Below are 144,179 nucleotides of genomic sequence, written 5' to 3' on the forward strand. Positions count from 1 at the left end.
AGCTTGGGCTTGCTCCCCTCCTTGGTGACCCAATCATAACAGAATCAACAGCCCAACCACAGACTCTAGGGTACTCAAAAGAAGGAAAGAATTGTAAAAAAAAAAAAAAAAGTGTCAGAATTTTTTTAATATATTTTTTCATCTTTTTCTCTGGGGCCGTAGGAGGATTTTTTCTTTATTGGAGATTAAGCAATTGTCTCATCGTGTTGAGCAGATCGCTACTGAAGTGCGGGGCATTTCTGCCTATCTCGCTCTATCATCTGCTGTTGAACCAAAAATCCCTACTCCTAATGTGTTTTCTGGGGATCGGTCTAAATTTTTGAATTTTAAGAATAATTGTAAACTATTTCTTGCCTTGAAGCCTAACTCATCGGGAAGCTCTGTGCAGCAGGTTAAAATTGTCATCTCCCAGCTGCGCGGTGATCCCCAGGATTGGGCTTTTTCTCTGACACCTGGAGATCCTATTCTGACTAATGTGGACACATTTTTTCAAGCCTTGGGGTTGTTGTATGATGAGCCTAATGCTATTGATCAAGCTGAGAAAACCTTATTGGCATTGAACCAGGGTCAGGATTCTGCAGAGTTATATTGTCAAAAATTCCAAAAGTGGGCGGTCCTTACTAAATGGAATGACGATGCCCTAGCAGCTCTCTTTCGGAAGGGTTTGGCAGAAACCATAAAAGATGTTAGGTGGGATTTCCTGTTCCCTCTGGTTTTGAGGATTCTATGTCATTGGCCATTCAAGTTGATCGGCGTTTACATGAACGTAAAACTACACGAGAGGCGTTGCCGCCTTTTGAACGAACGTCTGAACCCATGCAATGTGATGGGGTTTTTTCTAGGGCGCAACATCAGGAGTTTAGAAGGTGTAATAAGCTGTGTTTTTTCTGTGGAGACGCCTCTCATACTATTTCTCATAAATAGAAAAATGGCAAACAGGGATGCTTGGGGGGTGAAAATAAAGTCTAGTGCCCTTTGTGGCGAAGTAGATTTTGAGTGGCGCGGTGGGAGGGAGCTGGGGTGGATTGGACCTGATATCCGTGGGGGGCGGGGGGGGCGAAATATGATGCGGAGTGGCGTGGCTGGCGGGGATGGTTTTCCCGCTGAAATGAGGCACTGATGTATAATTTTGATTTTTGTTTATTTGTGGAGCCATGTTGTTTATAGGCTCAATTTTATGCAAATATCTGTGTTTTGAGATTTCTTCTTTTTATTTATTCTTACACAGGAAGAGTTTTACCCTTTAAATAATATTTGCTCTCAATGTAAATTTTACTAGCTATATAAGATGTCATATTCTTTCTGTATTGATTCCTGAATGTTTAATAAAAAAGATCTGATTCAAAAAAAAAAAAAATGGCAAACAGCACTTACAGGATCAGGGGGATGCACGCTCAAAGTCCAAAGACCCAGTCGGACAGCAGGAATCCCAGTAAGAAAAAGAAGAGCAGCATCAAATCCAGGTGAGAATAGTATAAATTTATTCAGCCATGAAGAAATGCAACGTTTCAACCACCAAGTGGTCTGAATGCTTGAAAAAGACCACTTGGTGGTTGAAACGTTGCATTTCTTCATGGCTGAATAAATTTATACTATTCTCACCTGGATTGGATGCTGCTCTTCTTTTTCTTACTGGGATTCTCATACTATTTCTGTCTGCCCTAAATGAGAAAAACGTTTTGCTCACACATTTGCCGTGGGCAGTGTATAGCCTAAGTTTCTTTTGGCAATTACTCTGATCTGCTCCTTGTCTACATTTTCCGCTAAGGCTTTTGTAGATTCAGGAGCAGCTTGAATCTGATGGATTTAGACTTTGCTAAATGTTGTGGTTTTCCCATGATACCCCTGCGGACTCCTATCCCTTTGAAGGGTATTGATGCTACTCTTTTGGTGGAGAATAAACCCCAGTTTTGGACCCAGGTGATAATGCGGGTTGCCCCGGACCACCAAGAAAATTGTAAGTTTTTGGTGTTGCACAATTTGCATGATACTATTGTTCTGGGTTTTCCCTGGTTGCAAACTCATAATCCTGTTTTGGATTGGAAATCTGTCTGTGGTGAGTTGGGGTTGTCAGTGTGTTCTTAGTGACACTTCTGTATTCTCCACCTCTCCCCAGTCTCATGATATTCCTGATTATTTGGCTGATTTTTCTGATGTATTTAGTGAGAGTAAGTCTGCGTCTTTGCCTCCTCATAGGAGTTATGACTGTGCAATTGAGTTAATGCTCGGGTGTAAATTTCCCAAGGGTCAGCGTTTCAACTTATCGGTACCCGAACATGATGCTATGCGATCTTATATCAAGGAGTCGTTGGAGAAGGGTCATATTAAACCATCCTCTTCACCTTTAGGTGCTGGTTTTTTTGTGGCCAAGAAAGATGGTTCATTAAGGCCTTGTATTGACTATCGTTCCCTTAACAAAATCACTGTTAAATATCCGTACCCGTTACCCCTAATTCCTGATTTATTTTCCAGAGTTAAAAGTGCCTGTTGGTTTACCAAGCTTGACCTCAGGGGGCGTATAATCTTATTCGCATTTAGCATGGGGATGAATGGAAGACGGCGTTTAATACTCTGGAGGGACATTTTGAGTACTTGGTGATGCCTTTTGGGCTCACTAATCCCCCTTGTGTCTTCCAATCTTTTATGAATGATATTTTCCGGGACTTTGTGGATAAGTTTTTGATAATTTATCTGGATGATATTTTGATCTTTTCCTGCGATTGTGGAACATGTCCGGACTGTGTTCTGGATTTTGAGGGAAAATTCCCTGTATGTTAGGGGATCGAAGTGCCTCTTTGGTGCACAGAGAATTTAATTTTTGGGATTCATTTTGTCCCCGTTGGCTATTGAAATGGAACCGGCCAAGGTACAGGCCATTTATGATTGGGTTCAACCCACTTCTTTGAAGACCCTCGAGATGTTTTTGGGTTTTGCTAATTTCTACCGTAAATTTATAAGTAATTTTTCTGGTATTGTCAAACCACTGACTGATCTGACCAAAAAGGGCGCTGATGTGGTGAATTGGTCTCCAGAGGCAGTCTCGGCATTTCAGGAGCTTAAGCGGAGATTCACTTCTGCTCCGGTTCTACGGCAACCTGATGTCTCACTCCCTTTTCAGGTGGAGGTAGATGCTTCTGAGATTGGTGCAGGAGCCGTTTTGTCCCAAAAAGATCCAGTGACTTCTAAAATGAATCCCTGTGCCTTCTTTTCTCGAAAATTCTCCCCATCTGAACATAACTATGACGTGGGGAATCGGGAATTGTTGGCCATGAAATGGACATTTGAAGAGTGGAGACATTGGTTGGAGGGAGCTAGACATCAAGTTGTGGTCCTCACCGACCACAAGAATTTGATTTATCTTGAATCAGCCAAATGCTTGAATCCTAGACTGGCTAGGTGGGCCTTGTTTTTCACGTGTTTTAATTTTGTGGTCTCTTTTCTTCTGGGCACTAAGAATGTTAAGGCGGACACCCTTTCTAGGAGTTTCTTTGCAGATTCTCTTATTGTGACCGAGCCTACTACCATTCTAAATGAGGGTGTAGCTCTTTCCGTCATCTCACCCGATTTGAGATGTGCCCTGGACGAATTTCAGGACAAACCTGAACGTTGCCCTGTGGGAAAATTGTATGTCCCTGACCAGTGGAGGAAGAGAGTAATGTCTGAAATTCATTGCTCCGCGTTGGCTGGTCATCCAGGTATTTTTGGTACCAGAGATTTGGTGAGTCGGTCTTTTTGGTGGCCTGCCTTTTCTCATGATGTCAGGAATTTTGTGCAGTCCTGTGGGACTTGTTCTCGGTCCAAACCCTGTTCTCATTCTAGTGGGTTGTTGATGCCCCTGCCGGTGCCCAAGAGGCCATGGACCCATATCTCAATGGATTTTATTTCCGATCTTCCTGTCTCTCAGAGAATGACTGTTATCTGGGTGATTTGTGATAGATTTTCTAAGATGATCCATCTTGTACCACTCCCAAAGTTGCCATCTTCTTCTGAGTTGGCGCTCTTGCTTTTACAACAGGTGGTTCGGTTGTACGGGATTCCTGAGAACATTGTGTCGGACAGAGGAGTCCAGTTTGTTTCCAGATTTTGGAGAGCTTTTTGTTCCAAACTGGGAGTTCAGTTATCTTTCTCCTCTGCATTTCATTCAAAGGCCAAACTGAGAGAACAAACCAGACTTTGGAGTCCTATTTGAGATGTTTTATATCTGCTGAACAGGATGACTGGGTCTCATTTTTACCCTTGGCCGAATTCGCGCTAAACAATAGAGCTAGTTCTGCCATTTTGATGTTGCCCTTAACCACAATAACACCCCGGCAGCAGGCGCACTTTCTGGGTGTTATGTTTGACACCAATCTCTCCTTCACATCCCATATACAATCTCTTGCCCGCTCTTGCCGCTTACACCTAAAGAACATCTCTAGAATCCGCCCTTTTCTCACCATGGAAACAACAAAAACCCTCACTGTAGCATTGATCCACTCCCGCCTGGATTACTGCAACGCTCTATTAATTGGCCTCCCTGTCACTCGACTATCCCCTCTCCAGTCCATACTTAATGCAGCAGCCAGGGTCGTCCATCTGGCTAATCGGTACTTGGACGTGTCCGCTCTTCGTCAGTCATTACACTGGCTGCCCATTCATTATAGGATCCAATTCAAAGTACTTGTTCTCACCCACAAAGCTCTCCATGGTGCGGCACCCCCCTACATCTCCTCCCTCATTTCTGTCTATCTGCCTAGCCGATCGCTGCGCTCTGCAAACGACTTTCGACTAACCTCTGCAATAGTCCGTACCTCCCACTCCTGACTCCAAGACTTCTCCCGTGCTGCTCCTATCCTCTGGAATGCTCTACCCCAAGAAATTAGGACTAACCACAATTTGCATAGTTTTAGGCGTACCCTCAAAACACATTTGTTCAGAGCGGCTTATCACGTTCACTAATCAAAGTCATTCTATGTGTAAGTGTGCTTGTGTAGCCCATTCACTATCTCCATCCATCCTTCACTTCCTCAAGATGGCTGGACCTTCATTGTAAATATAAAATTGTAACTACACACCTGTACTTTGTATCTCCCTCACCTCATTGTAGATTGTAAGCTCTCACGAGCAGGGTCGTCTTATTTCGCTTTAATTATTGTATTGTTAACGTTGTTACTTATGACTTGTGTTTTGAAACTGTTATACTGTAAAGTGCTGCGGAATATGTTGGCGCTATATAAATAAAGATTATTATTATTATTTTCTGTAACTTTGGGTTTCATCCTCGATTTTCTTCAGGGCAAGTGGAATCTTCGACCTGCCCAAGTGTGGACACTGTGGTAGAGAGAATGCAGCAGATTTGGGACCAAGTGGTGGATAAGTTGTCCCGCTCTCAGGAAAAAGCCCAATGGTTTTCCAACTGGCATAGGACCATTGGTCCCCGGTTTAAAGTGGGTGATATGGTTTGGTTGTCGTCAAAGAATATTTCTATGAAGGTTGCGTCTCCAAAGTTCAAGCCAAGATTCATTGGACCTTATAAGATTTTGGAGATTCTTAATCCTGTTTCTTTTCGATTGGCTCTTCCTGTTACGTTTAAGATCCATAACGTGTTTCATAAATCTCTTTTGAAGAGGTTTGTGGAGCCAGTAGTTCCTATGGCGGCGCCTCCTGACCCTGTATTGGTTAAAGGCAATGTGGAATATGAGGTAGAGAAAATATTGGATTCTCATTTGGCTAGACGGAGACTCCAGTACTTGGTCAAATGGAAGGGTTATGGCCAGGAGGATAATTCTTGGGTCTCTGCTTCTGCCATTCATGCCGATAGATTGGTTCGTGCTTTTCACCGGGCACATCCTGATCGGCCTGGTGGCGTGGATGAGGGTTCGGTGACCCCTCCTCAAGGGGGGGTACTGTTGTGAATTCGCTTTCTGGCCTACCTCTGGTTACTACTAAAGGTAGTGGAGCTGGTCAAATTGACAGAGGGGTTGCAAGTTCTCTATCTGGGCTCCCTCTGGTGGTTACTGGAGGTAATGGAGCTGATCTGATTAACAGAGGCTTGCCACCTGATAATGAGGATGATGATTGGAGATCTGGGGTTGCAGACTGGATTTAAAACAGCCGACTCCCTCTATCCCTGCTGGTGATTTTTTTTCCTGCCTCCTGAGGTCTTAGCTTCCAGCTCAGTCCCTGCATGTTCAGCTAAGTGCTCTTTTGCTATTCTGTTCACATTTGATCTGGTTTTGTCTATTTCAGTTTTGTGTGGGTCAGCCAACTCCGGCTGGGGCTGTGCGGAAACACCATCCATATGTTACTGCTTGTGTCAGTTTGTTTTTGTCCCTTATTAGATTGGCCTCTTTTTGCTCTATTTTCAGAATATACCAGAGTGCTGATATAGTGTGCGAATTCGTGCGACTTCAGTATTTTTGCATCAGACGTGTTGGACTTTTTTGCAGGGTTTTTTGCATGATTGCAGACAGTGTCTTTCCTTTCCTGTCTAGTCAGTGTGGGCCCCATCGTTTGCTCAGTCTATTTTCCTACCTGCTTCTCTCCTTTGAGACATGCACATAAAAAGCCATTTTGCCCAGCGAGCCAATACCGGGCAGCACCTTTCTGAACCCTGCTCATGAAGGTATTGTTCACATGTTCAGATTTTAAATATATTAGATAGGACTGCTCCGAGAAGGGTATACCGTGACGTGGTGGAGTGGCTCAGTTCCGTACACCTTGTACACACATGGCTCCACTCCGTACACCTCGTACACACATGGCTCTGCTCCATACACCTCGTACACACACAGCTCTGCTACATCCATCCTGTAAACCCCTCCTGTGGTGGGTCTCTCTGGGAGGGCGAGGAATGGATGGGGTCAGTGCATGGGAGGGTGTGGCGGCTTATCAGTGCAGTGCGGTAAAAGTAAACTCCCGGCTGGGACAGTGGGGCAGACTGTCAAAATCGGGACTGTCCTGCTGGATCCGGGACGGTTGGGAGGTATGCTTACTGGCCAGATCTCCAGCTTTCAGACAGTCCTGTCTCCTGCCTCTTCACTACCTCTGATAGCTGCAGAGAGCAGCCTCAGAGCAGTCAGTGATTCTGACACTTCTCATTCTGAGAAGTTCTGGCAGGTGCCTGACCCATGTGAACAGCGGCCATCACATAAAACTCCCCTCCCACTGTAGCCACTTACCACCCCTGTACTGAGGGGTCTTTATTGGGGAATGGCTGCACCGGCCCCCTCAGGCAGCATTCACACTGAATCTCCTGCTTCTGAATGGGCCAGTGCAGCGGTTTTCCAATAAAGTCCCCTTAGTAAAGGGGGTGGAGGTAGCTACAGGGGGCAAGGGGGATTGATGTGATAGCTCATGTGACCATTAGGTAGTTTAGTTCTCAGAACTGCTCAAGAGGCAGGAGAGGTGTCAGCTGTACTGACTGCTCGGACGCCGTTCCCAGCAGCAGTCAGAGGCAGGATAGAGGATTGGCTGAGATCAGCCATACTTACCAGGCTTGTTCCTGCCTGCACAACGCAGAGAAGCCAGTGATGTGTCCAGGAATCCAAGGGTGCGTGTCCAGGGATCCCGGCTCCTGCGCCATAGAACAAGCGGCAGCATCAACTAAGAGGAGAGGAAGGGGCCCCTTCTAACATATTCTGCAGAGTGCAGCCCCTCTCTGACTCCAAAAAACTCAGGTACGGGTCCTTTCCTCTCCTCTTAGTGTAGGTGCTGCTGCTAGCTCTATCAGAGAACAAGATATTTTAGCAGCTGATCGGGCCCCCTCTCCTCCTGGGCCCCTGTGCAGCTGCACCGGCTGCACATGCGGTAGGTCCGCCCCTGGCTGTTAACACATCATGTTCAACGACCTGTGTGCGCCCTGGCAACTCCAAGAACAGGTCATAGTTCTGCTATAGCAGTTCTCAACACTGTTGCTTCAGGCCGGCATTAGAGTTTCAGCAATAGTGACCTCCTCCACCTTGGCTTCGGTACGGGCCCCCAGGAGCTTCCAGCGATTCCCTGGTCTCACCACGGTTTGAGCAAGTTCACATGGTACACTTGGTGCGGCTTCCTGCGCCTGGGCTGGGGTACCTTGTAATTCACGTTACTGAGTTTATCCATGACCTCGTATGGGCCTTGCCACTTGGCCAGGAACTTTCCCTCCACCATGAGGATAAGTACTAGCACATGGTCCCCAGACTGGAATTGTCTTAGACTCGCTGATCAGTTGTATACCCTTGCAAGTGTCTCCTGTGTCTGGAGATGTTTCTTTACAATAGGCAATGTGTGAGGGGTTGACACACTCAGCTGCTTCCCAAGATAGACACAGGAATGTTTTTTGTGGTGAATCACCAGCCAGTTTATTATGGACAGCATAGACCATAGCAGGGTTCAGCAAAATAAACAGAGCCTTTCTGGCATAATGGTAAAACAAAAAGATAACATAGGACAAAGTCCACTTATCTGAGGGATTCGTCTGCTCAGCCCACCAGTTGTATTCAGTTCCACCTGGAGCCGCCATTTGGAGACTTGTGCTCTCCAAAACCACAACACACTGACTCTCAAGTCAAGAAATTTAACCCCTTTCTGACATTAGAAGTAATATTCCGTCCATGTGCCCTGGGCCAATTTGACCCTGGGCGGAATATTACATCATCGCAATCGACTGCGCACACGGGGGGTGTGCAGCCAATCGCGGCCTGGTGTCGGTTGATTCTCACAGCTGACACCCGACACTCTAACCCCCAAAATACTGCAATCAAAAAAGATCGCAGCAATTCGGAAGCCGGCACAGGGGCTGACAACCCAGCTGCCTTTGGATTAGAGACCCCGCGTCGTTAACCCCTTTAGTGAACACCATAAAAAAAGGCAAAACACAATGCTTTATCATCATACCACAAATAGCACGCGATCAAAAAGACGGATATAAATAAGCATGGTACTGCTGAAAACGTCATCTTGTCCCGCAAAAAATGAGCCACCATACAGCTCCATCAGCAGAAAAATAAAACAAATTCTAGCTCTCAGAATAAAGTGATGCAAAAATAATTATTTTTTTCTATAAAAGTTCTTATTATATAAAAGCATCAAAACATAAAAAAATATAAATGATGTCTCTCTGTAATCATACTGACCCGTAGAATAAAACTGCCTTATGAATTTTACCACACACGGAACGCTATAAACGCCCCCCCCCAAAAGAAATTCATGAATTGCTGTTTTTTGCTCATTCTGTCTCTCAAAAATCAGAATAGAAAGCGATCAAAAAATGTAATGTGCCCGAAAATTGGACGAATAAAAATGTCAGCTCGTCCCATGAAAAACAGGACCTCACATGACTCTGTGGGCCAAAATAAGGAAAAATTATAGCTCTCACAATGTGGTGGTGCAAAAACTATTTTTTGTAATAAAAAGCGTCTTTTAGCGTGCCAAACATAAAAACCCGCTATAAGGCCTATTTCACACTTCCTGATATTTCCGGTACCGGAGATGTCAGTGTCCGTTTGTAATACGTGTGGCATGCGTGTGCTGCATCAGTACCACATGAATGGGCGCTAGGGAAGAAGCGTTGAGGTAAGCGCTGTTCCCCGACGCTGGGTTCTACACGGCTCTCATCATTGCGAGCAGGGTAGAATGAGGAAAGTTACTGTACATTTAATTGATAAAACAGACAGCAGGCGGCAGCTGATGGGACTGTTACTTCCATTAGCCTACGCCTGCTGCTGCTAATAACAGTGACAGCAGGAGCAGCTAATGGGGGTATTCATCAGCCGCCAGCGCTATATATAAATAAATGAAAAAAACGGTGTGGGTTCCCCTGTATTTTCTATAACCAGCCATGCAAAACTCACAGGTGGGGGCTGCAATCCTCAGCTTTCAGCTTCAGCATCATTGGTTATCAGGAATAGAGGGGTCCCGATGTTATTTTTTTAAAATTATTTAATACAATAATTTAAAAAGACGGAGTGGGACCCCCCCTGTTTTTGACAACCAGCCTTGCTAAAGCTCATAGCTGGGGGCTGGTATTCTCAGGCTGGTAAGAGGTCATTGATATAGGTCCCCCTCCCCAGCCTAAAAATAGCAGCCCGCAGCTGCACAGAAAAAGCGCATCTATTAGATGTGCCAATTCTGGCGCTTTGCTCAGCTCTTCCAACTTGTCCTGTAGCGGTGGCAAGTGGGATATTTGTGGGGTTGATGTCACCTTTCTATCGTCAGGTGACAACAAGCCCACAGCTTAGCAATGGAGAAGCGTCTATAAGACACCTATCCATTACTAATCCTATAGTTGTATTGTAAATAAACACAGCCAGAATAAAGTCCTTTAATTGAAAAAATGACAGACTCCTTTAATATTCTCAATTAAACCATACTTACAACCTCGCCTATTCCAGCAAAGCCCTCGATCTCCTGTAACAAAAGTAAAATAAAAAAGCAACAATATACCATACCTGTTTGTCATTCTGTCCCACGCCGTAATCCATGTCTGGGAGATAATTAGTTTTCAACCTTGGTGGTGCCAAGATGCGACTGTACACACTGAGAACCACTGGTGAATGAGCTGCTGGGAACGCAGTGTCAGTAATCGGGGGTGATGTCATAAAGGTTACCTTCGGTCACTGGGCTCTGTTCCCAGCCAGGCTGAGCTGCGGTGGGATCCAGGGTCACTTGTAAAATTCACAAACCAGGAAACACTAGATTAGTTCCAAAAAGGGGGCACTTGTTGGACATTGCCACTGTTAAGGCACATCTAGAGAAGTTCCTTGGGTGGTCTAGTTTCAAAAATGGGGTCACTTGTGGGGCATTTCCACTGTTTAGGCACATCATGGGCTCTCCAAATGCGACATGACGCCTGCAGACCATTCATTCAAAGTCTGCATTCCAAAACGTCACTACTTCCATTCCGAGCCCCAACGTGTGCCCATACAGTAGTTTTCTCCCACATATGGGGTATCAGCATACTCAGGACAAATTGGACAACTTTTGGGGTCCAACTTCACCTGTTACCCTTGGGAAAATTAAAAATTGGGTACTCAAAGATCATTTTTGTAAGAAAAAAATGATTTTTTATTTTCACGACCGGGCGTTATAAAACTTTAGTGAAATACTTGGGGGTTCAAAGTGCTCCACACACATCTAGAGAAGTTCCTTGGGTGGTCTAGTTTCAAAAATGGGGTCACTTGTGGGGCATTTCCACTGTTTAGGCACATCAGGGGCTCTCCAAACACGACATGACACCCGCAGACCACTCCATCAATGTCTGAATTCCAATTCCACTACTCTTCCAAGCCCTGATGTGTGCCCATACAGTAGTTTCTTCCACATATGGGGTATCAGCGTACTCAGGACAAATTGTACAATAACTTTTGGGTCCAATTTCAACTGTTACCCTTGGGAAAATAAAAAATTGGGAGTGAAGAAATCATTTTTGTGGAAAAAATGATTTTCCTAATTTTACGGCTCTACGTTATAAACTTATGTGAAGCCCTTGGGGGTTCAAAGAGCACACCACACATCTAGATAAGTTCCCTGGGGGGTCTAATTTGCAAAATGGTGTCACTTGTGGGGGGTTTCCACTGTTTTGGCACCTCAGGGGCTCTCCAAACGTGACATGGCGCTTGTTCCCCATTCCAGCCAATTTTGTGTTGAAAAAGTCAAACAGCGCTCCTTCCCTTCCGAGCTCTGCCATGGTCCCTAACAGTGGTTTACACCCACATATGTGGTATCAGCGTACTCAAATTGCACAATAGCTTTTGGGGTCCAACTTCTCCTGTTACCCTTGGGAAAATAAAAAATTGGGGGTGAAAATATCATTTTTGTGAAAAAAATATGATTTTTTAATTTTACGGCTCTACGTTATAAACTTCTGTGAAGCCCTTGGCGGTTCAAAGTGCTCACCAAACATCTAGATAGGTTCCTTGGGGGTCTAGTTTCCAAAATCGGCTCACTTGTGGGAGGTGTCCACTGTTTAGGCACATCAGGGGCTCTCCAAACACGACATGGCGTCCATTCTCAATTCCAGCCAATTTTGTGTTGAAAAAGTAAAACAGCGCTCCTTCCCTTCCGAGCAGTGTTTTACCCCCACATAAGGGGTACTCAGGACAAATTGCACAATAACTTTTGGGGTCCAATTTCTCCTGTTACCCTTGGTAAAATAAAAAAATTTGGATTTGAATTAAATTGTTTGTGAAAAAAGTTAAATATTCATATTTTTAAAACATTCCAAAAATTCCTGTGAAGCATCAGAAGGGTTAATAAACTTCATGAATGTGGCTTTGAGTACCTTAAGTGGTGCAGTTTTTAGAATGGTGTCACTTTTGGGTATTTTCTATCATATAGACCCCTCAAAGTGACTTCACATGTGATGTGGTCCCTGAAAAAAATGGTGTTGTAAAAATGAGAAATCGCCGTTTAACTTTTAACCCTTAAAACTTCCTAACAAAAAAAAATTTTGGTCACAAAATTGTGCTGATGTAAAGTAAACATGTGGGAAATGTTACTTATTAAGTATTTTATGTGGCATAACTCTGTGATTTGAGGGCTTGAAAATTCAAAGTTGGAAAATTGCTAAATTTTCACTATTTTCGTCAAATGTCCGTTTTTTTCACACATATAAACGCAAGTCATATCGAATAAATTTTACCACTATCATGAAGTACAATATGTCACAAAAAAACAATGTCAGAATCACTGGGATCCATGGAAGCATTCCAGAGTTATTACCTCATAAAGGGACAGTGGTCAGAATTGTAAAAATTGGCCCGGTCATTAACATGCGAACCACCCTTGGGGGTTAAGGGTTAAGCCAGATCATGTGATGATCACATGACCGTGACATCGTCACAGGTCCTGTCAGTACACCTGCCGTCTGCTCTGCAGGTGTTTATATAATCAGGCCATGTCTGCAACTTTAATTTAACCCTCTCAACACGTAGTGTGCTGAAGGAAAAAAATATCAGCATTAGGTGCAAATTATGGTATAGATGTTTTTCTTGGCTGTGATCAGTCTCTTTTTGTGCCAACACAAATATCACATACATCCTCGTACACACTGGATTTTTTATGCTTTGGTGTATTTTAATCATATTAATAATTTTTTTTTAAAGGAATATATGTTCACCTGTTTTTGACTCCCTCCCTTCTTATGATTGACACCTTTGACCATGAGTAAGCAATCTCAGAACCAGTGAGATCTGTTGCAGTGTTCCTGAGTTATTACATCATAAAATGACATTGGTCAGAATTGTAAAATTTGGCAAAGGGGAAGCCTGGCTCGGGGGTGAAGGGGTTACAGAACCCGATTGTACAATTGAGGTTGGTGTGAGGGAAGACGGAGATGTCCCTCCACTCCTGAAATGTGCCCCCACCCTTGGGATTCCACAGGATCATTGTTTTTCTTTAATTAAACTCCAGGAACAAGCCATTTGAAGCTCTGTGACTAGCAATTAGAACAATGGTGTGAGCTCTAGTGCAGCTACAGCAAGCTTACTCCCTTTGTTCCATCAGGCTTACATCGTGGCACAACAGATCCCAGACTAACCAGTGCAAGTCTCTGAGATATGGAATCTAGAAAAGGACCCATAATAACAAAATGCAGCATCTTTGAGCCAAGCTTAGCACATTATCGGACTCTGCATTCCTTCCCCCCACGAGCCCATAACATCCAGCCACCCTTAGCACTCTGCGTTATGGAGTTATGAAGCATAGCTACCAGGAATTACATATGGTAGGTATATTTGGTATCCTTGTGCAGATAAAACACAGCAGAATCTAGTATCACCGCTGCCTTTCCATTCAAAGCTTCAGACGGCAAGTTATGAGCCTCCACGGTTCTGGACAGAAAATCATCCTCTCAGATATGGGAGGAGAGAGGCTGCACAAGTCCAGGGGTGGGCACAGAGTGTGGGAAGGAGCAGCCTAGGAGATAAGAGGCAGCTCCTAATTTTGAGCTGTTTTCTATTGGTAGGAGGATCCGTTACCTGACGCGGCCAGGAAAGCCCGTAACTAAGATTTGGACCTGTGCCTCACTGTGGTCACATACTACATAACACGGTAATTGCAATCTACGGTATCTATACCCTACCCTTGCACTACACTCTTGACTGTATACCTGTATATTGTTCTGTAAATATATGCCTGTATATCTCTAGTGTGCCTTTCAGCAATTAAACATAAAATTAATCTTGGGCTGCTCTTTTATCTTGATTTGATATACGAATCCCCACGTCCGCACGCTCTGTTGGCTATTATACGCTACCTGGGTTGGTTTCTGACCTGATGTAAGCCTGCTGTCGGACGGGGATAACTTTGAACGAGGAACTGTGGCAGTGACTGTTAGTGAGGAACTCTGGCAATGATGGCCGGGAGGTATATATATATATATATATATATATCCCCAGCCTGGACTAGTGATATATATCCCCCCTCACTGGGAGTGCCTCAATAACTCATACCTGTCACGTCCGCCATGTGTTTTGCCTCATGACCCCTGGAGCGGGGTGCACGCGCATCTCATGTCTGCTATCCTGCATGTTCCCTAGAGCAGTGTGCACACTCACCTCATTACTGTTGGGCTGCAAGATGCCTGCGTTTCTGCTCTGCCTTCTGCAATCATCTCTGCATGTCTGGGACCCCTGATCATGTGACCTTTCCTAGGTTCCAGCACTGTCTGGTTCTGCAATCTTTGCATGTCTGGAATCCCTGATCACGTGACTGCTCTCTGTGATCCTGGAGGATCTGAACTGGAAGTTCTCCCCTGGTCCTGACCCGGAAGTACTGGTGCTATGGTGCTATATCAGACTGCCCCTCCCTATGGTCAGTGCCTGATTATTGTGCTGCTTCCCTGCATGGCTGCTTGGTCGCTCCATGTATTCTGTGCCCCCTGCACGCTGCCCTGTCGTGCGTCTTTGCACACGCTCCGTGCTTGTACTCCGTCTCTTGTTTTGTGCCATGTCTTGTGTTGTCTCTCGTGCCATGTTTGTCCTTGCCTTGCCGTACTTCCGCTGTTCTCTGCCTTAGCCTGTTTTGCTATGTCTCGCCTTAGCTATCCTTTGACTTGTAGTCCTTCCTCTATTCTCTGCCTTGCCTGTTCGCCATGTCTGGTCTTTGCTATTCTGAGCCTTGTAGTACTTCTCATGTTTCTTGTCTCAGCCTGGTTTTCCGTACTCTGTCCTATTGTGCTCTCTTGCACTTTCCTAAGTCTAGTCCCAAGGCTCTGCCTTGGCCCGGGTCTGGGCTTCGGCCTACGCTCCCCTGCTAGACTCTGTCCTCTAGTGCTCTCTAGCACACTCCCTTACTAGTCCCAAGGCTCTGCCTTGGCCCAGCTCTGGGCTTGGCCTACACTCCGCTGCTATTTCTATGTCTCGTTTCCATGTCTAGTCCCAAGGTGTTCCCTTGGCCCGGCTCTGGGCTTCGGCCTACGCTCCGCTGCTAGACTCTGTCCTATAGTGCTCTTTTGCACATTTCCAAGTCTAGTCCCAAGGTGTTCCCTTGGCTCGGCTCTGGGCTTCGGCTTACGCTCCGCTGCTAGACTCTGTCCTCGCTCTGACCTGGCTCTGTTTCTGCCTATGTCCTACTCCGTTTTCCGTACCCTGTCTTGCCTAGTTCCTTGCTTTGTCCTTGCCTTGAACCCCTGCGTGAGTTCCCCTGGCTGCCTCCTGTGCCTGAGTCGTGCCTCGTGTTTGTGTACAGCCGTGTGCACTGGCCAGTGAGGTGTCTTGTGCGTGGCTCCTAGCACGCACTCCCCCTTGAACCCTGGCGTGGCTCCTAGCATGCACCCTTGCCTTGAACCCTGGCGTGGCTCCTAGCACGCACCCTGCCTTGAACCCTGGCGTGGCTCCTCGCACGCATCCTTGCTTTGAACCTTGGTGTGTCTCTACACACACACTCTGTCTTGTACCTTGTGCCTTGGCATGTCTACACACGCACTCTGCCTTGTACTTTGTGCCTTGGCATGTCTCTATACACGCACCCTGTCTTGTTTGTTAAACTTTGATCTGTCTTGTCTGTTGAACTATGAACCCTGGCGTGTCCCCTACACACGCACCCTGCCTTGCACCTAGCCTTGGACCTCGGCGTGTTCCCTAACACGCACCATGCCTGGAGATCTGTTGTGCCTCCCTGCATGAACCCTGGTTTGCCTGCTGGATGTCCGGAACCTGCCGCTCACTGCCAGAGATCTTAAGCCTGATGACTGCAGCCTGATGTCCGGAGCTGATGTCCGCAGCCTGATGCCCTGATCATGTCGATCGTTGCCAGCTGTCCGCAGTCCGATGCCATTGAGCCTTCGCCTGTACCCTGGCGTGCCACCTGGCACGTACCATGCTATGGACCTTGGCGTGCCCACGCACGCACCTTGCACGTTTTGCTTGTTCTCACGTTGGCACCGAATGTGATTCTGAAGTTATCCTAATGAAGATACCTTGCACCTACGTCTTGACTTGCTTCCTGCTCGTCCTTGTTGTCAGACACTCGCACATAGTGTCCCCCTGAGCCAGCCGTCTGGTCCCAGCAGTTGTGGTGGCTCACCCCCTTGGTCTTGCCCCTGACACTCCCTGTATAGGAGGTGGATTCTCACAAGGTAAGCTCGCCCTCGGTGGGTGGGTGCCATGACCCAGAGGGTCCACTTAAAAAATGGGCTCAGAACAAGCTGAGTCCGTCACAGTACCTATAAGGGAAGCCTTTCTGGAAACTATTTGCCTTTGGTGCAGTTCCCTGCCGAGTCCTTTTCTCCTCTCCCCCGAGGTGAGCGAAGTCGACACCCCCTTCCCCTGTGCGAACCGTCACAGATTGGTGGCAGAATGGTGGGATCGAGATAATAGTGTGCGTGGGATCCCTACTCTGAGACACCAAGGACTAACAGCAGTAGGTTTTGCTGCTAGGGTCTTAAGATCAGCTCAGCACTACTGTAGATAGTCCGAGTGCAAGTACTGTAGAGGGGTGGGTGCTCGGGTTCCGCTGTGTCAGTGTCCAAGGGCTGAAAAGACTGGCTACAAGCACTCGAAGCCAGACAAAAATGATGGCTGCGGAGCTAGCCCATAATGTGAAGAAAGACTGCACTGGTTCCAATGAAGGGGTGAATCGAGGGGGGGCCCACTCGGGCTCCCCAAGCATCTCACCACCAGTGCACTACCCTGCCGCAGGAAAATGCCCTCCCACTGCTCTTCTTCCCAGACAGCTCAGATCAGAGGTCCTCTTTCAAGCTGCCCTGGCGAGTCTCGAGGCGGGGTGTGAGGAAGCCTCCGCAGCCCTCCTGAAAGCAGAACGCCATGCAGCTGCAGAGCGGGAGGCGGCAGAATACCAGGCAGAGCGAGAGGCGGCACACAGCAGAGCGGGAGCGCGAGGCTGTGGAACACCGTAAAGCTGCAGCGCGACAGCATTAGCTGGAGTTGGCTTGGCAGGGTCTCTAACTGCCCACCACAGCACCTCCGGAACCCAAGACAGCCAAGGTCCGAGCCGAGGACTTCCCCTTGCTGGAGAAGTACGGACACCTGGACACCTTTCTGCGGGCATTTGAGCGGACCTGCCGACAGTACCATCTGGCTTCGGATCAGTGAGTCAAGTACCTGACCCCCCGTTTGAGGGGTCTCTGGAAATTTTGGGGGACTTACCTGCTGGGGAGGAACAGGACTATGAGAGCATCAAACAGGCCCTGTTCCAGCACTTCAACCTCACCCTGGAGTATTACCGCAGGAAGTTCCGAAGCCTGCAAAAAGGCCCCAAGGACACTTGGGCCGACCACATATGTGGCCTCTTGCGAGCTGCTGGACCAATTGTCTGGAGTACACCGCCAGCCAGGAGATCCAAGAGGCGTTTGTGAAGGAGCAATTCTTGTGGAACTGCCCAGAGGACCTCCAGCAGTACCTCCGTGACCAGAAACCAAAGGGGGCCGCAGCTACAGTCGCCCTGACAGATGGCTATGCCAACTGGGTCTCTGAAGCCAAACGGGCCGCCCACAGCACCTGGAGAGGGGGTAAGACTCATCCTGCCCGTTTCCCCAGGCCCTTGAATGCAAGGGGCGCCCCCCTCTGCTTCCCTCTCCAGGCCAGGGGTAGAACCTCTGCAACCAACCCAGACACTTCACGGCCATGTGTAACCAGCGCCACAAGGCCCTGTCCTCATCCCCAAATCCGTCCCGTCATGCGTGTTGGGGGGGGTGGTGGGAGGTCCCGTGGCAACTACCAGCCCGTCACCATAAACCACACAACTGCTATGGGACTGTGAGACACCGGCGCCGAGATGACCCTCGTGCGGCCTGAGATGGTGTCCCTCCAGGACTTGATACCCGGAAAAACCCTCGCCATCCCCAGGATTGGAGCCAGGGTTCATCTGGAATGGGGCGCCGGGAGAGGAATGAGGGAGATGGGAGTGTCAGCAAATATTCCCGCAAATTTTTTACTTGGGACAAATTTGGGACGGCTAGTGTCACAGTATGTGGCTACTGAAACGCCAAGTCCTGGTCCCCCACTGTGTCTTGATTTGTGTACTGCTAGTAATGTTGTAAGTATGTTGCCTGTCCCTTCTACGTCAAGAGGGGAGGTGGGAGCTGAGTCACTCTTGCGCTGACAGGACATATGCAGCGCGCTCTGATAAGATGGATCCAGAAGACAAAGGAAGGTGTGCGAATGCCCCCAGGTGTGATGGGACAGTGTGCCCTGGAGGGAGAGATAGGGGGCAGGTAGCTACAAGGCCAGAACGAGAGTTGGTGGGATGGTCTGCTACAGGGATTGTAGGGCCCCTAGAGGAGTCCAAACTGCTGGGTTCTGTGTAGCTGCAGGAAGAGGAACGTGCCAATGGGGTTGGGGCTGTCACAGGAGAGGTGGAGCTTCCAAGTAAGGCCCCGGGGCAGGAGGTTCCCACACCCGGGATGACAGGAGACCACGTTGGTCCAACTGACTCGGCGACTTGTGTGGAAGCTGAGGGAAGGCAGGCACTACCCAGGGTTACAGTGGTCGTGGCCGCTGTCACCAGGAGTGGGAGTGCTGGAGCCCAAGGAGCCTCATGGGGGTCCGACGGCCTTCCCCCTTCCAAGTGGTGGCTGAGCCAAAGGGAGGCCTGGAGATGGGTCCTGGGGAACTGACAGAAGACGTGGCAGTTTCATCCATTCTGGCCACATCTAATTAGAGGTTTCAAGCAGCGTTGGAAACTGACGGCAGCCTGAAGGCCCTTAAGGAGCAGGCGGCACAGCCTTTAACGGACTCAGAACTCGAGCAGGTGGTCTGGGACCAGGGACAGCTGTACTGGGTGTCGGTTCAGCAAAAGTCACCAAAGGCGTGGCCTAGGGACTGACAGTTAGTGGTGCCCTATCTGTTCTGGCCGGAGTTGTTGACAATTTCACACATGAGGTTCCGATGGCCGGACACTTAGGGATCGCTAAGATCAAGGCCAGGCTATCCCAGCATTTCTACTGGCCTAAAATGGGGGCTGATGTGGCTGCCTGCTGCCGTTCGTGTGACACCTGTCAGAGAGTGGGGAAGGCGGAGCAGCGCCCCAAAACCCCACTGGTGTAACGAATGGAAGAGGAGGAAGAGATGGTGAAGTTCACATTCGTTTTTATTTTTTAAGTGGAACCTCGGGACCACGGTCCGGGGGGCTCCGAAGGGGGCGTGACTTGTGAGCCCCGGGCACCCGTAGTAAAGCCCCTCATGCAGGGCCAGAATGGAATACCCGGAGGACACAGGTGCTACCTCCAGTTAGACCCCGAACATGTGGCAGCTGTCCCAGCGGGACCAAAAGGGATAACAAAAGTTACAGCAGAGTCCGTAATGCGCTGGGTCCTGGATCCGGTTAGTTGGTAAGGAGTCGGTTCCAGTGACCTTCACACAGTCCTTGGACTCGGATGGCTGTAGGTGGAACAGGATGGCTTAGGTCCAGATGGTTGCTGATATAACCAGGTAACACAGGATACTGATATGCTGTGGAAACAGAGAGCATTAGACAATGCACAGAGACTGCAGATGCAGCGCAAACAGGTTAGCATGAGAACCGGATGTAGCAATGATAGATACTTGTTGCTCTGGCGCTCTCCCTATGGAGGAGAGGCCAGAAATAGCAGCCAGTGCGCTCCCATTGGTTGATTACATTTTTTGAATAATGCACGCCGACCCTTTAAGGCAAGAGAGCGGGTGGGCGTGCCCTAATAGCCTTAGCTACAGATCTCTTCACAGGGCGCCAGGAGGAGGAGGCAGGACAGAACGCTCAGCAGCAGCATGAGAGGCTCGAGGTGAGTGCCCAGAACGGAGAGCAGCGGCAGGCCTGGACGCAGCTCCAGGACGGGGGCCAGGTGTAACAGCGGCAGACCTGGGCGCAGCGCCAGGACGGGTGTTAGGGACGGCGGAACGCACCAAATATAAATAATAGGAGGTGCGTTCGCTGCCCGGGGTCCACCGTGCGGTAGGTGACTAGACCGCTGCTGGACAATGGCAGATGCACCAGAAGGTGCAGTAGAGCGCACAGGTTAACGTCACCCAAACGATGCAGCGCAGCGGCAGCCAAAGCCGCAAGCGTCGGCGCCGAGAACTGGGCACCGACGGACGCTAGTGTAGGCGTGGATCGCACTGTGGCGTGTAGCTTGCCACAACCTGGAGCTGACTAACCCAACACACAGTCACCAATCGTATTATCCAAGGGAAGGGGTTTCATAATAAGTCAGTCACCAGTCCATGCATCCATCACCATACACACACAGCATAATATGCTACACTAGCGCATGGCCGAGCCGCCATGCAGGCTTTTTATAGCCATGCGCTTCCGGGACCTTCCAGTACCCTGGAAAGGACCAATCAGATCCGACGCAGGACCTGAGCATGTGACCCCTGCTCTCCAGCGAGAGGTCACCTTGCGAGCATGCCCAGTAGCACGGCATGAGGACTTAGCCTCTGGAGCGGTTCACTGCAGAACAGGATGCGCTACCATTGCTACACCAGAGGTGGCAGCAACATCCAGGCTGTCAGAGCAAGTCTGAGTAGCACGCCTGGCTCGCCGTGATTGCTGAGCAGCACCCGGAGCGGTCGGAGGAGAATGAGAGACCGCTGGATGTCTGGCTCTGGATTCCCGTTGTGCAGCGTCAGGAATCCGACGCCTAACAACGGGGACCGGGTGTAACAGTATCCCCCTCTTTACACCCCCTCTTCTTCAAGCCTGCATAGAACCGTTTAAGGAGAAGAGGAGCCTGGATGTTCTCCCTAGGCTCCCAAGATCTCTCCTCAGGACCAAAACCCTTCCAGTCCACCAGGTAGTAGGTCTTACCCCTTACTTTTTTAACGGCCAGGATATGTTTTACCTCAAAAACATCATCCTCCGAGACAGGGTCAGGAGTGGTACCCGGATCCTTAAAGAAGGGACTCAAAACTACTGGTTTGAGGAGAGAAACATGAAAGGAGTTAGGCACATGTAGGGAAGTGGGCAACTTCAGCTTGTACGAGACTGTATTGATCTGTCTCAAGATCTCAAATGGTCCGATGAACCGGGGACCCAATTTGTAGGATGGCATCTTTAACCGGATGTACTTAGCAGAGAGCCATACCTTGTCTCCGGGACGAACGATAGGCGCATCCAAACGTTTCTTGTCCGCGTGCCTTTTCATTTGCTGGGAGGCTTTCTCCAGAGCAGTTTTGGTATCTCTCCAGACCATAGAAAAATCTTCGGAGAAAGTATCGGCAGCTGGAACGCCAGATGATCCGGAGATGGGAAGAGGTATTCCGGGTTGCAATATGAAGACAATCTGAAAGGGAGACTTTCCAGAAGATTCACTTGATTGTTGTAAGAAAATTCGGCCCAGGACAGTAAGTCTACCCAGTCGTCATGATGGGCATTGACAAAGTGACACAGGAATCCAGCCAGGATTTGATTTGTCCTCTCCACTTGTCCATTGGACTGGGGATGGTACGCTGAGGAAAAATCCAGTTCAATTCTTACCAGTTTACAAACTGCTCTCCAGAATCTTGAGGTGAACTGGACTCCTCTGTCGGAGACGATGTGGAGAGGGAAACCATGGAGATGGAAGATGTGCCGGAAGAACAGGTCCGTCAACTCAGGACCAGATGGAAGACCGGGTAGTGAAACGAAGTGAGCCATTTTAGAGAAGCGATCCACCACTACCCACACCACAGAATAGCCAGATGAGATCGGGAGATCTGTGATAAAGTCCATCGTGATATGTTGCCAGGGAGCAGACGGAATTGGAAGAGGCTGAAGCCTACCTGCGGGTAGATGCTTGGCCGTCTTGTTCCGAGCACAGGAAGGACAGGCTGTGTCGTACTTCAGAATGTCCTTAGCTATGGCAGGCCACCAGTAGTACCGGGAGATGAGTTGCAGAGTCTTTCTCTGGCCGGCGTGACCAGCCAACTTGGACGAGTGACCCCACCGAAGGACACGAGTACGCTCAGAAGCTGACATGAAAGTCTTCCCGGGAAGCAGCCGGGCCAGATCAGTAGAAGCGACCGCGATTAACCTTGAGGGTTCAATGATGTGCTGTGCGTCCTCTTCTTGATCAGGAGGTAGAAAGGCTCTGGAAAGTGCGTCTGCTTTGACATTTTTGTCAGCTGGGCGAAAAAGAAGAACAAAGTTAAAACAAGCAAAAAACAAAGCCCAGCGGGCTTGACGAGGATTCAGCCTTTGCGCAGTTTGGAGGTAAGCAAGGTTTTTGTGATCGGTGTATACGACTACATGATGAAGAGCTCCTTCTACAAGATGCCTCCACTCCTGCAGAACCAATTTGATAGCCAACAATTCCCGATCTCCAACAGAATAATTCCTCTCTGCGTAAGAAAAAACCTTGGAAAAAAAACTACAGGAATGCATTCGCCCGGAGGACGATTTTTGGGTTAGTACAGCTCCCGCACCTACTGAAGAGGCATGGACCTCAAGAAAAAATTGTTCATTGGAGTTAAGACAATGAAGAACAGGTGCAACAGCACAGGCCTTTTTGAGAGAAACAAAGGCCTCCTCAGCCTCAGGAGGCCAATCCTTCGGATTTGTACCTTTCCGGGTTAGAGCTGAGATGGGCGCCACTCGGGTGGAGAAGTTAGGAATGAATTGCCTGTAGTAGTTGGCGAAGCCCAGGAATCGCTGTATGGCCTTCATCCCAGACGGACGAGGCCTCTTGAGTACAGCCGATAACTTCTCTGGATCCATTTTTAATCCTGTGGAGGAAACAATGTAACCGGGGAAAGGCAAAGAGGATTGTTCAAAGAGGCACTTTTCAAACTTGGCGTACAGTTTGTTCTCCCTGAGCCTCTGTAAGACCAGGCGCACTTGTCTGCGATGCGAGACCAAGTCAGTAGAAAAAAATCAGAATGTCGTCTAGGTAGACAACACAGGTGTAAAGCAGATCCCTGAAAATGTCATTGACGAACTCTTGGAAAACAGTGGGAGCATTGCTTAGACCAAATGGCATTACCAGGTACTCGTAGTGGCCATCGCGGGTGTTGAAGGCTGTTTTCCATTCGTCTCCATCTCTGATTCGGATCAAATTGTAAGCCCCTCTGAGATCCAGCTTGGTCAAGATCCTGGCCCCTTGGAGACGGTCAAACAGTTCTGAAATTAGAGGCAAAGGGTACCTGTTTTTTACCGTGATCTGGTTCAGTCCTCGGTAGTCGATACAGGGCCGCAGGGATCCGTCCTTTTTCTTCACGAGGAAGAAGCCTTCTCCTGCCGGTGACGATGATTTTCGGATAAACCCTCTGGCCAAGTTCTCCTGGATGTAGTCCGACATAGCCTGAGTCTCTGCCTGGGAAAGAGGGTAAACTCTCCCACGGGGAGATGTTCCAGGAAGAAGGTCTATTGGACAGTCATACAACCTGTGGGGAGGAAGTTTTTCAGCCTCCTTTTTCCCGAAGACATCCAAGAAGGACCAGTAAGCAGATGGTAATCCAGGCAGGGTAGCAGGTTGGACCAGGGGTGAAGCTGGTTCAATCCGGGTTAAACAACGGTCCGAGCAGGAATCTCCCCAACGTAGAATTTCGCATGTTCTCCAATTAAGGACTGGTTCATGTTTCTGAAACCAAGGCAAACCTAGAAGCAAGGGGTGAGACAAACCAGGGTACACATAAAAACGGATTCTTTCAGAATGCATAAGACCTACCCGGAGTTCCACTAGCTCAGTCTGGAACTGGACGGGTTCGGTCAGAGGCTGGCCATCGACAGTGGTTACCCGCAACGGGTTGGGAAGAGCCTGAACTGGTAAGTGGTAGCGATCCACAAGCGTCGGCTAGATAAAGCTTCCGGCGGCTCCGGAGTCCAACAGAGTCCAGAAATTTTTATTGCTCCGCAGGTCACGGAGACTGAGATCTGCAACGAAGGAGAGGAACGTTCTCTACCTAGGATGGCCTCTCCTACCGAGCCTAGGCACAGGAGTTTTCCGACTTCTTTGGACAGGAGCGGATCAGGTGTTCGGAACTACCACAGTAAAGACAGTTTCCGTTTTTGCGACGCGCCTCCTAGCGGCGGCTGGCCAGACTTACTCGATCTACCTCCATAGCTTCGGGAGAAGAGGATGAGGTAGACGTCTTGGAAGAATTAGAGTCCAGGTGGTAGGACCTCCTGTCACGCTTAATCTCCATGGAACACTCCTGAAAACGCAGGTCAATCCGGGTCGCCAAGGAAATCAGGTAATTCAAGATGGTAGGCCTGTCCCGTCCCGCCAGCTCATCCTTAATTTTTCCAGATAGGCCCTCCCAGAAGGTAGCCAGCAAGGCCTCATTGTTCCAGGATAACTCAGACGAGAGGGTGCGGAACTAAACAGCATACTGAGCCACCGTGAGGGTTCCTTGGTGGGCAGAAGCGGTCGACGTGACCCGGCCAGGTTCATCAAAGGTCCTGCAAAAAGTCTCTAGGAAAGATTGAAGATCATTAACCAGCAGGTCTCCTCTCTCCCATAACGGATTCAGCCAGGCGAGAGCCTCTCCTGCTAGATGTGACATAATGAAGCCCACTTTGGCACGGTCAGAAGCAAACATATGCCCCAAGATTTCGAAGTGTAGGGTACACTGATTGAGAAAACCCCGACACTGAGTGGGATCACCATGGAAGCGGGTAGGAGCCGCCAGGCGGGGGCCCTTGCTTGTCATGACAGCAGGTACCTGGGTGTTGCTAGGTGAATCAGGAGCAGCCAGGTTCTGCAGAGAATCCATGCGGGTGGACAGGTTACGCAGATACGTCGTGATCTTATCCTGTTGATCTCTTAAACTGGCCACCTCTTGGCACAACACCAACGTCGGAGGCCTCTGGGGTCCAGCGGATTCCATGGCCGGAGCAATCTGTAACGAATGGAAGCGGAGGCAGAGATGGTGAAGTTCACATTCGTTTTTATTTTTTAAGTGGAACCTCGGGACCACGGTCCGGGGGGCTCCGAAGGGGGCGTGACTTGTGAGCCCCGAGCACCCGTAGTAAAGCCCCTCAGGCAGCGCCAGAATGGAATACCCGGAAGACACAGGTGCTACCTCTAGTTAGACCCCGAACACGTGGCAGCTGTCTCAGCGGGACCAAAAGGGATAACAAAAGTTACAGCAGAGTCCATAATGCGCTGGCTCCTGGATCCAGTTAGTTGGTAAGGAGTCGGTTCCAGTGACCTTCACACAGTCCTTGGACTCGAATGGCTGTAGGCGGAACGGGATGGCTTAGGCCCAGATGGTTGCTGATATAACCAGGTAACACAGGATACTGATATGCTGTGGAAACAGAGAGCATTAGACAATGCACAGAGACTGCAGATGCAGCGCAAACAGGTTAGCATGAGAACCAGATGTAGCAATGATAGATACTCGTTGCTCTGGCGCTCTCCCTATGGAGGAGAGGCCAGAAATAGCACAGTGCGCTGCCATTGGCTGATTGCATTTTTTGAATAATGCACGCGCCCCTTTAAGGCAAGAGAGCGGGCGGGCGTGCCCTAATAGCCTTAGCTACAGATCTCCTCACAGGGCACCAGGAGGAGGAGGCAGGACAGAACGCTGAGCAGCAGCATGAGAGGCTTGAGGTAAGTGCCCAGAATGGAGAGCAGCGGCAGGCCTGGACGCATCGCCAGAACGGGGGCCAGGTGTAACAGCGGCAGACCTGGGCGCAGCGCCAGGACGGGGACCGGGTGTAACAACTGGTGCCATTGCCCATCATTGACGAGCCTTTTCGGAGGGTGGTTGTGGATCTGATCGGACTGCTATTCGCTCACAGCCGCTCCGGGAAACGCTACATACTAAAGATAGTGGTTTCTGCCTCCTGGTACCCGGAAGCGGTAGCCTTGTCGTCCACTTGGGCCGACAAGGCGGCCACTGCTTTACTGGAGACTTTCTCCAGAGTGGAATTTCCCCAAGAAATGCTCACCATCTGAGGGACCAAGTTCATGTCGCAGCTGATGGGGTCCCTTTGTAAGCAAACAGTTGCAACATCTGGTGGCCAGCCTGTACCATCCGCAGACTAATGGTCTGTGCGAGTGGTTCAATGGCACCCTCAAGCAGATGCTTAAGATGTTGGTTGACTCCCACGGGAGCGGTACCTCCCACACCTGCTATTTGCCTACCGGGAGGCTCCACAGGCCTCAACGGTGTTCGCCCCCTTTGAGCTCCAGTATGGGCGCCGTATACGAAGGCCCCTTGCTCTGGTGAAAGAGGCATTGGAAGTAGACTTGGCCACCCCTGGAGTGTCGGTCATTAAGTATGTCGTGCGCTTCTGGGACAAAATGACGGCCTTGTTGTGGCTGGTTTATGACAATATGGCCCAGGCTCAGGCTGACCAGAAGCGCTCGTTCGACCAGAACGCTTGTGAAAGGACCTACCAGGTGGGTCAGAAAGTGTGGTTACTGGTCCCCGTACCACAGGACAAGCTTCAGAAAGCCATGGAGGGCCCATACCTCATGCACCAGCGGTTCAATGACGTGACGTGCCTGGTCACCCAAGACCATGCCCATGGAAGGAGGAAGGCCTTCCATGTGAACATGATGAAGGCCCATCCTGAGCGGGAAGCCTGCACCCTCCCTGAGTGCAACCTTCCCGAGGAAGGAGAGGCCAAAACCCTCTTGGATCTACTCACCCAAGCCAAGATGGGTGGATCCATTGAGGACGTAGAGGTTGGCCACCAGCTCTCCGAGGACCAACGGTCCCAGCTGGCGGATACTCTACGCCCCTTCCGGGAGCTATTCAGCAGCCTTCCCGGAAGGCCCGAGTTGGCTGTCCATCACGAGTACACTGGGGATCACCTCCCGATCCGGCGGTTAGCATATCGGGTCTCTCTCTAGATGCAGCAGCAGACACACCAGGAGATTGACGAGATGCTGAAGCTGGGGGTGATCCAGGCATCCAACAGTGTGTGAGCGTCGCCCGTAGTCCTCGTCCACAAAAAGGACCGAACAACCTGGTTCTGCGTGGACTACTGGGGGATCAACGCTGTCACGGTCACCGTTGCGTTCCCTATGCCACGCATCGATGACATGCTTGATCAGTTGGCCGGGGCTAAGTACCTGACCATCATGGATCTGAGCCGGGGATATTGGCAGATCCCTCTGACCCACGAGGCCCGGGAGCGCTGTACCTTTATTACCCCGTTTGGACTGTACGAGTCCACCGTGATGCCATTCGGCATGAATTATGCCCCTGCCACTTTTCAGCGGATGGTCAACACCATGCTGCAGGGACTTGAAGGGTACGCGGATGCATACCTGGACGATATTGCCATCTTCAGTCCCACAAGGGAGGATCACCTAGAGCATCTGACCCAGGTGCGCAGGCGGATCCACCGGGGAGATTTGACCATCAAGCCGGAAAAGTGGCAGCTGGGCATGAGCTAGGTTCTCTACCTCTCTACCTGGGCCACCGGGTAGGCGGGGGGGGGGGGGGGGGGGTTCTGAAGCCAGAGGCCGGAAAAGTAGATGCCATCCCATCCTGGCCCACCCCCGGGACCAAGAAACAGGTGATGTCCTTCCTCGGGACCACTGGGTTCTATAGGTTTGTTCCACATTATAGTGCCCTGGCCAAGCCCCTGATGGACCTCACCAAGAAAAAGCTTCCTCTAGTGGTAGACTGTCCAGCCGCCTGCAAGACCGCTTTTAAGGTGCTCAAGACTGCTCTCTCCAGCTCCCCAGTACTACAAGATTCTGACTTTTATTAACAACATTTAAAAACAACAAATGTCAAGAAAGGTACTGGAATAATTAATGAGGGACTAAACAGCCATAGGAAACCACTGAAAAATTAATACCGACCAACTGTATACTTATTTTTAGTCCCTCACTAATTATTCCAGTACCTTTCTTGTCATTTGGTGTTTTTAAATGTTGTTAATAAAAGTATATTTTTATATTATATGCCATTCTGTGGTATTCTTTCATCTTACTAAGGTCTCCACAAAAGTGATTAGTTTGATATGTGGCATATTATTTCCTCAATATATATGAAGGATATTTCTTATTAATTGGGGCATTTTTTTCTGTGATTTAAGCTTCTGACTTTGTGCGGGCATTTGTACAACAGACCAACGCCAGTGGCTTTGGCCTCGGTGCCGTGCTCAGCAAAATCAACACCGTGGGCCAGGAGCATACCGTCCTGTACTTGAGCAGGAAGCTATTGCTGAGAGAGGTGGCCTACTCCACAATGGAAAAGGAATGCCTGGCTATTGTGCGGGCCCTGCAGTGTCTGCAGCCCTACTTGTACGGGCACCCCTTCTTCGTGGAGATGAACCATATCCCCCTCAGCTGGTTGCACATGGTCTCCGGAACGAATGGAAGCGTGCTACGCTGGAGCCTCGCGCTCCAGCAATACCACTTCAACATTTGCCACAAAATGGGGTGCGACCACGAGAATGCTGATGGGTTATCCCGGCAAGGGGAGGTTGCGGAAGGGCGTGTGGTGGAACATAGGAATGTGATACCCCTAGCGCCCTCTAAAGCGAGGAGGTGTGAGGGACGACGAAGATGTCCCTCCACTCCTGAAATGTGCCCCCACTCTTGGGATTCCACAGGATCATTGTTTTTCTTTAATTAAACTCCAGGAACAAGCCCTTTGAATCTCTGTGACTAGCAATTAGCACAAGGGTGTGAGCTCTAGTGCAGCTAAAGCCAGATGGCTCCCTTTGTTCCTTCAGGGTTACATCGTGGCACAACAGATCCCAGGATAACCAGTGTAAGGCTCTCAGATATGGAATCTTGAAAAGGACCCATAATAATAGAATGCAACATCTCTGAGCCAAGCACATTATTGGACTCTGCATTCCTTCCCCCATGAGCCCATAACATCCAGCCACCCATAGCACTCTGCGTAATGGAGTTATGAAGCATATCTACCAGGAATTACATACGGTAGGCATATTTGGTCTGTCTGAGCAGATAAAATCCAGCAGAATCCAGTGGCACCGCTGCTGTTCCTTCAGAGCTTCTGGTGGGAAGTTATGAGCCTCCACGGTTCTGGACAGAAAATCATACTCTCAGATATGGGAGGAGAGAGGCTGCACAAGTCCAGGGGTGGGCGCAGAGTGTGGGAGGGAGTTTTCTACTGGCAGGAGGATCCGTTACCTGACACGACCATGAAAGCCTGTAACTAAGATTTGGACCTGTGATCCATCAGCGCCTCCCTGTGGTCACATGCGACATAACACAGTAATTGCAAACTATCTATACCCTATCCTTATGCTACACTCTTGATTGTATACCTGTAAATTGTTCTGTAAATATATGCCCGTATATTTCTAGTGTGCCTATTGGCAATTACAAATAAACTTAATCTTGGGCTGCTCTTTTATCTTGATACACGAATCCCTATGTCCGCACGCTATATTGGTTATTACACGCTACCCGGGTTCGTTTCTGATCTGATATAAGCCTGCTGTCGGACGGGGCTTATTTCGAACGAGGAACTACGGCAGTAACTGTTTTAGGCCGGCATTACACTACCATGTGTGATGCGAGAAACTCGCATGAGTCTCTCCCATCAATACCCGGTGCTGACGCTGGCACTCAGGACTGTAGAAATACATGCAGCCGCAGTTCCGGTCCTGAGTGCCGGCGGCAGCGCCGGGTGTTGATGCGGGAGACTCATGCGAGTTTCTCACATCACACACGGTAGTGTGATCTCGGCCTTAGTGAGGAACTCTGGCAGTGACGGCCGGGAGGTTTTTAATATACACTCACTGGCCACTTTATTAGGTACACCATGCTAGTAAGGGGTTGGACCCCCTTTTGCCTTCAGAACTGCCTCAATTCTTCGTGGCAGAGATTCAACAAGGTGCTGGAAGCATTCCTCAGAGATTTTGGACCATATTGACATGATGGCATCACACAGTTGGCGCAGATTTGTCGGCTGCACATCCCTGATGCGAATCTCCCGTTCCACCACATCCCAAAGATGCTCTATTGGATTGAGATCTGGTGACTGAGGAGGCCATTTGAGTACAGTAAACTCATTGTCATGTTCAAGAAACCAATCTGAGATGATTCGAGCTTTATGACATGGCGCATTATCCTGCTGAAAGTAGCCATCAGATGTTGGGTACATTGTGGTCATAAAGGGATGGACATGGTCAGCAACAATACTCAGGTAGGCTGTGGCGTTGCAACGATGCTCAATTGGTACCAAGGGGCCCAAAGAGTGCCCAGAAAAAATTCCCCACACCATGACACCACCACCACCAGCCTGAACCGTTGATACAAGGCAGGATGGATCCATGCTTTCATGTTGTTTACGCCAAATTCTGACCCTACCATCCGAATGTCGCAGCAGAAATCGAGACTCATCAGACCAGGCAACGTTTTTCCAATCTTCTACTGTCCAATTTCGATGAGCTTGTGCAAATTGTAGCCTCAGTTTCCTGTTCTTAGCTGAGAGGAGTGGTACCCAGTGTGGTCTTCTGCTGCTGTAGCCCATCTGCCTCAAAGTTCGACGCACTGTGCGTTCAGAGATGCTCTTCTGCCTACCTTGGTTGTAACGGGTGGCAATTTGAGTCACTGTTGCCTTTCTATCAGCTCGAACCAGTCTGCCCATTCTCCTCTGACATCAACATGGCATTTCCGGCCACAGAACTGCCGCTCACTGGATTTTTTTTCTTTTTCGGACCATTCTCTGTAAACCCTAGAGATGGTTGTGCGTGAAAATCCCAGTAGATCAGCAGTTTCTGAAATTCTCAGACCAGCCCTTCTGGCACCAACAATCATGCCACGTTCAAAGGCACTCAAATCACCTTTCTTCCCCATACTGATGCTCGGTTTGAACTGCAGGAGATTGTCTTGACCATGTCTACATGCCTAAATGCACTGAGTTGCCGCCATGTGATTGGCTGATTAGAAATTAAGTCTTAACACACAGTTGGACAGGTGTACCTAATAAAGTGGCCAGTGAGTGTATATATGCAGCATGAACTAGTGATATATATCCCCCCTCACTGGGAGCGCCTCAATTACTCTTACCTGTAAGGGATGCCTTTCCAGCGACTATTTGCCCTTGGTGCAGTTCCTTGACTGACCTGGGGCAAGTGGTGGCGCCAGAAAGCCGATCCCTGCTTGGTCCTTCTCTCCCCTCCCCCGAGGTGAGCGAAGGCGACACCCCCTTCCCCTGTGAGATCCGTCACAGTTGGTGTCAGTCTTAATTCCTCAAATCACAATACATGAGGTTGTGGGATAAGGGGCACAATACTGAACAGGGAGCGGCCACTAACAGGGTGCAAGATGAGGGGCACTGGATACTCATCCTACCGCTAAAGCTGGGGGCTGTAGGTCCTGTACATATGGTACAACCCACGATAAGAGGCACTAGAGTAGACTTAACACACAAACTAATAATTTGCAGAATATTGTTAAGGCCTGTTTCACACATCAGTTTGTCAGCATCAGTCAAGATCCGCCGATTTGCAAAAAAAAAAAAAACGGATCCGCCATTTTTCTTGGCGGATCCGGTTTTCCCCCCATAGACTTGCATTATCGGCGGATCTTGACGAATGGTCATCCGTTCGATATTTTGCGGATCCGCCAAAATTTTGGCATCCGCTGACATCACTTGACGTGCACTGCAACGTTTTTTTCACCATCGGATCCGCAGTTTGGCTTTTCCAGGAGATTTAATCCTAAATACCGGCAGAAGATTCTCTCTCTCTCTCCTTACCGCTCCCGCGACATCCACTTGCCCGCTCCCGCGACATCCACATACAGGCTCCCGCGAGTTCCACATGACCGCTCCCGCGAGTTCCACATGACCGCCCCCGCGACATCCACATGACCGCCCCCGCGACATCCACATGACCGCCCCCGCGACATCCACATGACCGCCCCCGCGACATCCACATGACCGCCCCCGCGACATCCACATGACCGCCCCCGCGACATCCACATGACCGCCCCCGCGACATCCACATGACCGCTCCCGCGAGTTCCACATGACCGCTCCCGCGACATCCACATGCCCGCCCCCGCAAGATCCACATGCCCGCTCCCGCGAGATACACTTGCCGGCTCCAGCGAGATCCTCATGCCAGCTCCCGAAGCCCGCTATATCGCCGGTATTATTATTTTTTTTCCAGGCGCGGTTCCTTTAACATTACCATATCGGCGGATCCCAGCGCACCAACGGTCCGGTGGCTCCCGTTGGTGTTTCGTCAGCCACGGATTCGTTTTCCGCCATTTTGGCGGATTTCAACTGACCTGAAAAACTGATGTGTGAAACAGGCCTAAGTAAAAATAAAAATGAGAGTTTCACGGTACAAGTGAGAGCACGAGACCTCCTCCGTGACGTCACCACGCTCTGGGGTATTCTTGGAGAAGCTGTCAGCAGTGCGCGGCTTCCCTCATGCACCACTGCGCATGCTCCGCCTGCGCCCTGCCCGAACCATAGAGAGAAACTGCGTTTCAACTTCCGCCTTCTTTTCTGGCCTGTTACCGTGATGATTAAAGGTTAGCCTAAAGTCTATGGTATCGTGCCGCGATGCACGTTGGGATACCCCCGCCCTCCTCGCCGGTCCTCCCAATTTGCGCTGCCCGAGGTCCGTGTCTTGTAGCAAGATGGCGGAGTTGGGTTCGGGGTGACCAGACAAGAAGAGAAAGAAGCCGCCAGTGAGCTGCATAGTTTTCCGTGACACTGTGTGACAGCCCCCAAAACATCCGCCATAGCGTACCCGCACAGCCTCATGTCAGCGTGACAGGCAGTGCTCGGTGCGTGCTCATTCATCGGCGACTATCGGAGCTGTCAGACACGTATCACGACTCTGTGCATGGCCCGGGCGGCCGGCCTGCTGGACTAGTGTGCCTACTGGACTGTGTCGGGTTCTCGCATGAGTTCCCCGGACCAAAGGCGGCGGCAGCAGGAGAGAGAGGGAGCCCCGGAGCCTGAGGAGAGGAACACACACCCCCCCTGCAGCAGCGGCAGCCCGGATCACAGCCCCGGGGGAGACAGGTCAGAGGGGGGAAGGGATCCAGTGCAGCCCGGATCACAGCCCCGGGGGAGACAGGTCAGAGGGGGGAAGGGATCCAGTGCAGCCCGGATCACAGCCCCGGGGGAGACAGGTCAGAGGGGGGAAGGGATCCAGTGCAGCCCGGATCACAGCCCCGGGGGAGACAGGTCAGAGGGGGGAAGGGATCCAGTGCAGCCCGGATCACAGCCCCGGGGGAGACAGGTCAGAGGGGGGAAGGGATCCAGTGCAGCCCGGATCACAGCCCCGGGGGAGACAGGTCAGAGGGGGGAAGGGATCCAGTGCAGCCCGGATCACAGCCCCGGGGGAGACAGGTCAGAGGGGGGAAGGGATCCAGTGCAGCCCGGATCACAGCCCCGGGGGAGACAGGTCAGAGGGGGGAAGGGATCCAGTGCAGCCCGGATCACAGCCCCGGGGGAGACAGGTCAGAGGGGGGAAGGGATCCAGTGCAGCCCGGATCACAGCCCCGGGGGAGACAGGTCAGAGGGGGGAAGGGATCCAGTGCAGCCCGGATCACAGCCCCGGGGGAGACAGGTCAGAGGGGGGAAGGGATCCAGTGCAGCCCGGATCACAGCCCCGGGGGAGACAGGTCAGAGGGGGGAAGGGATCCAGTGCAGCCCGGATCACAGCCCCGGGGGAGACAGGTCAGAGGGGGGAAGGGATCCAGTGCAGCCCGGATCACAGCCCCGGGGGAGACAGGTCAGAGGGGGGAAGGGATCCAGTGCAGCCCGGATCACAGCCCCGGGGGAGACAGGTCAGAGGGGGGAAGGGATCCAGTGCAGCCCGGATCACAGCCCCGGGGGAGACAGGTCAGAGGGGGGAAGGGATCCAGTGCAGCCCGGATCACAGACCCGGGGGAGACAGGTCAGAGGGGGGAAGGGATCCAGTGCAGCCCGGATCACTGCCCCGGGGGAGACAGGTCAGAGGGGGGAAGGGATCCAGTGCAGCCCGGATCACTGCCCCGGGGGAGACAGGTCAGAGGGGGGAAGGGATCCAGTGCAGCCCGGATCACAGCCCCGGGGGAGACAGGTCAGAGGGGGGAAGGGATCCAGTGCAGCCCGGATCACAGCCCCGGGGGAGACAGGTCAGAGGGGGGAAGGGATCCAGTGCAGCCCGGATCACAGCCCCGGGGGAGACAGGTCAGAGGGGGGAAGGGATCCAGTGCAGCCCGGATCACAGCCCCGGGGGAGACAGGTCAGAGGGGGGAAGGGATCCAGTGCAGCCCGGATCACAGCCCCGGGGGAGACAGGTCAGAGGGGGGAAGGGATCCAGTGCAGCCCGGATCACAGCCCCGGGGGAGACAGGTCAGAGGGGGGAAGGGATCCAGTGCAGCCCGGATCACAGCCCCGGGGGAGACAGGTCAGAGGGGGGGAAGGGATCCAGTGCAGCCCGGATCACAGCCCCGGGGGAGACAGGTCAGAGGGGGGGAAGGGATCCAATGCAGCCCGGATCACAGCCCGGGGGGGGGCAGGTCAGGGGGGGGGGATCCAGTGCAGCCCGGATTACAGCCACTGGGGGAGACAGGTCAGAGGGGGGGAAGGGATCCAGTGCAGCCTGGATCACAGCCCTGGGGAAGACGGGTCAGAGGGTGAAGGAATCCAGTGCAGCCTCGAATTAAATGGATCAAAGAGGGATGGATTCAGTCCAGCCTAGATCACAGCCCTGAGGGAGACACAGCTAAGCTATCTCCTTTTTTAAACTTGTTATGGAGCCATATTGTCTGTCCTAATTGTCTGCACCAGGGGCTCCACTGCCAAAGCTAACTGAACACACCAAAAAAATTTCAGTGGCAGAACAGCGGATGGTGATGTCCTTCGGGCTATGTAACGCTCCTGCCGTCTTCCAAGAGTTGAAAGGGATCCGGTTCAGCCTGGATCACTGCCCCTGGGGAGACATATCCCAGGGGGAAGGGATTCAGTGCAGCCTGGATCACATTCCCAGGGAGAAAGGTCAGAGGGGGCAAAGATCCTGTACAGCCTGGATCACATTCCCAGAAAGAAAGTTCTGAGGGGGAAGAGATGCAGTGCAGCCCGGATCAGAGCTGCAGGGTAGACAGGTAACGAGGGAGGAAGAGATTTTCGTGCAGCTTGGATCACAGCCTTGGAGGAGATAGGTCAGCGGTGGGAGGGATGGCATTGAGTTCAGCCTGGATCACAGCCCCTGGGGAGACAGGTTGAAGGGCGAATGAGTGCAGTTTGGCTTCTGTGACACCCAATAGTGTGGACCAACTGCAGGTGGCTGGCAGTATGGTGAATTCTATGGGCACTAGTATTTGGCAGTGTATAGTGATTTAGTGTACCAGACAGTATGTAATGTGCACTTATTTGGATAAATATTGTTGTGGCCTTACATCTGCAGGGCCAATGTATAAAGAAAAAAACAACATATAAATGACAGGTTATGGAATCTCCTCATTATCTTGGTTTGTTTTCCGTGTGGCAAGAGATACAGTAACGGAGAGTGATGAGAATAAAGTGCGCCATCTGCGTCACTTTTCAAAAGCGTTATTTCTTTCTTTGCAATTGAAACTTCGTTTTTTCAAACAGTATTTATTTTATTCATACAAATTATGACTTTGCAGTTTATCTGAAATGATGTAAGGGAAAAAATGAATGGTAAGAAATTAAGGCTGGGCTACATGGTGGCTTTGTCTCACTGCACAGTATGTCACTGGTACTTCGCAGCACAACACGAGTGAATGGAGTCAGAATATACCGGTATGTGTCGCCTCTTGCTTATCATGGTGTCTTGCTTGTCGTAACATGACCTCATTCACGTGTATTGGGTTGTCAGTGATGTATAGTATTTGGCGATGCGATCTACGTCATGGTTGAAGCCGCCATATGGCCCCAGTCTTAACTTTTTCCACCATATTTCTTTTTTCTCTTCGCTATTTCACCTTTTTTCCAAAAGCTATATATTTTGTTTTGCTGACATAGCCTATGAGGACTTGCTTTTTTATATAGTGAATTAAAAGGAGCTAGATATTGTGTGAAAAAACGGACTATTTTATGGTGGAGTGGGAAAAGTTGCAATGGTGTTTTTGGGTTTCTTTTCACTGTACAGTAAAAATAACATGTTAACTGTATTCTTCGGATTAGTATGATTTCTGCACCACCTGTTTTATGTACCTTTTTTTTGTTCATTTTAGGATACGAGGGTTGTTCTTGCACAGCTCCCCTCCAACCCTGAGGGTATGTGCACACGATCAGTCCAACCCACAGCATCCAGATGTTACAGCATAGTGGATGGGATTTCAAGAAATCCCATGCCCACTATGCATCTACAGACTGCAGCATGTCCATTGCACCCAGTGAATCCCCACGGTTCAGTGAACACGTGAGGATTTACCTGCGCTGCATCCAAAGTGCTGCCAGTTTCGGATCGTCTGCACATACCCTGATAGTTTCCAATTGGCAGAACACATGAATGGGCAGCAGCTGTCACAAATATGTCCTGGCAGGCATTTATCAATGGGACATCATCAGCACGGCTCACCTTCACATGTGGAAGTGATTGGTGCTGGTACTAGCCTCTAGGATTTGTTCTCACATAGGGAAAATGCAGCAGATTTTTCACTGCATATTTGTGCAAAATCTGTTGCATTTTACAGCACGTACATCGGTATTGTGCATGAGGATTTTTTTTTTTGAAATCTCATACACATTTTCCTGAAAATATCCAAAGTATAAATCGACCAGTGCTCTGCATTTGAAATCCACATCGTATCAATTTGTCATACAGAGGTCATCACATATTTCACCACTTCATATCGCTGCGGCATCTTTTCTCTCCGTATCAGAGATGCTTCTTTATTGATCTGCAGTCCATAGGCTGTGCTGCCACAGAACGATTTTGCTGTGGACCTCCGGGAGCGCACGGCCCATAGTGATGGCTGCAGCAGTACAGTGTTGGTTGGGTGGATAGCCGTGCGGATAAACTGTGTATTTCACCCTTTGCGTTCCAAAGAGTGTAAACTCGCACCCATATCCGCATCATAAATTGTCATTTGCGGATCCCTATCCCACTGTAACTGTCAGTTTTTCCACAAGCGAAAACGCAGCAGAAAATCCTATGCGTGTTCGCACTGTGGAAAATTAGCCCCGGTATTCACAGGTGGAAGATTTGTGTGTACACGCACCCTCAGGCTTCATGTACACCTTATAGATTTTCTAAAGCAAGTCCGCAGTAACGGCAGTGCATTTATTTTCTATCATTAATTTGACATGCACTGCTGATTTCCACATCCACAGAAAAACCATCATTACACATGGATTTTACCGCACGGTCAGTTATTACACTGGCTGGTTAGCATGAACAACCATTCCTAGGAATGCTCCATTCCCTATAATCCGCCTGTCTAAATATGTTGCCAGTCACTTAATGAGCAAAAAAAGAAATGCTTGATTGTTTGTTGACATGATGTTAAATGGATGTCATCACAGAATGAATGTTCAAACGAAGCTCTGCCGATCTGTGCTTCACGGTGGGGCCATTAATTTAAATCAAATCTTTGACAGATCTGTAATGATGAGCGAACCTGGTCTGATAAGGTGTTCTCTGAGCATGCTCATGTGCTAACAGAGTGCCTTGGGCGCGCTCTAAAAATGTGTTTGAGTCCCGGCGGCTGTTTGTTAGGTAATCCCTGCATGTGTTGCTTCTGTTGAACAGACGTGAGACATGCTGGCTCGGAGACTCAAACATATTATTCGAGCACGCTGAAGTCACTCAGCACACGAGCATGCTTGGGTGACACCTTATCTGAGCACATTCACTCATCAATATAGATATGACCCGGAGAAGGTTGGAGATAGATGGTGAACAAGCAGGTGTGAAGGTTTATTAAAATGGTTGGCTCTGCCATGAAGCACCAAATGACAGGACTTGGTTTGAACAGTCATTCTGTGCTGACAGTCCCTTTAAAGGGAATCTGTCACCCCATTTTTCGAGTATCAGCTGCTGACACCGCCATCAGGGGCTTATCTACATCATTCTGTAATGCTGTAGATAACCCCCGATGTAACCTGAAAGATAAGAAAAATGAGTTAGGGCCCCGTCACACATAGCGACTCACCAGCGATCCCGACAACGATATCAACTTGTCATGATCGCTGGTGAGCTGTCAAACAGGCAGCTTCACCAGCGATCAGCACCAGGGCTGTGGAGTCGGAGTCGTGGAGTCGGAGTCGGTGCTCATTTTGGTGGAGTCGGAGTTGGTATAAAATGGACCGACTCCGACTCCTAAAATATATAATAAATTGGGTACAGTAATTCAATGCAGGATGTGCTGAATATTTTTTCATAGGAGTTTGGGAAAGTTATGAAATGTCCTATAAATGGCTGTTATATTCCTGATCTAAGGCTACATTCACACACAGCGTTTTTCCTGTGTTTTTTGAGGATACGTTTTTCAGCTGCAAAAGCTGATCATCTTTTTAAAAAACTGCATCACCTGAAAGGTTTTTGAGCTCATAGATAATGTTTTCAATAGCAAAAGCAGATTAGAAATCTGCTCTATCTATCCATTTATCCATATCTGTCTATCCATATCGTATCTGTACCAAAAAGAATGAAAACCGGGTAGTACACCAATATATATTCTGTTCTATATAAATATCTTGATTATTGGATCATAAAAATGATTAAATGTCTGAGGTTCACATTGTACTACAATAAATTTTTCACTTAAATATAAGCAATATGTGTCGGAGTCGTGGAGTCGGAGTTGGAGTCGGAGTCGGTGTAAGGGAAATTGAGGAGTCGGAGTCGCAGGTTTGGCTTACCGACTCCACAGCCCTGATCAGCACCAGCAGCGCCGATGGTGTACGTTAGTTACCAGCGATACCGATGGTGTACGTTAGTTACCAGCGCGCTGATGCAGGGAGCTGGTATCTAACGTACACATCGGGTTTCTAAGCAGCACGCGTCACTTAGAAACCTGATGTGTACCTTGGTTACCAGCTCCCTGCATCAGCGCGCTGGTAACTAAGGTACACAGAGGGTTTCTAAGCACAGTGCGCTGCTTAGAAACCATGCGTTTACCCTGGTTACCAGCATGCTGATCGCTGGTCTCCCGCCTGTCACACGCAGCGATGCGTGCTGGCCAGCAGGAGACCAGCGATCAAAAAAATGTTCAGGGCTTTCCAACAACGATCAGCGATACCGGCAGAGGGGGCGGTCGCTGATAGGTGTCACACACAGTGATCTCGCTGGTGAAATCGCTGTTGCGTCACAAAACTTGTGACTCAGCAGCGATCTCGCTAGCGAGATCGCTGTGTGACGGGGGCTTAATATTATACTCACCCAGGGGCGGTCCGGGTCCCGTTTTGGTCAGATGGGTGTCGCCGTCCAGTCTGGCGCCTCCTATCTTCTAACGGTGATGTCTTCTTCTTTGCTGCCTGTCATGGCTCCTGTGCAGGCGCACTGCTCTGCCCTGTTGAGGGCAGAGCAGAGTCCTGCAGTGCGCAGGTGCCGGGAGAGGATGGGAGGCGCCAGACCTCAACACCCATCGGACCAAGACCGGACCGTCCCCTGGTGAGTATAATATAACTCATTTTTCTTATCTTTCAGGTTACATCGGGGGGCTTATCTACAGCACTACAGAATGCTGTAGATAAGCCCCTAATGGTGGTGCCGGCAGCTGATACTCGAAAAATGGGGTGACAGATTCCCTTTAAAAATCATCGCTCTCAGTAGCACGTATCCTGTGTTAAACAGGACATGTGCTGGTGAGGGCAATGGTTTTTACAATCATTCTCTGCACATGGATGTGTGTCCAGTCTGTCTAAACATGTTACTAAATGACCACTGATTGGCTACTATGTAGCCAATCAACAGGGTTTGGCAACCGCAGGTCAGGCAGTGTAAGTGCACTCTTCAGTTTTGTCCTATGCTGTTTTAAATTGCTGATGTATGAAGCGGATGCCATATTGATGTCGTACAGAAGTATAACACTGACATACTGATGACAATATGGATGAAAAACTATTTCTTTCATATGCTTGTTTGAGCCTAGGTTTAGGACCTAATTCGTCAAAGCTTTTACCCCAGAATTCTTTGAAAGTCTCAATATTTGGGGCCACATAAGGCTAAGCTAAAATTGTGCCTTTTTGCGTTTTCATGCCATCTTTTCCTATTTGAAGTGTGCTGACGGTGTGGCAACCCTCTCTCATCAAATCTACGACAAACGGTGGCTTTCACTGCAAATCAAATCTTACTCCAGTTTATGACTGGAGTAAGATTTGTGACGTGGAGCTTATAGAGGTGCCTGTCACTTTTTTGAGACACTCCTGAATGATTCCAGTGCACCTCCTCATTAATTCCTGTGTGAAATCCACCGGTTTTGATGAATTGTGACTTTAGTCTGTAAATGTAATGGCCAATTTAGATGAGTAATGGTGAACATGTGTTGGAATGAATGCTCGTTCCCAAGAATTGGCAAGTGTAAAAATTTGGTGATCCCTTGACCAATATGCAATGCATGTGGCTTTTTTTTTTTGCTTTCTCCCTGGACTTATGACGTGTGACCTAAATGTGATTGTGGTCGCAATGGTAATGTGCCATACATATACATATTGATCTTACCACTTAGGCTGTGTTCACACACAGCGTTTTTTTAGCGGTTTTTACCGCGGTTTTCACTATAAAACCGCTAAAAATAAGCTGCACAGTCATTTCTATGCATTTTGCACTTTTTGTGCACATTGATGCGTTTTTTACCGCGAAAAAAACGCATCGCAGTAAAAAACGCAGCATGCTCATTAATTTTGCGGATTTTTCCGCGGTTTTGGCTTCTCCCATGCGTTTAGAAACCGCTGCGGTAAAAAACGCATCAAAAACGCGCAAAAACCGCCGCGGAAAAATAGGTGCGGTTTCTGGGAAGGGATTCAGGTTTTTGTGCAGAAATTTTCTGCAACGTGTGCACTTAGCCTGACTGTGCTGAGTGATTGGCTGCTACCTTCATATGTCAAGTGCAGTGTCATCCTTGTGGAGAAGTGAAGAAAGGCCGGCAGGAGACATTGAGACTATTTGAAATGGAGATGCAAACTGAGTAATCTTCTAATGTTTAAAGGGGTTATTCTGATTTTATACATTTATTGCCTATCTGTAGGACTGACCAATGGGACCTGCATTGATCTCGAACGTGACCATATTTCAACGCCACTGTCAGTGGAGATGTGATTGGAATTCCCATTCATGTGTATGACAATTCCAACCACACTACGCGCCCTGTTTACTAGATGGATGGTTGGGAACCGCATCTACTATACGTTTTTGGCATAGCCTGTGGATGTGCCATAAATGTACGAAATGCGAATACCCCATTAACTAATTGATATGCTCTCCTAGGCATTAAGATCTGCCATGTCTGGACTTTTGTGAATGGCTAGCTCTGCACAAAGTAGCCCTCTCCTTGCATATGATGATCATAGCACATGCTTACAGTTATACAGCCTAGTCTTGCCATGTTTACCTATCTTATACTGTATATGTGTAATAGAATGTGTGTGTAAGGGAGATTATTTTCTTAAATATAAAATATCAGTTATGAGGGAATGTAATTACTACCCCTTGTCCGCCAGGGGAAATGGCAATGCGACATGACATTTCTATTAGCAGATTCCATACATTTCCGTTGTTTAAAAATCCCATGTCCAGTTTGGATCTTCCCGTCACGTTGTAGATCCTGCTTTGTGACTAGTGTTTGCCGTGTTCCTGGTGACTGGCCTCCTATCGGGCACGAACTGTCACTTTCAGGTCTGTAGCGGGTGCTATGAAACATCTGTATCAGCTTACTGGAGAGGAATGTGAGTGCGCCGTGGACTCCTGATATAGCACATAATGTCTCCACTCAGCTGGGGGGGCTGTAGCTCGTTTAGGCGTCTTCTCAATAAATGAATCTACATAAAAGTGATTAATTCAGTCGACCAGAGCGATCGCATGTTCTTTGGGTGATATAATCTTAGTGTGTGTAGGGGAAAATGTTAGGCGATTGTAAAATCTGCTTCATCATTTGTAGTTTCCTTATTACCCCAAAATTGCAGCCATGTGTCTTCCACTTGTTTGGTACACTGTGAATGTATAGACAATTGTGCAGCAATTCGTTGTTTCTTACTGTTCATTATGAGCTTACGGAACATCAGGCTATGCCTTCCCCTATGCACTGTAGGCTGCACTCTTACAGTGGCCGGTAGTCAGCTCCTGGGATCCGGGCCATGGACTGCAGCTCCTCTAAGGGCTTGTGTCCTGGAAACGGACAACAAATACAGACTGATCCTGCAGTCACTCGCTTCGGTTTCTTCTGTGTTGCTAACATACCAAATCTGTGTTGGCATTAAGTAGGTGACCAGCGGATGAAAATGTCATGTGAATATTGCTTCTTGTCCACCAGGGCCCAAAAGTCAGACGTTTCTCTTATAGACATATGTTGCAGATTCCATACATGTGCATTGCTTAAAAATAAACTCTCCAATTTGGACCTTCACGTCCCGTTGTAGATCCTGCTTTCTTAACAGGACTTGGCACAGAATGACTTTTGAAACCAAGTACAGACACTCGGCGCTTCATGATGCGGCCAAACATTAAGCACACCTTCCCTCCTGCTTATTTTCCACCCTTCTCTGGCCCTATGAGTCCATAGATGTCAGTCAAAGAATAGGCGGGGTGTAGAAAGGGAAAACAGCAGGTGTGAAGGTATATTTACATAATTGACCCCGCCGTTAAGCACTGACTTAATTTGAACAGTCATTCTGTGCTGACAGTCCCTTTTAAAGGCTGTGTGCACACGCTGTGGATTCTGCTGCGCATCCGCAGCGGTTTTGGTCCTGCGGATCCACAGCAGTTTCTGCTGCGGTGTACAGTACCATTATAATCAATGGAAATCGAAATCCACAGTGCACACTGTGCGGAATTTTCTGCGCGGATTTGCTGCGGTTTCAAAACCGCAGCATGTCGATTCTTTGTGTGGATTCCGCTGCGGTTTGGCACCTGCTCCATGGCAGGTGTCAAACCGCAGAAAACCTGCGGGCTAGACCGCAGAAAATCTGCAAAAGACCTGCGGTTTTACCTGCGGATTTACACAAATCTGTCCGAAAATTCCGCCGGACAATCCGCAGCGTGTGCACACACCCAAAGGGGTGTTCCTATCTATGTACATGACCAACCAACTTCAGCAGTGTACTCAGCTATGTTCATATCTTCAATGCAGCACTGTGCTTGGCTTTCCCAAAATCACAAGTTGTTTGTCTGAAATCTGACATACAGTAAATTAGGTATTCGATGCTAATCCATATGGCACTAGAATTGTCAAACGGTAGCTGTCCAGCCCATAGATCTTAATAGCTCATTTAGGCTAGTTTCACACTAGCGTATGGCAGAGCTACGGAGGGATGCCGACTTCCTCTGTGAACCCACTGCCACACATCCTCCAGTCAGCTTTGCCTCCGTCAGCATGTGGCCTGCGTACCCTATCTTTAGCATTGGGTATGCATGCCGTGCCGACGTATGCGGATGCCTCCGCATGCGTCTTTTTGACGGTGCGGCGACCGCAACAAAATGCAACATGTTACGTTCGCAGGTCGCAGCATCTTCAAAAAATGTATTATACTCCATTAATATTTTTCTGTAAAAAAAAAATAAAAAAAAAATGCACATTTGCTATCGCTGCATCCAGAACATCCCAACCTTTAAGGCTGTGTGCACACGTAGCGGTTTTTAAGCATTTTTGCCGCGATAACGCTTAAAAATCGTGTACAGAACGCCCCCCCATGCATTCCTATGGTATTCCGCACATGCTGTGCTAATGCTGCGCTTTTTTCCGCGGCGGAATCGCATCACGGAAAAAATCGCAGCATGCTCATTCTTTTGTGCGGAATCGCAAAGAATTGCCGCGATTCCGCACCCATAGGAATGCATGAGAATCGCTTACTTCCCGCATGTGGCTATGCCCACCATGCGGGAAGTTAAGCGTCTCATGTGTGGTTGGTACCCACGGTGTGGAGGAGAGGAGACTGTCCTCCAGGCCCTGGGTACCATACCCCTGTAAAAAAAAGAATAAAAAATAAAAAATCGGGGTATATTTACCGTCCGATGTCCCGCGCTGCATTCCCGGTCTCAGCTTTCCCAGTAATGCCTTGCGGCAAGGCCCTGTAATGACGTAGTCTCGCGTGACTCTAGCGGTCTCGCGAGATCGCTATAGCAACGCGAGACTAAGGCATTACTGGGAACGCTGAGGCCCGGGAATGCAGCGCAGGACGCCGGAAGGTAAATATACCCCGATTTTTTTATTTTTTTTTTTTTAGCATTTTAACATCCTATCTTTTACTATTGATGCCGCATAGGCGGCCTCAATAGTAAAAACCTGGTCACACCTGTCAATCACTTTCCAAGCGATGCTTCAAATCGCTTGGAAAGTGCTTGAATATCGCACGCGAAAATCACGATCATAATCGCGCGGAAAAAAACGCGCGATTTCTGGGAAGGAGTCCGGTTTTTAGTGAGCGTTTTAAAACGCTACGTGTGCACATAGCCTACAACTGTCCCACTAGTTAACCCCTTCAGTGAACATCGTAAAAAAGTTATGCTTTTTCACAGGGCTGTGGAGTCGGTAAGTCAAGTAACTGACTCCGACTCCACAGCACTGGTCACTACTGAGCATGTACATAAAGTGCAGCACAGATTCATCTCACCTCTGACTCCACAGCACTGGTCACTACTGAGTATGTACATAAAGTGCAGCACAGATTCATCTTACCTCCGACTCCACAGCACTGGTCACTACTGAGCATGTACATAAAGTGCAGCACAGATTCATCTCACCTCTGACTCCACAGCATTGGTCACTACTGAGTATGTACATAAAGTGCAGCACAGATTCATCTTACCTCCGACTCCACAGCACTGGTCACTACTGAGCATGTACATAAAGTGCAGCACAGATTCATCTCACCTCTGACTCCACAGCACTGGTCACTACTGAGCATGTACATAAAGTGCAGCACAGATTCATCTCACCTCTGCCTCCACAGCACTGGTCACTACTGAGCATGTACATAAAGTGCAGCACAGATTCATCTCACCTCTGCCTCCACAGCACTGGTCACTACTGAGCATGTACATAAAGTGCAGCACAGATTCATCTCACCTCCGACTCCACAGCACTGGTCACTACTGAGCATGTACATAAAGTGCAGCACAGATTCATCTCACCTCTGACCCCACAGCACTGGTCACTACTGAGCATGAACATAAAGTGCAGCACAGATTCATCTCACCTCTGACCCCACAGCACTGGTCACTACTGAGCATGTACATAAAGTGCAGCACAGATTCATCTCGCCTCCGACCCCACAGCACTGGTCACTACTGAGCATGTACATAAAGTGCAGCACAGATTCAGCTGTGGAGTCGGTGAGCCAAACCTGCGACTCTGACTCCTCAATTTCCCTTACACCGACTACACGAATCCGACTCCCTCATATATTGCTTAGATGTAAGTGAAAAATTTATTGTAGTACAATGTGAACATCAGACATTTAATCATTTTTATGATACAATAATCAAGATATTTAGATGGAACATAATATATATTTATTGGAATACAACTTTAGAACACAAACTGTAATTAGTAAATATGTAATACACTATGTAATATCGATCACATATACTGTATATATATATATTTTGTGTATATATATATATATATATATATATATTACCATATATTGCCATATCCGAAACGTCGCCACACCACTAGGCTATTAAAAACTGTGTGTGTATAATATATATATATATATATATATATGTTATATTGCCATATCCGAAACGTCACTACACCACTAGGCTATTAAAAAGTTCACACCACTATTATTTTGGTGCTGCTTTTTTTCTTATTATCTAAGGACATTGAGGTGTGTGAAGCGTGCACTGCTTTAAGGTATTTTGTGCTGTTGCTATTTTTTACACACACATACAGTGCCTACAAGTAGTATTCAACCCCCTGCAGATTTAGCAGGTTTGATAAGATGCAAATAAGTTAGAGCCTTCAAACTTCACACAAGAGCAGGATTTATTAACAGATGCATAAATCTTACAAACCAAAAAGTTATGTTGCTCAGTTAAATTTTAATAAAGTTTAAACATACAAGTGTGGGTCAATTATTATTCAACCCCTAGGTTTAATATTTTGTGGAATAACCCTTGTTTGCAATTACAGCTAATAATCGTCTTTTATAAGACCTGATCAGGCCGGCACAGGTCTCTGGAGTTATCTTGGCCCACTCCTCCATGCAGATCTTCTCCAAGTTATCTAGGTTCTTTGGGTGTCTCATGTGGACTTTAATCTTGAGCTCCTTCCACAAGTTTTCAATTGGGTTAAGGTCAGGAGACTGACTAGGCCACTCCAACACCTTGATTTTTTGCCTCTTGAACCAGGCCTTGGTTTTCTTGGCTGTGTGCTTTGGGTCGTTGTCTTGTTGGAAGATGAAATGACGACCCATCTTAAGATCCTTGATGGAGGAGCGGAGGTTCTTGGCCAAAATCTCCAGGTAGGCCGTGCTATCCATCTTCCCATGGATGCGGACCAGATGGCCAGGCCCCTTGGCTGAGAAACAGCCCCACAGCATGATGCTGCCACCATCATGCTTGACTGTAGGGATGGAATTCTTGGGGTCGTATGCAGTGCCATCCAGTCTCCAAACGTCACGTGTGTGGTTGGCACCAAAGATCTCGATCTTGGTCTCATCAGACCAGAGAACCTTGAACCAGTCTGTCTCAGAGTCCTCCAAGTGATCATGAGCAAACTGTAGACGAGCCTTGACATGACGCTTTGAAAGTAAAGGTACCTTACGGGCTCGTCTGGAACGGAGACCATTGCGGGGGAGTACGTTACTTATGGTATTGACTGAAACCAATGTCCCCACTGCCATGAGATCTTCCCGGAGCTCCTTCCTTGTTGTCCTTGGGTTAGCCTTGACTCTTCGGACAAGCCTGGCCTCGGCACGGGAGGAAACTTTCAAAGGCTGTCCAGGCTGTGGAAGGCTAACAGTAGTTCCATAAGCCTTCCACTTCCGGATGATGCTCCCAACAGTGGAGACAGGTAGGCCCAACTCCTTGGAAAGGGTTTTGTACCCCTTGCCAGCCTTGTGACCCTCCACGATCTTGTCTCTGATGGCCTTGGAATGCTCCTTTGTCTTTCCCATGTTGACCATGTATTAGTGCTGTTCACAAGTTTGGGGAGGGTCTTAAATAGTCAGAAAAGGCTGGAAAAAGAGATAATTAATCCAAACATGTGAAGCTCATTGTTCTTTGTGCCTGAAATACTTCTTAATACTTTAGGGGAACCAAACAGAATTCTGGTGGTTTGAGGGGTTGAATAATAAATGACCCTCTGAATAAACTTTTCACAATTTAAAAAAAAATTAAACAAAGAAATAACATTCTTTTTTGCTGCAGTGCATTTCACACTTCCAGGCTGATATACAGTCCAAATGTCACAATGCCAAGTTAATTCCGAATGTGTAAACCTGCTAAATCTGCAGGGGGTTGAATACTACTTGTAGGCACTGTATGTATATATATATATATATATATATATATATATATAGCACTATGTAATAAACTATGTAAGTGGCAAAAAACAGTTTTCAACAAAAACATACTAGATAATATTTGTGCAGTCTATGAATTTGTTCTAAGAAATAGAATTGCCTCCATCAGATCCTCCTTCATAGATGACCTAAAATCTGACCTAATAATTTTAAGGCCAGATAACAACCTCTCTACACTAACTTGGGTTGGAGGCAAAGCCGTAACCACATGGGCAACATCTCTAACAATTTCCGGGTATAAAGGAATTGCCTCATGCACAGTCAGTTTTTATGAACGGTTTAATTTTTCTATTTCTTTAAGAGCAAGTGAAACATTTTCCTGAAATACGGTCAATCTGCTTGCTATAGGAGACGGAGTGAAATCTTTTTCCTTGCGGCAACGCTTTGCCTGCTCCATATCATCCAAATACTTGTCAAAGTCAAACTCCTCATCTGATGAGGATGAAGATATAGCAGCAGTAGCACTGACAGGACCCAAGTCCTCTTGTGCCTGGCAGTCCTCCTGTAGGCCACTCATCCTAACTGCTACCTCAGTCAGAGCTTCTTTTCCTTAGTAAGCCGTTGATCATCAAGCAGTATACGATGACTTGGGTCCACATAAACAGCTGCCAGAAAAATTTTATTTTCCAATAGCTGTGTCTCTCCATTTCATTGAAGCAGAAATGCCATGTGCGATTAAACCTCCTCTTTGGGACAAACAAAATAGCAAGTTCTTCCACTCCCTTATGAAAATGCCAGGAGTTAAATCCTCAGCTTGTAATTTTTTTGTCACCGGTAAATGGGTGATTAAGCAATTCCTTCAATTCAGCCACCTGTGTCCATTGACGTTCATTTAGGGTTACCTGAGGGTTCGCCATATCTATAAGAAACGGTTTTAGTTCAAGCAATCGCTCAATCATTAAATAAATGCTGCCCCACCAAGTGACTTGATCGCTAATTGCCCCTTTCCCAGCACGTCTCTTCAAGATGGAATCAATTTTAGGGGTTCTGGCGGCATTACCCCATTTCCTCACTTTTCCAATCAGATTTCCAGCATGTCCCTCTTGCAGACTATCTCTTATTGCCAGCTGCAGCGTGTGCACAACACAGCGCATGTGATGAATAGGAAAGTGTTTTGAAGCAGCTTCAACAAGATCATCTATTTCTACAGTATAATTTTGCTGTTCTTCTGTAGTAATATCTGTTTGTTCCTCAGTTACATGAACAGCACTGTGGCCTTCCATCTCAAACATACTGCATCCTAAATGTTCCTCTAGCTGTTGTTCATTATTCTCATTCATCAGTGTAATTGTACTTATGTTTGAAGCATTGTCTGTTACAATAGCAAGAACCTGTTCTTTTTTGAGTTCATAATCTTGCAGAAGTTTTTCCACTAAGGCCTGGAGAAACTGGCTGCTGTGATGAGCTTTACTATCTTTTACTGCCAGTGTCTTGGTAACCATTTCTTTGTCACAAACGTATCGAACATTGATGTCAAAACACTTCCCTCTGTGACGTGTACAGTCATCCATTTTAAGAAACGTGAGGCTTCTTTTGAGAGTCTTTTTAAGATCTTCCTTTTGTTTAAGGGCTTCTTCAATCACTAATTTGCTAATACTTTCTCTTTCCAGAGAAATGGATAGAGCAGATTTCTAATCTGCTTTTGAAATTGAAAACATTATCTATGAGCTCAATAACCTCTCAGGTGATGCGGTTTTTTAAAAAGCTGATCTGCTTTTGCAGCTGAAAACCATATCCTCAAAAAACGCAGCTAAAACGCTGAGTGTGAATGTAGCCTTAGATCAGGAATAGAACAGTCATTTATAGGACATTTCATAACTGTCCCAAATTCCTATGAAAAATATTCAGCACATTCTGCATTGAACTACTGTACCCAATTTATTATATATTTTAGGAGTCGGTCCATTTTATTCCGACTCCACGACTCCAACTCCACAGCCCTGGCGTCCAACATATTGGACTGGTGATATTTATCTTGCGGAGACTGAGCGTCTTCGCAAGATAGACATGCTGCGGTCTGGAAAGACGCGCCGCTTGTCTGTTTACGTAGGGATGCCGTGGGTGCCGATGCACGCATAGTGGAGATGGGATATCTTGAAATCCCCTACCCTACGCTGTAACATCTGGATGCTGCGGGTTGGACGCTGCGCATGTCCCCACTCAGGTCAGTAATCTGTCAATGGAAGTATAAGGGGCTTCCATGTTACTGGTAGTACAAAGGCTCTGGAAAAACAAAATGGCTCCTCGCCCCCCAAAAGAAATCCAGTGAATTCTGCACTCCCAGATCCAAATGCCCCTCTCCCTTCTGAGGCCTACAATTTGTGTAAGGCCTGTTTCACACAACAGCTTTTTCGGTCAGTTGAAATCGGCCAAAATGGCGGAAAACGGATCCGCCTCTGTACGGACATCGTGTGCCACCGGACCGTTTTTTGACGGATCCGGCGAAGAAAGAAATTTAAAGGAACCGCTGTCTGGGGAGGAGAGAGAAGAAAAATTTTCAGCCACCAGAACTGAGTTTAGGGTTAAATTTCTAGCTGAGTGAAGTCCTTCGGGCATGCGCAATGAGAAATGCGGATCCGGCCGCCCGAAAAAACGATGCATGGTCCGTCTGGGCATGTCGGCGGACGTCAAAATTTTGGCGGATCCGCAAAAAAACGGATCCAACGGATGGACATCCGTCAACATCCGCCGGTAATGCAACTCAATGGGAAAAAAAAACGGATCCGCCAAAGAAAATGACGGATCCGTTTTTTTTGCAAAACGGCGGATTTTGACTGATGGTAACAGACGGATGTGGGAAACAGGCCTAAACCACACTTAGCGGCCACATGTTTGGCATCTCTAGTAATGGGAGCCCGTCTAATTTATAGGTGCGTATCTCCAGAAGCATGAGCTGGGCACTACAATGGTAGTTTGGAATTTTCACTCAGCAACGTCCACTACTGCTTGTTTCAGGAAAACACCCATGGAGTCAAAATTCTGCTCTTCTAGCACTCTGTATATGGAGTCTGCAAACTATTCTAGGCAAATAGTGCTCCGTCCCTCCCGAGTCTTCCCATATAGCTTAGCAGTACTGTACAGCTACATATGCGATATTTCTACATTCAGCAGAAATTGTAGGACACATTTTGGTGCCATTTCTTCCTATTTCCCAGTGTGAAAATGTAAACTCTAGGGCTACAACAATTTTGGTGGTAAAAATGTAATTATTCTTCACAGCCCAATGGTATGATCACACCTAGATGAGTTCATTGAGAGGTGTAGTTTGTAAAATGAGGTCTCTTATAGGGGGTCCTCCTGTTCTGGCACCTCGGGCTCTCACAGTGGGTCATGGAAACCTCAAACCATTCCAGCAAAATCTGACCTCCAATATAGAATTTCTTCCCTTCTGAGCTTTGCACTGGGCATTAAAGGTAGTTTTCGATCACTTATTATTATTATGCATTTATATAGCGCCATATATTCCATGGCGCTTTACATGTGAAAAGGGGAAATATAGACAGGTACAATAAACATGTGTAAGACAAGGGACACACAAGTACATAAGGAGAGAGGAACGGGTACTCAGGACATAATGGACCTGAAAATTTGTTGTGTAATCTCTCCTGTTACCCTTGTGAAAATAAAAAATTTGGGGCTGAAATAACATTTTTGTCTGAAAACTTAGATTTTTTTATTTTATTTTCACGGCTTTGTTATAAACTTGAAGCACCTGGGAGTTCAAGGTGCTCACGACACATCAGATACTTTCCTTGAGGGGCTAGTTTCCAAAACGGGGTCACTTGGGGGTTTCCACTATCTGGGCACATCATTGGCTCTCCAAGTGTGACATGACAGCTACAGACCATTCCATCAAAATCTGCTTTCCAAAACGTCCCTCTTTCCTTTTTGAGCCCTGCTGTGCGCCCAAACAGTTGTTTTTCACCAAATACAGGGTATCTGCGTACTCAGAAGAAATTGGACAACACATTTTAGGAGCCGTATTCTCCTGTTCCCTTGTGAAAATTAAAAAGGGACTAAAAGTAATTTTTCGTGTGAAAATTTTTTTCTTCTTCTAAAAACAGCTTTGTTAACTTCTGGGAAGCATCGGGGGAGGGGGAGGGTGTTCAAAGTGCTCAGCGCACACCTGTAGAATTTCCCTGAGGGGGGTCTAGTTTCCAAAAAGTGTCACTTTCGGGGGTTTCCACTGTTTAGGCACATCAGGGGCTCTCCAAACCTTACATGGTGTTTGTTTGTTTTGGGCTAAAAAACATTTTTGTGAGAGAAATGAGTTTTTTTTTTTTTCCTTTTTTTATCTCCCATTTTTCTTTTTTACAGCTCAATGTTATAAACTTCTATGAGGAACCTGGGGGTTCAAAATGCTTAGCACACATCTAGAGATGTTCCTTGAGGGGTCTAGTTTCCAAAATGGTGGCACTTGTTTAGGGACATCAGGGGCTGTCCAAACGCGACATGGTGTCCCCTAATTACACCAAATTTTGCATTAAAAAATTCAAACGGTGCTCTTTCCCTTCCAAGCCCTGCCCTGCTCCAAACAGTGGTTTCCCCCCACATATGGGGTATCAGCATGCTCTGGAGAAATCGTACAACAAATTTTGGGAGCCATTTTTTCCTGTTACCCTTGTGAAAATAAAAAATGATTCTAAAGTAACATTTTTGTGGGAAAAAGTTAATTATTCCTTCCACATTCCAAAAATTTCTGTGAAGCACCTGAAGGGTTAATAAACTTCTTGAATGCGGCTCTGAGCACCTGGAGGGGTGCAGTTTTTAGAATGGTGTCACTTTTAGTTGTCATATAGGCCCCTCAGAGTGACTTCAAATGTGAGGTGGTCCCTAAAAGGAAAAAAAATATATGATTTTGTAAATTTTGTTGAAAAAATGAGAAATCGCTGGTCAAGTTTAACCTTCTAACTTCCTAACAAAAAAAAACGTTTAAAAAAATTGTGCTGATGTAAATTAGACATGTGGGAAATGTTATTTATTGACGATTTTTGTATGGTATAACTTTGATTCAAAGACAAAAAAGTTACCGTTAAGTTTGAAAATTGCAAAGTTTTTCCAAATTTCCATTATTTTCATAATTAAATGCAAGTCATATCAAATAAATTTTACCATTGTCAGGAAGTACAATATGTCACGAAAAAAAATCTCCTAATCAATGGGTTCGTCTAAAGCATTTCCAGAGTTATTGCCGCATAAAGTGACACTCATCAGAATTGTAAAATTTGGCCTGGTCATGAAGGTGATAACTGGTTTGGGGGCTGAAGGGGTTAATTTACAGCTTTTTGCCCTAGAGTCCGACCATTGCTGATAGCAGAACATGCGCAGTGCTTACAAGCTCTTGCTTTCCGAGCTTGTAAGCATGTCTTTGATGCTACCTAGGAGAGCGAGCGGTGTACCTCCCAATCCTGCCGGTCTTCATTGTAGTGCTTACGAGATAGATAGATAGCGGCTGTGTTCGGTCTTCTAGGCATTGAGCTATAAACAAAAGGAAGGTATCACACATTGATGTGCTGCAGATTTTGTCCTGAAATTCATCTAGAAAGTCCAATGTATTACAGTAGAAGTGGATGAGATTTTAACCCATTGCATTCTGCTAAATAATTTCCACACACAAGTTGACATGCGCTGTAGATTTTTAATTTGCAGCATGTCAATACCTTCTGTGCATTTCACTCTTTGCAATGTGTAGGGTGAAATCTGCAGCAAACCTCCAACAAAATCTGCAATACAGGCAAATTTAGCTGTGGATCTGCAGTGGATTCTTTTCCATCACACGTGGATGTAATTTTCAGGGAGAATACACCTTGAACATTTCTGGGAAGACTCTAATGCTCACACCAGTAACTTTGAGTGTTCCATATAGGATCAGACGTTTCCCTAGAAGAACTATTTTCACTTGCGTACAGGAGTCCTTTTGTAAAAGGGGCATTCCTATCCACAAGGTACTTGATATATTGCTGAGTGGGGTCTGACAGTTGTGACCCCTACTACAGAGTTTGAGTTGACTGTCCACTTGGCGTGCTCCGATTCTCACAGGAGAGAAAACTAAGAACTTAAGTTTTCCATCCTCTCCATCATCTGTGTCTGTGAGTGTTGGACTGCACTCAGAAGACATCCGAGTGCAGTAAAGCAGAAAAACAGCCAACAGCACACGGGCTTAATGGAATGCAGGCTCCAAAGATCCCAGGGCCCAGTGGGATCAGTAAGACAGCCAAGTGATGAAAGAGGAGCAGCATCCACTCCAGGTGAAGAAATAAGTAGCTTTATTCTGCCAATGGTAGATACAACGTTTTGACTATAAGGTCTTTATCTACCATTGGCAGAATAAAGCAACTTATTTCTTCACCTGGAGTGGATGCTGCTCCTCTTTCATCACTTGGACATCCGAGTGCAGTCCAATGTTTCACACGTACCCTTATATGATTGCGTGTGATCCGAATTCCTCCACTCGCAGCTTGCTGCCACTTTTTTTTTTTTTCTCATACCAAAGCGGTCGTATCGAACATCGGCTAGCACTGGGTCGTGTTAGGTTGTGTGCACACGCTGTGGATTCAAATCAATGAAAAAAAAAACCCACAGTGCAGACTTTTCCGCGCGGTTTTCCTACGGTTTTGAAACCACAGAAAGAATTGACATGTCAATTCTTTCTGCGGATTCCGCTGCGGATTGCCATCTTCTCCATTGTGGAGAGGAAAAACCGCAGGGCAAAACCACAGAGCAATCCGCAGGTAAAACCGCAGGTCTTTTGACCTGCAGATTTACCTGCGGATTTTACAAAATCCGCGCGGCCAAATCCGCAGCGTGTGCACGTAGCCTTATGCACTCGTGAACAAGCTCTGAATTGTCTCATCAGATTGCATTCATTCATTCTCTGTGACTGTCCGAGATGGCCAAATGCTGTCCTCCGTTATCTCCAGCAGTCCTACGGAGACTGAATGGAGCGCCAAGCACTGATTCATTCTTAAGAGGCGTTTCTGAGCCCCCCTTTATGTGACTATTGAGGTCCCAGTGGTTGTATACCGAGATTAGCCGATTACTTTTATTATTGGGAATGATCAATTGTTGGGTGTGTACAAAGTTAGAACAAAATCTTTCACTCTTTATCACCTATCCTGGTATGCGGTGATTATTTTTCTGTCACTATATTATCATATATGGCGTATTAGAGTATATACAGTGTTGTGTTTTTTTTTTTTCTTTTTCAGAGGCGCTGTTTTATCTGCCGTGTTGAACATCTTATTAAAGTACATCTAAATCTCTGTTGTCTGTTTTACAGATCACCAGGAGATCCTAATTCAGAAAACCTAGAAAATAGCCGAATGTAAGTATGATGGAACGTCGCAATAAAATATCTACTCTATGGACTTGCGCAAATGTCCTCGAGATCTGATTACTACAAGTTACAACACTAGCTGGTGCTGTCCCTAAATACACTTTCCATTCAGTCCTGGTCACATGATTGTGTTAGACAAGACTGCAAAATGGAAAATTACACTTGAGAAACCCAGTTAGCCACGCTCAGGGTCAAGTTTTCTTAGGACAGTCGGTCACTTGTATGGCTCACCGCAGCTGAGCCCAGCCTCCCCGCTAGCACACCGTCGCCACTTAGGACCTCATTGCCTGCTCTACAGACAGTGACACTATCTTCGCGTCCCCAGGTAACTGATGACACTAGCCCATTACTGCTCCTTACGCTTATGTATTTGTCATACTCATACGCATTTTACTAACAAGTGCACCTCCACTTTTCTTTTTTGAATGGTAAATCAACCATGTATGCCCAAAATAAAATGCATTTTTCAGTGATCACACACTTTTTCCGTTCTTCTGCATAAATTAAACGTGAGCACTCTGTGGAAGTCTTTTTTTTTTTTTTTTTTTTTTTTTTTTTTTTATTTATTTTCCAAATGGCCTGAACTACAGGTGCTTCTCACAAAATTAGAATATCATCAAAAAGTTAATTATTTCAGTTCTTCAATACAAAAAGGAATCTCATATATTATATAGCGACATTACAGAGTGATCTATTTCTAGTGTTTATTTCTGTTAATGTTGATGATTATGGCTTACAGCCAATGAAAACCCAAAGGTCATTATCTCAGTAAACTAGAAAACTTTATAACACCAGCTTGAAAAAGTGATTTTAAAATCACAAATGTGAAATATATGTTCAGTAAATGCACTCAGTACTTGGTTGGTGATCAGCCTGTGGCACTGCTGAGGTGTTATAGAAGCCCAGGTAGCTTTGATTGCAGCCTTCGGCTCGTCTACATTGTTGGGTCTGGTGTCTCTCATCTTCCCCTTTACAATACCCCATAGATTCTCTATGGGGTTAAGGTCAGACGAGTTTGCTGGCCAATCAAGCACAGTGATACTGTTTGTAAACCAGGTATTGGTAATTTTCGCAGTGTGGACAGGTTCAAAGTTTTTCTGGAGAATGAATTTTCCATCTCTGTTGTCAGAGGGAATCATGAAGTGCTCTAAAATTTCCTGGTAGAAGGCTGCGCTGACTTTGGTCTTGATAAAACACAGTGGACCTACACCAGCAGATGACATGGCTCCCCAAACTATCACTGATTGTGGAAACTTCACACTAGACCTCAAGCAGCTTGGATTGTGGCCTCTCCACTCTTCCTCCAGACTCTGGGACCTTGATTTCCAAATGAAATGCAAAATTTACTTTCATCTGAAAACAGCCCCTTTACACACTGAGCAACAGTCCAGTTCTTTTTCTCCTTGGCCCAGGTAAGACGTTTGTGGCGTTGTCTATTAGTCATGAGTGGCTTGACACAAGGAATGTGACACTTGTAGCCCATGTCCTGGATACGTCTGTGTGTGGTGGCTCTTGAAGCAATGACTCGAGCAGCAGTCCACTCCTTGTGAATTTCCACCACACTTTTGAATGGCCTGTTTTTAACAATCCCTTCAAGGCTGTGGTTATCCCGGTTACTTGTGCACCTTTATCTACCAAACTTTTTTCTTCCACTTAACTTTCCATTATTATGCTTGGATACAGCACTCTGCGAACAGCCAGCTTCTTCAGCAATGACCTTTTGTCGCTTACCCTCCTTGTGGAGTGTGTTAATGACTGCCTTCTGGATATCTGTCAAGTCGGCAGTCTTCCCCATGATTGTGGAGCCTACTGAAACAGACTAAGGGACCTTTTTAAACACTTCGGAAGCCGTTGCTGGTGTTTTTTGCTAATTCTAATTTACTGAGATAGTTACTTTTGGGTTTTCATTGGCTGTAAGCCTTAATCATCAACATTAACAGAAATAAACACTTGAAATAGATCACTCTGTACTGACTCTATATAGTTTCACTTTTTGTATTGAACTAAAATAAATTAACATTTTGATGTTATTCTAATTTTGTGAGAAGTGCTTATAGATAAATGATTGACCAGTTGTCAGAAAATTTGTCTGTCAAAATCTGACAATTTTGAGGAAATGATCAAATCTTTATTCTTTTGCAATGAAGAACAATTTGCTAAGCATATTACTATAAACTGCCTATTACCCAATAGAAAATCAAACCTTTCATGATAAGAACAGATTATATGTAGTAATTCTGCCGTGCGCAACCTGTGATACAAAACACTGCTAAAATCATGCGTATGTTATGCCCATTGTCAGATTCATGTAGGACATGAGCCTTCCGCGCTGCATCACATGCTGCTTCCTTCTGGAATTTCTGCAGCTAACAATACATGTTATCTAGGGCGGCACGGTGGCTCAGTGGTTAGCGCTGCAGCCTTGCAGCGCTGGGGTCCTGGGTTCGAATCCCACCAAGGACAACATCTGCAAGGAGTTTGTATGTTTGCGTGGGTTTCCTCCGGTCACTCCGGTTTCCTCCCACATTCTAAAGACATACTAATAGGGAATTTAGATTGTGAGCCCCATCGGGGACAGTGATGATGATGTGTGCAAAATGTAAAGCGCTGCGGAATATGTTAGCGCTATATAAAAATAAAGATTATTATTATTATCTATAGTTGTAGAGCAATAGATTACTGATTGTGTCTGCGCATGCCTTATTGGCAAGTGCGTTGCTTAAGGGGAACCTGTCACCAGATTTTCCCAGTATAAACAGTGGCCACTACTCTTTCATTGATGACCTAACTGAGTATTTCGGGTTGGCTGCCGGCACCAATTCCAGCTGATTGCTAGGGGTGCTGGGTGTTGGACCCCGGACGATCAAACATTGATAACCTATCCTAAGGCTTGGTCATCTGTGGAAAAAGTAGTGGACAACCTTTTCAATGCCTCTTTTACAGTATGTAAGTCCCCAACCTCCACTACATAGTTAAAAAATCTTCTAAATCCCCCGATCCATGCAATTGCCGTCCACCTTCCCTGCTTCATGTGGCTGACTTGTCTTAACTCATCTACAGTGTTCCCAGCCGCGCTCCTGCGCAGGCGACTTTACTCTGGTCATCAGCACTCTCCTTGCGCATGCTTTTTACAGCATGTTATGGCCGTGTCGGTCTTTATAAGACTTCCGTATGATGTAACTCAAGCGTGATGAGATCCTGGCCTGAAAAGTCTAGATTATGGCCAGCTTAAAGGGAATCCCTTCTTCTGTGCTCCTCCATTCTGAAGTTATGCCCACTGATAATTTAGGGTAAAACTTTTTCCTTCAACCAGCTGGGCATATACCACATATCTTTTCTGTAGGTGCGGCCCTGTTTTCATTATCAGCGGGGAAAAGGCAAACACCCAGCAATATTTGCTGCTGTGGGTTTTTCACTATGAAACTTTCGCTCAGTCATTTTTTTTTTTTTTTTTTTTTTTTTTTTTTTTTAAATTTTCAAATGAAAAACTAAATGCGAAGTGGAGGAACTCTCGCACCTTTTCTTTGCAGCCAATATAACAAGTGTCACCATAATTGCACTTTACATCTAAAAAAAAGCAGAGAGAAGGCTTTTTCTTTTTTTTTCAAATTCCTAACTATACCGTGACAATGCCACTGTTTCAGTGTTCCGCTGTGTGCTGGCTCTGCAAGAACCTGTAGCACTTTGCATGTGATGGAAATGATTCAAGTGTCTACTCTTTGCCTGGCTTTTGCTTGTACCATTTCACATGCATTCAGCTATGTTAAGCATGAGAGTCCTGCATGCAGATGCTAAAGGGATGTCGGCATCTCGAAGACTCCAGACATAGCACGTGCTTTCAGAGGCTGTGTATTTATAGCAGGAACCCCTGGCTTGTATCCATGCCTCTAGACGCTCCTGCGCTTACTTTAAAGGGGACTCCAGCGGTGTGTTGGCTTTGGAAATGTGCACAGTATTACTTACAGCACCAGTGCAATGCCTTGGCTGTAGATCCTATTAATATTTAGCTCTGCCAGAATGTAAGCTAGGCAAATAAGCAAGGTCATCAGTGTGAATACGGAGCCCTGAAGAGTGAGAGTCCAAGAGCCATTTGGTGAAACGCCAACGTCCCCAATACTAATAGTTGTAGGCTTCATGTAAGATAGAAGTCTCAGCAGTCTGAATGAATAAGGAAGTGCTTTATGGTTGCATATATTGATATCGAAATACAAACTGGGAAAAAAAGCATAAAATATCCTGCAAAATAAAATGAGAAACTGTATGGGAGAGATTTTTAAAAATGTATCGTAAAGGAGCAATGAATTGGGACAGGCTGCGGTTCCATGTACAGCCGAGTGGCTGGGATCACCGAAGTGCAAGGAGAACTTAGAAGGGAGCACAGCCCTAAACCATGCTCCGAAATTATGAAGTGCTTGATTTTAAACATTTGTCAGTCTTAGTTATGGATTATACTAGCTATATATGGCATAAATGTAAAATATGGAAAAGAAACCTGAATATAGATTACATTAAAGAATCAAGATAATTTTTTTAATGAAAATGCATTTGCTTTAATAACTGGTTATTATAAAAGATGACCAACTTCGTGACCTTTAACAGTATGTTGTTACCACTACTAACCGAAGTGTTGATTTAGTAACAAAAATGGTTAAAAGGGTTGTGTGGGCAGAATAACACCCTTTGCCTTGGGTACTGGTTATGTAAAAAATATCAAACTCTGTCGCTTAGTGGACTGCACAGAGATGGGAAGTGGTAATGTCACCAGCTGCCAGACCGCTGCAGCCTGTGATTGCTTGCAGCAGTCAGGTAACTCGAGCAGCGGGTCATCCGATGTTTTTGTGATGACGCACTGCTCAATGTTACCTGACTGCCGCAGTGGTCCGGTAGCTTGGGAGGAACGGTGACTTCACTGCTTCCTGACTCTTTACAGATCACGGAGTGGCTTGTGCTTGATCCGGGAAGGCTCCAGTAGGCGAGTATGGCTGAATATATGTTCAGTCCCATTGGGTAAATCTTTATTTTACTCTGACAATTCCTTGAACAGTTACATGAAAAATGTTTTCTTAAATTCTGTTTTATATCCAGTATGTGTTCAGTTTTCTATAAGATAATTTCTGCTGCTGCTGTTGTGTGCTGTAATATATCCCATACACACCAACTACTACAGTGGAGTATACAGTATATTACATTTCTGCTGATTCCTGTTTAGTTCAGCACATGGTGTTCATGTATACTGTTAGGTTATTTCGGGAATTGCCCCATACAAATTATTTTTCTGCACAAGTTAAAGGGGGACTCTGGTCAAATGCTCAATCAGCCACTCACTTCAAGTCTGTGGCGCTTAGGAAGACAGTTGTGTGTAAATCTTTGTGTCGTCAGTGCCATCGACTTTGAGTAGAGTGGCAGTGCGCATGCCAGTCCATTCTTTTTTGCCGCTGTCCCCCATTCAGGGATCGGGGGGGGGGGGTTTGCAATAGGACCCAAACCAATCCAGCAATAACCACCTTGTGAAGTACCGACGTACCCCTTTAACCATTTTTAGATCAGTATTGATGTCATACATGCGTGTCTTGTATTTATCTGTTTTCTGTTAAACTTTTTCCACAAAAGTTCTAGTGTGGTGTAAAGCACAGATTTTGTCTTGTTCAGTTGGATCTGTATGATTTCTTTACTGTGTTTTTTTTTATTCTTTGGGATAAAATGAGTTGCCTTACAATATAGTAGTTTGAGTATACATGTTGGCAGTGTCCACATGACAGCACGCCATTTTCTTACAATGTTTTCCAGTCCTAATCCTGCTTTAAAGAGAATTTGTCACCAGTAGTGATGAGTGTGCGTGCTTGGATAAGGGGTTATCGGAGCATGCTTGCGTGCTAATAGTGTCTTCGGCGTGCTCTATTAGTATGTTTGAGTACCCGCTGCTGTTCATCAGCTGTTACATATGGATGGATTGCTTGTTTGTTAGGAAATCCTTGCATGTGTTGTGGCTGTCGAACAGCCGCGGGATATGTAGCCGCGGGGACTCAAACATAGTATTAGGGGCCCTTCACACATGGCAAGATCGCTATCGATCTTGCTGATTTTGTGACGCATCAGCGATCTCGCTGTGTGTGACACCTATCAGCGACCGGCCACCCCTCCGGGTATCGCTGATCGTGCAGGAATGTACTGGGCCATTTTTTGATCGTTGGTCTCCCGCTGGCCAGCGAGCATCGCTGCGTGTGGCAGCAGGAGACCAGCGATCAGCGAGCTCCCAGCGCTGTAAGCAGACGCTGGGAGCTGGTATCCAAGGTAAATATCGGGTAACTAAGCACGCGGCGCTTAGTTACCCGCTGTGTACCTTGGATACCAGCGTGCTCGCGGTGGGAGCTGGTATCCAAGGTAAACAGCGGGTAACTAAGTGCCGTGCGCGCTTAGTTACCCGATATTTACCTTGGATACCAGCTCCCACCGCGAGCACACTGGTATCCAGGGTACACAGCGGGTAATTAAGCGACACGCGTGCTTAGTTACCCGATATTTACCTTGGATACCAGCGTCCTCGCTGGTCCTGATCGCTGGAGAGATCTGCCTGTTTGGCAGCTCACCAGCAATCATGTAGCGATGCACTAGCGATACTGACCAGGTCGTATTGTTGTCGGGATCGCTGGTGCATCGTTTGGTGTAACGGGACCCTTAGAGCACGCCGAAGATACTCTATTAGCACGCGAGCATGCTTTGATAACACCTTTTCTGAGCTTGCACGCTCATCACTAGTCACCAGGTTTATTCTGCCCATCTGAGAGCAGAAAAAAAACTAGGAACAATAGTGTCATTTAGGCTATGTGCCCATGTATGCAGAAAGTTTCTGCATGAAAACCGGACTCCTTCCCAGAAAACGCGCTTTCCGTGCGTTTTTTGCGCAAAAAATGCGCAGTTTTGATGCGTTTTTTCCGCGTGTCCCCAGCCACATATAAAATAGCTAAAAACGCGGACTTTTCCGCAAAATTAACGAGCATACTGCGTTTTTTTACCGCGAAGCGGTTGTTTTTGTGGAAAAAAGCGCATCAGTATGCACAAAAAGTGCAAAGTGCATTAAAATGAATGGGATGCTTCTTTTGAGCGATTTTTAAGCGTTTTTGCCGGTAAAAACGCTTAAACCGCTTACGTGGGCACACAGCCTTACTGGGCTATATGCTGTAGATCTGATAACGCCACTGGTTTATCTGCTGCAGTCATGAGTTTGTACTATGTAGTCATTGATCTAAATAATCTGTGTATCCCTGCCAACCGCCACTGACGGCTTTCTGCCTAGTGGTGGCTAGACAGAAAGCTGCCAATCAGTTGAGTGCGGGCATAGACCGCTCATCATTGAGAAGACTAGTGATTTTTAACAAAACTAAAGCAAGAAGCCCAGTAAGTACAAACATAATTGGTTGAGGCAAGGTGTCCATATGATAAAGCTGAGCTGTCAGAGCACAGCCAGTGTTGTCTGGAGCATGGAGAACAAAAGCCATTCTTACATGAGACCTCGTATAACTTCCGATGTTTCCAGTGTTTAGCAATAAGTTTTACAAAAGAGTCCTAAAACTTCTAGTAGTTCACCTTATTCGGAAGAAAACGTTCATATATAATGTAACTGTAGTCCTTTAATGGCTTCCAAGATATAAATATGAATTTGCCCGATAACCTAGTTTTTTATGTACATAATGCAGGATTCCTGTATTTACAGGGGATGTCCAGCCCAGTGCAAATTTTCCAAATCCTATCCGTGTCCTATACAACATTGAGAGAAGCTGAAGACAAAGCCAGTGAGCATGTGACTGCAGATTATAAAATCGCATACTTGTGGTCATGTAACGACTGCTCGGACCGGCAAGCAGAGCTCAATCTTATCAGTGCGTGTGTTCCGCACAGCTGGATTTCTGCAGGTGCTTTCTGAAAAATTGCACTGGACAGGACATACTAATCTATTCTGCCCATTACAATTGGGCTTTCCCAGCCTACCTCTGAACCATACGGATGGCTAGTTTGTGCCTGACTAGTAGCATACCCCATAGATCCTTATGATATTTACAGTTGTAATGTTTCAGTCTAACCTGTTAATAGGTATAAAATGCGGTAGTTGGTGTTGAAATTCATGGATTTCAACATTTGTTAATATTTCTGTGCCAGACTAACCAGGCCTGATTACTAATTTGGATGAGCTTTGTACCTGGAAGCTGTACTAATCCACATGCCTGTTTGAATGTTTGCTACAGGAAGCGAGCAGCTGCAAAGCATCTAATAGAACGCTACTACCACCAGTTAACTGAGGGCTGCGGAAATGAGTCCTGCACGAATGAGTTTTGCGCTTCCTGTCCCACTTTTCTCCGTATGGATAACAATGCAGCAGCCATTAAGGCCCTCGACTTGTATAAGGTTAATGCAAAACTCTGTGATCCTCATCCCTCCAAGAAAGGAACAAGCTCATCTTATCTAGAAAACAACTCCAAAAGTGCCCACAACAACCAGTGCTCGGAAAGAAAGATGAACAAGAAGGACGTACACGGACCCAGGGACGACTTCAAAGGTAAACCTTCATCGTTTAACCCAAATATGTGCTAAGTACCTATTGTGTAATACCGGAATGTGTATGTATGTTAGGGAGAAGGAGCACTGACTTGCAGTCATATTAGCGTCCCGTTACATTTAGTGATGCACCTGCGATCCCGACAATGATATGACGCGGTCAGGATCGCTGGTGCATCGCTAAATGGTCGCTAGTGAGCTGCCACACAGGCAGATCTCACCAGTGACATCGCAGCAGCGATAAACGATCTGTCGGCGGTCGCTCTTACCTGTCACACCGCAGCAATGATGACGACTTCCACCTGCGTCCATGCGTCGCTAGTCGGCGCCAGCGCGACGCCTACGAGGAAAAAATGGCCCAGGACATTATTGCACAATCAGCGATATCCAGCGGGGGGCCTGCTGTAGGTACGTGTCACACAAAGCGAGATCGCTAGCGATATCGCTGTTGCGTCACAAAATCGGTGACACTTTAGCGAGATCGCTAGCGATCTCGCTATGTGTAAAAGGCCCTTTAGCACTCTAATATGCATTTCCCTAGTCTTTTGGCCTACTTTCAACTGCTTTGTATCAAAGTATACTAATTTGGTGTACTGATGCCGGCAGTGAGAGGTCCGCGTTTGTCTCCCTTTGTGTATTCTGCTTATCAGAAGAATCTCCGGCAGGCTTGGTAGACCCTCACTGCCCCTATATAGTATACTGTAATGGAAATATTGGATTTACTTCCACGAGCTCCCTGTTCTCATCTTTTCCCCTCCCAGTGATACAAATGTATGTCTAGGTTTAACTTTGTATACTGTGTATATAACAGTACTTTTCCAAAAGTATTAGGCACATGTGGAAAAATGCTGCAAATAATGTTTCCAGAAATAGAAGTGTTAAAGGTAAACTTATTATTAGTTGACCAAAGTTATATTGAACGATCAAAAGAGAAATCGAAATCAAATCCATAATTGGTGTGATCAACCTTTGCCTTCAAAGCAGCATCCATTCTTCCAAGCACACTTGCACAAAGTCAGGGATTTGTAGGATCATAATCTAGCGTCTGAGTAACCAATTATACGAAACAGGTGATCATTTTCATAAGTGGGTTGAAACAAATAGCTGTGTAGGAGATTTAAAAGTGGAACCAGCCAGACTCTGCTACAAAGGTGAGGTTGTGGAAGACAGTTTCATGTCACGAGTCATACACCATGGCAAATAATATAATGGATGCAACCAGAAAATCATATGTAGTCTGCAGAAGACCCTCGTGCTTGATATTGCTGATCTGCTATGGACGCCGGCCCACAGAGCAGGGCTAGCAGAAATAATCAACTACTATGTGTACCACAATCGATCAGAAGATCGCAGCTTCAAGTCTCCTAAGGAGATTATTGAAGCAATGGAAAGTAGAAAAAAAAAAAAAGTTAACAAAAATTAAAGCATAAAAGTTCAAATCACCCACTTTTGCCCCATTCTAAGGCTAGTTTCACATTAGCGTTTTTTAGCGCTGTGATTCGTGCGCAATAGAAACGCATGCAAAAAACGCATCTTGCGTTTTTAGGCGCATGCGTTTTAACCAGTTTGTAGCCATGTTAACTCTTAAAACGCAGTCGATTTCAATCGCAGGCGTGCGCATGTCCATGCGCACGCCTGCGTTCCAATAGACGGCAATATGTTATTTTTGCGCATTCCGTGCACTAGCGTGCACATGCGTTTTTTTTACGGTGTTGGACGGACCCAAAAATGCAACAGGTTGTGTCGGGCGCGCCTAGGCGCACACTACAAGAAACCGCATGCGCACGAAAACGCATAGGTGCGCGTGCAAACGCTAGACCATGCGCCCGCCATGTTAAACATAGGGGCGCATGGATGCGGACGATGCGCTGCGCTAAAAAACGCTAATGTGAAACCAACCTAAATAACACACTAAAGGGTTGATTGTGACTTGTAGGATCACTACTACCAACAGGTGACGCTATAGAATTCAAGTCCTCTTTTTCTCTGAAGAGGCAATTTGCATATTATTTTCCCAGAGGAGCATTACATGGCGAATAAGCCTCCTTACCTTGACAAGCTAGAGCTGGCATGTCACTCTCCACAAGGAGAAACCTTACCCCTTAGACCTCATTCCAGAGCCTCTCACCTAGCCAAATCAGTTCTCATACTTTGCACTGACGAGAGCCGGTGACAGGACAATTGTGTACAAGATAATTGTGTACGGACTATTGTGTACAGACAATTGTGTACAGGCCAATTGTGTACAATGACAATTGTGTACAAGGCAATTGTGTACAAGGCGATTGCCCTGTACACAATTGTCCTTGTACACAATTGTCCTTGTACACAATTGTCCTTGTACACAATTGTCCTTGGACACAATTGTCCTTGGACACAATTGGCCTGTACACAATTTTCTGTACACAATTGTCCGTACACAATTATCTTGTACACAATTGTCATGGAACCATTTTCCCAGAGGAGCATTGCACGGCGAATAAGCCTCCTTACCTTGACAAGCCAGAGCTGGCATGTCACTCTCCACAAGGAGAAACCTTACCCCTTAGACCTAAAAAAAAAAAAAAAAAAAATACACATATTGGTATCGCTGCATTCAGAAACGCCCAATCTATCAAAATATAAAAAGAATTAATCTACTTGTTAAACAGCGTAATGAGCAAAAAATCGTAATGTTAGACTTCCTTTCTTTTGGTCTCAACAAAATGCATAACAGGCGATAAAAACATTAGTATCTACCTCAAAATTGCATCAATAAAAAATCAGCCTGGCGCTCAAAAAATAAGCCCTCTCTCAGAAAAAAAATAAATTTTATGTAGTCACTAGCTGAAGAGCCCGACGCTGCCCGGGCATAGTAACTAACTACGGTTAGCTATAACAAATTATAGTGTGTGTGTGTATGTATGTGTATGTGTGTGTGTATATATATATATATATATATATATATATATATATATCTATCTCTCTGAGTGTAGAACCCCGCCCATTCCGCATAGCCACATTCACTATAATATCCCACATCATCCCGTCAGCCAGAGCCACTGGACAACTACCACTAATGTCCAACATCGTCCCGTCAGTCAGAGCCACTGGACTACTACTCCTAATATCCCACATCAGCCAGAGCCACCGGACAACTACCCATAATATCCCACATCATCCGGTCAGCCAGAGCCACTAGACTACTACTCCTAATATTCCACATCATCCCATCAGCCAGAGCCACCGGACAACTACCCATAATATCCCACATCATCCGGTCAGCCAGAGCCACTAGACTACTACTCCTAATATTCCACATCATCCCATCAGCCAGAGCCACCGGACAACTACCCATAATATCCCACATCATCCGGTCAGCCAGAGCCACTAAACTACTACTCCTAATATTCCACATCATCCCATCAGCCAGAGCCACTGGACTACTACTCCTAATATCCCACATCAGCCAGAGCCACCGGACAACTACCCATAATATCCCACATCATCCGGTCAGCCAGAGCCACTAGACTACTACTCCTAATATTCCACATCATCCCATCAGCCAGAGCCACTGGACTACTACAACTAATATCCCACATCATCCCGTTAGTCTGGAGTCAGAACCAAAGCGCTGGGTGGAATGGTCCTAACTTCCATACTGGGGATCCCTTTAAGAGAGGCCTGGCATCAGAACCAGAGCGCTGAGTGGATTTTCCCTGACTTCCATACCAGTGATCCCTTTTTTTTTTTTTTTTTTTTTTAATCAGATAGTTTTTATTAAAAGTTTTAGAAATGACAGGCATGTACAACTTACAACATGTTGTCAAACATTCCCTTCCCCCATAACACCCCCCTCCCCTTGTCCGATGGCATATGGACTGGTACATAGCGAATAAACCCAATTCCATCACACAACTATATCATATGAGAAATGACGATTAACAACCGACAGGAGACCACCTCCAGGGCCCACTCATTAATCTAGGAGATTTGAGGCAGCCAGGCCGGGAACCTTCAGCCATCCCTCCCATATTTTCCCAAAAATATGCGGCACCCCCCTCCTGAGGTACACAAACTTTTCCCTATATAATATTAGGTTCACCAGTGATCCCTTTAATAGAAGCCTGGGGTGGGAATCAGAGCGCTGATGGATTTACCCTAACTTCCATACCGGAGATCCCTTTAAGAGAGGCCTGGGGTCAGTACCAAAGCGCAGAGTGGATTTTCCCTCACTTCCGTACCGAGGATCCCTTTAAGAGGGGACTTGGGTCAGAACCAGAGCACTGAGTGGATTTGCCCTAACTTCCATACAGGAGATCCCTTTAAGAGAGCCTGGGGTCAGTACCAGAGCATTTGAAGGCAATTGCCCTGACTTCCATACCGGGGATCCCTTTAAGTGAGGCCTGGGGTCAGTACGAAAGTGCAGAGTGGATTTGCCCTAAATTCCATACCAATGATCCCTTTAAGAGACTCTGGGTTCCGAACCACAGAGCTGAGTGGAACTGTCCTAACTTCCATATCGGGGATCCCTTTAAGAGAGGCCTGGGGTCAAAACCAAAGCGCTGGATGGATTTGCTCTGACTTCCATACCAATGATCCCTTTAATAGGGAAGATGTGCCTACGGGATAGAGGATGTGTGATGGGGATATGGGCACGGGAGAGGGGATTCATTTCTGTCATGTGTTCTCTGCTCCTTTCTGGGGGCTGACAATGGCTGGGAGCTTATATTCCCAGGGATGCTAGATTTCTCCCACCATGTCAGTGTCTGCTGAGGTGTTGTCAAGTGGGAAAACTGTTGGTCATAGCAACCAATCACAGCTCAGCTTCTTTTAACCAGCTCTGGTGAAATGAGAGCTGCTTAGTGATTGGTTGCTATGAGCAACAGTTTTCCTTGCAAACAATCACAGCTCAGCTTCTTTTGAACAGCTCTGGTGAAATGAAAGATGCTTTGTGATTGGTTGGTGACACACACACACACACACACACACACACACACACACACACACACACACACACATTCATTATTATATATAGAGATATAAAAAAGAACCTATTCATGTTTGATATCTGCGCGCTCGTAATGACCTGGAGAATCATAGTGAAAATGGCAAGAAAAAAAAAATGTGGAATTGCACTTTATTTTTTTTTTGGCAATTTCACTGCACTTTTTTTCTCCTGTTATTCAGTAAACTATACGGTAAAATCAATGGTGTCATTCAAAAGTACAGCTCATTCTGCAAAGAAAAAAAAAAGCCCTCACACAGCCACATTGATGGAAAAAATAAAAACAAATTATGGTCCTGGGAAGAAGGGGAGCAAAATCAAAAACTGAAAATACCCAGGTCGTGAAGAGGATAAAAAAAAAAAAACATAAGTCAATATGCACCAGTTTCCTGACATAAACTGCCAGTTTGCAATGGTCAACCTACAATTTGTATGCTATAAAGAAAGCTTTGTTTCAAAGAAATCTGTTTCCCTCACGTTATTAAAATGACAGAGTAAAGGGTAAATACTGTATATTTCGGATTATAAGGCGCTCCGGATTATTAGATGCACCCCAAGTTTTGAGGAGAATTTTCTCCTTCGTCTCATTGGGGGACACAGAGACTGTGGGTGTGTGCTTCTGCCGTCTGGAGGCCGACACTAAGTGTACAAAAAAAGAGTTAGCTCCTCCTCCGCCGCATACACCCTCGCCCCTAGGCCGGGCGTAACTCAGTTTTTGCTTAGTGTCTGATGGAGGCACACGCAGTCTGGAGCTCCAGACTAGATTTTTTTTTCTTTTTTTTTTTCTTTTCCCTTTTTTCTATGAAGATAAGACAGGGGCGACGGATCCTATAGAGAGGATCCGATCTCCCCAAATCATCAACGGGCGACCACGTGTGAGTAACCCTCCACGTGTCCTCTCCCGCACCGAGGGACACATCTGGGACTTTTTGCCAGACAACTATTTTTTTTTTTTTAAAAGAGGGGCAACGCGTCCTGATAAGAGGATTCGGTTTCCCCATAACTTCATCAGGCGAGCACGTGTGAGCAGAACCAGGGGTCAGCCTCCACGTTGTTCCTCTCCTACAACAACAATGTATGGAGGCCCCTTCCACCCCTTGGTAGTGAGTCCAGGGGCTGAATTGGAGGCGCAGGTGAGCCGATCTAGTTTGTGGACGTGGCGAGTACAGGGGGAAGAAGCCGGTACCAGAAGTCCCCCCCCCCCCCTGCCGGGGATGGAGCCCACGGCGGATGGCCCTGCTCACCTTTAATATTTGGGGGATCCGCTCCTGGAGCGCACCGCAAGTTTGCCCCGGTGTGTAACGGTAGCCAGAGTGGCGTTGCAACCGGACGCCGCACACCGCGTGTACCGGAGTGCGGCCGGAAGCTGTTTCTGAACCCAGGGGTCAGGACCCCCCGGAATGGGCGGTGTCCTTATCGCATTCTATGCTGTCCCTCACAAGGGCAATTGAATCCCTTCAAGGCCCGGGCAGGAACAAGGATGGTGGTCTGCCAGCGGAAGAGAGCTCGTCCTCGTCTCAGGACCCTCCAACCATTAGAGGTCGCTCCAGTACCAGGCAAGCTCATATCAAAAGGGCTCGTTCCCCGTCGGCCGGGCCCTCCGGGGCTTCGGCGGCGGGTATTAGGGCATCCCGTTCCCCGTCGCTGAGCTCAGGGAGCGATCAGGATGAAGGAGAGGAGGAGGAGGCCTGGAATCTAGAAAGCCTGGGGTTCCAGGACTCGGTGGACAGTCTCATTGAGGCAGTCAACCAGACATTAGAGATCGAGGACGAGGTGCCCACAGCCTCAGGTCACAAGGTCTCTTTCAAGAAATCCAGGCGACCACATAGAAGGTTTGCCACGCATCCGGAGTTTGAGGAGCTAGTCCAGAAACATAGAGAACACCCGGATAAGCGTTTTGCAATGCAAAAAGCGCTGCAAGCAAAGTATCCGTTTCCTCCTGAGCTCCATAAGGGTTGGGTAGAGTCGCCAGTAGTGGACCCACCGGTATCACGTTTAGCATCAAGATCGCTATTGTCGATACCCAGTGTTTCTTCTATAAAGGACCCAACTGATCGCCTCATGGACGGGCTTGCCCGCTCGGTATATGAGGCAGCAGGGTCGGCTCTGGCCCCCTCCTTTGCGGCAACTTGGGTGGCTAAAGCCATGGTTTCGTGGGGGGACGCTCTGTATAAGGCCCTCCAAGACAGGGATCTGCCCGCGGAGGTCTTGGAGGTGGCAAATCAGATATCAGGAGCGAGTGATTATCTTGTCAGCGCTTCACTGGACGCGGCCGAGTGTTCGGCTGTTGCGGCAGCGAATGCGATCGCCATTAGGCGTGCATTATGGCTGAGGCTGTGGAAAGCGGATTCTATCTCTAAAAAATCCTTAACCTCATTGCCTTTTCAGGGCAATCGGCTGTTCGGTGAGAAGCTGGACAAGCTTATCTCAGAAGCCACAGGGGGGAAAAGTAGTTTCCTCCCGCAGCAGAGAAGTTGCCCGGCATTCAGGCAAACGCAGAGGCGTTTTCGACCCTTTCGTAGCCCCTGGGGGGGGACTTCGGCCAGGGCATACTCCTCCGCAAACGATGGCCAGAGTAGGGAAAAGCAAGCCTCTTACAGGGCCAATCCGCTGGGTAGAGGCCGAGGCCGTTTGCCCAGAGCGAGGGGGGCCAGGTCCCAAAAACCTCCAGCTAAATGACTGGAGGCGCTCCGTACCTACGGACGACAGAGTGGGCGGACGCCTACTAGGGTTCAGCCACGTTTGGGTCGCAGTGACACACGACACTTGGGTGGCAGAACTAATATCGTCCGGGTACAAGATAGAGTTTGTCGGACGGCCACCACAGCGATTCTTCCGTTCCCGACTTTCCAAGACAGATTCGCAGGCGGAGAGTTTGTTACAGGCTATAATGACGCTACAGCGCAAAGGGGTCATCGCCCCAGTGCCGCAGGGCGAAGAGTCGCAGGGGTTTTACTCCAATCTGTTTTCGGTCCCCAAAAAAGACGGGACTGTGAGGCCAGTACTGGATCTAAAGATCCTGAACAGATTCATCAGGGTCAGGCGATTCCGGATGGAGTCCCTCCGCTCGATCATTGCAGCCATGGATCCAGGGGAATTCCTGGCCTCGATCGATGTGCAGGATGCATATCTGCATATTCCGATATTTCCCCCACACCAGAGGTTCCTGCGTTTTGCGATCGGAGGACGTCATTTCCAATTTGTGGCTCTGCCCTTCGGCTTAGCCACTGCCCCCAGAGTCTTTACAAAGATAATGGCGGTGGTTATGGCCATCCTGCATGCACGGGGCATAACGGTGTTACCTTACCTGGACGACCTTTTGGTAAAGGGGCCGTCGTTTCAGGAGTGCCAGGACAATGTCAGTATCACTCTGGATACCCTGGCCCGTCTGGGCTGGTTGATCAATCGGAGCAAGTCGTCCTTGGTTCCAGCCCAAAGAATCGTGTTCCTAGGCATGATTTTCGACACCTCCCGGGGGCTGGTGATCCTCCCTCAGGACAAGGCGCAAAAAATCAAGCAAGGGGTACGGAACCTTCTACAGCCGGGCACCAGATCCATCCGGTACGGCATGAGTGTGTTGGGCAGAATGGTGGCGGCGATGGAAGCAATCCCGTTTGCCCAGTTCCATCTCCGTCCGCTTCAGCATGCGCTCTTGACAGCATGGGACCGGAGGCTGCTGTCTCTCAGTCATCGGTGCAAGTTGTCTCCGCTGGTACGAGGTTCACTCCGGTGGTGGACTCGCGACTCGTCTCTGGTCCAGGGGAAACCCTTTCCCCCGGAACAATGGTTGGTGGTGACGACCGATGCAAGCCTGCAAGGTTGGGGAGCAGTTTTCCAGAGTCACATAGCCCAGGGGCGGTGGTCCGTTCAGGAGATAGTTCTCCCGATCAACATTCTGGAGATACGGGCAATACGATTGGCCCTGCAACATTTCCAGTGTTTCCTGAGACACCGGCCGGTGCGCATCCAGTCGGACAATGCTACAGCAGTAGCATATGTCAACCATCAAGGGGGCACGCGCAGCCAGGCAGCCATGCGCGAGGTCGGACTGGTACTGCGTTGGGCAGAGAAGAACCGCGTGGTAATTTCAGCGGTGCACATTCCAGGAGTCGAAAACTGGGCGGCAGATTTTCTCAGCCGACAGGGGGTCGCGGCAGGGGAATGGTCCCTGCACCCCGAGATCTTTCAGCAGATCTGCCAACGGTGGGGGACACCAGACGTGGACCTTATGGCATCCAGAGAGAATGCCAAAGTACAAAGGTTTGTCGCTCGATCCCTCGATCCGCAGGCAATCGCAGCAGACGCTCTGGTGCTCCCGTGGAGCCAGTTTCGTCTCCCGTACTTGTTCCCCCCGCTGCCGCTGCTTCCAAGAGTTATCAGGAAAATAAGGAGAGAGAAGGTTCCAGCAATTCTGCTGGCCCCAGACTGGCCCCGGCGGGCCTGGTATGCAGATCTGGTCCAACTAGTGGTGGACGTACCCTGGCGTCTTCCAGATCGGCCGGACTTACTGTCCCAAGGGCCGATCTGCCATCCGAACTTAGGGGCCCTGTGTTTGACGGCGTGGCCATTGAATCTTGGCTGTTAACACAGGCAGGATTCAGGCGCGATGTGGCGGCCACGATGGTGAGTGCCCGAAAGCCTTCCTCGGCGAGAGTATATCATCGAACTTGGGAAGTTTTTTTCCGTTGGTGTAGGGATCGTGAAGTGGCTCCTCTGGTTTTTTCGATCCCCAACGTACTGGCTTTTCTACAGGCAGGGCTGGACGCAGGGTTGGCTCCGAGTTCGCTCAGAACGCAAATCTCGGCCCTGTCGGTGCTTTTCCAACGAAAAGTCGCTTCCGTCTGGCAGGTTAGGACGTTTATGCAGGGGGTCGCACATTTAGTACCCCCCTATAAGGCGCCGACGGAATCATGGGACCTGAACTTGGTGCTCAGGGCCCTTCAGGAGGCTCCTTTCGAACCATTGCAAGAGGTCTCCTTACCTTACCTGTCCAGAAAGGTCGTTTTTCTAGTAGCTATAACGTCTATTAGGCGGGTTTCGGAATTGGCGGCCTTATCTTGTAAACCGCCGTTCCTGACCTTTTATAAAGATAAGGTAGTTTTAAGGCCAGCTCCTCCCTTCTTGCCGAAGGTTGTGTCTGCATTTCATATCAACGAAGACATTGTCTTACCCTCGTTTTGCCCGGCACCGGTGCACAGGGTAGAGAAGGCTTTGCACACCCTGGATCTGGTAAGAGCTCTTAGAAGGTATGTGACAAGGACAGCGCCATTCCGCCAGACAGACTCTCTATTCGTGGTTCCAGAGGGGCGGCGGAAGGGGCTCGCTGCGTCCAGAGCGACTTTGGCCAGATGGGTTCGCCTGACGGTCCAAGAAGCTTATCAAATCAGTGGCACGCCGGTTCCGGCAGGGATCAAGGCTCACTCGGCACGGGCAGTGGGTGCCTCATGGGCACTGCGACACCAGGCTTCAGCGGAGCAGGTATGCAAAGCAGCTACCTGGTCCAGTTTGCATACGTTTGTCAAACATTATAACGTACATACCCAGGCATCCTCGGATGCAAGCCTGGGAAGAAAGATTCTCCAGGCAGCAGTTGCGCACCTCTAATCAGGGGCGCAAATTAGCATGGATTGGGTGAGCTAAGATCCCGCCCAGAGGACTGCTTTAGAACGTCCCACAGTCTCTGTGTCCCCCAATGAGACGAAGGAGAAACATGGATTTTTGTGAGTACTCACCGTAAAATCCTTTTCTCCGAGACGCTCATTGGGGGACACAGCACCCACCCTATCAGCCAGTTGGCATTTACTTATTTTGAGTTATACAAATCCTTGTACAAAGTTTAGGGTGGCCCCCTTTTTCAGACATATAGTTTCTTGCCTGAGTTTAAGGCGCGTTCTCCTACTGCTTATGCACTAAACTGAGTTACGCCCGGCCTAGGGGCGAGGGTGTATGCGGCGGAGGAGGAGCTAACTCTTTTTTTGTACACTTAGTGTCGGCCTCCAGACGGCAGAAGCACACACCCACAGTCTCTGTGTCCCCCAATGAGCGTCTCGGAGAAAAGGATTTTACGGTGAGTACTCACAAAAATCCATGTTTTTCTTTTTTTTTTTTTTTCTTTAATGAAATGGTGGTGCTTCTTATAATCCATGTGTCTTCTTACTTGCCGTGTCCGGAGCGGCTGCTGCTGCGCCGTGTCGGGAGCGGCGGCTAGAGCCCCCGCAGTTCTGTGGTTTCCTGTGCGATGGACTCTGGGGAAAATGGGCAGCACATATGCGGATGGAGATCTCGGCACCAAGATCTTGGAAGATGAGATTTCCCGGAGTCCACTGCCCAGGAAACTACGGAACTGCGGGGCTCTGGCCTTTCACCAAATGCCGTCAGAGCACCCCCGCAGCACCACCGGACACTGTGCAGCAGCATCGAACACCCGCAGCGGCGCGCCAATAAGGTATATCCACATAAGACGCACCCCCATTTTCCCCCCAAATTTGATGGGGGAAAAAAAGTGCGTTTTATAATCCGAAAAATATGGTAATTAAAACTATTGAAAGTATGCCAATCAAAAAGCCGTACACTTAATTAGATACATTTTATCCTTAAAGAGAATTTATAATCAGGAAATAACCTATCGTATTTTCAATGACTTCTATTTAAATGTATTTTTTTTCCCATTTTTTTTAAATTGTAACAAAGTAGCAATAATATATATGAATGAAAACGTATATCCTACACTTGAAGAGACCGTCGCACACATTTAGAATTATAGCAGATAGTTAAAATGTCCAGGAAAGTTTTAAACTTTAAGATGTTGAAAAAAAAAAAAAAAAAAAGCCCTGCTGAAATACATAATATCTGTCACTGAGTGCTGAAACTGCGAGTGGTATTGGAAATGCTGAGAGAGAGGGAATGAGAAAGGACCTGATTTGTCTTCACTATTAGTTAGTAAATTGTACTTTGTGAAATGGATTGTAATAATTGTAGGGATTTATTTAAACGAATCGGGTGGAGAAGTTATACTTGGGAGTGAAAAAGTAATTGCATCATAAGTTTCCTCCAACCAAGGGGACCAGACTCTAAAAGAACATGTGTCTGTCTGGGTGATTTTTGGGGACAGATTTTTCTCTAGTTAGTTGGATTTTATTCCAGGAGGGTATTAATGGGCAATTGCCCCAAATGTGAGCTAAGCAATCAGCATCTTTAGCATAGTTGTTTGATAGGTCCCTAATAGAGTACGTTAATTATCGTGTCTTATGCCATCTTTTCACCAACCTATAATGATTTTCTTGAATTTAATGTTAATATTTAAATTGCCTCTTGAGAGAGGAAGACAACTTGCACTTTAGAACCCTTTTAATGAGCCTTGCCATATGACTTAAAATAAAAGCCAAACCAGAATCTGTTTGCAGACACTGTGTTTCGGCATATTACCCCTCGTCAGTGCAAAGTATGAGACCTGATTTGGCTGTATGGTATGAGAGGCTTCTTAATGGGATCTAAGGGATAACATTTCTTCTTGTGGAGAGTGACATACCTAGCCTGCTATTTCAATGTGAGGAGGCTTATAAGTCTTGCAATACTCTTCTGGGACTTTAAATATGCAAATTGCCTCTTTGGAGAGCAAGAGGACTTGAACTCTATTGTTATTGAAAGTAGCAATCCTAAAAGTCACTACCAACCCTTTAACGAGCCTTGCCATATGACTTAAGATAAAAGCCAAACCAGAATCTCAATTTGCAGACACTGTGTTTCAGGGTATTGCCCCTCTTCAGTGTTAATTACAATATCTGATTTGACTGTGTGAGAGGCCTCTTGGTGGGATCTATGGGATAATGTTTCTCCTTGTGGAGAGTGACATGCCAAGACTAGCATGCCAATGTGAGGAGGCTTATAAACCTTGCAATGTTCCGTTGCTAAATTAAATATGCAAATATTTAATAATTTGTCATGTGTGTTTTTTTTTTTTTGTTAATTCCTAAAACGATCTGTATTAACAAAATGAATTTGAAACCTTGCAATTTTCAAGCTAGCCACTGACCATCCAGGAGGAGTTTACAGCAGTTTTTATTCCAGGCAGGATTACAATGACAGATAACACACCTGTATGCACAGCTGATGACACAGGATCCAACAATCACAATTGGTAACTTTATAGCACTCCCTCTCTTCACAATGACCTTTCCAAGTGCACATCAGATGCTTCAATACAAAATATATGGTCGGAGTCTCTCTCTTTCTGCTAATTAATGTACATGTGTTTTCCTGAAAGAACAGTGAGAGTGGTCAGTGTAAAAATTGCTAAATTTCTTATTTATAATTTTTCTACTAATCCTGATATGTAAAAAAAAACACATTGGCAAAAAAAAACATTTGATGCAGAAATATGATTTAACAATGTCATTTTCTTTCAACACATTTCCTTTTAAAGAGGACTCTAAGCAGCATAAATCGAGAGCAGGCTTCTTAATTGCAGCTATCTATGCTTCACTTTAGGCAAAGTTAAACAAGAGCCTGGGATCGGGATAAGTATTCCCACAGATCTGTATGATTTGATGTTTTCTTATGCACACATAAGACACCAGTCAATCAAGCAAAGATTTGCTGGGAGGGAGCATCGGGGAACCTGTCCTGATGACTACTTTCTAAAGGCCCCGTTACACATAACGATGTCCCAGTGATCCCACCAACGATCCGACATGGATGGGATAACTGGGACATCGTTAGGCTGATCGCTGGTGAGCTATCACATAGACAGCCCCTCCAGCGATCAGGACCAGCGTACACGCTGGTTTCCAAGGTAAACATCGGGTATCTAAGAGCCACGCGGCTCCTAGATACCCCCTGTTTACATTGGAAACCAGCGTCGCTGACTGCTGGTCTCTCGCTGCCACGCGCAGCGATGCGTGCTGGCCAGTGGGAGACCAGCGATCAAAAAATGGCCCATGCCAATCGAGCACGATCAGCGATACCCGGCAGGGGGGGCGGTCATTGATCCCTGTCACAGCTAGTGAGATCGCTGTATGTGACAGGGCCTTAATTCTTGATAGCGCTCTTTCTTTTTAGGAGTAAGATGCACGTTACTTTGGCAAGGAGAAGACAGTAGGGACTCGACCCTGTGACCAGTCCTCTTGTTCTCAGTGCTTGATAAAATGGTTAAACAGCTGATAATCATTAACAACTGTTAAATCCTGAAATATCTCCACTGAGTGAGCCCATCTCCGATTCATGCTGCCTGTGGTTTGGGCAGCATGAATTGATGACTGTCTTCCTTCAAAGGGTTATCTGGGACTTTCATTTTCTTTTTTGGCTATTGGGTTAAAGGGAATCTGTCATCAATTATTTTGTCTATCCTCTGCGGCCACGGGCATCAGGGGCTTATCTACATCATTCTGTAATGCTGTAGATAAGCCCCGATGTTACCTGAAAGAGAAGAAAAGAAGAGTTAGATTATACTCACCCAGGGGCATTCCGGCTCCGGAGGGAGTCATCGTCCGGTCCGACGCCTCCCATCTTGTAGCGATGACGTCCTCTTTATTCCTGGCCGTCGTGGCTCAGGCGCACTGCTCTGCCCTGTTTAGGGCATAGCAGAGTCCTGCAGTGCGTAGGCGCAGGACCTCTTCCTGCACCTGCAACAGGGCAGAGCAGTGCGCCTGAGCCACGACGGCCAGGAACGAAGAGGACGTCATCACTGCAAGATGGGAGGCATCGGACCGCAACTCCCTCCGGACCCGGAACGCCCCTGGGTGAGTATAATTTACTCTTTTTTTTTTTCTTCTCTTTCAGGTAACATCGGGGGCTTATATACAGCATTACAAAATGCTGTAGATAAGCCCCTGATGCTGGTGACCGTAGCTGATAAGCAAAAAATTGATGACAGATTCCCTTTAAGGACTTAGCAGCAGGTGGTTGCTAAGTACTTGGCTGTCTTGCCCAATGATGATATATTCTGGTTCAAAATGGTCACGGACTGCTGCTGCCGGTGATTCTTCTGCTTCCAGTGACATCATGTCAACAAAGCAGCACCTTCACTTCTGGTCTTCAAATAAAATTGGGTCTCACTGCCAAAATCATGCTGATTGACAGCCGGCTTCCCACTGCCTAACTGTGGGGAGCTTCCTGTCAGCATGCTGTCGGCAGTGATGTCCTGGTGACATGGCAGACCAGAAGAGAAGGCGCTGCTCTGTTGATGTGGCATCAAATGAAAAAGAATTGTCACCTGAGCCGGAATAGTCGCAGGGCAGTCAGGTGGTTAGAAACTACTTGCCAATAAGTTCTTCGCCCCACAGCAAAAAACTACAAAGACGGGTATCACCTTGTTAAGGGGGTTTTCTTATGCTTTAACATTGATGGTGTGTTCTTTAGGCTAGTTTAACACCAGCGTTACTGGGCGCAGCGCACGTCTGCAGCTAAGCTCCGCCCCCGGTTGCGCCCCCTCCAGTCAGCTCCTCCTCTGATCGCATGATGCTGCATGCGATCAGCGTACCCTATATTGAGCGTTGGGTATGCTGGTTGTGCGCTGGCACACTTTTGCTGGTGCATCCGCCCTTTTGGCGCTGCGCCGAGCGCATAAAAATGCAACACTGCGTTTGGCGCACGTCGGCGCAGCACCAAAAGGGCGGATGCGCCGGCAAAAGTGTGCCAGCGCATGACCAGCGTACCCAACGCTAAATATAGGGTACGCTGATCACATGCAGCGTCATGCGATCAGAGGAGGAGCTGACCGGAGGGGCCGGGGGCAGAGCTTAGCGGCAGCCGTGCGCTGCGCCCGGTAACGCTAGTGTGAAACTAGCCTAAGGCAAGCCATCAATGATAGAACCATTGTCATCTGACTTTGAAGAACCCTCCAGCTACTCAAGTTTTTCCTTTTTGGTTTTTGATTCTTCTTGCTGAATTATCTTAATGATCCCTTTTTTTTTTTTTTCTTCTTTTTTAGATGTGACTTCCCTCTCTGAAGAGAAGGTGTACGAAATTCTTGAACTATGTAGAGAACGGGAGGATTACTCTCCTCTTATTCGGGTTATTGGGAGAGTGTTTTCTAGTGCTGACGCCTTGGTTCAGAGCTTCCGCAAAGCAAAACAGCATACAAAGGAAGAACTGAAATCATTACAGGAAAAGGATGAGGATAAAGATGAAGATGAGAAGGAAAAAGCAGCTTCATCCGCTGCTGCTATGGAAGATGATTCTGCAGCTTCATCCTCCAGACTAAATGATGGTACACAGGGAGATAACAATATACCGAAATTAGGCCCAGAAGAAGTGTCACTAGATATTGAAGCAGTTAGACGGGTCTATCACAGGTTACTTTCTAATGAGAAAATAGAAACTGCCTTTCTTAATGCACTTGTATACTTATCTCCCAATGTCGAATGTGACTTAACATATCATAATGTATATTCAAGGGACCCCAACTATCTGAATTTGTTTATTATAGTCATGGAAAATTGTAATCTCCACAGCCCCGAGTACCTGGAAATGGCTCTACCATTGTTCTGCAAAGCTATGAGCAAATTGCCTTTGGCGGCACAAGCAAAGTTGATCCGACTGTGGTCAAAATATAGTGCAGAACAGATCAGAAGAATGATGGAAACGTTTCAGCAGCTAATTACCTACAAAGTGATAAGCAACGAATTCAACAGTCGCAACCTAGTGAACGATGACGACGCCATTGTTGCTGCAACAAAATGCCTAAAAATGGTTTACTATGCAAATGTTGTCGGAGGAGAGATAGAGACAGATCACAATGAAGATGAAGACGAAGAACCCATCCCAGAATCTAGCGAGTTAACCCTCCAGGAGCTCTTGGGAGAGGAGAGAAGAAATAAGAAGGGGCCTCGAGTAGATCCCCTTGAAATTGAACTTGGTGTAAAAACCATTGATTGCAGGAAACCCCTCATCCCTTTTGAAGAATTTGTTAATGAACCACTCAATGATGTTCTTGAAATGGACAAGGACTATACTTTCTTTAAAGTAGAAACTGAAAATAAATTCTCTTTTATGACATGTCCCTTTATCCTGAATGCTGTAACAAAAAATCTGGGACTGTACTATGACAACAGAATCCGCATGTACAGTGAGCGAAGAATCACAGTGCTTTACAGTCTCGTTCAGGGACAGCAACTCAACCCATACTTAAGGCTAAAGGTTCGAAGAGATCACATCATTGATGATGCTTTAGTTAGGGTAAGTTTTGCTCAAGAATTTAAATATGTATGCATCCCTGATATTGTTTACTGTTTTGTTTTCTCGCTATATTTTGTGAACCCTATTACTATATATATATTTATTTAGATGTTCTGCACAGATTACAAAAAGTGATACCTGTGTATCTTCCATCTGATGTTTTATTCCAGAGAAATCCACCTTTTCTTAAAAGATAAATGAGCTGTTAAGATCTATGGCCTGGACATTGATCTGCATGAGAATCTGCTTTCAGAGTTTTTGAACTAAAAAGGGGAGATACCAGTGTGAGACATGTAACTAACACACAACAGTAGAACTGAACTTTGTCTCATTACAAACTAATTTTCTGCAGCTCTCACAGCTCTGCTGTATTACAACACTGGCTGTCTGTGAGATGAAGTACTGAGATAAACCTGCAGATGGGTCAGTTATAATCACACACAGCTCTGCAGTGAGATCAGGAGAGCAGAGAGCGGCCATTACACCACACTGGTAATGCCTCTTTTATTAAAAATAATGTCTGGAGGTGGAGTCTGTGTCCACACCATAGCCTGGAACAACTTATTTACACATACTAAAAATGCTGATTTCTCTGGAATAAGACCTCAGATTCCAGATATCAAGGTGCCATCTTGGAAACTACTGTAGTTATTCTACTATCTAATGTGAACGTAACAGTTGGGGCCCTAGATATTCTGCCTGTTCTCCTTGTTGACTTTGTGAGATACCAACACTTTCAATTTGGAGGTCCAAGATTTTGATATACTGTATACACCTTTACGGGTGAGTAGTATAATTTTTCACATTAAGTATGCAGCTGTTTCTCTCCGTTTCTTTAGCACAATGGACTGCATTGTACAGACTGGCCACAAGTCTCCTGACCTGAACGCAACATTTTTCCTTTATACATGTGCGTGTGTGTGTATATATATATATATATATATATATATATATATATATATATATATATATATATATATATATATATATATATATATATATATATATATAATATACACACACTCTTTTCATGGATGTGTGAAGTTGACCTCATAATGTGTAAGGTTGCACTCTTGACCACGAATGGAACTCCTACCAAACTGTTGTTAATGGCATCTAGTATTTGCATTGATACCAAGAGGTGAATTCCAGACCATTGGCAAATATTATGCTATGGTGCTTTATGAATGTAAAAAATGGACACTGGACACTGCCCCGATTCATGGAGACCTTCGATTTTTCTCTTTTTTTTGTTAGAGGAGTTTTGTGTTGGAGTCAGTATCTCCTGATTTATGATTACATGCATGCTTTTCCTGAATCAGAGCTTCTGATGAGTGGCCCGCGCCTCTCTAGAAATCTTACTAGAGTCAGGGACTGAAGTGATATTTCCAGCATAGGGAATGCCTGAGCTCATCGTGACGGAGACCAGATGTGGCATCACACCCCTGTCCCTCCCCAGCTTCCACCATCTTGGCACAGCTAGGAGCAATTGGAGTGAAAATGCAAAAAGTCACAGCATTTTGTCGCAACGGAGTTGTCAGATTTTTGTGACTTTTTTTCAAACTTGTTATGACACTTTTTGGATGTAAAAACTTTAAATTTGTGCCTTGGTGTTCAGACTTCCTCTTCCAGCAAGGGGGTGACTGCTGCAGCAATAAACAGTGGCAGGTTAGCTGCATCTATGCGGTTGTTTTTTCTGATTTAGATATAAAGGGCTATGGCTGTGGACCGACTTCCCCTTTGTGTGGGTGCATGCATTTTGTGACACACCATGGCTGGCTTTGATAGGGAATAATAGGATGGGATTGCAATGGTAGCTCTGTAAGGTACTGTTTTGGGTAGAACGCATTCTTTGTTATTTTGATCCATTATTAACAGCTGTATTTGCTGATTTACAAAGCTGAAGATTTGTTAGATTCAGCAGTTTGGGTGAAATCTGCCATAAAATGTATGTTTCTGGCAAGTTTTTTCTTGGCCATTACGTTGGTTGTAAATGGCTATTTTTAAAAAAAAAATTTTTTAAATGATGACCGATAACTACTATCAGGTTAGGAGGAGGTGGATCAGCTACTGACAAAAAATATCCTGGGGCCAGAAATAATTATTTTTAAATCAATTGATTTAAAAGAAATTGTTCTTGTGTCTTTATGGTAAGCTCAACCATGAGCTGTAACAAAGCCAAAGATAAGTAAATGCTGGTGGTGACATGAATGCCAATTTTCGTATGTCTAAAGCTGCCACACACTTTAGATGGCCAACAGCTATTCCGTCAAAATCCACCATTAACATACGACCAAGGACTCCACTTATTAGATGCTCGGCAGGTTTAGCCAACTTAATCCGTTTCTTTGGGCTGTTTAACTGAGGTTGCTGGATCTAAAAAGTAACACACTGCAACAGCAAGGGATGCTCCAGCACTACCATTGTGCTCAGACGAACGATCATTTAAGCCATCCACAAAAAATAAGTCTGTTTTTCCACAGCCTGCATTAAAGTAACTCTAATATTTTGCGACCTTGACAAAGACTCGGGACGGGTCAAAACGTCGTCGCTAGGGATGAGCGAGGATTCGGTACTCAGCGAGTAATACGGTACTCGAATCCTGGCGAGTATTTCACTGCTCGCCCCGCACAGTCCCCGCCCAGCACCCACACACAGCCCATTACTCTCATTTCCCATAGACTTACATTGGACTCGCTACTCGTTACGAGTACCCGAGTATTAGGAGCTACTTGTAACGAGTACAGAGAGTCCGAGTATTTCACTACTCGCTCATCCCTAGTTGTCACTTATGCTAATCACTAAAATCACCTTGCAAAGTATCAACATTGAGAGTGCAGTGGATTTTCCTTCCTGGATCTAAAAAAGTGAGGCAGCCGCACTTGTGTCCAGATGGAGAATGAATAGAGAGGTTTCCGTGTGTCCTCTGTTCACTTCTGCAGCAGACTGTACTTTCTGGTGGCCACCTCTCAATTCATTCTTTGCTGAATGTAGCAGGCTGCCTCCTGGAAATTCAGGAGAGTTCAGATGTTACTCCTGGGATCTGTTGTAGCCATTCTTCCAACTTGCTGCCCTGAGTTCTCCTATCATCGCTTGAATCACTGTTGCTTTCACCTTCCACATCTTCTCCAGTTCTTTTTTGAGGCCCTGGTTTTTCTCCAGCTTCTCATATTTCATCTTTCTCATGTTACTGTTAAGGGGATTTTACACATAGCGATATCGCTATAACGTCACCGATTTTGTGACGTTATAGCGATATCGCTATGTGTGATACTTACCTCCGACCGGCTCCCCCCCTGTCCATCGCTGATCGCGCGAGAATGTCCAGCTCCATTTCTCGTCATCAGCTTCCTGCTGGGGCTTCCTGCTGTGACGACGAGCGACGCGTGGAGGCGGGCGGGAGGACGTCAGGATCGCTGTGTGTGAAAGGTGAGTATCGTGCCCTGCGTCGCTGCTGCATCACTGTGAGGTCTGCCTGTGTGACAGCTCACTAGCGATCATTTAGCGATGCACCAGCGATCCTGACCGGGTCGGATCGCTGGTACATCGTGAAATGTAAAAGGGCCTTCAGTTGGTACTGCCACATCTATTATCTATTACCATTGCTATCTTCTGATTCTTATCTGTCACAATTTCTGGTTGGTTAGCCAACACTTGCTTATCAATCTGGATCTTGAAATCCCACAGGATTTTAGCCCTTACATTCTCCACAATTTTTTCTGAGGTATCCCATCTGTATTTGGGGGATTTAGCCCATACGCTGTACAGATTTCCACATTCAATGCCTGCTACTTTGTTGTGGTGTTAGGTGTGCGTTGTTCTTGCTTGTGTCCTGCCATTATTTGTTGGACTGTTTTCGAGGACTCTTTGCATATTCTGTACCTTGGGTCTTGTCTTGTATGGTAGATCCCTGCTTCCTATGGGTCTGGTACTTTGCTCTTGTGCCAATATCAGTGCCTCTGTACTGTCTTGAAGTCCAGCTTTCTTCAACCATTGGTAGGATTTTCCTATATCAGCCACCTCCGTTATCTGTCAATCGTGCAGCGGGCTCTCATGCCATGGTATTTCATGTTCCTGTTCTTCCTTTCTGGACTGTTGTTGCTACCTTAGGCCTCTTTCACACATCAGATTTTTGACGTCAGGCGAAATCCGCCTTTTGTGAAAAAAAAACTGATCCGTTTTTTTTTTTGGCAGGATCCGTTTTTTTTCTCATAGACTTGCATTAGTGGTGGATTGTGACGGATGGTCATCCGTTATTTGACGGATCCATTGATATTTCAGCGTCCACCATGCGGAGTAGACGGGCAAAGTAACGTTTTTTCTCTGTGGCGAACCCGCTTTTTTATACTGCGCATGCCCGGAAAAGCTTCTATTCATGTAATTAAACCCTAAACGCCTCTCTCTCTTTTGCAAAGCGGAAACGGATCCGTTTTTTCACACTTTGACGGTTTGGAACTAACGTCAAAAGACTGAAGTGTGAAAGAGGACTTAGGCTCTGTCCTAGCATCTCATCCTTTGATGCCATTTGGTTTGGACATATATGCACTTCGACCACCCTCTTTTCTATTGGTATAAAATCTTTGGGTGCTGGACTTGGGGTGGCGACCTCCATGCATTGTAAGGAGCTTCTTGGTCTTCACATATGCAGCTCCCATCTCTTCTTTTGGCCAGCACACTACGCCAGCAGTGTATGTGATAGCTGGCAGAGCATATGTATTGATAACATGGATAATATTCTAACCAGTGAATCGATATCTCGTGCATTTTTCGCATACAGCTTGATGTCATCCACATAGATGAGGTGGCTGCTGGCACTTCTACTCTTGAACTTGTAACTATAGCCAAACTCTAATTCTGACTGAGGGGGTTTAAGCCTATGCAGAACAGCAATGGGGACAGTGCATCACCATGGTATATGCTGCATTTGTTGGTCACTTTTGCTAGTTGAGTTGACTTCCAGTGTTGTCCTCTATAGCCCCATTGAGTTTCTAAAAAAGGTTCTTAATTTCCTGTCAACAGGAACTGACACTGTAGAGAGCCAAGCCATTCACAGATCCATGTGTGTGATATTGAGTCATAGTCTTTCCTATGGTCAATTCAGGCTGTGGTGAGGTTGGTCTGTTATGATCGTGAGTCTTTAGCAACTACCTATTCGCAAGCAGCTGGTGCTTGGAGCATCTGGTGTTATTCCCGATGCATTTTTGAGCTGGGTTCATGTACTGATTTATATGGTTCTGTATCTTGGTGGCTATGAAGCCTGACAGGAGTTTGTATTGTTGTAAGATGGGTTATTGGGCGGTAGTTAGAATCATTGTGGGGTTCATAATAGCACTGTTCTTCCGTGTGCTGGATGTTCGCCTGCCTCTGGCATCTTGGTCATCTGTTTTGCCATGCGTTCATGTACTGCTGTTAATTTCTTTAGCCAGTAGGTGTGAATTATGTCTGAGCCAGGTGCTGTCCAGCTCTTCATGTTCTTGACATGCTGTTGGATGTCTGTTTCTGTAATGGTGACTGGTTCTTGTTCTAGGTAGGAGATTACTTTAATTCTCAGACTGTCATTTTCAGATCGTGCAGCCACTTTGTGCTGGTGTTGTGCGTTTCTTTCTCCCATTTGTTCCTCCAGTAATGTTTAGTCTCTATTGATGGAGTTGCTGCCTCTGTGCTTTTGCTTTGCAATTGGGAGTACACCTTTTGGTTCTTTTAGACTTCTCTAGTGTATCTCCTTAATCTTGCACCAAGTGCTGTGAGCCTCTGCTTAGCAGTCTCTAGGGCTTATATGGAGTCAGACCTAATAATAATAATCTTTATTTTTATATAGCGCTAACATATTCCGCAGCGCTTTACAGTTTGCACACATTATCATCACTGTCCCCGATGGGGCTCACAATCTAAACTCCCTATATTAGTATGTCTTTAGAATGTGGGAGGAAACCCACGCAAACACGGGGAGAACATACAAACTCCTTGCAGATGTTGTCCTTGGTGGGATTCGAACCCAGGACCCGAGCGCTGCAACCATTGAGCCACCGTGCTGCCCCAGACCTTTATACTTGTCCAGCTTGAACTTATCCTTGATCTGTCCACTCTTCTGTTAGTTGGCTAATTTCTCTGTGTCACCTTGAACTTTGTTTCCAATGTTCTTTTCCAAGGGGGGCATGTACTTCTGATGTTGGTGGTATGGCCAAGCATTTCCAGGATTACTTCGGCAGTGGGGATAGATCTATTCATTAGTTTGAGTTATGGTGGTGGTTGGTATTGATCCAAGTGCTCTCTTTTAGCATACTGCCTGATGGTGTTTCTTTGTTGAGCCTTGGCAGTCTGTCTCTGGTGTTGATGATATTTAGTTTATCTATGATTTTCTGTTTCAGGTCAGCTGCAGTACTCTAGCAGGGTTAGAAAAAGATTTTCAGAAGGTTGCACATGTTCTTCCAGGTCTTCCTGAAGTGTGAATGTGAAGTGCAGTTGATTCACCTCAAGTTGTGATAATAGCTTCCTTTTTATGACATTGAAATGTTGGGAAATGGACGTGCAGGTCTTGAATGCATAGTTTCCTCATATGCTTCATATATCTTCTCTCATTCGGTTTGCTGTTGTAGTAGCATTTCATCAGATCCAGGTTGTCCTGCCTTGTCCATGCATGGTTTGTTGCAGGACCCCATATACCTTCTTCCTTCTCTGCACAATCAAGCTGTTGCTCTCTGAAAAATATCATATACACTTTTACTTATGCAATATATTTAAATGTTTTAATTCATATGGAAACAAGGCTTCAGTGCTCTGGGCGTGACTGAGAACTTCCCATGCCTCCTCCTCCCTTGATCTATTCTCCCAGCCCCACGTTTCTGTGCTCACTGGTTGTACTGCACATAGGTAGGTCTGGGCAGGGACTACAGCCAGGGAAAGCCCAGACCATTTAAGCTTCAAAACTACGATTCCCACCCACCAGTCAGGAAGCAATAGATTGCCTAAAAAAAGATGTGGAGGACACTAATATTCAGAGTAATATGACCATATATACAGTTTTTAGTCTCCCTTTACTTTGTTACTTATTCACCACAGGAAGCCGGCAGATAGTAGGGGACTCTGGTTAGTAATCAGAATATTGCTTCACTGGAAATAGGTTAACCTTTGTTACTGCAGATAAGACAGATACAAAGCTTAATTGTTACACAACTGCACAGAGGCAGAAGCGGATTTATAATGATTTAAATGAGTCTGAATACTTTTTTTTAATGATAGTGATGTTTTTATAATGTTGTTCATTTAAATGTTAAGTATTAACTTTTGCACAGAAGAATCAAATAGTTAACTTGTGCCTTGAGTCTTGATAAAAGTAACTTTCTGGAAGTTTGATGATTTCTTAAAAGTCAGGGAATTATAAAATGTCACCTAGGTATGATATATTGTGAGCATATAGAGGGACTGTCTAATCTTGCATTGCTTCCCTTCCTCCCATCTTACTGTTACTCAGGGGCAGTGCTCTTCTGCTTGATTGATAGTTCGGGTCTGTGGCTTTATCATGCTGCTGGCCTAAAGAAACAATACACCATATCTTTCAGGGTATAAAATTTTATGACCATAATGTTCACCCCAAATTTTCAGGAGGAAAATAGAAAAAAAATGTGTCAAATATGGGTTTTTCTTAGTCTGACTTCATCTTTCTTGGGGGGGTCACAGGAGGTGTGATGCTGCAAGTCCTATCCTATTTTAGTAGAAGGGGGTGTTTGGCACGGTACTAGACGGTGCTGGGCTCAACCGACATTTTGTGAAAGGCCGGAGCCACTACTTCTATGGTTTCAGTGCGGCGGACTTCAGGAAAATAGCTGCCGTATACGGTGAATTCGATGTTGGTGCCAAGACCTCAGTCTTCGCATATGCCGCCTCAGGTAGCCATTTTCCCGGATTCAACTGCATTGAAATCATGGAAGTGCGGGGGCTCCGGGCTTTCGCAAAATGTCGACGGGGCCTGAACACTGACGTACACACCCTCCTACCTGCCTAGAACCTGCAGCATCACACCTCCAAATACCCGCTTCTCCCATTCCATGGCCTGCAGTAGAGCCGGACTCCTAACGCCAAATCCTCTTACACCCCCCCACCCCCGGTAATCTACATTCGGACTATAAGATGTACCCCATTTTCCCCTAAAAAAAAAAAAAAAAAAAAAAAATTTGTAGAAAGGTGCATCTCATAGTCCGAAAAATAGTGCAGGGACTCAGAATCTGGCTAGATCAAGACTTAACATCTCACTCCAGCGATCCAGCCAGCTTTAAAGAAGCACTCACAAGATTCATTTGAATGAGCTTGTAAGCACGGCACATGTTTGCCTGCTGCTGTTAGACTACAGTGGTTGCCTAATCGGTTAACCATTTAAATAACAAATAAAAAACAATTTTTCTTCAGAACTGAGGATTTTAAGAAGTAAATTGCAAAGTTGCTAGTTTTTACAAGTGGTTTGCAATCATAACCATTAAAGGTAGTCTGTCACCCTCCAAATACCTTTTAGATTATACGGTAATGTAGGGGATATAATTCTTGTAAAAATCATGCCAGCTCTGTGCTTGTTACTGGTACAGTGCTTTTGGAAGTAATTTTTAATCCATATGTAAATCAGGGCTCTCCAGTGCCCCCATGGCATGACGCCTCCTCACTTTGTGTTTTGTGATGCACTCCTAGAGCGAACACTGCCCCAAATATGTGTGGATGCGCACTGACACCCACACAGTGGCTGGGCATGTTCACCACTGTGCATTTCTTTGTGTACAAAGTGGAACCATGAAGGAGAACGCATCCAGCCACTGTGTGCGCACCCATTAACCGTGCGCATGCTCCATTAGAGTGCTGTCCATCCCAAACTAGGGCGGCCCCCAGGATGCAAATTGAGGGGGCATTATTGCATCCAGCTCATGGCCACACCATGGGTGCACCAAAGCTCCCTCATGTACATGGATTAATTGGTTATTTTAACGAGCGCTCTACCAGTTGGTCCACTACTAGCATGGGTTTTGTAGAGGTGAAGTCCACTGTATCACTTTAGATGGTGTAAAAGGCATTTTGAAGGTGACAGACTCCCTTTAAAGCTTGTGAGAATAACGCTTAGCTGCTAGGTAGTGTTAAACATATATGCAAACATCTTTGTAATGTATCCCCTTCAAAGCCTGTTTTCTCTATTAGTGAAGGTAAAGCCTTGTCTGCACAGCGTTCTCATCTGGAGGGGCTTGTGAGCAGACACATCACTGGTGCCTAGCTGCATCTCTAATCGCACTAATTGACGTTGTGCCGGTGAAGGAGATGGACATGTCTGGTCCCCCGCCCCTATGGATGAGAAGGCCGTCCGGCATGTGAGTGCAGCTTTACCTGACTACCCAGAGGTTATATTAGTTTCTTGTGTGCATCGTTAACACACTTGGCGAAATTGGCCATTAAATAGCGAAACTCTTATATAAACAGGGAACATGCTGACAATACTGGAACTGTATGTGGACAGACAATCGTACAGCAGATCCGCATGTACTGCCGGACCTGGCCCCATGTAAATGTGTACCCAGCTACATCATGTCGTGCAGGCAGTCTGGTCCTGTTCAGATCACCTGTAGTACCAGGCACAGCCACAACTGACTTGAGGAAGCTGTGTGTGGGTGAACACCGAAGGAGACGTCACCACCCCGATATTGAATTGATCAGCACAGAACGCGGTAGTATTATTACAGCCCTGGAAAATTTGTGTAGAAGAATCTGACTCCATGACTATAGACCCTCTTTATGATTATTACCATTTTAGGTGGTAAAGAACCAATGTGTTTTTCTTTTATATTAAATGACTTGTCCGTCTGCTCCTATGATGAAGGATAACGTGAAGTGCTTTGTTTTTCCTTCAATTTCTTCCCTGCCTTCAGCTAGAGATGATTGCCATGGAGAACCCAGCAGACCTGAAGAAGCAGTTGTATGTGGAGTTTGAGGGCGAGCAGGGCGTGGACGAAGGAGGCGTTTCCAAAGAGTTTTTCCAACTGGTTGTTGAGGAAATCTTTAACCCTGATATAGGTGAGCCTTATAATGTGTGTACTGGACGCTTTTCCTTTATTAATTCTCTAATTGTGCATAGCTTTCAATGTAACATCTGGCTGTACAAAAAGCCAAGTTTTTCTGAAAAATAAAAATAAAACGCAGTATTATTAGAGCATTGGAGAAGCACTCTTGTATTTCTTCTTTTATAGACTGCTCCCCAAAAATGGTACATAAACTAGACATTGTATTTTTTCTTTTGCTATTAGTTTACATTACACGATGTGCGGCACTAAATGACTGCCGATCAGCATCATTGTTTGATGTCAACTGTTGCTCAGTAGCCTGTTTACACAGGAAGACACTTAAGGGGGCTTTACACATAGCGATATCGCTAGCAATATCGCTAAAGCGTCACCGATTTTGTGACACAGCAGTGATATTGCTAGCGATATCGCTATGTGTGATACTTGCCTCCGACCGGCTCCTCCGCTGTCTGTCGCTGTTCGCGTGAGATCGTCCAGCTCCATTTCTCGTCGGACGCTTCCTGCTGGCGCCGACGCATGGACGCGGGCGGGAGGACGTCAGGATCGCCTCGTCTGAAAGGTAAGTACGACCACTGCTGCATCGCTGGTGAGATCTGCCTGTCTGGCAGATCACTAGTAGCGACCATTTAGCGATGCACCAGCGATCCTGACCGGGTCGTATCGTGGTCGGGATCGCTGGTGCATCGCTAAATGTAAAGGGGCCTTTAGCAATGCTCGCTGAACAATCTGAACAGAATGCAAGATTATCATGAGCAAGCATTCCCAGGAAAACTCATTCATGATCATGCAGTGTATATGGACCCTTATACTATGCACTGGTCCTTATGTTCTTATTCACTAGTATTTAATCTCTGCGAGACTTAGCTGCATTATATAAGTGTTCAGTGAAAATCTCTTTATTTGCAGGCATGTTTACCTACGATGAGTCTACTAGACTCTTCTGGTTCAATCCATCTTCGTTTGAAACCGAAGGACAGTTTACGCTCATTGGAATTGTACTGGGCCTTGCAATTTACAATAATTGCATTCTAGATGTGCATTTTCCAATGGTTGTGTATAGAAAGCTGATGGGGAAAAAAGGAACGTTTCGTGATTTGGCCGATTCTCACCCAGTAAGTATGGTAATAAGTTCTTTAGTGTTTTATTGCTTTCTGATGGTTTTATATGCTATGGGCCATAAGATGCTGTAGCAGTGCAAATGAGATCTCAATTGTACCAAAAAAATATTTTTTTTCCCCATGCTATTTAATAGAATTTAGAACCTGACATTAAATTCAATTTGTGTACATTTCTTGTTTTCTGCCAAGTCATGTGAGTATGACTATTTGAGCCTATAACTCTAACTGCTATTTTTAGAGGGATTTTCCACTACTTGAGTTCAGATTAAATAAAAAACAAATCTGAACTGAGAAAAGTAAGTTAATGTGTATGCACAATGTAAGTGCATGTTAACACATGACCATTAACCAGAGAAAACAAAAAGCAAAAAACACAAATATCCTGAACTAAAAAGTAAAAAATATACTGCAAATAATGCATAAAGGTAATAATAATAAGGGTATTTAGTAAACATAATTTTGATCAAAATAATGTACAAGCCATCCCGCCACGTCACGGCAACCCTTGTGGGACAGTCCCTACTCTAGTATTTAAAACCTTTTCACTTGCCAAGTGGCGTGAATGTGAATAAGGGTCGAGCGGCTGAACCACTGTCCCACAAGGGTTGCCGTGACGTGGCGGGATGGCTTGTACATTATTTTGATCAAAATTATGTTTACTAAATACCCTTATTATTATTATTACCTTTATGCATTATTTGCAGTATATTTTTTACTTTTTAGTTCAGGATATTTGTGTTTTTTGCTTTTAGCTTTCTCTTGAGTTCAGATTAAGTCTCTTAAATGAAATACCTTATATACTCGTATATAAGCCGACCCGCTTATAAGCCGACAACCCCCCCCCAATTTTGCCACAAAAAACTGGGAAAACTTATTGACTCATGTATAAGCCGAGGGTGGTACTGCACAGGGGTTAATGGTGGTCCAAAAAGATGCTCCATAGATAAAAATCCCCCCATACAATGCTGAACAAGGGTTAATGGTAGCCGAAGAACATGCTCAATAGATTTATACCCCCATAAAATGCTGCACAGGGGTTAATGGTGGCCCAAGAAGATGCTCCAAGGATAACTACCCCCCATATATTGTTGCACAAGGGTTAATGGTCGCCCAACAAGATGCTCCATACATAAATAACATCCATAATATGCTGCACAAGGGTTAATGGTGGCCAAGAAGATGCTCCGTACATAAATACCCTCCATATATTGCTGCACAAGGGTTACTGGTGGCCAAAGATGCTCGATATATAAATACCCCCAATAATATGCTGCACAAGGGTTAATGGTGACCAAAGATGCTCGATATATAAATACCCCCAATAATATGCTGCACAAGGGTTAATGGTGACCAAGAAGATGCTCCATACATAAATATCCCCCATATATTGCTGTACAAGGGTTAATGGTGGCCCAAGATGCTCCATATATATATACCCCCCATAATATGCAGCACAAGGGTTAATGGTAGCCCAAGATGCTCCATATATAAATAACCCGCATATGCTGCTGCTGCTATAAAGGAAAAAAAAAACACATACTCTCTGTCGCTGGGGTCCAGTTGCCGGTGTCGCCGCCGGCACTGGCTATATTTACCGGTCCCCGCTCCATTGCTGTCTCTCGGGTCCTCTGCAGTGACGTTCAGCAGAAGGCGCGCACTGACTGTCATCGCGCCCTCTGACCTGAACGTCACAGCCAGAGGACCCGGAGACAGCGATGGAGAGGGAATCGGTAAATATTGCTCTGCTCCCTGTCCTCCCCTGTCATACACTCGCCACCTCCTGGCGCACGGTCTCTTCACCCCCTGCTTCCCCCATAGTCTCGGCGCCCCAGCTGTTTCTGCATTCAGCGGTCACGTGGTACCGCTCATTAAATATGCACATATTCATTACTTTAATGAGCGGTACTTCGTGACCGCTGAATGCAGGAACAACTGGGGCGCGGAGACCATGAGGGAAGCCGGGGGGGGGGGTTAGTATGGTCTCTGACACCCCCTCCCCCGCCAACCCCCCCGGTATACGACTCGCGTATAAGCCAAAAAAAATGGGCTGAAAATCTCGGCTTATACGCGAGTATATACAGTATACAATTTTCTGCCTGGGTGTAAGGATGATGTGGTGATCTGCCTGAGCAGAGGATTAGCTTCTGAGTGTCATCACATTTTCTTCAAGCTAAGAAATTGTGTGTAATTAAAAGACCTGTCGTGCAGATCCTGTACCAAAGTTTAAAAGATCTATCGGAGTACGAGGGCAACGTGGAGGATGACATGATGATGACGTTTCAGATATCTCAGACTGACCTCTTTGGGAATCCCCTGATGCATGACTTAAAAGAGAATGGAGATAAAATCCCCATTACAAATGAAAACAGGAAGGTAATGAACTTTGCATTTTTAATGTTCTACAATATTGTTCCTGCTACTCGTATGTCTCTTTTATATGATTGATGACCCCTTTCATAGGCCTGATGGGGCATTTGGATGTTAGATTTGTTCAGGGAACTACCACAATTAGAGTTTTGACAGCCAATGTGTGATCCTGTCCATTTGCTTCTCCACATACGCTGATTGCCACTGGTGTCCATGCAAGTCAAACTCTCACCACAGGAGATGGACCAGGAAACGGGTTTTTCCAAAATGCCAATTTCTTCTGTCTGATAAGAAAGGTGTAGTCCAAAAATACACTACTTAATTTCTCATAAACATATTTTTTTATGTCACATATATTGAACGCTTCCATTGCCCAGTAAAGAAGGCAGTGTTTTGCAGCGCTCCTTTGTATACTGGGACAGACTGCTTGGAGGCCTACATAAGACAGGATAGCGGAAAAGTGCACATAACTCTGTATTCCAGATAACAATAACGCCTCATTCCTGGTGATTGGGTCTAAACTCCAAAATACATCACCTGCACAAGTCAGTCCCTAATAAAAGGGAAAGATTTCTATATACATTCCAACAAGTGCATATGACCTCCTTCTATTCTCATGAGCACGAAAGCACACTTGTTCAGGATGCAAAAAGCTTTTTGTTTTATTTTATTTCAAAACTGTAGTACGAGGGGAGTTCATTAAAGATTTCCCCTGACCCACTTCCTGTGGATTGAGAGCAAGGAAACTTGGCACAGTTATTAGTCCTTCTCTACATAAGTACCACCTTGGGACACACACTTCTCCCATCTCTTTAAGCAACTGTAAACACCTCGCTTGTAGAAGTTAACAGGTTGCTCCAAAAGCCACGTTGTGACTTTGTTTTTGAAAGGCAAACATTTTCCAGTTGATGAGACTCTGATTTCCAATTTCATTGTTGGAAAGAGGTGGAAGTCCGATGGAGTGAGGTCGGGTGGATAAGGGGGATGAGGAAGCATTTCAAAGCCACAGGAGCATGCTTCCATTTGGGCAACATGTGAGTTGTGAACTGGAGCATTGTCTTGCAGAAGGTGGACAGCTTTGGTGAGCATGCCACTTCTCTTGGTTTTGATGGTCTCCCGCAATTTCCACAGCTGTGAAGCACAGTATGCCTCAGAGATCATGATACCCTTTGCTAGGAAGTCCATAAATACTACTCCGTGCTGGTCCCAAAATACTGTGAGCATGACGTTGCCTGTTGAGGGTTGGGCACATGCCTTCTTTGGAGGTGGCGAGTCATCATGCTTCCATTGCATTGACTGGACTTTAGTCTCAGGATTATAGTAATGGACCCAGCTTCATCCTGTGTGGTCAGTCTGTTGAAAAAGTCGTCCTGGTTCTGTGGCACATCGTCAATAGAACCTGAGATCATTCGACTCGTTTCTGCTTTTGGAAAGGTGTGAGAAGCCGGTGAACCTAGCAAGCGGATACCTTATGCATGTGAAGATGATCTCGGATGATTTTTTTTTTTACACGAACCCCACACTAATCTTGACATTTTGGGCTAGGTGGCAAATGGTTACGCGTCGATTTTCCAAAATGACGACCTCCACTTACTGGATGGTGTGTTCATCAATCGCAGAGTGGGGTCAGCCTGGAATTGGAGCTGTTTTGCACCGAAGTCCGACCACATTTGAACTGATGATGCCAGTTCTTGACTACATCATATGATGGGGAATCATCACAATAAACCTCTTTCATCTCATCGAGCGTCTCCTTGGTGTGCGGCCTTTCAAATAAAGAAACTTGATGACTGCCCTGTATTCCACTGGGTCTATTTTCAAACCTCACACCACTTCAGCACCTGTAGAATCAAGACCGTTATCAGTTCTGAGTTGCAAATTGGCATGTAACCTATAGACTTATATCATTAAACATATGCAGTTTCAGCATTCTGTGATAAATAGAAGAAATTTTTAATGAACACCCCTCTTATGTTCTAGGTATGACATTCTCTTTTTTTTTTTTCTGACATTCTTCCATGATAAATCTGTATCGTTTTTTTGTATTGAGTAAAAATGAAGATCTTTTTTTCCTTTTGCAATTACGGTACTATTTGTGTGATTTTCATGATGGTGGAATCACAATTAAAAAAAAAAAAGCACTTGCAAAAAATTGTCAATGTTAGTCCTTAATATAAGTTTCTAAAGGATACTTCTCAAAATAATCATGAAACCACTTTACCGAGGATGTGTGTCATCCAGGTAACAAAAGAAGTACATTAATCAATTTAAAAACATGATTTTATTTTACAAAAATACATAGAATTTATTATTAAAATGGAAAGGTCCTGGAAATGAAAAAGGGAACAATTACCAATGTTATGCAAGTTATTCAGTAACAGTTCATGGATTTTTTTTTTTTTTTTTTATACTGAATAGACAAGAACCTGTGAAGCTGACAGGCATGGGGACGCTAAACATAGACTCTCACAACCATAAGGTGCTATTCCTAAAGTGCATAGAGTGCATTTTTCATTTGGGAGTACATGGATCGTTCCAGAGTTCAGTGTAAAGTTACTGTTACCTGCTAGGGATGAGCTGCTGTGCATACGATGGCGTTCCTCTGCCCCGACGCGTGTTTCACTCCGCTTCTTCAGGAGCTGCTTCTTCAGGAGCCTCTTCTCCATGACACTTCTGTGCACTTTAGGAATAGCACCTTATTGTTGTGAGAGTCTATGTTTAGAGTCCCTATGCCTGTTGGTTTCACAGGTCCTTGTCTATTCAGCATAAGGGAGGGGACACCATGAAAAGCATACAGTTGTTAGGGAGATATTGGACATTTATTTCTGCTATCTACCTAGACTAGACATTTTTATAAGAAAATCCATGAACTGTTACTGAATAGCTAGCATAACGTTGGCAACTGTTCCCTTTTTCATTTCCAGCACCTTTCTAGTTTAATAATAATAATGTATTTTTGTCAATTAAAATCATGTTTTTTAATTGATGTGCTTCTTTTGTTACCTGGATGACACACACCCTCGGTAAAGTGGGTTCATACTTGCAAACAATTTTCAACGCAGAGTTTTGAAAACCGCCTATAAGAAAGATTATTCCTAACAATCAATCTCAACGCAGCTATAATTTTTGATGAGCAAAACGTAGAAGAAGCATAGCTGTGATTTCTTGCTATAGGTAACAAAGACAATTATATATTGCTCCCTCATTATTGTGATAAAATAAAACATCAAATTGCAAAAGATAAAATCTGAAAAACTACATGTAAAGCAGGTTTTTTGGGTGTGCAGGTAACTTCAAAGCAGCATGAGAATTTTCTTTTAAATCAGAAAATTCCTTTTGACTACGTCTTCCTTATGTTTGTAACGGTGGAACGCCATTAAAGGGGACCTATCACCAGAAAAAAAACGCTATTAACCTGCAGATATGGGGATAATCTGAAGGTCTGGTTTCAGTCCTAGTGGCGGTGCTGGCGTTTGTTGTCACCGCTCTGCGTATACAGAGTGGTGGCTGTAACCGTGCCCCCAACACTGACTGACAGCCAGCCCTAATGCAGAGCCAGTGTCAGTCAGGGCCGGGGGGTGTGGTTACAGCCGCCGCTCTCTATACTCAGAGCGGTGACTGAACCAGCTCTGGCGGCACTCCCGTGATTGGAACCGTAATGCTGCTGTGGGAAATAAAGCTCATTTCTCCTACGCCTCATTGGGGGACACAGAGACAGTGGGTGTTATGCTGCTTGCCTCTAGGAGGACACTAAGTAAACCAGAAAAAAAAGTTAACTCCTCCCCTGCAGTATACACCCTCTCACTGGATGAGATTTCTCCAGTTCTTGCTTAGTGTCTGCAGGAGGCACTTGGGTCTGGTTTCAGACCCCACCGTGTTTATTTTATTTTTGAATTTTCTGTAAATTTTTATTTTTTAATTAACGGAGTGAAGGGGGCGACGGTTCCTTTCTACGGCCCGCTCTCCACCGAACCAACAACAGGCAAGCACGCGGAGTATACGTCCCGGTACACTTTCCTGCGACGATTGGGGCTGATTCCTCTGGCGATGAGCCTTACGGTCCCGGTAATCCACGGATACGAGGGCAAGCGCATGGAGTGCAATGGAGAAGACTGGAACAGCGCTTCCGAATGCCCTGAATCAGCACCATAGCTCTCCATCCCCCTGCCATAGGGAGGATCGATTGAGCATACCCCTTTAAGAACTCCTCCAGCTCTCCTACATCAGCCTAGGAGGATGAGAAGACCTTCATGGATGGCCCTGGACAGCGCGGCCCGCCGAGCACTGGAGTGGAGGTATGGGGTCGGGTCCTGGACGTCCGGCGTCAGCGGCGGTGCATCGGCGAGTCCCAACCCCCCCCCCGCTCTTGGCACGCGGGTAGGCCAAAAATTTAGTCCCCGGCTTTTCCAATTTGAATAGCGCCGCCTATGCTAACGACGCCGCCCCCTCCTCTTGGCGCCTCTCTTTCCTTATGAGACGCGCAATCCTAATCTCGGGGGACCATGTCTTTTACCTCAGCCTGTCTGGACACGAACTGTGAGGCGCGCACTCTGCCGGATACCGGGTGACACCACAGGGCCACCGCTATTCCTCCCGGGGGACACAGCACAGGACCGTGGGTAAGCTGCATCTGCCCTCAGATTAAAGCTTAACCCCTTCCCGGCACATTCCCTGCAGCTGCAGACACTCTGCTGTTAACCCTTTCAGGAGCGCTATGTCTCAATCTAAGGAGGCTAAACGGGCTGCTAAGAAGCACACTGCGTTTTTTACCGTGTGTACCACTTGCAAGTCTGCCTTACCCAGTGCACAGACTAATCCGTTATGCACGGCCTGCGACCCGGCCTGCGCTCCAGCGCCCCTCACCGCCTCTGCTGAGGGGCTTCCTGCGTTTAGTACCCCTGAGTGGGCTGCGTCCCTGTAACGGTCGGTGGAGTCTCTGACCCAGGCTATATTCTCCATCCGGGAGGACTTTTTAAGTCAGAAAGCATCTTTACCTCCCGAGAAGGACTCTGGCGTCGGCCAAGAACCGTCCACCAGCACGGGCCATACTCGTTCAAGGGATGGTCGGGTCTCCAGAAAGCGGACCCATGACGCGTCTCCTAGTCCCGTTCGCGCCTCAGCACTGGAGACTCCTGTCTCTCGCTGTCCCTCTCCTGAGGGTCTCGGCGAGCACGACTCTGAATTCGAATCTGACACGTCAGCCCCTCAGAATCCCCCAACTGATCAAGAGTCGCTTAATTCACTTATAGAATCAGTCAACAGGATTCTGAAGTTGGATGAGGAAAATATTCCCGCTCCAGCACACCCTATCTCATTTAAGAAAACCAAGCGTGTGCCCAGGTTATTTACCAGCCATCCAGAGTTTAAGGAAACTGTCCAGAAACATAGGGATCGGCCACATAAGCAGTTCACAGGGCAAAAGTCTACTGAGGCTAAATACCCTTTTGATCCAGACCTAATGAAGAATTGGTTAGAGTCCCCTCCGGTGGGCCCTCCTGTATCGCGTCTTGCTTCTAAAATGCTTCTATCCGTTTCTGAGGGCTCCTCAGTCAGAAATCCCTCCAATCGTCTAATTGACTACCTTGCCCGCTCAGTTTTTGAAGCTTCAGGAGCGGCACTTTTTCCGTCTTTCGTGGCAATTTGGGTCACTAAGGCAATGTCCACTTGGACAGAAGTCTTGATTACTTCCTTCCAGGGCACTAATCTTCCTCCGGAGACAACCTCTGTCGCCAGGCAGATAATTCACGCAGCGGACTTTGTAGTGGACGCCTCTTTTGATGCCGCCAGTTGCGCTGCTCAAACTGCCGCTAATGCGATTTCCATTAGAAGAGCCCTATGGCTCCGCGACTGGCGGGCGGATGCAACATCTAAAAGATCGTTGACTTCTCTCCCCTTTCAAACTGGTTGTCTTTTTGGAGAGAAGCTGGACCAGCTCATTGCTGATACTACCGGGGAAAAAGTAAATTCCTTCCTCAACAAAAGGCTGTTCAGCCGTTTCGCAACCAACAGCCGACGCGTTTTCGATCTTTTCACAACAATTCCGGTTGATCCTCTTCTCCCTTCTCTTCCGGATCAGGTCGGTTCCTGTGCGGAGACAGAGGCTCCCAGGTCTCATACAGACCTAACCGCTCTTGGAAACCCAGGCCTAGGGCATCTGCATCTAGGGGAGCCAGATCTCATAGATATTCTACCCAATTACTTTCCTTCAGCCACACCTGGCTCGCGGTCGTCCAAGACAAGTGGGTCAGGGAGCTGGTGGCCTCCGGATACAAGATAGAATTTTCTTCTCCCCCTCCAACTTGGTTTTTCCCTTCCTCTCCCCCCAAGAAAAAGACAAAAGCCTTCCTTCGGGCTGTTCAGGCTCTGCTAAGGGACTGAGTCATCATTCCGGTCCCTCATCAGGAAAAGTTCAGGGGATTTTATTCAAACCTTTTTGTGGTTCCAAAAAAGGACGGGACGATGCAGCCCATTCTGGATCTCAAACTGTTAAATCAGTTTGTCAAGGTACGGCGATTCCGAATGGAATCTCTCCGATCAGTTGTCGCTTCCATGGAAAAGAGAGAGTTCCTAGCATCCATCGACATCAAGGACGCTTACCTTCACATTCCGATCTGCTCGTCCCACCAGCAGTTCCTGCGTTTTGCAATTCACGAGGAACACTTCCAGTTCGTTGCCTTGCCCTTCGGACTCGCCACCGCCCCCCCAGGGTCTTTACCAAGGTCATGGTGGCTGTCATGGCCATTCTCCACTCTCGGGGAGTAGTGGTGTTACCCTACCTGGACGACCTGCTCATCAAGGGTCCATCCCTTCCAGCCTGCGAGGAATCTGTGGATATAACAGTAAATACTTTCTTGCCTGGGGTGGAAGATAAACTTCGAAAAGTCTTTCCCAAAACTGGCTCAGCAGATTTCCGTTTTAGGAATGATCTTGGGACACTTCCCGTGGGTTGGTCATTCTCCCTCCAGAAAAGACCCAAGCCTTACAACAGGCAGCGCGGACTCTTTCCCAACCGATTTCTCACTCCATTCGTTTCAGCATCAGAGTTCTCGGAAAGATGGTGGCAGCGATGGAAGCAGTTCCATTTGCACAGTTCCATCTCCATCCCTTACAACATGCGTTGCTGTTAGCTTGGGACAAGAACCCGTTCTCCCTGGATCATCGGATCCTTCTGTCCCTGCGGGTCAGGCAAACCCTCAGGTGGTGGACACTGAGGTCCTCCCTGAATCAAGGGAGGTCTTTTCTCCCAGTAAGATGGTTGGTAGTAACCACCGACGCAAGTCTTCTCGGCTGGGGTGCGGTCTTTCGTCACCACACGGCACAGGGTCGTTGGTCAACCCGAGAGTCCACGTCTCCCCATCAAACTTTTGGAGATACGAGCGATCAGACTAGCTCTACGGAGTTTCCACCATCTCGCAGGTCACCCCATCAGGATCCAATCCGACAACGCCACGGCTGTAGCGTATATCAACCGCCAGGGAGGTACCCGGAGCAGGATGGCCATGCACAAAGTGAGTCACATCCTCCATTGGGCCGAGACCAACCATTCGCCCATCTCAGCAATCCACATCCCGGGCATAGAAAATGGGGCGGCAGATTTTCTCAGTCGCCAAGGCATTGGCTCGGGGGAGTGGTCTCTTCATCCGGAAATCTTTCAACAGATTTGACATCGTTGGGGGACTCCGGATGTGGATCTCATGGCCTCAAGACAAAACAGGGTTCCTCAGTTCATTGCCCGATCTCACGAACCATGCGCCATCGGAGCGGACGCCGTAGTTCTGCCATGGCACCGGTTCCGGCTCCCGTACATCTTTCCCCCTCTTCCCTTGCTTCTGAAGGTCATCAAGAAGATCATAGCGGAGGGAGTACCAGTGATCCTAGTCGCGCCAGATTGGCATCACCGAGTATGGTACGCAGAACTAATACAACTAGTCGCCGACGTTTCCTGGTGACTTCCGGATCGCATGGGTCTACTCTCACAGGGCCTGATTTACCAACAGATCTCCGGCGCCCTGTCTTTGACGGCGTGGCCGTTGAATCCTGGACTTTAGCACAGGCTGGGTTCTCTCACGACTTGATTTCCACCATGATTAGTGCTAGGAAGCCTGTGTCCATGCGCATCTATCACCGCACCTGGAAAACCTTCTTTTCGTGGTGCAAGGATCATGGTCGATCCCCTCTGGTGTTTTCCATTCTGGCCATATTGGAATTCCTTCATTCCGGATTAAAGTCAGGCCTTGCACTTAGCTTGCTCAAGGGCCTAATTTCGGCCTTGTCAGTGCTTTTCCAACGCAAAATTACCACCAAACTTCAGGTCAAGATGTTCATTCAGGGAGTTTCCCATGTGGCGCCACCTTATAGAGGCTATTGGAATCATGGGACCTTAAACTGGTTCTTGGGTTCTTACAGGAGGCTCCTTTTGAACCGCTGCAGGACGTTTCACTGACCGTCCTCTCCTGGAAGGTGGTCTTTCTAGTGGCAATTACGTCTATTAGACGAGTTTCGGTATTGGCGGCCCTGTCCTGCCGTTCTCCATTCCTGAATTTTCATCAGGACAAGGCAGTTCTCAGGACGTTCCCATCCTTTCTGCCCAAGGTCGTCTCCTCTTTCCATCTCGACAAGGAAATCGTTTTGCCTTCCTTTTGTCCAGCGCCATTCCATCGCATTGAGAAGGCCCTCCACACCCTGGATGTGGTTAGGGCATGAAACGGTACATCTCGGGAACGTCTCCCTTCCGCAAGTCAGATGCCCTGTTCATACTTCCAGAGGGGCATAGGAAGGGTCTAGCTGCTTCAAAAGCAATGCTAGCCAGGTGGATTCGCTTGGCGATTCAGGAATCCTACCGTGTCAGGAAGTCGCCTGTCCCATCGGGGATTAAGGCGCACTCTACCCGTTCAGTGGGCGCCTCTTGGGCCATTCGGTACCAGGCCTCGGCAGAACAGGTCTGAAAGACTGCGACTTGGTCTAGTCTGAATACTTTTACAAAACATTACCAAATTCATTCTCAGGCCTCTGCGGTTGCAGCTCTTGGCAGACGCATCCTGCAATCGGCAGTACCTCAGTGTTGACTCAGTGGTACATGGGGTATTAGCAGATGTATGCTCCCCACCCAGGGACTGCTTTAGGACATCCCACTGTCTGTGTCCCCCAATGAGACGTAGGAGAAATAGGGATTTTTGTGTACTCACCGTAAAATCCTTTTCTCCGAGCCATTCATTGGGGGACACAGCACCCACCCTGTTTATCCTACTGGCTCATTGTAGCATTCTTAGGTTGTGACATAGTTATGGTTATTGTTGACTGTTTAAGTTCTTACTGCTTTTTTCACCGAACTGGAGAAATCTCATCCAGCGAGAGGGTGTATACTACAGGGGAGGAGTTAACCTTTTTTCTGGTTTACTTAGTGTCCTCCTAGTGGCAAGCAGCATAACACCCACTGTCTCTGTGTCCCCCAATGAATGGCTCGGAGAAAAGGATTTTATGGTGAGTACACAAAAATCCCTATTTTCTCCCTGCAGCGTTCGGCTAAGTGCGGGGGCCGAGCAGGTTATTAACCTGCAGATTAACTCGATATCTGCAGGTTAATATAGTGTTTTCTTGGTGACAGGTTTAAATGTTGTCAAGTGTGCACATCTTTCATTGTTTCTTACGTTATTCTGTGTGTGTTTTTTTTTTTTTTTTTTTGTTTCGTTTTCTTTTTTTGAATTCCAGGAGTTCGTCAGTCTCTATACAGATTATATTTTAAATAAATCTGTGGAGAAACAGTTTAAAGCTTTCAGAAGGGGATTTCATATGGTCACCAACGAATCCCCACTCAAGTATTTGTTTAGGCCGGAGGAAATAGAATTGCTCATCTGTGGTAGTAGGGTAAGTCACGTCTGTTTATCGCACAGGGCGTTTTATTGCTAATTCTTGGTCAGAGCTTGTTGCTTATTTTAACGTTTTTTTCCACAGAACTTAGACTTCCAAGCTCTCAAGGAAACTACAGAATATGATGGCGGCTACACCAGAGATTCTCTCATTATTAGGTAGGACATGGCACTTTGGTGAGAGACCAGTATACGCCATGTAACCTTTACTGGAGTACAATTAATGTGAGCATCCTTTTATGATGCTTCATTACAATAGTTTTTGCATTGTTTTTCCTTTTCAGGGAGTTCTGGGATATTGTACATTCATTTACCGATGAGCAAAAAAGATTGTTCTTACAGTTTACAACTGGCACAGATAGAGCGCCTGTGGGTGGACTAGGAAAACTAAAGATGATAATAGCCAAAAATGGCCCTGACACAGACCGGTAAGCCCTTGTAACTGCTGTAATTGTTGTATCTATATAATTGCCTCGTAATGTTTTAATTTCCTATTCTGTGCAGATGTCACCGTATCCCAGAATTCCAAGCGGAGGAAATTCGCTGACCGCCATATTGGGACACCAAAGTGATGGGTGTCTCAGTATGAAAACTGCTGCTGTTACCAACCTATTGCGCGGTACCACCAGCGGAACACCGTCACACACTCTCACTCATCACACACTCACAAATACGCATCGCACACTCACGCACACATTCTCACAGTCACACTCACATTCACACTCAGACTTTCACTCACACACTCATACACACACACACTCTCACTCACGTTCACTTCTCACATTCACACTCATACTCTCAAACTCACGCAGACTCTTGCGCGGTACCACCAGCGGAACACCGTCACACTGCGCCTGCGCGAATTCCACGCAGGCAACGTGAATCATTCGGCTGATCCCGGCGGCAGATGTGCGACGTGTCTATAGGCAGAGGAAGCCGGTCACATTAAAGGGGTTTTCCCACGAACAAAAGTTCATTTTAAAAATTGTCTGTGTCTGACCGTGTACAGAGCTTCCCACATCTAGGCAGGGGAGGAAGCAAAAGACAATACTGACATTACAGCAAGGGATCACAGAGGATTCGTTTTGTGAGGAAAAATATTTCACTGACTGTTTTTAAACAATATTTTACCTCACAAAATGTATCCTCTGCATTCACCTGCTGTAATGTCTGTCTTGTCTTTTGCTTCCTCCCCTGCCCAGGAGCTGTGGTATGTTCTGTACACGATCAGACACAGGGGGAGGGGACAGCTCAAACGGGACAGCATATGAGGGGAGAACAGCACAGGAAGTAGAGATACATCAGTCAAGGGGGATAGCACATGGTAGACAGGTCAAAGAAGAGAGCACAGACGGCAGAAGTCAGCACATGGGGAAAGAGAGAGTGGAAAGGTGGGTGAGCACATGGGGGGGGGGGGGGGGAGAGATTCTTGACTCTGCAAATCCTGCCCCTTCGTGACATTACCACCCTCCCGATGCGATAGCATTCGGGCCCCCATCTAGACTTAGATAATTTAGTTTTTTTTATTTTTAAGAGTTCATGCAGTCTTGGAGGGTTATTCTCAAGGCTGAAAGTCATCTTCTATCCAATGAATAGGGGAGGGGATAACTCCCCGTTTCCTGGGGATTTCAACATCTGTGACCTCTACCAAACCTGAGAACAAAGTCTCAGAAAAAACACATGTGAATGATGCGGTGTTTGATCGTGCACACTGTTGCTCCATTAACCCGATGGATAGTGGAAAATTTTTAACTTGATGCGCTATATTGTGCTACGAAACCTAATGATCACATAGATCTAAAAATAAGATGAGCAATTCTATAATTCTGCCTTGACAAAAATTAACCCCTTCTCACCACACACACACACGCCAGTTTTCTCCTTCATGACAAGGCCAAATTTTACAATTCTGACCAGTGTCTCTTTGTGGTAATAACTCTGGAACACTTCAACAGATCTCACCGATTCTGAGACTGTTTTCTCGTGACATATTGTACTTAGTCATAGTTATAAATTTGTTCAATATGACTTTTTTATGAAAATAATGGAAATTTGTCAAATTTTGCAATTGTCTAAATTTTAATTCTTATGATGCCTTTAAACAAGTTATGTCACACAAAATAGTTAATAACATTTCCCACATGCCTAGTTTACATCTGCATCATTTTTGAAGCATAATTTTTTTTTTATTAGGAAGTTAAGTTTTTCTAGCAAAATGTACAAAACCAATTTTAGGGACAACCTCACATTTGAAGTGACTTTGGGGGGCCTATAGAACAAATAATACCCAAATATGACACCATTCTAAAAACTTCATTCTTCAAAGTCCTCAAAACCACATTCAAGAAGTTTATTAACCCTTCAGGTGCTTCACAGGAATTAATGAAATGAGGTAGGAAACAATTAAGATTTACTTTTTTCACAAAAATTTTTAAACCCAATATTTTTATTTTCGCAAGAAAAACAAAAAAAGACCCCAAAATTTTTACGATTTCTCCGGAGTATGCAGATAGTTTTTAGCTCCCCCCCATATGTGCTATGGTTTAGGCGCACAGCATGGTTCTGAAGGGAAGGAGCGCCATTATTTGGAGAGCCCCTGATGAATCTAAACAGTGGAAAGAAAGTGACCCCCTTTTGGAAACGACACCCCACAATGAATTTATCTATACATGTGAGAATCTTGAACCCCCAGGTGCTTCACAGACGTTTTTAACGTAGAACTGTGAAATTGAAAAAAATAATTTTTGTCTGTGTGTGGGTTCAAAATGCTCACTATACCACTTGATAAAATCCTTGGGGGTTGTAGTTTCCAAGATGGGGTAACGTGTTTTTTTTTTTTTTTTTGTTTAGGCACATCCGGGGCTCTCCAAATGCGACATGACGCCCGCAGACCGTTCCGTCAATGTCTGCTAACATCACTCCCTCCTTTCCAAGCCCTGCTGTGCCTAAGCAATAGTTTTCCTCCACATATGGGCTATCTCCTTACTCAGGAGATATTGCACAGCAAATTTTGGGGTCCATTTTATTCTGTAACCCTTGTGAAAATAAAAAAAAATTGGGGGTAAAAGTACATTTTTACTAGTAAAATGTGATTTATTTCTTTTTTTTCTTTTACATTTTTTTCACAGCTCTACTATTATAAACTTCTGCGACGGATCTGGGGGTTCAAGGTGTTCACCACACATCTAGATACATTCCTTAAGGGGGTCTAGTTTCCAAAATGTTGTCACTTATGGTTGGTTTCTACTGTTTAGACACATCAAGGGCTCTTCAAACGTCACATGGCGTCCGCTAATTATTGCAGCAAATTTTTCATTTAAAAAGTCAAATGGCATTCCTTCCATTTCAAGACCTGCTGTGTACCCAAACAGTGGATTTCCTCCAAATATGGGGTATCTGCATACTCAAGAGAAATTGCACAACAAATTTTAGTATCCATTTTCTCCTGTTACCCTTGTGAAATGAACAAATTTGTAGTTAAAGTTAAATTTTTGTGAAAAAAAGTTAAATGTTCACTTTTTCCTTACAAATTGCTTTAGTTCCTTTGCAGCAGCAGAATGGTTAATAAACTTTGAGCACCTTGAGGGGTAGGGTGCAGTTTTTAGAATAGCATCACTTTAGAATTTGCTGTCATCTAGCCCCCCAAAGTGACTTCAAATGTGATGTGGTCCCTAAAAAAGAAATGGTTTTGTTAATTTTGTTGGAAAAAGAGAAATCGCTGGTCTACTTTTAAACCTTCTAACTTCCTAACAAAAAAAATTGTTTACAAAATTATGCTGATGAAAAGTAGACATATGGGAAATGTTATTTAACTATTTTGTGTGACTTCTGATTTAAGGGCGCAAAAATTAAGTTTGAAAATTGCAAAATTTTCCATAAGTTTCATTTTTTTTTTTAATAAATGCAATTCATGTTGAAGAAATGTTACCACTATCATGAAGTACAATATGTCACAAAAAACAATCTCAATCAGTGGGATACGTTGAAGCGTTCCAGAGTTATTCGCTCATAAAGGGACAGTGGTCAGAATTGTAAAATTTGACAAAATTGGCTCTGTCACTAAGGGGTTAAAAGAAAGTGTTATATGTGTAGACCTGTATGTATTGCTTTCCTATTGTTTACTTTTGCATGTTTGCTTAGGTTAATGCTCTCCAATCTATTCTGCCTCCATGGCTAAACTGTAAGTGTTGGGCGCTCAGACTGCCATCCCATGGCGTCTGTTTACCATTACTCACGTTTAGTGATGTCCGCAGATAGCTTAAACTCGACTGAAAAAGAGCACGTTTAAAGGGTCCAGTAGAAGGTTTATTCTCGACTGAATCCTTGTCTAATGCAAAGTTACAGTAGGTAAAAAGAGACTTTCCTTATACAGAGCTGTATAAACGTGTGTCTCCAAGATGGAGATAGACTCAAAGGTGGAGAAGGGAGGGGATACAGAAATGAGAGTCACATGCGAGGGGGGAGGAGACAACCTCTAAAAGGGACAGATCTATACACAGCAATGAAAAACAATAATATAATTAAATGCAGTACTGTCTGTATTATTCTAAATCATGGGACATGACAATATCAGGCCAAAACTTTCCACTGCCTATGCAACTTTTTAAAAAGTTTAGTGCCTTGCCATTTTAATCTGGATAGCTCTGATCCTGCCTGTCTAACCCCTTAGGCGCTGTGGTTGCCTTTGATGCTTGCAACTAAGAAGTTTGATAGCATGAGAAGGCTTACTCTGCTTGCCCATCGGTAACCCACAAAACAATCAGCAGGTGCCAATAAATTGCTGTATTCTAAAAAGAAAAAAATATATAGTTTGAAATTCAGCCCACCCTACCGAACCGACATTGATGACCTAAACTTCGCAGTACCCTCTGACCAAACAATCCCTTGAAAGCAAACCTGTCGGCCGGATTTTGCTCAGTAAACTACAGACACTGTAAGATTGGCGCAGTTACACTGTTTAAAGTTATATCTTGGTTGATGAAATCCATCTTATGGTTGTTGTTTAACCCCCTTCACCAACTTGGGTTTTTCTGATTTTGCTCCCCTTCTTCCCAGAGCCACAACTATTTTTCGGTCAATATGGCCATGTGAGGGCATTTATTTTGCGGTACAAGTTGTACTTCTGAACGACACCATTGTGTACTGGAAAACGGGAAACCAATTCAAAGTGCCGTGAAATTGCAAAGAAAAAAAGTGCAATTTCACAGGTATTTTTTTTTTTTTAAACCATGTTAACGAACTGCTAAAACTGACATGCCATTATGATTCTTTAGGTCATTACAAGTTTGCAGACACCAAGCATGCCTAGGTTCTTATTTAAGTGGTGAAAACAAATCCCAACTTTGCAAAGTTTGTGTTTAAAAAAAAAAAAAAAAATCGCCATTTTCCGAGACTCGTAGCGTCTCCAATTTTCGTGATCTTTGGCATGGTGAGGGCTTATTTTTTGCATGCTGAGCTGACATTTTTGTTGATACTATTTTGATGTAGATACGATCTTCTGATCGCCTGTTACTGTATTTTAATGCAATTTGCGGCAAAAAAATGTAATTCTGGCTATGGATTTTTTTTTCCACGTTACGCCATTTAAAGATCGGAATAATTCTTTTTAAATATTAATAGATGGGTCGTTTCTGAAAACAGCAATACCATATGTGTATTTTTTTTGTTTGTTTTATTTAGAATGTAGGTGATTTAAACTTTTTATTTTTGTTTTTAAAAACATACTTTTTTTTACTGGCTTCTACAGTCTCCACTTGGCAGTGTGTATAGCTATCTGGTAATGACAACCACAGCGGTCTCCTGTAGACCTCTGGTTGTCATGCCAACCCGTCGGCGATCCGCAGTCATGTGACACAGGCGCTGATGTGCGGAGTTTGTGACGCGCTTTAGTCGCAGGCATGTTAAATGCTGCTGTCGGAGATTGACAGCGACATTTATCATGTTAACAGCCGCGAGTGGATCGCTACTCCACCCGCGGCTGTAATGGCACGTGTCAGCTGAAGAGCCTGCAGCAAACAGGATAAGGTGACCTTGGATGTACCTATACATCCAAGGTTGTAAAGGGATTAATCTGTATTTGCCGTTTTTAGTTAGTCTTGTGCTTCGGGATGACCTGTGGCCAGGGCTTTATTTGATGCTCTGTTCACATATTTTTCTTTATAGGCTTTGACAGTTCAGTTTGAAAGTTCAGTGACCTGCCTCCTATTTTACATACTACATACAGTAGTGTTGGCTTTGAAAAAAAAAAAAAATTACTTCATCAAAATGTCAGCTGTGCATGTGCAATAGCATCTATCAATTGCATAAGAGAGTGTTGGCTTTGAAAAAAATTTAACTTTAGCAAAATGGCGCATGCGCAGTGGCATTTATCGCTTGCTGGAGCTGATCCCAGACTTCCTCTCCATGCACCATTCGACAGGAGGTTAGGACAGTGACGCCAGCGCTGCTTGGGCGCCGGCATCACATATCACAACACCACACGAGTGTCCCGAGGAGAGTGAGTGCTGACACCGCGGGAACGGCACTGGAGGGGGAGTTTAAGATTATTTTATCAGGTCTAAGTAGTAGACAACTTCTTTAAGTTGGGTTGACATGTCTAAATTTTACGGTGCATAGTACATGCAGTATATCACAAAAGTGAGTACGCCCCTCACATTTTTGTAAATATTTTATCTTTTCATGGGACATCACTGAAGGTTTGACACTTTGATACAATGTAAAGTAGTCTGCTTGTATAACTTTGTAAATTTGGAGTGCCCTCTAAATAACTTAACACACAGCCATTAATGTCTAAACCGCAGGCAGCAAAAGTAAGTACACCCCTAAGTGAAAATGGCCAAATTGTAGCCAAAGTGTCAATATTTTGTATGGTCACCATTATTTTCAAGCACTGCCTTAACTCTTTTGATCATAGAATTCACTAGAGCTTCACAGGTTGCCACGGACATACTCTTCCATTCCTCCATGATGACATCATGGAGATGGGCTGGTGGATTTTGGAGACGTTGTGCTACTCCACTTTCCTTTTGAGGATGACCCACAGATGCTCAATAGGGTTTATGTCTGGAGACATGCTTGGCCAGTCAGCACCTTTACCCTCAGTTTCATTAGCAAGGCAGTGGTCGTCTTGGAGGTGTTTAGGGTTGTCACCTTGTTGAAATACTGTCCTGTGGCCCAGTTTCTGAAGGGAGGGGTTCATGCTTTTCTGCAGTATGTCACCATTAATTGTTCCCTCAATGAACTGTAGCTCGCCACAGCTGGCAGCACACATGCAGCTCCAAACCAAGACTATAGGCAAGACACACTTGTCTTTGTACCCCTCACCTGGATGCTGCCACAAACGCTTGACACGACCCGAACCAAATAAGTTTATCTTGGTCTCCTCAAACCACAAGACATGGGTCCAGTAATCTATGTCCTTAGTCTATTTGTCTTCAGCAAACGGTTTACAGGTTTTCTTGGGCATCATCTGTAGAAGAGGTTTCCTTCTGGGACGATAGCCATGCAGACCAATTTGATGCAGTGTGCTGTGTATGGTCTGAGCACTGACAGGCTTCCACTCAACCTTTTAACCTCTGCAGCAATGCTGGAAGAACTCGTACAACTATTTTGAAAAGACAACGTCTGCATATCACGCTGAGCAGCTGCACTCATCTCCCTTAGTCGATTATGGTCTAGGCTAGTTCTGTGTGGAATCTGTCTTGTTAACAGATGCTGCAGCTCAGTTTCATGGTGTTGGCAATCTTCATATTGGCCATCATTATGTAGAACAACAATTCCTTTTTCAAGGAGTCACATGGGGAGGAGAAATGGCTATTTGGGAACAATTAAGCCATTTTCACTTAGGGGGGTGTACTCACTTTTGTTGCCATCCGTTTAGACATTAAAGGCTGTGTGTTATTTAGAGGGCACATGCAATTTGCAATTATACAAGCTGTACACTGACTACATTGTATCAAAGTGTCATACAGTATGTTCAATGTTGTCCCATGATAAGATATAGTAAAATAAAATTACCAGCGCTTCCTCCACATATAAGGCTCTAATCGGTAAAACAAAGCCACATCGGCTAATGGAACAATCTGCTCCTGTGCTTGTGATACTATAAGAATTCAAAAACTTAGCCCTGCGCTGTGGTACCAATATGAATCTAGGTATCAAAATTGCGAAACTGACCCTGAGATATGTGGCAAAAACAATCCTGGTCCACTTTAAAGATGAGATGTATTTCTGTGCAGTAAGATTGTTGAATTCAATAGTAATAGATGGTAATGACTAGTTCATAATAATGTCCAGGAGTACATTGGCAGCATACAAGTATACTTCGGTGCCATAGAACTCAGTGGTGTATTCTGGCGCATGCGCAATAATTTTATGCTTTGCCCGCAGTTGGGCAAACCATACTGTGCACGCACGAGAGGCCATTTGAATGTGCATGCGCCAAAACTCTACGCGAATGCAGAAATTCCCCGAAAGGAATGCATAGAGCAAGCTAGGAAGGGGGAGAGACAGACAATAAGCAACGGCCATCCGACTGGATCGAGCATATTTACATACAGTGCGAGAGGAATAAAAATGGCATTTATGGAACATACGAGGGGAGTCAAGGGGTATCAAAAGTACTTGTTTAATGCATAGGGGACACTAACTTGAATTATATTTTTACCCGGTAACCCAAAAAACTGGTGACAGATTCCCTTTAAATTATTAAATCTTCGTATGTGTATGTAATGCAGTGTGTGTCAGTCAATATATGCTACTCGCCTACCATTGCCCTCTACGGATCCACCACCATCCTGCTCCTCTTCTCTGACATCACCTCTCTCCAGGTCGCTGCGATCTGCATGAGCTGGCTTTTACAATGGAAGTCTATAGATGAGGAGCAGAATGGCGCTGGAGACTGAAAACAGAGGCAGTAGGTGAGCACATACACACTACATTACATTGAAATCAAACCTTCATGGCAGAACTCCTAGTGCAAGTGGGCAGCTGGAAGGTTAATGTGGAGGTTATGGTATCATGTTTAGATGGATTTTTGTTACTTTCTCATTCTGACAGATTTTATAAAATGTTGCATGAGGCTGCTTCTGTGCCTTCACAGCTGCTTTTCTTCTAGGTTATAACCAAAAAAAAAAAATGATTTTCTGCAAAAGAATCCATAGTTATAAATATTCACCAAAGTCGATGTTAACCTCTTTCTTTGTTTCCCTGCAGGTTACCTACATCTCACACATGCTTTAATGTCCTTTTACTTCCGGAGTACTTAAGTAAAGAGAAACTGAAAGAGAGATTATTAAAGGCTATAACTTATGCCAAGGGATTCGGCATGCTGTAAAATAAAAAGGCAAAGGAAGCTTAACAAAAGGGATAACAATCAGTAACATTGAGGTCCCTGTCCTCAAAGGCCATAAGATAGCTACATGTAGTCAACTGTGTGTGTGCCTCCCTCCTCCACTGGGACACCGGGCTGGAACAGCAGGTTTCTGCTGCTTATATGAACAAAGTCTTTTTCCCTCCTCCTCGCGTGAAAGTGTTGTACAATCTTTCACACATGTATGTACAGAGAGGTTTTCCTAAATATTTATTTTAAGGGTTAAATCACTTTTGCTTGTGTTCAATACTGCTTGAATTTGAACCTACTTGAGTCTTTGACGACCGATACTCTGATGAAATAAGTTATCATTTACCGGAATAACTTTCAAGACTTTCAAGTTACTGCTTCGGTTTGTGCCCCGCATCTACTTAAATCATGAACTGTGTTTTGTTTTGTTTTTTTGTTTTTGTTTGGATGTCCCTTTTGAATTTTAATTTGTTTTATTTTTACAGTTTACTTATAAAACTTGAAATAATGGAAATCGTGTGATGCAATTACTGCTGTTCTAGCCCCAAACCATTTCTGTGACAGAAAAAAAAAATGATGTAGTCAATAAAGATGGAAGGGAGTACTTGGAATGTTATACTACAGCCTTGCAGCCTTTTAATTTAGCCACAGCACAAAAAAATATACAAATTAAAGATAAAAAAAAAAATCAGTTCACAATTTGTTGTCTTCACGTCTTGTAAGGTATACTGTGTTTTGTTAGGAAATCTTTTATTGGGGTCTGTGAAGAGGGGAATAATAGAATTTAGCGCTGTTCTTAATATATATTTTTTTTTAACTTGTGTTTACTGAAGAGTGCATTTTCAGCCAAATTATATACGGTGGGTCGCCTGAAGAAAAAAAATGAACATTTACACCCCAAATAAAAAAATAAGCTTGTGAAAGTGCACTTACAGGAAGAATATGAATTGCATATTAAATAAACATTTTAAATTGACAATCCAAGGTCTTCCCTCTACGTTCTCAGTATCCTATTTTCTTATAACTCAATTTATTTTTCGTCCCCAAGGGCACATGAGCAATGCTGCTGCATCATCAGTAGGGATCAAACATCTCCCTGAATACAAAACACATCACCTCAGTTCAGGCCAGTTGCCTGCAGTGATATACACAACGTGCAACCTTTTTTATACAGTCATATGTAAAAGTTTGGGCACCCCTATTAATGTTAACCTTTTTTCTTTATAACAATTTTGGTTTTTGCAACAGGTATTTCAGTTTCATATATCTAATAACTGATGGACTCAGTTATATTTCTGGATTCAAATGAGGTTTATTGTACTAACAGAAAATGTGCAATCTGCATTTAAACAAAATTTGACCGGTGCAAAAGTATGGGCACCTTTATCATTTTCTTGATTTGAACACTCCTAACTACTTTTTACTGACTTCCTGAAGCACTAAATTGGTTTTGTAACCTCATTGAGCTTTGAACTTCATAGCCAGGTGTATCAAATCATGAGAAAAGGTATTTAAAGTGGCCACTTGCAAGTAGTTCTCCTATTTGATTCTCCTATGAAGAGTGGCATCATGGGCTCCTCAAAACAACTCTCAAATGATCTGAAAACAAAGATTATTCAACATAGCTTTTCAGGGGAAGGATACAAAAAGTTGTCTCAGAGATTTAACCTGTCAGTTTCCACTGTGAGGAACATAGTAAGGAAATGGAAGAACACAGGTACAGTTCTTGTTAAGCCCAGAAGTGGCAGGCCAAGAAAAATATCAGAAAGGCAGAGAAGAAGAATGGTGAGAACAGTCAAGGACAATCCACAGACCACCTCCAAAGACCTGCAGCATCATCTTGCTGCAGATGGTGTCACTGTGCATCGGTCAACAATACAGCGCATGCATAACGCCTTTTTGTATGACCAAACAACTCAATCTTTGTTTCATCAGTTCACAGGACCTTCTTCCAAAATGTAACTGGCTTGTTCTAATGTGCTTTGCATACCTCAGGCGACTGTTTGTGGCGTGCTTGCACAAACGGCTTCTTTCGCATCACTCTCCCATACAGCTTCTCCTTGTGCAAAGTGCGCTGTATTGTTGACCGATGCACAGTGACACCATCTGCAGCAAGATGATGCTGCAGGTCTTTGGAGGTGGTCTGTGGATTGTCCTTGACTGTTCTCACCATTCTTCTTCTCTGCCTTTCTGATATTTTTCTTGGCCTGCCACTTCTGGGCTTAACAAGAACTGTACCTGTGTTCTTCCATTTCCTTACTATGTTCCTCACAGTGGAAACTGACTGGTTAAATCTCTGAGACAACTTTTTGTATCCTTCCCCTAAAAAGCTATGTTGAATAATCTTTGTTTTCAGATCATTTGAGAGTTGTTTTGAGGAGTCCATGATGCCACTCTTCATAGGAGAATCAAATAGGAGAACTACTTGCAAGTGGCCACTTTAAATACCTTTTCTCATGATTTGATACACCTGGCTAAGAAGTTCAAAGCTCAATGAGGTTACAAAACCAATTTAGTGCTTCAGGAAGTCAGTAAAAAGTAGTTAGGAGTGTTCAAATTAAGAAAATGATAAGGGTGCCCATACTTTTGCACCGGTCAAATTTTGTTTAAATGCAGATTGCACATTTTCTGTTAGTACAATAAACCTCATTTGAATCCAGAAATATAACTGAGTCCATCAGTTATTAGATATATGAAACTGAAATACCTGTTGCAAAAAACAAAATTGTTATAAAGAAAAAAGGTTAACATTAATAGGGGTGCCCAAACTTTTACATATGACTGTATATAAATCTCCCCTGATCTGGATTTGGTTGTAATTGTAGGGAACATCAAAAATACTATACCCAACTGTGTTTTATTTTTTTTTCATGGATTTCTGCGTGTATTGTTATTTTCTCATGTTGCAATTTCAAATAAAGGGATTATCCATTTTTAACCAACAACCTAATTGGTATATCATTTAGAATAGTAGGGCTATAGACATGTAGAGCTGGGCATTTACTTTAAGAATTGCTGTAAATGTACTTTGCATGATAGAGTAGCTTGTAATCTTTTTACACAATTGAGCATATCTGGCAAGCTACACATGCCATAATTGTGGCGTAATTTGTGCCAAGAAACTTTTCACAACGAGGTAAAGCGGCTTGCTGGGTACGGACATGGCTTAGGATGCAGCATTTGAAGCCAACTAGTAAGTGCTGTAAACTGTGACTACACAGTCTTAAATCGCACAAACTGTCATCAAAATCCTTGAAATGCTAATTTTTCTTGCATAAAGGAGAAGCTGTTCACAAAAAGCACAGTTCTGTGTATTGCACATGTTAGTGAGTAGAGAAATTGCCTCTGTAAGAATAATTAATAAAAGGCATATGTACATTAGGTTGTAATCCTACCTATGCATAAACCCAAATGTCAAAAGTGATTGAAAAAATGTATCACTGCCATCATTACCAGAAAACAGTAGAGGTTGTATTGTGAAAACGTTATCGCCTGATCAATGAGTTCTCTGGTCAGCTGAGACCAAAGAAAAACATTTTGGGCTACATGCAAAATACTATGTGTAGCGGAAAACTAACTGCACATCACCCTGAAAACACCATGCCCACCATCTACCATAGTGGTGCTGGCACCATCATCCTCTTGGGATCCTTTTTCTCAGCAGGCACAGGGAACCTGGTCAGAGTTGATGGGAAGAATAATGGAGCTATATTCAGGGCATTGCTGGTGGAAAACCTGTTAGAGGCTACAAAAGACTTGAGATTGGGGTGTAGGTTCACCTTCCAGCAGTACGACCCTAAACATACTGCCAGAGCTACAATGGAATTGTTTAGATCAAATCATATTCATGGATTTATATGTCCCAGTCATAGTCCAGACCTAAATCCCTGTGAGAATCTGTGGCAAGACTTGAAAATTGCTGTTAACAGAGGTCTACATCCAATCTCGCAGAGCTAGAGCTAGTTTCCAAAGAATAGGCAAGAATTTCAGCCTTTAGATGTGCAAAGCTGGTTGAGACGTACCCCAAAAGACTTGCAACAGTAATCATAGTGAAAGGTGGGTCCTACAAAGTGTATTGACTCAGGGGCCTGAATACAAATGCATGTCACAATTTTCAGATTTACATTTTTAAACTACTTTAAAAATGTACATGTATCCTTTCCCAAATATTTTCTACTTTGTTTTAGTATATCACATAAAATCGAAATAAAATACATTTACGTTGTGGGTATAACATTGAAAAGTTCACGAGATGTGAATACTTTTTCAAGGCACTATTTCCTTCAAATTGAATAAATTTGAGTGCAGTGCCTTTTTTTTTTTTTAAAGACTACTTCACACAATTTCATTTCTGAAGCAGAAAATTCATCGGTTCAACAGCCACAAATTTCAATAGTTGGTAAACTGTTTTATGTCAACTCAGTTTTTTATTATGGAAAAATGGCCTCTTTCATTAAGAAAAAGTGGAAACTGAAATTGAATGAACACATACATTATTTAACATTGAAATTTATGAAAAACGCTAATTATGTGGCGTCTTTTGAAGTCCCAAGATACGAAGAAGCCTTGGATATTAATGTCACATTGAACATGATCCCTTGAGGTCATTAATACCTTCAATATGCATTTAGAAACCAGATTGATATGTTCATGAATAAAGAACCACTGTAATGGATGACAAATGCACTAAAACTTTAAGAAAACGTAATTTATTCCATAATTTGATGATCCAGTATGTATAAAAAAAAAAATACTCCCACCATTTTCTTTAAATTAGTGTTACATTGCATCCCAGGAAGAACTCTACTATGTGCGAATAAAGAACCATATAGGATACCATTTAAACCAAAATGCCGTAAGACAACCATGTGGTCTCAGGCATACATGGGATGGACTCTCCAAAATATATCATAAACAAAAACTTGGAGTACAAAGTCCAAATATGAATACAAGATATAAATTTATTGAACTCACAAAATGTAATAGATTACATACATAACATGAATATTAGACAAATGTCACAAACATAGGATCAGGTAGAAAAATTGGTACATGTGACCTGACAGCCAAAATAATAGATATAAAAAAGTGCTAAGTGCTAGACATCCTCTGGGCAGTAGCGGGGTGACGATCAATACATTCAAAATATGTTCAGTAAGTGCACACATCAATCAAATAAGTACTAGATCAACCCAACACTAAGTGTGCTATCCCATAGTGAATGCTGTCAGGACATGACCCACGCCGCCACCGACGCGCATTTCGCCTCGTTTTATCAAGTTGCGATCAGAATTCACTATGGATAAGCACACTTAGTGTTGGGTTGATTGAGGACTTATTTGACTGACATGGTCACTTACTGAACATATTTTGAATGTATTGATCGTCACCCCACTACTGCTCATAGGATGTCTAGCACTTAGCCAAAATAATACATACAATAAAGTGCTGTCAGGTCATGTGTACCAATTTTTCTACCTGACCCTATGTTTGTGACATTTCTACTGTTTAGGCGCATCAGGGGCTCTGCAAACATGACGACCGCGGACCATTCCGTGTGCCCAAACAATGGTTCCCCCCACATATCGGGTACCAGCGTACTCAGAACAAACTGGACAACAACTTCTGGGGTCCAATTTCTCTTACCCTTGTGAAAATAAAAAATTGCGAACTAAAAAAATCATTTTTTGAAGATAAAAAATGATTTTTTATTTTCACAGCTTTGCGTTATAAACTTCTGTGAAGCACTTAGGGGTTGAAAGTGCTCACCACACATCTAGATAAGTTCCTTGGGGGGGGGGGGGGGGGTGTCTAGTTTCCAAAATGGGTTTCCACAGTTTAGTCACATCAGGGGCTCTGCAAAGGCAACATGATGCCCGCAGACCATTCCATCAAGTCGGCATTTCAAAACCACTACTTCCCTTCCAAGCCCCGACGTGTGCCCAAACAGTGGTCCTCCCCCACATATGGGGTAACAGCGTACTCAGGACAAACAGCAACAATTTTTGGGGTCCAATTTACCCTGTTACCTTTGTAGGAAAAATAAATTGCGGGCTAAAAATCATTTTTTGGAGGCAAAAAATGATTTTTTTATTTTCACAGCTCTGCGTTATAAACTTCTGTGAAGCACTTGGGGGGGTTCAAGGTGCTCACCACACATCTAGATAAGTTCCTTGGGGGGTCTAGTTTCCAAAATGGGGTTACTTGTGGGGGGTTTCCACAGTTTAGGTACATCGGGCTCTGCAAATGTAACATGACGCCCGCAGACCATTCCATGAAAGTCAGCATTTCAAAATGTCACTACTTCCCTTCCGAGCCCCGATGTGTGCCCAAACAGTGGTTCTCCCCCACATATGGGGTATCAGCGTACTCAGGACAAACTGGACAACTTTTGGGGTCTAATTTATCCTGTTACCCTTGTGAGAAAAAAAAATTGCGGACTAAAAAATTTTTTTTTATTTTCACGGCTCTGCGTTATAAACTTCTGTGAAGCACCTGGGGGTTCAAGGTGCTCACTATGCATCTAGATAAGTTTCTTATGGGGTCAAGTTTCCAAAATAGGGTCATTTGTGGGGGAGATCCAAAGTTTAGGCACACAGGGGCTCTCCAAACACGACATGGTGTCCGCTAACGATTGGGGCTAATTTTCCTTTCAAAAAGACAAATGGCGCTCCTTCCCTTCTGAGCCCTGCTGTGTGCCCAAACAGTGGTTCCCCCCGCATATGGGGTACCAGCGTACTCAGGACAAACTGGGCAACAACTTTTGTGGTTCAATTTCTCCTGTTAGCCATGTGAAAATGAAAAATAGCATGCTAAAAACATTTGAGGAAAAAAATGATTTTTTTATTTTCACTGCTCTGCATTATAAACTTTTGTGAAGCACTTGGAGGTTCAAAGTGCTCACTACACATCTAGATAAGTTCCTTAAGGGGTCTAGTTTCCAAAATGGGGTCACTTGTCAGGGGTTTTCACTGTTTAGGCACACAGGCACTATCCAAACGCGACATGGTGTCCGATAACAATTGGAGGTAATTTTTCATTGAAAAAGTCAAATGGCGCTCCTTCCCTTCCGGACCCTGCCGTGCGCCCAAACAGTGGTTTATGACCACATATGAGGTATCGGTGTACTCAGGAGAAATTGCCCCACATTTTAGGATCCATTTTATCCTGCTGTCCATGTGAAAATGAAAAAACAGGCTAAAAGAAAATTTTTGTGAAAACAAAAGTACTTTTTTTTTTACGGATCAATTTGTGAAGCACCTGGGGGTTCAAAGTGATCACTATGCATCTAGAGAAGTTCCTTGGGGGGGTCTAGTTTCCAAAATGGGGTCACTTGTGAGGGAGCTCCAATGTTTAGGCACACAGGAACTCTCCAAACGTGACATGGCAACCACTAAATATTCCAGCATATTTTCCATTCAAAAAGTCAAATGGTGCTCCTTCCCTTCCGAGCCCTGCCGTGCGCCCAAACAGTGGTTTATGACCACATATGAGGTATCAGTTTACTCAGGAGAACTTGCCCAACAAATTTTAGGATCAATTTTATCCTGTTGCCCATGTGAAAATGAAAAAATTAATGATAGAAAATTTTTGTTGGAAAAATTAACATGTCTATTTTTTCCTTCCACGTTGCTTTAGTTCCTGTGAAGCACCTGAAAGGTTAATAATCTTGAATGTAGTTTTGAGTAGCTTGAGGGGTGCAGTTTTTAGAATGGTGTCACTTTTGGGTATTTTCTGCCATATAGACCCCTCAAAGTGACTTCAAATGTGATGTGGTCCCTAAAAAAATGGTTTTGTAAATTTTGTTGTAAAAATGAGAAATCACTTTTAACTTCCTAACAAAAAAAAATTTGTTTCCAAAATTGTGCTGATGTAAAGTAGACATGTGGGAAATGTTATTTAGTAACTATTTTGTGTCACATAACTCTCTGGTTTAACAGAATAAAAATTTGAAAATTGCAAAATTTTTGACATTTTTGCCAAATTTCTGATTTTTTCACAAATAAACGCAAAAATTTACGACCTAAATTTACCACTAACATGAAGCCCAATATGTCACGAAAAAACAATCTCCAAATCGCTCTAGGATACGTTGAAGCGTTCTAGAGTTATTACCTCATAAAGGGACACTGGTCAGAATTGCAAAAAATGGCCTGGTCATTAGGCTTGGTCATGAAGGGGTTAAATGTCTATAAATTCTTCTAAGTTTTAAAACTGGAATGAATAAAAAGTAAAGCAAGGTTAATCCCTTATATCTGCATACTTATTTTTTCCTTGGTTTAATTGAGCAGTTGCCTAAAATTTGCACAGTTAATTATGATTAATAAACTCAATTCAAAGGTTAATAAAGCTGTGATGAGAGTGAAAGAATCTTATTTGGTAAATTGTTAGACCACAGATACAAAAATGCATTGAAAGGTAAAAGTCATTACTATATTTGTCTCTTGTTTATTTCTGCACAATGGTTTCTTCAATTACGGAAGCCGCATCACAGTGCTAAAAATGTTCACACTTCGGACACAGTTTATAATCCTGGCCTCTTGGGTTCCACAGAGGTGTTCATAGTTTTAACAAAATCTCTGGCCAAGCCTCCAAACTCAAATAGGAGCAAAACCTAAGATAAATAATTGTTTATATTCAATATAGTTTTGACAGTACTAATCCTCAAAATTTCTCAATTGGCAGAATATGATGTCAAGTATAATTGATATAGTAGAGTGCTACAGTAGCGACCAAAGATTTTGCTTTTTTTTTTTTTTTAAGTGTGATTATTTCTGTCTGGTTGTTCTGATGCCATTTTCCTGGTGATTTTAGTAAACTGGAAGCAAGTGGTTGGCAGCTTTATGGATAAATTGTGTTTGACATTGTTTTATCCCTTTTAAGTGTTGGTTTTCATCATTTGCTAGGCCAAATGTTTTTTATATTTTGTCATGGGTAGTCAAATTTTTCCTAATTTTTAATTGGTGTGTTTTTTGGATAAAACATGGAAGTGACAGAGCCAAATTTATCACCAGATGTCAGGAAACTTATACTGAGTGTGAAGTCAGGCAAAAATCAAAAAGGGTAACTATGGAATTCAGCTGCTTTCAGACTAGTGTCACGCATAATAAAGAAAGTTATGGAACAGCTGACAAATTTAGAAGTTGACGACCACGGAAAACTTCCTCCACAGTTGATCACATTATTAAGAAAAAGTCAGTATCTGAAGTCCATAAAAGTGCTGCACAAATTTTGCACAAAATGAACGAAGAATATGGGGTCAAAGTGAGTCGCCAAACTGATGCGATGGCTAAGAGCAGTAGAGGTGAAAGCACGAGTTCCAGTCAAGAAGCCTTTCATCTCTGCAAAAAACCAGATGTTCCCACTTGAGTTTGCCAAAGAACACAGCTAATAGAAAGAGACCGATTGGTCTATGCTGTAGTGGTCGGATGAATCCAAGTTCTGTTCGGTAATGACAATCATCATATATACTGTCCAATTGGAAAACTTAATGATGTCAGGTACCAAACAGTGAAACATGGTTGTGGCAGTGTCATGGTTTGGGGATGCTTTTTTTCCATCTGCCATTGGCCCTCTGCATAGAATTCATGGAAATATGTATGCTACCATGTATAAGGATATACCGGATAATGTAAGGCTGCCATATGGTAATACCAAAGTAGACAGGTGATGGAAATTACAGCGAGACAATGATCCTAAGCACACTCCCAATTTAGTCAAAAATTGGTTAGCAAAGAAAAAGATTCGCCTGTTGCAATGGCCAAGCCAATCACCTGATTTAAACCCTATAGAGAACCTTTGGGATGAGTGAGGGTGATGAATTGGGGCCTGTACCCATAGAGCGATAAAGATGAATTGTTTGCAGCTTTGCAAATGGAATGGAGCAAGATCACTCAGGATGTTTCGAATACGCTAGCGGCTTCAATGCCCCATCGTGTGGCGCTGCAATTAAAGAGCGGTTACAAAACACTAAGGTTTGGCATTGTGAACAACAAATTACTCTATTTTGTGATCAATAGATAGTATTTGCTAAACTTTTGGCAGTCAGTTTCCTTTAATTTAATGATCATACCTATATTCTAAAGCAGTTTGCTTAAAACTAAGGTCTTGCATGATGATGACTTCATGCACTTTCAATTCATCACCAGTAAAATGGCATCACAACAACCAGGCAGAAGTGATCTCATTTATAGAATAAAAAAAAAAAAAAGCTAAACTTTTGGTTGCCACCTTATAACAGTAGCCTTAGTACTGACACATTACAGCACAGTTACTCTCAGTAACCATAGAATAGCAATTCATGTGGTCCCTTTTTTCTAGCTTTGTAAAGAGATAATGGTGTTCGAATTAAAATAGGCATCTGAGTCATGCTTTCCAAATACCTTGACACACTGTGCTTCATACCACAGAGCTATAAGCATAAAGCTGAATTCAGATATCTGTGTATCATTGTCAAAGATCAGACCAAGAGACTTCCAGGGAAATTAAAGTCTGATGGTTTTTGATTTCCAGGGAAACATAGTTTGATGGTTTGTCAACGCATATCAGAGTCACATGGACTCCTTCCTGAGGACAAACCACTCATATATGGTTGTCCTGAGGAAGGGAGTCGGTTTGACTCTGAAATGTTGACCATAACCCATCAGCCTATATCCAAGTGTGGATATCATTCTTCCAGCAAGCACAGATTACTTCTGTTTCCCTGGCTATCTCAATTCTGATATTTTATGGAAGCTGCAGCATCTGGTTTTTCAGTGGTTGTGTCACACACAACCTTGTAAGGTGAGCTTATCTTACTCATATTTGTTTTTAGTTATATAAGGATAAGACGCTACTGCTCTCTTGTTTTTTATGAAGTTCAGACCAAGATGTACAGTCTGGCTGAAGTTCTCCTGACCTGAACTTGATAGATTCCTAGAAGTATATAAGGCTCTCAAGTTCGAATCAAGATGCCTATTGTAAGTCTCTGCATTTTGGTCCATACTCAGACCATAATATGTTCTAGTCTGAATTTGGCCTAACAAAGTTAAATTCATCAAGAATTTGAAGCTTTTGTATGTACTACTCCTATTCCCTAAAGACCTCCTCTTCTCCACACTCATATCTTCCTCTCCCAATCACCTCCAAGACTTCTCCCAAGTATCCCCAACCTCTGGAATATTAAGCCCCAACAAGTCTGATTATCCACATTTGGAACTTGCAAACCCATCTCTTCAAGCAGCTTACAACTTGCACTGACCCCTCTGCCACCTCACCACCACTGGAACTGCTGCAAACCCCCCAACCTACTGACTGCTTCCCCATTATCCTGTAGAGAATGTACGCCTCAAGGGCAGGGTCCTCTTCCCTCTGTACCAGTCTGTCAATGCTAGTTTTTTCTCTGTAATCTGCATTGGTGTTTTGTATGTAAGCCCATCCTGTTCTAATACTATAGAACAGGATGTGGAACTACAATGCGGTACAGCTCATTGATATAAGTATATACCATAAAATACTAAATTTGTGCTATAGGAATTGGTATGGATACTTTTTCACATCTTTATTATGAAACATTTTTTAATGAATATCTGTACCCCTCCAGTAACATGCCATACATTAGTAGGATTGACTGCATGGTCCGCAGGTCTGCCATGTGTGTGAGCTTTTTTTGTCCTTTCCTAGGACACATTGCAACTAGGCTTTCCAATTTTCCATTGATAAACATAGTACAATGTCATACTGAAGCATTGCTTTGCCTTACAAAAGCAAACAAATGATCACATGTTCAAATCCCACAGTGGGATCGATGAGAATTTGGTACATTGTACACCCGCTGACTTTTTTCAGAAGACTGGCATAGGAAATGCCTGTCTTCATGAATCGGTGATGAAGTATTTTTTATTTTGCAGTATAACCAGACATAAATTTGGCATCTCCATAATTCTACCTTCTACAATAGAAAATAAATGTCACACATGGTAAACACTTTAAAATAAATCCCAAAAAGTCAAGTGTATTTTTTTCTATCTCCACCAACTAAAGAAATTAATAAAACTTAAAAACACATATATGCCCTTAAATAGTGCCAATAAATAATACAACTTAATGTGCAAACAATAAACCATAGTACAACTACATCACTGAAAAAAAAGAAAAGTGATGGCTTTTAGGCAATAAAAAAATGCATCCTTAAGCCCTATTTTGTCTGTGTCCTTAAGGGGTTAAACACTTATGTATAAAATGTTACTTTGTCACTAAGGCTACTTTCAGACTTCAGATTTTTAAATCCAGCGGGCTGCGGCGAAAAGTTGTCAAGCCTGATCCGATAGAAGCCGCAGCCCACCGGATCATCTGTTGAGGCCAGAGACGGTGCAGGAGAGGGAGAGGGCGAGAGAGTCTTCGGGCATGCGCAGTGGAAAAAAGCGGTCCGGCGCTATCAAAAAACGTTGCAGGGAACGTTTTTTGCAGACGTCGGACAGGCATTTTTTGCCGTATCCAGCAAAAGCCGGACACGCCGCATGGCCATCAGGCGCAATGCGGCGATAATGCTAGTCTATGGGGAAAAAGCCGGATCCGGTGGCAACCGGCGCCGGATCCGGCTTTTACATTTTTCGCCGCATCGCGCCTGATGCTTAAAAACTGAAGTCTGAAAGTAGCCTAAGTTCCAATGCTAAATTGCTGTAATCAGTCACTTAATAGAAATCCAATGTGCATTTACTAATTGTATGTTACAATGAATCCTGAATTGCTGTACACAATGGTAACACATAATTTACTCTTAAGTTGCCCATGGACATTATAGCAAACATTCATGGAAGGCAGAATCAGGAATACTGTTAACCAGCGCTAATTGCTGCCTATTGTCTGATATTATAGGACAGTATACAACTTTAAGATTTCCTTATAATTACATACTATTGCAGGGGTCAGCAACCTTTGGCTCTCAGTTCATGCTAGCATTTGTAGTTTTACAACAGTTAGATTGTCAGAGGTTGCTGGGCTCTGGATTATTGTAACATTCAAGGTATACATTCACAAAGAAGTACAATTGTGATACCTTATTTTATACCATTCCTTCAAGAATCTTCTAGAAACAGCAAACAATTATTGCGCACACCATAAAACTAAAACAGATGAGTGACTATTTAGTGGAAACGTATGGGTTGTTATTGATCCAGTTTCTTACGGAATAATTTTCTTTTGTGAGAACTAGATTGTACTGTTCCATGAAAAGAATATCTGTAGGAACCTCTGTTCGAGTAAAATTTGTATCAAGTTTCTTCAACGTAACACTTCGGTGATGAAGTTCTTCTCCAGTTGGTAGCCATTGGCTGTCTTCCCTTTCATCATCCTTCCATGTGAGACTATAAATCTTTTTTTTCCCTTTCCCATCCAACATTCTCTGAGAGTAGTAATCTTTTAATGTTGGGTCACTCTGCTGCAGACATTTTACTTTCTCAATGAATGTTTTTACTTTACTTGAAAACACTTCTGTATCTTCTGTTATTTCCTCTTCGTTGTTTGAGGAGCCCTGCAACTGGATTCCACCATTGTCCAGCAAGAAACTTGTAGACTTTGGCCTTTTTCTCACTAGATTTCCATTGCTTGGGTGAATTTTCATGTCAGCTTTTTGTTTTTCAGCTCTAGAGTTAAGGACCTCTTTAACGGCAATGTTTTCGTCGACCGAACTTCCTAAATGTTGAGCCTGAACAGCTAAATTCAGATTCTTAGCTAGAAATTTTCTTGTTTCAAAAAATGTGACTTGTCCTTGAAAAGATGGTGATTGTCGTCTTACTGGTGCAGAACAGAACCTTTGAGGAGAATTGGGGTAGTTTTTCCTACCTGAAAGTTTCCGAATGTTATGACTGCGGTTGGTATCAGTTGTGTAGATTTTTCCATTCCCAGACATCAAAGAGTTTAGTCTATATGGTGCAGATACTGCTCTCGGAGGTTTCCCATTTTGTAGAATTGCTCTCACAGCCTTCTCTGTGTCATCATTCACCGTAGTATTAAAACTAGAGAACATTGTGTGTGCCAAGTGTTTCATTAGTTCTGTATTTCCCATTAGCCTGGCATGTGCCAACTCTGATCTTCTAAGCTTCAGTGTAAAATGATTATATAAAAGTTTTTGGTCTAGTGTCAATGAGTCAGCTGTTTGTTTCTTCATCAGATCCAATGAGAAAATTTTCTTCTTAAGAAGGCTTTCTTCTTTTGAATTGAAGGATATAGTGAGGGGAGATTTCTCAGCTTCTTTTAATTTCTTCTCTGTCATTTTTGATCAGTGACTGAAGGAGACGGTGATTTTTATTCACCGGGCAATTTCCTTGACCCAGTAGTTGCTGAGAGCTCGGAGGTTTGTGGAGTTATGTTGTTGTAAAGGTTGTTAAGGAGGTTCAGTAAGTAGCTGGACAAGACAGTTGATTGCATTGCACCAGAAATCCCTGGACTCCTAAGACAAAGCTTATTATTGAGCTGCTTTATTTGTAACACCTTCTTGAACAACGTAAGACATGCTGTCAAGCAAGAAATATGTTATGTTGTTGGCAACCCAACTGTTGATATGGTGCAGTGTCAAGATATAAAATTTGTTTTATTACATTACCGGTATATTTGCTAAGCAAACACATGAACTACACCAATATATTTATCAAGTCATGACAGCATTGAACTAGAAGAACCTGGTACCTACCTTGCTCTCCAGTCTCCACTGAACTGATGGCCAAACTGTTACAGTTTACAGTTGCTGTGCATGTGCAAATAAAATCCACCACGGTGCCAGGGTAATGTGAAACCATGTACACAAGTATAGATGAGAAGTATTCGGACCCAATACCAGCCAATTTCAGTGCCAATGGGCAAACTGTCATGTGTTATTTTCAGTTTAGGCAGAGAAAATTGCATCATATATTTATTTTCTTTCCCATAGAAAAGTCAATGGGACTATGAATAGACTGCACTTTACTTTGCTGGAAAATCATGCAGTGTTTACTGGTGAAACACAGATGAGTTTTACAGCAGTCATCTGAACATAGCCTTAATTTCACAGTAAATCCACCAAGAGACGGATGAATAAAGAAAAATGGATAGTTGTTGAATGTCCAAAACAAATCTTGAATATATATGTAATAGAGTTTATTAAAGGGGAATGAGACAGTAAGAAACAAGCAAGAAACCCCTAAAAACCGCCACAGAGTAGGATAAATGTTTCTGTGAATGGAGACACAATTGCAATGAAGTCAAACTCAAATACGCAGTGGGTCAAAAATAATATAGTTGAAGTTTTTCCTTACCAAATATAGCAATGAAATTTTATAGTCCTTAGTAACGATAAACCCTATAATCTAATCTATTTCTAGCAAATTAGGATTATCATCTTAATTCATTACCTCGTAAAATAATTATTTTAATGTAGTAGAGTAAAAGCTAAGTTTTATTCACCTGTTTATTATTCATCATTTCTAGTGGTACTTTACCCCTTTAGGTCTTTTAGAATTAGAAAACATACCCGTTACAGATCATTCATCTCCATTTGTGGTTATTGAAAACCGTATTAAATCATGCCATGAGCGCACTGGCTCCAGCGCGTGGAGGAGATAGGGGGTATAATTGTCTGTTTATCATATATGTATGGCTAGAACTCTTTATATATAGCATGATAATTCCTCAGGGTATACTACTGGCTTTGCCCCACATTATTTGTGTATCTTCATTGCTTCCAACAATTGACCTTTGGCCATTTGTTGTATTGATGTCTGGCCCTAGGGTCTTCTTTCGTCAGGGGAAGTGAGGTCCATTAAACCCATGTAGCTTAAATATATTCTTAATTACCACTAAAGTACATACTGGTGCTAGTGAGGGCAGAAGTCCCTGCCTGCCACTAGCAATGCGCAAAGGCATTAGGAGACCTTTTTCTGCTCATATTTAGCATTTGGCATATTTATGCTTATGGCACTTAAGATGACCAGTGTCAATTCTGTGATTAAACATTCAGTATTTGTTATATCTATTAAGGTGACATCCTCTTATTAGTCCAACTATTCTTGGACCCTGCATTATTCATAAGATTTATGAGATACATTTTGTTATACTGGTATAACCTTGTGAGTATTAACCCCGTGCATACCAAACTATATATGCTAACACAGGTAGATTGTCCATACCATTTTTCTGGTTATATATTTTGACATTGATAGTTTCTTGCACATTATGTAATTATGTGATGCTGGTACTATACTATGCAATCATGGAACCCTTCTGGTGTTTACATATTGAGAGGGGTTGACTCACTCCGTTGCTTCCAAAGGTAGACACAGGAAGGCTTCTTGTGGTAAATCATCTGCTGGTTTATTTAAGCACAGCATAAACCGTAACACAGTTGAATAAAGTAAACATGGCCTTTCTGGCCTAATGACAAAACAAAGATAAAGTCCAAAAGGAGTCCTTTTCCTGCAGGATTAACCCGCAGGTAACACACAAAGTTCTCATCTCCTCCTGAAGCCACGTTTGGAGTCTTTCCTCTGTAAACACACAACACACAGAAAAAAAACAATGACTGAACATTTATCATCCCAACCACACCCTTGAGGTGGAGATATGGTGAGTAGGCATCCTGCCCATCTCTTACCTACTCACCTACAAACCCATCCCATTACATGGCTGAATAACTCCTTTAGCACAAAGCATGTTGAGGAGAACCTTATGGTTTTCTAGATCATGGGTGAAAGCAATTTTCAAGACACATATCTCCCTTAATATGCCATGCCAGTGACCCTGTAACATATTCCTCCCCTTTGCCCAAAGCCGAGAGTTTTGGCACCTTCAGATACCAAGTGCGGAATTCGGGAAAGAGCGTCCAGGTTAAACACTCCTTCTCAACAATCGCATAGTTTTTTTTTGCAAGAAAAGAGTATCCTGCTCAGGTAGAGGATGAGATGCTCTTCTCCATTTATTTCCTGAGACAGCACAAAACTCCCATCCCAAATTCTGAAGCATCCGTCTGGACGACGAATTCTTTGCTAAAATCCGGTGGGACCAGAACCGGATGTTTGCACAGAGCCTACTTCAGCTCCTGAAATGCCACCTCTGTGTCAGTAGTCCATTTCATCATTGTCGACTTGAGCAGAGCCATTATTGGTGTGGCAATCATGGTGAAGCTTGGAATAAATCGTTGGTAATATGCCACAGTTCCAAGAAATTCCCTCAGTTGCTTCTTGGTAAGCGGTTGTGGCCACTTTTGAATTGCCTCAACCTTATTTAACTTTGGCTTGATTTCAGCTCTCCCGAAGACGTAGCCTAAGTACTTGGCCTCTTCTTTCCCTATGGCACACTTTTTTGAAATTACGGTGAACCCAGCTTTTCATAACGTCTGTACCTTTGGTAGATGACTACTCCCGTCAGTGTTGAAGACGAAAATATCATCAAGGTAGACTGAGGCATACTTCTTTTGTGGTGCCAAGATCTGTTCCATCGCTATCTGGAAGGTATCTGGGGCCCTTTCAGTCCGAAGAGCATTCTGGTGTACTGGAAACACCCATCAGGTGTCGAGAAGACTGTCTTCTTGGCATTCTGGGACATGGGGATCTGCCAGTAGCCCTTTGTCAGGTCAAGGGGTGTAATGTACCTCGTGGGTCCAAATCTCTCAATGAGTTCGTCCATGCGGGGCATCGAATACACATCAAAACTAGACAACTCCTTCTTCAGCCTACAGTAGTCATTACAAAACCGCCACTCACCGTTGGGCTTTGGCACGAGGACGATGAGACTTGACCATCCACTTTTTGATTCCTCTATCACACCGAGGTCCATCATTCTCTTAACCTCCTTTGATATTATCTCCTGGCTTGCTTCAGTGATTCTATAGGGCTTGATGTTCACTCTTACATGCGGCTCTGCTAACATGTCGTGTTCCACCACCTGTGTACACCATGGCAACTGCGAGAATAGGTCACAGTTCCGCTGCAGCAGTTCTTGACACTTGCTTCTGGGCCGGCGTTAGAGTCTCCGCAATTGTGACCTCTTCCACTATGGTTTCAGGACAGGCCCCCAGGCAAGGAGCTTCCAGTGATTTCCAATCACCTTGGTTTGAGCAAGTTCTCATGGTACACTTTGTGCGGTTGTGCGACCAGGCTGGTGTATCTTGTAATTCACCTTATCCAGTTTTTCCACCACCTAGTATGGGTCTTGCTACATCGCAAGGAACTTGTTCTCCACCATGGGGATAAGCACTAGCACATGGTCCCTGGGCTGGAATTGCCTCAGCCTTGCTGATCGATTATACTGTATACCCTTGCCTGTGCCTCCTGTGCCTGGAGATGTTCCTTCACGATAGGCATCACGTGTGCGATCCTCTCCTGCAACTAGATAACATGCTCAATGATACTCTGATGTGGCGTGACCTGGCTTCCCAGATTTTCTTGGCAATGTCCAGGAGCCCTCGAGGATGTTGACCGTACAGGGGCTCGAACGGCAAGAACCCAGTGGATGCTTGAGGGACTTCTCTGATGGAAAAGAGCAGTAATGGAAGCAGATAGTCCCAGTCTCAACTGTTCTTCTTAACAACCTTCTTGAGCTTGGCCTTCAAGGTATTATTGAAGCGCTCCACCAGGCTATCGGTCTGCGGATGGTAAACTGAGGTTTGCAGCTGGGCAATCTGTAGGACTCTACATAGCTCCCTCGTTACTTTGCCCTTGAAGGGGGTTCCCTGGTCTGTCAGAATCTCCTTTGGCATGCCCATTCTAGCAAAGATATGGACCAGCTCCTAGGTGATACTCTTAGCCGAAGAGTTCCTTAGTGGCACCGCTTCAGTGTACCAGGTCGCATAGTCCAAGGCCACTAGGATGCACTGATGGTCCCGTGCAGACATAACTATGGGACCTACTAGGTCTATGGCAATCCTCTCAAAGGGGCCCTCTATCACCGGCAACGGGACTTGTAATTCACCTTACCCAGTTTTTCCACCACCTAGTATGGGTCTTGCTACATGGCTAGGAACTTACTCCACCATGGGGATAAGCACTAGCACTTCGGAATTGAGAAGTAGGAGCTTCGGAACTGAGAAATAGAAGCGGTTTTCTGATAGGTGGGGCAGGACCTTCAATAATTTAGGATCTCCTGGCCAATAGAGCCTCCTCATTACTCTATCCTGAGTTTTTTCTACTCCCAGATGTCCCCCCAAAACATGCAAACGGGCCATGTCTAAAACCCTCCGCTGGTAGGGTGCCGGAACTAAGAGCTGCTCCACTATCTCACCTCCCCTCAGTTTGGTCACCCTATACAACAAATTGCTATTGGCTGCAAAGTGAGGGAACATGGTGTCAGCCCCCAGCTCTTGAGCAACCCCATTACATACGGTAACATTATCAAATGCCCCCTTTTATGTAAGATCTTTAAGTTGAGCAGTCTCAAAGTTCTCTTCAGGCACTTCTAACTCAGGGAAGATGGGTTCCTCTGTCACCCTCTCGTCCTCCTCTCCAGCGAGTACACATAGGGGAGACTCTTCCATCTTTGTCTTTGTTGGAGTCTCTTCCAGAGGGACCTGGTTTTTGTCTGGGACACTCTGTGCAGCCCCCTTTTGCCACAAGTTCCAGAATAGTGAAAAAACCTGACCCAGTATGATAGGTTGTATTGTCTTTTACTACTACTAACTTCATGGGACCACAGTCTGTTCCCATGGTCACGCTGGTCACAGGGTAGTTCTTGGCATCTCTGTGTATGTGTCATGTCGGACGCTGTTCACACCACAGCGTCCGGCAGGCAGAGGTAGTTCCACCGCCAGCCACTATAGTCTCAGTGGCGCCGGCTTGATCTTCAGGCTCTCGGGGGTTAATCCTGCTGGAGACCAGGTTGGATGGTTAGTCACGCCCTCGGTCTTTAAATTGTCATGCTGGCCTATGGGCGTCGCCGATTATAGCTTGTGTTTCATACCAAGTGGTTCCGGTCTGGAGTGGAGGTGTTGCAGAGAGAGAGATTTGTATCTGGTGGCGTATGATCCGTTGTTATCCTCTCTCCTTCCCATATTTGTGTTTAGTTGTGCCCTGTTCACATTACTGTATATTCCTGTGTGTGTGCGCGGCGCAGTGCAGTTTAAGTTCTCCCTGTCTGTCATAATTTGTGTGGGGGCTTTGGTGGTGTGACTCCTCACTGGGTGGAGGGTGGAGGGTTAAGTGCAGGGCTGAGCAGGAGACAAGGAGAGGTTGGAGGCTCAGGCATTTGCACCATCAGCAAAAACCCTGGGTTGAGGGTCAGACAGGGTTTCCCCTAGTTATAGGGACATCACAGGGGCCCCGGGTATTACAGCCTTAGTGGAACTTAGCCCCCCGTGACAGTATGCAGCGGAAACCCACAAACTTATTAGGGATCAACTGATGGGGCAGTGTAGCAACGATTAGGGTCACTAGATTTCCAGAGTCCAAAAGTTCTAGAACCAGTACCCCATTGATGGACACAGTACATGCCTGCGGTCCCTCGTTGGGTTGACAGTCCACACTACAGGCCGGATAGGCGGAATAGGAGCAACACCTGCCTAGGCTGCAGTCTATTGGTTCAGAGGACATATGGCACTGGGCGGCTACGTGTCCACGATTGTGACACCGCCAGCATACCATGTCCTCATCAGCCTTAGGGGACCCCTCAGAGGGATAGGGACACCTCCATTTGTGAGTCTAGGCACTCTCCGTGGTGAGCCTGCCCCCCTTTGGGTATCTCAGTACAGGGAAGTGGTAATGTTGGATTTCCCGAGGGATTTCTCAACCACGTGGTATGTCACTACCAGGCTAACCAGGTTGTCCACATTTTGAGGGTTGCCCTGGGCAAACCAGGTCTGTATTGGCCTGGGAAAGGAGTGGATGAACCTGTCCATCACCACCCACTCGACCATCTGGGCTGGAGTGGAAGCTTCAGGCTTCAACCACATTTGGACTAGGTGCAACAAGTCAAACATTTTTGAGCAAGGGGGTTTGTCGCCAGCATACACCCAGCGGTGGACTCGCTGAGCTCTAACAGACTTCATTACTTCCAGTTGTGAAAGATTTCAGTCTTTTATTTGGCGCATTCTTTGGCATCCAGGAGGGCTAAGTCATAATACGTCTTTTGACGTTCTCAAAACAAATATGGCTCCAGCACTTCGGTCCACTGCTCTAGTGGAAGTTTTTCCCATTCAGTCACAATCTCAAAAACAGTCAGAAAAGCATTCACATCATCCCTTGGGATCATTTTTTGCATGGCTTGTCTTACCGTTTTTTCGGACATAAGAGTCATCACCTGGAGTTGGGCAAGAGATCGCCAGCCTCCCACAAACCGCCTCTGCGAGAAGTTCCATTTGCCGCATTAGAGCCTCCTGCTGCTGTCGCTGATGCTGCTGTGCCAGAATTGGCACATCTTAGAGATACGCCTTTTCTGGGGTGTCTGAGAGCTGATTTTGTTAGCCTGGGGGGCCAGTATCCATAGCCCCTTCCTAGGCTATTAATATCAGGCTGCAGCTGTCTGCATAGCATTTGCTGGTTATTAATTAAAGGGGGACACTACATCATTTTTTGCAAACATCGGCCCCCAGCCGTTGGCTTTCCCTCTGTCGGTTAAGAAAATTACGAGAGAGCCCATGCCATTTCTTTAGAAAAATAATCTTTTAATAATCAACCCCTTTGCGACATGCGCTGTACTAGTACTGCTCTGCAGGAGGTGCATTTGTGCCAGCCGCAGTACTAGTATGGTGCCGCGATCGCATGGCCTCACGCTGAACGCCGAGGCAATCGTGCGGGTGTCAGCTGTATGTGACAGCTAACACCCTGCAGCAATGCCCACGATCAATTCTAGCATCAATCCTGGGTATTTAACCCCTCTGATGCCGCTGTCAGTAGTGACAACTGCAGAAAAGCATCGCGCAGGGAGGGGGCTCCCTGCGCGTTTCCATCAAAACAATGTGATGCGATCGCGTTGTTCTGATGGTCTCCATGGAGACCCCTGGCACCAAGATGGCCGCGTGGTCCTTCCAGGTACTGCAGGGAAGGTGGCTTGTGAACGCGCCTGCTGAGAGCAGGCGCAGGCATGCCTCCTTCCCTGCCTGTCAGTTCCTGATCTGATACTCTGCAGTGCAGAGTATCAGATCAGCTACCTGATGTTATTTAGTAATGTCCCATACTGGGGCAATGTAATAAAGTTTAAAAAAAATATTATAATGTGTAAAAATATTTTTAAAAAATCCTTAAAGAAAAAAAAAGAAAAATATTTTTCCAATAAATACATTTATTTATGTAAATAAAAAGAAAAACAATAAAAGTACACATATTTAGTATTGCCGTGTCTGTTATGGCCCGGTCTATAAAACTGTCCCACTAGTTAACCCCTTCAGTGTACACCGTAAAAAAAAAAAAAAAAAAAAACGACAAAAAACAATGATTTTTCATCATACTGCAAAAGTGCAATAAAACCCAATAAAAAAGACGGATGTAAATAATAATGGTACAGCTGAAAACGTCATCTTGCCCCGCAAAAACACGAGCCGCCATACAGCTCCTTCAGCAGAGAAATAAAAAAGTTATAGCTCTCAGATTAAAGCGAAGCAAAAATAATTATTTTTACTATAAAACACTTTTTATTGTGTTAAAGCGCCAAAACATAAAAAAAGATATAAATGAGGTATTGGTGTAATCATACTGACCCAAAGATTAAAGCTGCTTTACCAATTTTACCACACAAGGAACAGTATATAAAAAACGCAATTGCTGGTTTTTGTTCATTCTGTCTCACAAAAATTGGAATAGAAAGCAATCAAAAAATGTCATGTGCCCGAATATGGTACCAATAGAAACGTCAGCTCGTCCCACAAAAATCAAGCCCTCACATGACTCTGTCGACCGAATTATGAAAAAAATTATAGCTCTCAAGATGTGACGCAAAAGCTAGTTTTCACAATAAAAAGCATCTTTTAGTGTGTGACAGCAACAATACATAAAAACCCAATATAAACCTGGTGTCGCTGTAATCACACCGACCTGAAGAATAAAGTTGCCTAATTAGTTATACTGCATGAGGAACGGCATAAAAAATAAATAAAGCCAATTTTTCTCATTCTGTTGATTTTTTTCTTTCTACCTCCCAAAGATTGCAGTGAGGCTCGGTGCACATTTACCCTGCGTTCTGCACTAAGCGCTTACACCGGGGCTTCCGTCTAAATCTCTGAAATACATGATTCAGATAGATGGAAGCACTGTGGGCTCCGTCTGACCTGTGATCTGGCGGTGTCCATCTTTTTAGGATTCCATAAAAGTGCCACCGGCCACAGTTTTGTGCACTTCTGAAAAGAAGGACACCGCGGAACAGAGGCCAGACAGAGTCCAGAGTAACTCTGCTGCCTCACTATAGTGAATGGATGCCTCGGGGGTTTCATCTGAATGACATCACTTGGAGATTTCGATGGAAACCCCAAAGTGGTCAGCGTAGAGCACCAGATAACTGTGATCCCAAATGTTATGTAAAATGTTTCCTATAAAAGCTTTACTCAATCCACAAAAGAAGCAAGCCCTCACTCAGGTCTGTCATCTGTTAATGGAAATATAGTGGGCTTCCACGTTACTGGTAGCAGAAAGGCACTGGAAAATGGCTCCTCACCCCCAAAAGAAATTCAGCAAATTCCTCCCAAATTTGCTCCCAAGTCCAAATTGCCCCTCCCATCTGAGCCTCAGTGTGCCTAAACCACATATAGCACGCACATGTGTCGCATTTATGTAGTGATGAGAGCCCGCCTAATTTACAGGTGCATGTCCCCAGAAGCATGTATTGGTCACTACAATGGCAGTTTGCAATTTTCACTCAGCAACATCCACTGCTGCCTGTTTCTGGAAAACACCCGTGGAGTCAAAATCGTCGCTATGTGGCACCTCTGAGGGTTCAATCACCACAGAGGTAGTGCACCTCCTCCTGAGGTGTAGTATCCCACTTCCCAGGTAAGATGGTAACACCTGACCAGACTCCAGCACCTACATGCAGCACAGACACCTTAGAACAGCAGAGCACCCTTTATGGCAGCTGCTTTGGTTCATGAAAGGTGCTGGGTGGTGGGTGGAGCTTAGAAACACTAGAGGGGAAAGCTGACAGGAAGTTAGTCAGAGAATCCCTGGAGGGGGATGGAGAGAGGATGTGTTTGCAGCAGCTCCCTGTGAGCTGGAGCTGCTGGCAAGGAAAGAGAATGCAAGAAGGAAGAATCAGTTGTTCAGAAGGAAGATAGATAAGAACGGAACATGAGAGGAGAGAGACTGGGGAATAAGGCTAGTGCAGAGCCCTTTCCTAAGTTTAATGTGCCAAGGCCGGGCACCGGTATCCGAGGCAGTGTGTGATACTAATAATCCTGCAGCAGAAACCGGAGGAATAGAAGATGTGACCACTTTATTCCCACCTAAGACTCGAAGACACAGCAGCAACATATATGAGCCGGCACATGATTGATGGAGTCCCCGAAGCAGGCAACAGCTGCCTGTTATACGAGTGGGGTTATAAGTAACATCAAGAAGGAGGAACTTGAGTGTAATTCAGAACTACAAGTACTTCAGATTAGCGCTAGAAAGGAGACGTTCAGAAAAGGCACATGGAAGGGAGTGCTGGAAGGGTTAATTCCATCTGCCTGGGAGTTGACTGAGCCCTGCACTGAAGCGGGCACCTGTCTGTGCCAGAAACGTGAGTAAAAGCATTGGAACTGCACTCAACTGGTCATTGCCTTCTTCCTGCACCAACCTACTCAGCACTGCTACATCTCTGTGCCTAACACTACATCATCTACCTCAACACCTACTACTACTGCCCTGGGACTACAGCTCTGCCTGTGGAGAGCTACTACATCTTTGCTGCACCCCACCATCTGTCCCAGAGGATCTGCACTGCAGCGTCGGCTTAACACCTTCATTGCCGAGTACCACAGGTGGCGTCACGAACTATCTACCTATAAACTTTATTCAGCTTCATTCCACCTATTTTACATGGACACTCAGGGCCACCACGACACTTCCCCTTTAAGACGCCGGCCTGGTACCGAGTAAGTGAATCATACTTGCCCTGGGGGTGCTCCAGCTACATCTGTAGATAAATTCCCAAAGGGTTATAATTTCCAAAATGAGGTCACTTGAGGGGGGATCCTGCTTTTCTAGCACTTAGCTTTAGCTGCTCTTTATGTGGAATCCACAAACTGGTCTAGGAAAATCTGCGCTCCAGGAGGCAAATAGTGCTGTCCCTCCCTAGTCACTCCATATGACAAAGTAGTACCTTACAGCCACATATGGGGTATTTCAACATTAAGCAGAAATTGTGGGGCAAATTCTGGTACCATTTTAACCCATTTCCAAGTGTGAAAATGTAAAACTTGGGGCTAAGGCTACTTTCACACTTGCGTTTTTTTGCGCTGCGCTGCGTGCGCAGTGCAAACGCGCATAAAAACGCATCATGCGTTTTGATGCTTTTTCTTGTTTTTTTGCGCACGGTTTTTACAAAAAAATGCATGATTTTTTTGCACTGACTTGCTCGTGACCATGCGCACGTCAGCGCTCCCATAGACTATAATGTGTTTTTGGGTGAATTCCGTGCACATTGTGTGCGCATGCGTTTTTTTAGACAGGTCGGGTGCACCAAAAATGCAACAGGATGCATTTTGTGCACCAGGGTGCACACTACAAAAAACCGCATGCGCCTACAAACGCGTACAAACACATGACAATTCGCACCCATGTTAAATATAGGGGGGAAAATGCATGCACATGTATGCGCAAAAACGCAGCGCAAAAAAACGCAAGTGTCAAACCAGCCTAAGGCTACTTTCACACTTGCATTTGTTTTGCGCTGCGTGCGCAGTGCAAACGCGCATACAAAACGCATCATGCGTGTATATGCATTTTCTTGCTTTTTGCGCATGGTTTTTGCAAAAAAACACATGCGTTTTTTGCGCTGACGTGTGCATGACCATGCGCACGTCAGCGCTCCCATAGACTTTAATGGGTTTTTGGGTGAATTTTGTGCGCATTGCGTGCGCATGCGTTTTTTTGAGACAGGTCAGACGCAGAAAAAATGCAACAGGATGCATTTTGTGCGCCCGGGCGCACACTACAAAAAAATTAATGCGCGTACAAACGCATGACAATGCGCACCCATGTTAAGTATAGGGAAAAAAAAGCAGTGCAAAAAAATGCAAGTGTGAAACCAGCCTAACACACAATCTTGGTGGTAAAACTAAATTATTTTTTCTTCACTGCCCAATGGTATAAAAGTTTGTGACACACTTGTGGCATCAATATGATCACTGCACCCCTAGACAAATTCAATGAGAGGTTTAATTGGTAAAATGGGGTCACTTAAGGGTGGTTCTGCTGTTTTGGCACCTCAGGGGCTCTGTTAATGTAACATGGCATCCTCAAAAAAGTGTACCAAAATCTGCACTGTAATATGGCGCTACTTCCCTTCTGACCTTTCCACTGTGCCTCAAAAGTAGTTTTCAACCACATACACAAGTTGTCAAAATTGTTGGCATCCCTTATTTAATTGTAAGGAGGTGGCAGTAACTCCCCCTACATCTGCTCTCTTCTATGTACACTGTCCTGTTTATGATGTGTGCATTTACTGTATGGTTTATGTCTCATGTACTAATGTTATATATGTTATGTATTCCTAGGCTGTGTTTGCAATGTGTGAACCCACAATGTACCGCCATATGTTGTACCTGTTTACTATGTACTGTATTACGTATTGTGGGAAGTTCCCCTTTAATTACTACTGTTAAGCAAGAGACAGTTAGGCGTTAAGATGGGGGCTGGGCCAACAGCCAAAAAGGGAGGAAGCTGCTGCTACCAGTCAGTAGCCTGGCCATGGTGACCTGGGCAGGTGTGTGACCTCAGTCGGGGCATTGCCAGACTCCCAGGAGGTAGAGGATCTGCTGCCCCGGGCAAAAGAGAGACACAACGGAGCAATGCCAGACTCCCAGGAGGGAGAGGATCTGCTGCCCCGGACTAAGGACTTAAGGACCATAACACGGGCCCCAGGACTTTGGAAGGACCCCCTCGCTGAAGGCACTGTGAGCGTCCAAATTCCAGCGTGTGGACTGCTTGCTTGACCTTGGCTACCGTGGCCATTGTGGGAAGAGCAGGAAGCTGGTGTTATACCTCCTTTTCTCATCTCTGTTCTTATTAAAGTTTGTTTTCCCTGTTGGACCACAGCTGTCATCTTGGACTCAATTACCTGGACTGCCGTGCCTAGAGGGTAAGAAGGTAATCCGTGGGGAAAGCTGCGTTTGTCCTGTCTATTTATGTACAAGGGGCGGGGGGTGCTGGCTGACCATTTGCTCAGTGGACTCTGTCTGTGGACTGTGCCTTTAAGTAACTCGGCCATAACTACCCCACCCCCGTTCTACCTTATTACATAATGACAGAAAAACCCACAATGGTCACAGAAATAACTTGAATCTGACAAAAGTAATAAATAAAAAATCTATGAAAATGAACAACTGAAAGTCAGACATTGCTTTTCAACCATGCTTCCACAGAATTTTTAAAAAATAAAACTCATGAAATAGGCTTGAAGAAAAATGATGGTATCCCTGAAAATAATGTGACAAAAGGGACATGTTAAATCAAGGTGTGTCCACTAATTAGCATCCTAGGTGTCTACAATCTTGGAATCAGTGAGTGGGCCTGTATAGAGGACTACAGATACTCACTGTCATGTTTGATGACATGCCAAAAGGAAAAAATGGAACCCAAAGTTTGTTGTGCAATTTCTCCTGAGTTCACCGATACCCCATACACACGTGGTCAAAATTGTTGGTACCCCTCGTTTAATGACAGAAAAACCCACAATGGTCACAGAAATAACTTGAATCTGACAAAAGTAATAATAAATCAAAAATCTATGAAAATGAACAAATGAAAGTCAGACATTGCTTTTCAGCAATGTGTCCACAGAATTAAAAATAAACAAAAAACTCATGAAATAGGCTAAGGGTACCGTTACACTTAGCTACGCACCAGTGATCCCGACAACGATAAGACCTGGTAAGGATCGCTGGTGCGTCGCTAAATGGTCACTAGTAAGCTGTCAAACAGTCAGATTTACCCAACAACGCAGCAACGATCCAGGAATCCGTATAATGACCTCGCCAGTCGTTGGGATCTTGTCACACAGCAGCGATTCTGACGACTCCCGCCTGCGTCCATGATTTCTGAGTCGCTAACGAGGTCACTTGTCGGTGTCAAACACAGCGATGCGCGCTGGCCAGCAGGACACCAGCGATCAAAAAATGGCCCAGGACATTTGTGCACGATCAGCAACATCGCAGCGGGGGCCTGGTCGCTGCTAAGTGTCACACGTAACGAGATCGCTGGCGAGGTCGCTGTTGCGTCACAAAATCGGTGACGCTTCAGCGATCTCGCTAGCGATCTCGCTATGTGAAACGGGGCCTTTAGACAGAAATGATGGTACCCTTAACGTAATATTTTTGTTGCACAACCTTTTGAGGCAATCACTGCAATCAAACAATTCCTGTAAGGCCGGAGTCACACTGGCAAGGAATACGGCCGAGTGAGAGGCGCTAAAAGCACGCATTAGACACGGACAAATGATTCTCTATGGGGTCACTCGCATCAGGCGTATATTTCTCATCCGTATCCTACGCTCCGTGCCAATCACAGCATGCTGCGATTGTCAGCGTACTACGCCCGTAGTACGCCAATGCAAGTCTATGGGTGCGCAAAAAATACGGATTACACACGGACCACATGTGTGACCTGCGAGCAATATGCAGGTCTTTTGGCTGGTGACAGGAAATGGGCCAATCCATCATCAGGAAGCCTAGACATGCAAATGAGCTCAAAATGCGCTCCAGACATCCAGGAAGTACGCCTCCACGGAGTACAGCAGCAGCATGGCGTCCACGTACATAAATGTGGAGATGCTCATTGTCCTGGTGCAGGAGCGTCCCGAAATATGGGACCCACATGATGCAAATTATGCTAACCGGACAAGAAAGGAGGCGTCATGGAGGCGCATGTGTCGCCAGATGTACCATGACTTTGGTGACCGACCACGTGATGAGCAGCATAAAATTCGTAAGTGCAACGCAAAACATCATTAACCTTAGCGCACAAGAAAAAAGGAATCTAGAATCAGCACCCCCCTTCCTGTGCATGTACTTTTAGCCTCATGAGGCGGTTACATTTGGATGTGACACGTGGCTTCACACAGCCATAATTTGGGGTTAGGCCACAAGCTCCTCATCCTCCTAGCCAAACAAATTATTTTAAGTGTAGCTAATGAGACCCTGTGTATCTGCCCATTTACATATGCCACCATAGGTAGAAAGCACACCCCAGAAGGCCCCATGCCTAGACTACTGGTAGAAAATGAGACCTCTCAAATATGTGAATTTTACAATATTTCCTGTCACATTGCAGTGGAAGATGTGATGAAATGCTGGCGAAGCATCCGGGACCAGTTCCACTGGGAACGCCAGCAGCGGTCTAGGAGTGGGGATGCTGGATATGTAAAAAGGAAGTACATATACTATGACCGGCTGTCCTTCCTCGCCCCAATTCTGGATCTGAGACCGTAAGTAGATACCTCACACCACATTACACAAATACATTACACAAATACTTTACAGGGACAAAAATATTGATGTATTTTTGGCTCTGTTCTATTTCATAACAGAACTCAATCCAACCTTACGGATCGAGCAACGGCCTCAGAGGCAGAGCCCATTATAGATCCTGTAGGGGATGAGGTGGCTGGCCCATCTTCTCCCCCTACAAGAAGAATGGCTGAAGATGAGGCATCACAGGACAACACAATGGCTGGCCTACACACACCACCAGGACGGTCTGCTGCTGCCCCATCACCCATCCTGGAAGAGCCGGGCAACTTGAGCAGCAGCCCAACTGCCCAGATGAGGGCCTCCCCACAGGCTGCTCTTACATCACGGCGAACAAGAAGTAGGCGCCAGGTCACTATTCAAGAGAGCAGGACCAATGTGGACACAGGGGTGCTCAATTATTTATCTAGAGTAACTACAGATGATGGGGAGGAGGCCTATGCACATAGCCTCACCCTTTATCTCCGTGCTCTTACCCTTGAGGTCAGGCTCCGTATTAGGGGATGTATTCAGATCCTGCTTGATGCAAGCACCCCCCCCCATATGAGGTTTTTGAATTTCTGGAGAGGTTGCAGCTCTCACCACGAAATCTAATGGGCATGAGACCATCCACACAGATGCTTGCTCAAGCAGGGTCCGAACAGCCCCTAATACATGGGCCAACACCTCAACCCCTTCCTCCCCCTACCCAACCTTCTATTCCGCAGCCCCAAATGTCAGCCTCAAGCCAACCCAACCAATATGGTCACTTGTACCCACCCTGTGTTGGAGGCTGGTCCCAACCTGGTTGGGGACGATCTGGCTATCTTGGTGGGTAGAGCCACGTGCCTACCAGAGCCAACAAGAAGCCCCTCAGCATCATCATT

General features: G+C 45.4%; 1 protein-coding gene across 5 annotated transcripts; it reads left to right on the forward strand.

Moving 5' to 3' along the window:
- Positions 1-32,673: 32,673 nt before the first annotated feature.
- On the forward strand, positions 32,674-114,699 carry UBE3A (ubiquitin protein ligase E3A). 5 transcript variants are annotated; one of them, XM_073589738.1, is made up of 11 exons: positions 32,674-32,812; positions 55,213-55,257; positions 63,510-63,820; positions 79,734-80,980; positions 90,877-91,021; positions 91,936-92,141; positions 94,356-94,520; positions 104,223-104,378; positions 104,466-104,539; positions 104,665-104,808; positions 113,594-114,699. In XM_073589738.1, coding segments are annotated over exons 2-11 (2,571 nt in total). In that variant the 5' UTR covers positions 32,674-32,812; positions 55,213-55,255; the 3' UTR covers positions 113,715-114,699. The 5 variants fall into 5 exon arrangements, with proteins under 5 accessions (XP_073445839.1, XP_073445838.1, XP_073445841.1 ...); XM_073589737.1 differs by having other exon boundaries at positions 32,803-32,901; XM_073589740.1 differs by lacking the exon at positions 32,674-32,812 and adding an exon at positions 32,895-32,971.
- Positions 114,700-144,179: the final 29,480 nt, after the last annotated feature.

Source organism: Dendrobates tinctorius, unplaced genomic scaffold (genome assembly GCF_039654945.1).
Source record: "Dendrobates tinctorius isolate UK_male_01 unplaced genomic scaffold, ASM3965494v1 ptg000112l, whole genome shotgun sequence".
Lineage (NCBI taxonomy): Eukaryota > Metazoa > Chordata > Amphibia > Anura > Dendrobatidae > Dendrobates > Dendrobates tinctorius.

What these genes read in the sequence shown, in the direction of transcription:
- UBE3A (XM_073589736.1), top strand. Translation starts at nt 33,190, where the DNA reads ATGAGTTCCCCGGACCAAAGGCGGCGGCAGCAGGAGAGAGAGGGAGCC. An exon ending in CACAGCCCCGGGGGAGACAG is followed by an intron (nt 33,312 to 55,212) that starts GTCAGAGGGGGG and finishes TCTGTTTTACAG; the next exon opens with ATCACCAGGAGATCCTAATT. An exon ending in ATTTGGCCGATTCTCACCCA is followed by an intron (nt 92,142 to 94,355) that starts GTAAGTATGGTA and finishes CCTGTCGTGCAG; the next exon opens with ATCCTGTACCAAAGTTTAAA.